Below are 136,814 nucleotides of genomic sequence, written 5' to 3' on the forward strand. Positions count from 1 at the left end.
TTAATTCGCTAAAATTTTCAGAAGATGGACCTCCACATCAAGCCAGATCGCCTGCAGCTGGATCCACAATCAGGCAACGCCAAAAAGGACTTTGAACATTGGCTATCTTGTTTCGAAGATCTTGCATCGGGTCTGCACCGGACTCAATTCCAGAAGCTCAGAAGATTCAGATCCTTTACACGTGGCTGAGCTCCAAGGTCTTTCCGCTTATCCAGGACGCGCTGACCTACGACAACGCCATGGGGCTACTGAAAGAAAACTACACTCAGCGGACTAACACGCTTTACGCCAGACACATCCTCTCCACTCGTAGTCAACTCTCTGGTGAGTCAGTAGATGATTTCTGGCGTGCTCTAATTCTTCTAGTCAGAGACTGTGACTGTCAGGCCGTCACGCCCACGGAACACTCGAACTTGCTTATGAGGGACGCTTTTGTTACGGAGATAGGGTCAGATTACATCCACCAGCACCTTTGAGAAGGGTTGTCACAAGCTCGACCTCGCGGCAACCAAAAAGCTTGCGCTCTCACTGACGATCGCCTCGCGCAACATCCAGGCCGACACCCCCAACCGCACGGCCCCCTCCTTCGCATCGTGGGCTCCGCAGGCAGCCGCCCCATCGGGGACTCCACTCAGCCAACCCTATGGCTGTGCCGCGCGCCCGCCAACCAACCCCGGGGGCCCCAGATGTTACTTCTGTGGGCAGCCAAAACACCCCCGACAACGCTGCCCGGCCCGGAGCGCCCTTTGTAAGGCCTGCGGCAAAAGGGACACTTTGCTGCGGTGTGCCAGGCCCGCTCAGTCACCGCTATTGTTCTGACCCCCCCATCGTACAGCCAGTGGGCGTCACCATCTTCCCCTCCTCGGACCATGCACGGCCAGTGGGCGCCGCCATTTTCCCCTCCTCGGACAACGTGCGGCCCGTGGGCACCGCTATCTTGTCCTCCCTAGGAGCGTCAAGCGCCGCCATCTTGTCTCCCCACGGCACGTGTGGCCTGTGGGCACCGCCATCGTACCAGGACCCATGTCCTCCGGGCACCCCATCGTCTGCCACCATCAACAACCAGCCGCATCTCGCCTCGGTCACGATTGACCAGTCTCGCCCACACAACCCAGCAACCGCCTCTACAAACGTGAAAATCGATAGGCACAAGATCTTGTATCTGCTGGACTCCGGGAGCACCGAGAGCTTCACACATCCCGATACGGTAAGGTGCTGCTCCCTCGGGGTACACCCCGCCAATCAGATAATCTCCCTGGCCTCCGGGTCCCACTCCCTGGCGATCCGGGGTACTGCATAGCCACTCTCACTGTCCAGGGCATGGAGTTTCCCGACTTCCGCCTCTATGTCCTCCCCAACCTCTGCGCTGCCTTACTACTCAGCCTGGAGTTCCAGTGCAACCTCCAGAGCCTAACATTGAAATTTGGCGGGCCCCTACCACCCCTTACTGTGTGCGGCCTCGCGACCCTAAAGGTCGACCCACCTTCCCTATTTGCAAACTTAACCCCAGATAGCAAACCCGTCGCCACCAGGAGCAGATGGTTCAGCGCCCGGACAGGACCTTCATCAGGTCCGAGGTCCAGCGGCTGCTTCAGGAAGGCATCATCGAGGCCAGCAACAGCCCCTGGAGAGCCCAGGTGGTAGTGGTGAAAACTGGGGAGAAACACAGAATGGTCGTGGACTACAGCCAGACCATCAATAGGTACACACAGCTCGACGCGTACCCCCTCCCACGCATATCTGATATGGTCAATCAGATTGCACAGTACCGGGTCTTCTCAACTGTGGACCTAAAATCCGCATACCACCAGCTCCCCATCCGTAAGGCGGACCACCCATACACTGCCTTCGAGGCAGATGGCCGCCTCTGTCACTTTCTCAGGGTTCCCTTCAGCGTCACCAACGGGAAATGTACTGAATGGTCGACCGGTACAGGCTGCGGGCCACCTTCCCGTATGTTGACAATGTCACCATCTGAGGCCACGATCGGCAGCACCATGACGCCAACCTTGCCAAATTTCTCCGCACCGCCACTCTCCTCAACCTAATTTACAACAAGAAGTGTGTGTTTAGCACGAACCGCTTAGCCATTCTAGGGCCCGATCCCGACCGCATGCGCCCCCATATGGAACTCCCCCTCCCCCACTGCCCCAAGGCCCTCAAACGTTCTTTTCTTACTACGCCCAGTGGGTCCCAAATTATGCGGACAAGGCCTGTCCACTCATCCAATCCACTCTTTTTCCCCTAACGGCTGAGGCTCACCAGGCCTTCAATCGTATTAAGGCCGACATCACCAAGGCCGCGATGCATGCAGTCGACGCGACATTTCTGTGATAACCACTGTAGATATGCATACTTGCAGTAGGGGGATGTATGGCTGTACCTGTAGTACAGGTTCCTCCGGTAAGCCCCTGCCGGATAGCTCCGCCCACAGAGAGCTTGTGTATAAATATGCGTGTGAGTCACTCAGACCCTAGTCTACAGTTGCAGCCGGAGAAATAGCATCACACAGCAATAAAGCCTCGATTGAACTTGTCTCTCGTCTTTCAGTGCAATTGTTAGCGCCACAACGTTACCATTTCAAGTCGAGAGCGACGCATCAGATGTCGCTCTAGCCGCCACCCTCAACCAGGCAGGCAGGCCCATGGCATTCTTTTAACGAACCCTTCATGCCTCTGAAATTCGGCACTCCTCCGTTGAAAATGACGCCCGGGCCATCGTTGAAGCTGTGCGGCATTGGAGGCATCACCTGGCCGGCAGGAGATTCACTCTCCTCACTGACCAACGGTCGGTAGCCTTCATGTTTAACAACACACAGCGGGGCAAGATCAAAAACGATAAAATCTTAAGGTGGAGGATCGAGCTCTCCACCTATAACTACGAGTTTTTATATCGCCCCGGTAAGCTCAATGAGCCCCCCCATGTCCTATCCCGAGGTACATGTGCCAGCGCACAGGTGGACCAACTCCGGACTCTGCACGACAATCTTTGTCACCCAGGAGTCACACGTTTGTACCACTTCATCAAGGCCCGCAATCTGCCCTACTCTGTCGAGGAAAAATCACATCACAAATAAAATATTGATCAACATTGTGGTCTGGATTTTGCAGTCAGTGGCAAAGCTAGTGTGCTAGCCCTTTCTTGAAGACAGACTAAATCTGGAGCCAAGTCAAAGAGATCTTGGCATATAGGAGCAGTGACATTAGCAAGTAGGTAACCAGCCAATCAATGTGAAACATTCACACAGAGCAAACCAGGAAGTTACAAGCTTTTGATATCTTTCACTTATTTTCAGATGGAAAAATAAATAATTACGATTGGATTAAGATAGAAGCTAAATAAAGATAAACACACATAAAAACAGAGAAATGTTTATTCTTTAAAAGCATGGAATATTTATCATGGAGCAATTTGGCATTATTAAATATAAAATTAGTTGACTTCCGGTGACGGCGGGCGGGAGGCAGCCGCGCGTTGAAGGGCTCCCGTTCGGGAACGGCATTGTCGGGGGGTAACACCCAGTCCTAAGGGCAGCGGAGGCAGCAAACGTCGGGAGACAGCACAGGGAGAGGAAATGTCGAAGTTAAGCAAAAAACATGGCCGTGAAAAAAGCGGCTGAAATTCCGTCGGGGAGTGGAAAGGTCACCACGGAGTCAGTAAAGAAAATGGTGGCTAGTGCACCAGGGGAGGCCGTATTGCTTGCGGCTGAAGAAATAACTAAGGTGATGGCCGTGGAAGTCGAAAGGCAGTTTACAAAACACTTGGAGGCTATGAGGAAGGAGATGAGGGAGGTTTTGAAAGTTCGGGTGGAGGAGGCGATTACCCCGGTGAGGATGGCGGTGGCGAGGCAGTGGTGGAGGTGCGGGAGCAAGGGGAGGCGCTGAAGGAAGTGGAAGAGACATTACTGCAGCACAGTGATCAACTTACCTCGATGGGGAAGGAAATGCGGAAGGTGTCAGAGGTCAACAAGGATCTGTGAGGCAAAATGGAAGACCTGGAAAACAGATCCAGGTGACAGAATTTGAGGATTGTGGGGCTGCCCGAAGGAGTGGAAGGACCAAGGCCGACTGAGTATTTTGCCATGATGTTGGTGAAACTATTGGGGGAGGGGAAGGATCCCTCCCGATATGAGCTGGATCGGGCTCATCAGTCGTGGAGGCCTGTACCAAAGGCGAGTGAGCCGCCAAGAGCAGTAACTCTGTGCTTCCGTAGGCACAATGTAAAGGAGAAGGTCCTGTGCTGGGCTAAGCAGAAGCAGGTGGTGCAGTGGGCTGGAGCTGGTATACACGCGTACCAGGACTTTACGGTGGAGCTGGTGAGTAGGCGGGCTGCCTTCAACAAGGTGAAGGAGGCACTGTACATTAGCAAGGTGCAGTGCGGCATTGTATATCCAGCGAAGCTGACGGTGACCGACAAGTTCAAGGACTTTTATTCTGGGACGGCGGAAGCAGCGGAGGAGTTTGCGAAGGCAGAAGGACTGTGGCAGAATTGAGAAACGGTCATGTACCGATGTGGCCTCATGACTGTATTTTTTTCTTTTTTGTTGTTTCACTGCGTGCTGGTGTATGGGCTATAGGAGCCAACGTTGTACATATTTGGACAAGGGAAGAAATGGGACTTTCAGTCGTAATGAGGGTTCTTTGGGGTGTGGGTGTGTAAGTGGGGTTTGTGTGCTAAAGGGGACTTCTGGGTTTTTCCTGGGGCCGGGCAAGGGGGAAAGAGGCCTGGGCGGGGGCCTCCACGCTGGCCGGTTTAAGCCGGCCAGTGAACAGAGGTTGAGATAGGGGGGAGGGGCTACGGCCATCGGAGCCTGGCAGAACAGGGTCTGAGGGGTCTAGCCGGGGTGGAAAGTTGGGGGATGGAATCAAGGTTGGGGGGGAGGATTTTTACAAGAGGAAGTGGAGGGGAGGAGTTGGGGGGGGGGGGGGGGGGTTACAACTCTTGGGTGTCATTTACAATACTCTTTTGGAGGTTGGATGGCATTGAGTGTCGTCGGGGGTGGGGGGGACTCCATAGGTTTATGGTGACCATGGGCGTTCCAGACTCCTTTCCCTTTATCGTCTTTGTTTTAGTTTTCCACCGAGGGAGGGTTTGTTTTATTTGATGCATATATTGACAGGTGGGCCGTTGATTGGGGTGGTGGGAGGATGAGATCGTTGTTGATGTTAAGGGTGTTGACTTTGTATTTGTTACCGTTTACTACTTGTTGGTGGGGTGTAAATTTTGAAGGAAAATGTGAAAATGGAGAATAAAAACATTTAAAATATATATATATTAAATTAGTTTGATAGATACAGCGTGGATATTTAGCTGTAATGAAATTAGTTTGCCACTAAAAACTCAAGTTATACCTCACTCAATATGATGTAACTTTTTCAAGGGATTTGACAGTAAGACTAACACCATAAGAGTGGAAGTTCTTGTCAATACAATTGATATTCTATTGATTACAGAATGGGGAAATGCCTCGTTGCACACCCTCTGAAGGAGCATAATATCACAAACCTTTGGTTTACCACAATATCCTGCGTGGGTAAGGATTCCAAAGGTTGCTGCTGGCTTCCGTGGACTATGGCAGCAAACGCTTTGCCATTGTTGTCATCACAAACTCGGGTCCTTGATTATCTATTAGTTAAGTCCTTCAGCGATGCAAAGTACTTGTGCATAAAAGTGATGTGAAGTATTCATGGGATTATAGGAATTTAAAAACATGGTACAGCATGTATTAAACTACAGTGAGTTTCTTCACTTATTCTTGCCAATTACTGAAATGTTTCAAAGTGCACAGATATGATGTTGAGAAGAGCTCCTGTGGTGACAGGTGGGAGAAGGTCACACCTAAGGTGGCTTCTGCTATGGTGTTTGATTTTTGGACTATTTAACCCAGTTCCCGGGGATTTTGGACACCGAAACCGGCCCATCGTATGGGTTAAGAAATTTTTGACGGAAATGTTGAATTCTATGAGGAAGGTCGATGGCAAGAAGATCACAGGGGGTAATCCTTTGACGGAGACAGTAAGCCCTCGAAGTCCTCGAAGAGGGTGGACCCGGCTTTGAGTGTGGCCACCCGTTACACGGTGGAAATGCTAACTGAGGTGATGGCGCAGGAGTTCGAAAAACAGTTTGCGAAGCATTTTGAAGAGTGGGGCAGGGTGATGCTGGAAATCCATAAGCCGTCAATTGAGGAGCCACTTGGCCCAATTCGGAAGAAGCTGGAAAAACCTCAGAGGCGGTGAGGGAGTGTGGAGAGGCACTGAAGGGTTTGGAGGCAGCATTATCGCAGCATGGGGATCGAATCACCTCATGGGAAGCTGAGATGTTGCTAGTGGAGGAAAGGAACAAGACTCTGAGAGAAAAGGTGGATGACTTGGAGAACAGGTCAAGGAGACAGAACCTCAGAATCATGGGGTTGCCAGAGGTAGTGGAGGGCCTGAAGCCAACTGAGTACTTTTCTCAGATGTTTGCCAAGCCTTTGCGGGGGGTGGGGCGTGATTGTCCCCTGCAGAATTGGATCGGGCCCACCAAGTACTCCAGCGGAAGCCTCGGGCGAATGAGCCACTGTTGGCGGTGATTATTGGATTCCACAGCTTCCAGGAGAAGGGGCGGGTTCTTCAATAGGCCAAAGTGAATCGGGGCTCGAGGTGGGAAAGAAGCATCATCAGGATATACCAAGATGTCAGAGTGGCGTTGACAAAGTGGTGTGCGGCTTTTAATAAGGCAAAATCAGCACTATTCAGGAGTGAGTCAGGCTTGGTGTGGTGTACCCGGCAAGGCTGAAAGTGATTTTTCGGTCAAAAGATAATCTCTTCAATATGTCGGAGGAGGCAGAAGCTTTTGTCAAGGAGCACGTGCTTGGGCTTGATTAAATGGATTTGATTGGAAATTTAATGGGGACGGATGGAAGGATTATGAGGGGCATAGACAGAGTAGATAGTCAGAGGCTTGTTCCCAGGGTAGAGGGGTCAATTACTAGGGGGCATAGGTTTAAGGTGCGAGGGGCAAGGTTTAGAGGAGATGGACGAGGCGAGTATTTTACACAGAGGGTAGTGGGTGCCTGGAACTCGCTGCCGGAAGAGATGGTGGAACCATGGACGATAGTGACGTTTAAGGGGCATCTTGACAAATACATGAATAGGATGGGAATAGAGGGATACGGACCCATGAAGTGCAGAAGATTTTAGTTTAGACGGGCAACATGGTCAGCACAGGCTTGGAGGGCCAAAGGGCCTGTTCCTGTGCTGTACTTTTCTTTGTTCTTTGATTTGGTTTGGGAGGGGTTGCAGTTTGTATATTTTGTACGTTTGAGATTGAGGGAGCTACAGTTATTGGGGGGTAGTGGTCAGGGCAATGGAATGGGGTTATATGGTACCTGGGAGGAGTTTGGGTTTTAGCTGTTCATCCGTAGCTGGGTTGGGTAAGGGAGCATCATTTTTCTTTGATCTTTGAGTTTTATGAAATGAAAACTTAATAAAATATTTTTAAAAAGCAATGTACTCAGATGCTATTTCATTTCCTCCGGGTGCTCCGGTTTCCTCCCACAGTCCAAAGATGTGCAGGTTAAGTGGATTGGCCATGCTAAATTGCCCTTAGTGTCCAAAATTGCCCTTAGTGTTGGGTGGGGTTACTGAGTTATGGGGATAGGGTGGAGGTGTTGACCTTGGGTAGGGGGTAGGGTGCTCTTTCCAAGAGCCGGTGCAGACTCGATGGGCCGAATGGCCTCCTTCTGCACTGTAAATTCTATGTAAAATGGCTGGCTGAATGCTACCTGTCCAATTGATAGGGAAAAGTCAGATCTAACTGTGAAATTCATGAAACACCCGATACAGAACCTAAGGGTCTTAGCCAGCCCATGCCCTTCAACAGCAGACCAGCAATGTAAATTATTATTTAGTACCAACAAAATTATGTTTGGAAGCTGCAAAGAACCAAAAAAGCAAAGCAATGGCTTTGTCAAAAAAAAATTTGTGACTGAACAGTAATAATGATCTTGACCTCCCGTTTTATCTGTAGTGTTGACATTCCTATCTTCAGTTTCCCAGTATACTACAAAGAGTTCTCACACATAGACAGATATTCAGCACCAGATCTGATTTAACTATCGCAAGTAGCAAGTACTATTGCTACTTTCCCATGACCAAACCCACCAACAACCGCAAGAGCAGAAGGAACACAAATAGACTTCTCTATCAATAACCTTTTCTCAGTTGTGTTCCATCAAACTCACTGTCCTCACTTCAGACACTTAAGACCCATATTGGGGGAGGCACATTGTTGCTTCACAGCGCCAGGGTGCCAAGTTTGATTCCTGGCGTGGGTCACTGTCTGTGCGGAGTCTGCACATTCTTTCCGTGTCTGTGTGGCTTTCCTCCGGTTTCCTCCCACAAGCCTCGAAAGACGTGCTGGAAGGTAATTTGGACATTCTGAATTCTCCCTCTGTGTACCCGAACAGGTGCCGGAATGTGGTGACTAGGGGCTTTTCACTTCATTGTAGTGTTAATGTAAGCCTACTTGTGACAGTAAAGATTATTATCATATTGTCTCTGAGTCATGATGATTCCGGGATTTTTGCTGGCACGGGATAAGGGTGCAAGTAGCCCACCAACACAGTATACCTGCCATTGCCAGCTACACTGGGTGTGGGTGGTTTAACTGCGCCCTTCTCCCTTGCCCTCTCAAACCCCTCACCCACACAATTTTAGTGGACTCAGGAGCCGTGAACATGACAGAACTCCAGTGTCAAGTGGGGAACCAAAAGAAAAGTAGTCTGTTCCTTGAATTCTTTCATTGACAGGTTTTGAAATACAAAAAAATGTTCAACTTCAACGGTTAGGTGCTGTATTGAGAGTCAAATTTGTTTTTAACTGCAGTGATTGACTATAGGACTTGTTCTGCAGAGGTAAATTGACCATTACATTGATCAGCATTGTGTAAGCGTTGAGATACATTAGAGTGCTTCATCTATTGAGAAAAAAAATTCTTATGCATTCAAAACTGAAGAAAACTCTGCTTGGTAATTCTAACATAATAATCAGAAGTGATGTAATTCCCAGAGTCTTTTTAAAGCGAAAGAAAAAGCAACATTCAATTAGTGAAAAAACCTGCCAATTTCCCTGGATTGCTTTGATTGACATTACGTTTGATGTAGCTTAGATAAAAAGCCATTGTTTTTATTTCAACAGATTTCATTGTTTACACTTCCCATGGTTTGTTATTATAGCTAAATCCATTCTGAATGTTTGGCTGAGTTTCAAAAGTTCCAGAACCACTTATCTCAGCAAAGGCTGGACTCTCAGTTTCACAAGGATTATCTGCCTTTGATGTGGTTAGTGAAATAGATGTGTTTATTTTTCCAACAGATTGACCACTTAAGATGATTTACATTTTTATAAAGGAGAGGTTTTCTTTTTTCTGTTGGAGTGTGAGCTCAACTAGATTGTTAGAAGTCCAATATTTTTAAGGGCAGCACGATGGCACAGTGGTTAGCATTGCTGTCTCACGGCGCCGAGGTCCCAGGTTTGATCCTGGTTCTGGGTCACTGTCCACGTGAAGTTTGCACATGCTCCCCGTGTTGGCATGGGTTTCACCTCCGCAATCCAAAGTTGTGCAGGGTAGGTGGATTGGCCATGCTAAATTGCCCCTTACTTGGAAAAAATATATAGAGCACTCTAAATTTTTTTTTTTAAAAGTCTAATAGTTTTGCATTTCCATTTCAAAGACATGGCTCCTAAAATATGACCATAGTGGGTACTGAGTGAGTGGCTATGGAGAACTCGTGGATACATGGGGGCCAGTGGGCACTGAAGGGGCAGAGGAAAAGAGGGAATATGAGGAGACATGAAGGGAGCATGAAGAAGAGGAGGTATGGAGGAGGCCTTTGGAAGGGCAGCACGGTAGCATAGTGGAGGGCGGCACAATAGCACAGTTGCTTCACAGCTCCAGGGTCCCAGGTTCAATTTCTGGCTTGGGTCACTGTCTATGCGGAGTCTGCATGTTCTCCCCATGTCTGCATGGGTTTCCTCCGGGTGCTCCGGTTTCCTCCCACGGTCCAAAGATGTGCAAGTTAGGTGGATTGGCCATGCTGAATTTATCTTAGGTGTCCAAAAAGGTTAAGTGGGGTTACTGGGTTACGTGGATGGGGTGGAGGTGTGGGCTTGGGTAGGGTGCTTTTTCCAAGGGCCGATGCAAACTTGATGGGCCGAATGGCCTCCTTCTACACTGTAAATTCTATTAAAACAATTCTAAGAATATGAAGGGGAATGGAGGGGCAGAGGGAATAGGAGGGGACATGGAGATGACATATGGAGTTGGTATGGTTGGGGGGATGAGGGTTTGAGCACCTTATCATTAAATCTGGGCCAATGTCCCAGTGAATGATGGGGTTTTGGAAGGCCTTCCAGCTTGGCCATTTGCCACCTCTTTTGGTGCCTCAGGCTTGTCTCTGGAAGCAGCAGGCCAGGCTCCATCCCACCCCTGCCTCCCTGGAATGTAAATATGGCATGCAGGGGCCTTTCTATAGGATACGTGACTTCTAGGTTGGAAAGGGTCCCGACTCAGCCTTCCAACTTCCTCCACAAAAATTCAGCCCCAAATGTGATCAAATCATGACCTTTGTCATGCAGAAAATGAAGGGTTTCAACACAGCAGTCTTTCCTTCCGCAGACCTCTGCTCGATCATCAATTCAATTCCCAAGTCTTCACCTGTTTTGTTAATTCTCAGCTTGTTCTACACTGTCCAATTATTTGCTGGTTAGTAATATCAGGATGAGCAAAAATTTCTTCCAAATTAATGCGAGAAAAAATAAAGCCATTCTCTTGAGTTTCTGTGTTCACTCATATTCTTCTGGTTTTTGAATTCAATTTCCGTGACTGCCACAACAGACATTAGGCGGAATTTTCCATTCAGGGAAAGTCAACGTGATTCCCGTTGAGCAGTGGGGTGGGTGACCACATGTAATCTATTTGGCACAGGATCAAGAGAAGCAAAATCCTGAGCGGCAAGAGGCAACGGGGCCTTTATAAGGTCAAGAATGTGGTGAACATGGAACACTGCACTGCTGGGTATTGGTACATCATAGGTGTACCACCGATGGTGCTCTAATCTCGTGATGAATTAAAAGTTCATTAATTATGCACCTGCAAGGAGTTCAGCAAATCTTGTGGCAGGGCGGCAGGAGGTTGCCTGCCCCACCATTGCCTCATGGGGTTGAAAATCTGGAACCGGACACACAGACACTCTTGCTTTCTCCTCCAAAGCCCTTGCAGCTGTAGCGCATACTGGAGAAGCTTGCAGATGTGAGCAAGCACATACCAGGACACTCGATGGTGCCTGTGGCATTGCCTTTTACTCATCACTAGTTAAGAGCACCATCTGTGGGAACCTCATTTCAATACATTTTAATATATTATCATATAATTAAAGGGCTTCCCAGCCATATCTTACCCCACATTACGAATTCCTGCATTTATGACATGGCATCTGTCATGTTGCATAGACTGGCCGAAGTGAATGATGAACTACAGAACATCTAGTTTAAATAATTTATTCTTTTTTTTTAGAAAATATTTTATTGAGGCATTTATAATTTTAACATTTTTAACAGAGATCTAACACACGCAAAAAAAAAAACCCACAATAACATACCCAACTCCCCCCAGCCCTAAACCCTAACTACCCATATATTAGATTCCCTGCCCATTAGAGCTCCATTGGGAGGGGTTTCCTTATGTTTTCCTCGGTAATTTGGGGTTGTGGGTTGCCCTGGTGCTTGAGGATAGGGGTTTATTCTGCTGCTCATTGGAAAGGGGTGCACCTTATCCGTGGTGGAGGATGTTGCCCTGATTCTTGTGGCAAGAGGGATCCCCATATCAATGGAGGTGATGGTGGTGGGGGAATCTTCTCTTCGGTGCAGATGGGCCCTTTGAAAACAACACCCCAATTTCAGTAGAACCTGCATTGATGGCTCTATTAGGCCCCGCCCATCAGCGTGACAACAAAGAGCCCCCCCTCCCCACACAGATTTTCTGTGCAGAGTGCTGCAGAATCTGGAGAGAAATCTTGGCTGTGCAGCTGGTTAGCTACATTCTGGTTATCTCACCTCAACCAGCACTCTGTGCACAGAATGCAAAGTCCTGCCCTATATATTGCTTACACCCCATCTCCCCTTAATGCCGTCGAGAACATAAACTCCACTTTAACCTTAGAAAGCTGCAAATATTCAGACAAAGGATGCTCATTTGAGCAGGGGAGTGAATAAACTGAAGCCCTGGGTTCAGTTCAGCCAAAACAGAAGGGATGAAAGTGCTTGCTCGCTGATGGTTGAAAACATTGTAAATGAAACACTGAATAGCCTCAGATCGCATTTTGTTTAGACATGAACCCACATCAAAACTTTGCCTGCATTGCAGTTATGAATGTACCATTGTTCAACCTTACAGCTAGGATTTCTCATCATTGTAATAACATTGAATATCTTTGCTGATACGAATTCAGCAACACTGTTTCAATTTAATATGAGAGTTATATTTTCCACATCTCTTGGCTGTCATTTCAAAACAACGTTGGCAGAGGTGTGGGAGCAGAGTGTTTGCCCAGTTTCATCGACTTCACTGAACGGTTGGTGTGGAAAGACTGTGGACTGATGTACGTGAATGAAAATAAGTGTGGAAATGTTACACTCGCATGAAGAACAAATGTATAGAAGTTGATGCCTGGATCCCTTCCCAATACTAAACATGTAACTGTTGGATTTGTGAGCTCATGAAATTTCAAGCAAAACTTCTACCTGCACATTGCCAAGGAAACAATCAGTGATTGCTTAGCTGCAAATAACTCGGAGAGAATCATAGAATCATAGAATTTACAGTGCAGAAGGAGGCCATTCAGGCCATCGAGTCTGCACCGGCTCTTGGAAAGAGCACCCTACCTAAGGTCAGCAACTCCACCCTATCCCCATAACCCAGTAACCCCACCCAACACTAAGGGCAATTTTGGACACTAAGGGCAATTTATCATGGCCAATCCACCTAACCTGCACATCTTTGGACTGTGGGAGGAAACCGGAGCACCCGGAGGAAACCCACGCACACATGGGGAGGATGTGCAGACTCCGCACAGACAGTGACCCAAGTCGGAATCGAACCTGGGACCCTGGAGCTGTGAAGCGATTGTGCTATCCACAATGCTACCGTGCTGCCCTTAATGCTAGTCTATCTCTGGGGTGAAACATCAGGACTGACAAGCTTTAATGAAAATCTATACTTCAAAGCAATAGCATTCCAAATTTAGGGCAACACGGTAGCTTGGTGGTTAGCACAGTTGCTTCACAGCTCCAGGGTCCTAGGTTCGATTCCCGGCTTGGGTCACTGTCTGAGTGGAGTCTGCACATTCTCTCCGTGTGCGTGGGTCTCCTCTGGGTGCTCCGGTTTCCTTCCACAGTCCAAAGATGTACAGATTAGGTGGATTGGCCATGCTAAATTGCCCCTAGTCTCCAAAAAGGTTAATTGGGGTTACTGGGTTAAGGGGATGGGGTGGAGGAGGTGTGTGCTTGAGTGAGGTGCTGTTTCCAAGTGCCGGTGCAGACCCGATGGGCCGAATGGCCTCCTTTTGCACAGTAAATTCTATTAAATCATTCCAAAGAAACCAGTTACAGTACTCTTAGTGTTATTAATATATGAGGCAATTCTGCTGTTGCAAGCTTACCTTTTGATTCCTGCCTCTTTCATAGACATTTAAAAATAATATAGGAATACTCAAACTATAAAAGTAAATAAATATATCCTGCAAGTTCGACTTTTGGCTCTTCAATCTTTTTTCTGAACGTTATTTTTCGTAGATGGTGCATGAGAGAGCACAATGACATACTAATTAGCTTAGCATTCCCAGTGCAGATTCACAACCATATGGGTTCCTGATATCAGCTAAGAAATACTAGGAAGTGAAAGCAGCGGATCGGTGCTTTCTCAGTGACAGAAGTCAGCCCATCTAACCTTCAGTGCCTTCTAGTTTCCAACTGCCGAGCAATAGTAAAATAAAGCTCAATTCACGTTCGTTCGTCTGCAACACGAGAGTCGTAATTGTATAGAATAAGAAAACTTGCTTGTCATTCTAAACATTCTAAACTCTCCCTCTGTGTATCCGAAAGGCGCCTAGGGGCTTTTGCCTCGTGCGGCGGCTAGGGGCTTTTCACAGTAACTTCATGCAGTGTTAATGTAACCCTACTTATGACACTAATAAAGATTATTATGAAAAACAGAAAATTATTCAGAAATAGCAGAGATATATAAAATACATTCAAGTGTTTTGTTCCTTCTATAAACTGTAAAGCATTGGCTTATATTCAGCAGGGGTTGCTTTCCATTTTTAACTTACTCATGGGATCGGAACCATAAAAGCATAGATCATATCACAGAATCAGTGTTGTTACTGACAACATTTTCAGGCAAATGAGACAGAGTTATTCTTGGACTAATCTGTTAGAACTTTGAGCCCTCTATGAGTTCAAAAATAATTTACTACATGTAGTGAACTACAGTGGAAAATTGGTCAAAGGAAATTTAATAAACTGTTGGCCACAGGACTCCAAGGTATATGCAATTCTTTACTGCAACTAAGAATTGATGTTTGTATTCCAAATGTTATTGATTTTTCTGAGCTATCACACTTTCCTATAACTTTAAGGGACAACCAAATCCAGCTGTTTAAATAAACAACGGGTGGAATTCTCCGTTCCAGAGGCTAAGTGCTGGCTCCAACGGAGAATCCATGGGTGATTCACGACGGGGAAATTAGTGCAAACCCCTCACCGATTCCGGTACCGGTGAGGGGCTAGGAGCGGCGCTATGTGAAGCACCCGCGGATTGGAGAATTGGCGGGTCCCAGACCACACATGCGCAGGGCTGACAAGCAGCACCGATCAAGCTGGAAAACATGTCGCCGGCCGTGCTGGAGCCCTAACCCACTCACCCCAACACCACAGCCCACCCCCTAAACACACCCCACCACTCCCCCCAGCCCTAGCAGAGGCCCCCCCGCCAGCAACATGGATCTCGGCCAAGCGTGGTGGCGCTGGACACTGTGCACAGCCAGAACGCCAGGTTCACGACCACTGGGACCACACGTGACCCACGCTGTCGGGATCTCAACCCATTGGGGGTGGTGCATCACTGTTGGGCCAGATTATGACACGCCAACAGCATTGTGACTGCGCGCAGCCTGATGACACCAATTTGGAGGGGGCGGAGCATCGTGAAACGGCGTCAAACTGGCGCCTGCCCCAACTCCAGCGTCGGAATCCATTCTCCGTCCGATTTCGCCATCGGGCTACGGAGAATTCAGTCCAGCTTCTTTCACTACAGTTCATAGTATCGATAATTTTATTGCAAGGTTTGTAAATTAGTATAGTGTTACAATCTGTATTCCACCATATCCTGTTGAATCTCATTTGTGCAAAGCTGTTCAGTCCAGTACTTATGTCAAGACATCATCAGCATTCTCTTTCCATGTTTGCAATGTAGATATCTTATTAAAGTGAAGGTCAAAGAACCGGTGAGGGACTATAGCCTTCCTTGTAATTAAGCCTTTCATGAAATTAAACTGGGATCCTACTACGTCAAATAGATTGTTTGTTCTGGAAAGTTGCTGTGGTGATCGCTTCCCCAGGCTCCACAAGGATACTGCAATTGCCACTCCAATGGATTTCCCCTCTTCCCACCGGAAATCCCCTGCCCGTGGCCTATCTGTATGCTGATGAACCTTCCCGTACTGTCAGCTGTTGACCTCTAGCTGTCCAAACTGTCTCTCTCCCAGCAGCTGCTTTCCAGTCAGTCTAGTTATGCAGTTGACCAATGGCATGTACACAAGAGGTCCCTCTGACCTCTAACTCAGGCTAGCAAGTGCATTTGGCACTATCTCCATGCTTCCTAAAATATGCTTGGGTTACATCACAAAACATTTGATAGTCCAATTAGATTTCTCCAAATATCACAGCCCTGGCTTAAAGACAGTGGGGTTCCTTCTGATGTCCCTCAATCTCCCTCTACAATTTTGGTGGAAATGCAGAGAATAAACGGCCTTTATGCCATTTTTCTAGGATTTCTATGGAAGGTACAGGTGTAGGCTGAGAAACCCCTGACAGAAATGATGGTGTATGGCAGTGGTTCTCAGTGGTCTGTGAACTAATGAAGGTCTGTGAGGGTTCTCCAGGTGATCCATGGTTGGTTCAAAATACAAATCACTGACACGCGACACCATGGCTGTGGCCATATGAGAAAGCAGGCCAGCATGCTCATCCCCATCACTGGATCAACATTACATAACCAGACGGATCCTGCATGTGTGGTGTAAATCGTTCCTAGCACCATGCAACAACAATGTAATTTTCTAAGCAAGATTAATGTCACTGGGGCAGCACGGTGGCTCAGTGGGTTAGCCCTGCTGCCTCATGGCGCCAAGGTCCCAGGTTCGTTCCCAGCTTTGGGCCACTGTCTGTGTGGAGTTTGCACATTCTCCCCGTGTTTGCATGGGTTCCGCCCCTACAACCCAAAGTTGTGCAGGGTAGGTGGATTGGTCACGCTAAATTGCCCCTTAATTGGAAAAATGAATTGGGTACTCTAAATTTTTTTTAAAAAAAGATTAATGTCACTGTTGGAACATACAATTGTAAGATCAGAATTTTGGAATGGGCTGAAAAGGAAGAATAGGAACCTGCTGAATGTGGAGCTCAACATGAGACTTAAGCTCTTCAGCTTGGAACCAGACATCACCTCACTGGTGTCTCATCAAAAGCAGCATGATTCTTCCCGTTATTTCTGATTTTTGTTGTTGTTGTTGCAGTGGCATGCAGGAGCAGGTGGGACTACTGGGTCTTTTACTCGTCCCGAATGGTCTGTGGATGAAAAGGTTTGAGAACCACTGGTGTAATGGTGCAACCACGGTAGCACAGTGGTTAGCACTGTTGCATCACAGCACCGGAGCCCTGGGTTCAATTCCCCGCTTGGGTCACTGTCTGTGCGGAGTCTGCATGTTCTCCCCTTGTCTGCACGGGTTTGCTCCGGTTTCCTCCCACAAGTCCTGAAAGATGTGCTGTTAGGTGATTTGGACATTCTGAATTCTCACTCTGTGTACCCGAACAGGCGCCGGAGGGTGGCGACAAGGGGAATTTCATAGTAACTTCATTACAGGCTGAGGCTTCATACTCAACAGTGCGTGACGAACCTCCTGACTCCCGAAAGCCAATTCATCACGTGCAGGACAGAGGTCAAGGCTCTGATGGTATATAAATACAGCTAGACAACCTTACTTTATGATGGCAAACAAATTTAAAGAAAATAGATATACTATAGCTCTGCCACGTTTCTTATTCATAATATTCAAAGAGGACAAAACATTAAAAATCTCAATTAACAGCAATTACCATGGTCATTTTAATATTTCTGACTGAAAGGAAAGTTATTGTCAATGGAAATGGATTCCTAAGCCTCACACCAACAGCTCTTCCCCATCTCATGCAGTTTAAGGTAACTGCATGATTGTGGTTAAACTCTAACCTTTCTATAATTATTTTGCAGCACATGTGAAGTAAATTTTATGTAAAAGAGTCATAAATAATCAATTAGACGCTGTGATAAGACAGGCATCACTGTGTAATTACTGGTTACAAATGTGAAAAGGGCACAGGTGCTGGAATCCACAGGGGGATTGTTGGCATGGACAGCCTAAGTTTATAGTTAACACTGCCTGGTCTAGAGATCTGAACACACACTGTGTTTGTTATCATGTGTAGGAGGCCCAGGGAATTATACCATAACAATCTTGGACATACCTCAGAAGAAATAACTTCGCTGAATTCAGCTTATAGTTGTTCTCTCATTTACCACCAACTGGTTTCAACCTTTAGTATAGTGACAGGAGATTGCATACTGTGAAGGGCTTTGTGTTAATGCTTAGCTTAAATAATTAGGCTAGAGTTACATTATGAATAAAATGCTTTATTGCAGGTTTCATGCCTGAAACACAGGGTTGGTTATAGCATCCTCACCAACACTGTCTATTTCTACCTCCATAACATTGCCTGACCCGGTTCCTGCCTCAGCTCACATGCTTCTGAATGTCCCATCCACGCCTTCGCCTTGCTTATTCCAATGAAGCTTCTTGGTGCGTTTTGCGGCATTAAAAGTGCTGTATAAATTCAAGTTGTTTTAAATTAAATGTCAGAAAGAATTGATGAAGGGTCACCAACCTGAAACTTCAACTTTGCATGTTCCTCAAAAGCTGATATTTGACTTACTGATGAATGTTCCAGCACTTTTTGCTTTTATATCATAAAACATTCACAAAATATTCTTTATCTAAAGTGTAAGAAATGTTCACAATAGTCCCCAGTAAATACACAACAGTAATTTCCTTGGCGGTTCTCCCCAGCTCCGACTGTAACATTGAAGAGATGGAGGCAGATTGTAACCGTTGACAGACTGTCAGTGGATTGGCTGCCTGTTATACTCCTCACCCAATGTTTCTTTTCATTGGCTTCAATAGAATAAAAAGCTGGGCGTGATTTATCACTGATGGACGATCAACTATCATTAATTTCCTGCCATTCAGAGTTAACATCAGTCCTTTGGTCTAAATGTTATCAACGTTGGAGGTGCACTTAGATGGCAATGTAGGGATGTAGAGTATTGGAAGGATGCAGCCCCAGTCGCATTCCTGGTCTAATAACTCAGATGCAGCCGTAGTCACATTATCAACGTTGATTATTTATTTCCATTAATACTGTTCCCCTAAGGTGTGGATGTTTTGTGACAGAACACAATGTTTCTAGCTTCAGTTCAGATAATTCATGGATATCACTTTCTATTTGGGTCAAAATTAAAATACACTTTTGCAATTCTCTTTTGTATTTGAAAATTTCTGTTTGAAATGACCATTGATATCTGTAAAAAGTACATTGTTATGTAAAATTTTACAGAATAGGAACAGTCTATTCAACCAAACAAGTCCATTCTGGTGTTTGTGCTGTCCTTGAGTTTTCTCCGACCTTGTGTAATTACACCATTGTCAACTTATCCTACTCTTCCTTTCTCCTTCATTACTTAGCTAGCTTCCCCTTAAATGCGTCTGTGCTAATTGCCTCAAACACTACATGAAGTAACACATTCCACATTCTCTCCACACATAAAATGTAAAAATGGGCTCCACTGATAGATAGTGGTTTGCCAGTGAACAGTCGTACAGACTGCAAAGATCTCCGGTTCAGTCCTTGTTATATAGAACATAGAACAGTACAGCACAGAACAGGCACTTCAGCCCTTGATGTTGTACCGAGCATTGTCCGAAATCAAGATCAAGCTATCCCACTCCCTGTCATTCTGGGGTGCTCCATGTGCCTATCCAATAACAGCTTGAAAGTTCCTAAAGTAGGACTTTAAACTTCTGAGTTGGGGGGAAGGGAAAGTGAAAGCGACAGGGAGCATGGAGTTAAATGGCAAGATACGCAGGAGGATAACATGTAGGCAGGTGGATTTAAGCTTGATGCAGACTAGGAATTCAACAAAAAGGATAACTTTGGACATCTTAGGACTTCCAATATCTGTAATGATAAGAAAGTTAGCATTAAGGTACTTTACCTGAATGCTCGTAGCATTTGTAACAAAGTAGACGAACTAATGGCACAGATCATCGTGAATGATTATGATGTGGTAGGCATCACAGAGACATGGCTGCAGGGGGTTCAGGACTGGCAGTTAAACATCCAAGGATATACAACCTATCGAAAAGACAGGGAGGTGGGCCGAGGGGGTGGGGTTGCCTTGTTAGTTAAGAACAAAATTAAATCTATGGCACTAAACGACATAGGGTCGGATGATGTGGAGTCTGTGTGGGTAGAATTGAGGAACCACAAAGGCAAAAAAAACCATAATGGGAGTTATGTACAGACCTCCTAACAGTGGTCAGGACCAGGGGCGCAACATGTACCGGGAAATAGAAAAGGCATGTCAGAAAGGCAAGGTCACGGTGATCATGGGGGACTTCAATATGCAGGTGGATTGGGTAAATAACGTAGCCAGTGGATCCAAAGAAAAGGAATTCATGGAATGCTTACAAGATGGCTTTTTGGAACAGCTTGTCATGGAGCCCACAAGGGAGCAGGCTATTCTGGACCTAGTGCTATGTAATGAACCAGACTTTATAAAAGATCTTAAAGTAAGGGAACACTTAGGAAGCAGCGATCATAATATGGTTGAGTTCAGTCTGCAGTTTGAAAGAGAGAAGGCAAAATCGGATGTAATGGTGTTACAGTTAAATAAAGGTTATTACGAGGGCATAAGAGAGGAACTGGCGAAAATCGACTGGAAGCAGACCCTAGTGGGGAAGACAGCAGAGCAAAAATGGCAGGAGTTTGTATGCATAATTGAGGACACTACAGAGGTTCATCCCCAAGAAAAGAAAGATTATCCGGGGAGGGATTAGACAGCCATGGCTGACAAAGGAGGTCAGGAAACGTATCAAAGAAAAAGAGAGATCCTATAAAGTGGCCAAAAGCACTGGGAAATCAGAAGATTGGGAAGGCTACAAAAACAAACAGAGGTTAACAAAGAGACAAATAAGGAAGGGGAGGATCAAATATGAAGGCAGGCTAGCCAGTAATATAAGAAATGATAGTAAAAGTTTCTTTCAATACACAAGAAACAAACGACAGGCCAAAGTAGACATTGGGCCAATTCAAACTTATTCCGGAAGGCTAGTGATGGGAGACGAGGAAATGGCTGGAGAACTTAATAAGTACTTTGCGTCTGTCTTCACAGTGGAAGACATGAGTAATATCCCAAAACTTATAGAGGGTCAGGGGGCTGAGTTGAGTATGGTTGCCATTACAAAAGAGATGGTGCTAAAAAAGCTAAAAGGTCTTAAAATTGACAAATCTCCTGGCCCCGATGGGCTACACCCTAGAGTTCTGAGAGAGGTGGCTGAAGAAATAGCGGAAGCGTTGGTTGAGATCTTTCAAAAATCACTGGAGTCAGGGAAAGTCCCGGACGATTGGAAGATCGCTGTTGTAACCCCCTTGTTCAAGAAAGGATCAAGACAAAAGATGGAAAATTATAGGTCAATTAGCCTAACCTTGGTTGTTGGTAAAATTCTAGAATCGATCGTTAAGGATGAGATTTCTAAATTCTTGGAAGAGCAGGGTCGGATTAGAACAAGTCAACATGGATTTAGTAAGGGGAGGTCGTGCCTGACGAACCTGTTAGAATTCTTTGAGGAGGTGACAAGTAGGTTAGACCAGGGAAACCCAGTGGATGTGGTCTATCTGCATTTCCAAAAGGCCTTTGACAAGGTGCCACACAGGAGGCTGCTGAGTAAGGTGAGGGCCCATGGTGTTCGAGGTGAGCTACTGGCATGGGTTGAGGATTGGCTGTCTGACAGAAGGCAGAGAGTTGGGATAAAAGATTCTTTTTCGGAATGGCAGCCGGTGACCAGCGGCGTCCCACAGGGTTCAGTGTTGGGGCCACAGCTGTTCACCATATATATTAATGATCTGGATGAAGGGACTGGGGGCATTCTAGCGAAGTTTGCCGATGATACGAAGTTAGGTGGTCAGGCAGGTAGTGCTGAAGAAGTGGGGAGGCTGCAGAAGGATCTAGACAGTTTGGGAGAGTGGTGCAGGAAATGGCTGATGCAATTCAACGTGAGAAAATGTGAGGTCTTGCACTTTGGAAAAAAGAATCCAAGCATAGACTACTTTCTAAACGGTGAGAAAATTCATAATGCCAAAGTACAAAGGGATCTGGGAGTGCTAGTCGAGGATTCCCTAAAGGTAAACATGCTTAGGAATTGCAAAAGGTTGAATCTGTGATTAAGAAAGCGAATGCAATGTTGTCATTTATCTCAAGAGGGTTGGAATATAAAAGCAGCGATGTGCTACTGAGCCAAAGGCTCTGGTTAGGCCCCATTTGGAGTACTGTGTTCAGTTTTGGGCCCCACATCTCAGGAAGGACATACTGGCACTGGAGCGTGTCCAGCGGAGATTCACACGGATGATCCCTGGAATGGCAGGTCTAACATATGATGAACGGCTGAGGATCCTGAGATTGTATTCATTGGAGTTTAGAAGGTTAAGGGGAGATCTAATAGAAACTTACAAGATAATACATGGCTTAGAAAGGGTGGACGCAAAGAAACTGTATCCGTTAGGCGAGGAGACGAGGACCCGTGGGCACAGCCTTAGAATTAGAGGGGGTAAATTCAGAACAGAAATGCGGAGACATTTCTTCAGCCAGAGAGTGGTGGGCCTGTGGAATTCATTGCCGCGGAGTGCAGTGGAGGCCGGGACGCTAAATGGCTTCAAGGCAGAGATAGATAAATTCTTGATGTCGCGAGGAATTAAGGGCTACGGGGAGAATGCTGATAGGTGGAGTTGAAATGCCCATCAGCCATGATTGAATGGTGGAGTGGACTCGATGGGCCGAATGGCCTTACTTCCACTCCTCTGTCTTATGGTCTTAAAGTGTCCGAATCCTCTATCACAGCAGGCAGTCCATTCCACACCTTAACCACTCTCTGAGTAAAGAACTTACCTCGGACATCCCTCCTATATCTCCCACCCTGAACCTTACAGTTATGCCCCCTTGTAACAGCTACACCCACCCGAAGAAATAATCTCTGAACGTCCACTCTATCTATCCCATTCATCATCTTATAAACCTCTATTAAGTCACCTCTCATCCTCCTCCGCTCCAGAGAAAAGCCCTAGCTCCCTCAACCTTTGTTCATAAGACCTATCCTGCAAACCAGGCAGCATCCTGGTAAATCTCCTTTGCACCCTTTCCATTGCACATCCTTCCTAGTGAGGTGACCAGAACTGTACACAATACTCCAAATGTGGTCTCGCCAGGGTCATGTAAAGTTGCAGCATAACCTTGCGGCTCTTAAACTCAAGCCCCCTGTTTTTTGTTTTTTTTTTAAATAACTTTTATTGAAAAATTTTGAATTTCTACAACAACATCGAACCATAATAAAATACCAGCAATAACAATAATGATAGCAATTATAAACATTCGCCCCCTCCTCAATGAACACAACATATTAACAACAACTTAAATTAGCACAATGTTAAGTTACATAACCGTAGGGGAAAAAAATAGAAACTATAATAAGGAACACCCACCCCCCACCCCGGGTTGCTGCTGCTATTGACCAAGATACCTATCTTTGAGCCAGGAAGTCCAGAAAAGGCTGCCACCGTTTATAGAACCCTTGTATTGATCCTCTCAGGGCAAATTTGACCCTTTCCAATTTTATAAATCCCGCCATGTCACTGATCCAGGTCTCCACACTTGGGGGCCTCGCATCCTTCCACTGCAGCAAGATCCTCCGCCAGGCTACTAGGGACGCAAAGGCCAGGACACAGGCCTCTTTCGCCTCCTGCACTCCCGGCTCCACCGCAACTCCGAAAATCGCGAGTCCCCACCCTGGTTTGACCCTGGATCCAACCACCCTCGACACCGTCCCCGCCACCCCCTTCCAGAATTCTTCCAGTGCTGGGCATGCCCAGAACATATGGGCATGATTCGCTGGACTCCCCGAACATCTGGTGCACCTGTCCTCACCCCCAAAGAACCTACTCATCCTAGTCCCGGACAAGCCCCCCGTTAATAAACGCTAACACACTATAGGCCTTCTTCATGGCTCTATCCACTTGAGTGGCAACCTTCAGAGATCTCTGAACATGAACCCCAAGATCTCTGTTCCTCCACATTGCTCAGAACCCTGCCGTTGACCCTGTAATCCGCATTCAAATTTTTTCTACCAAAATGAATCACCTCGCACTTATCAGGGTTAAACTCCATCTACCATTTTTTGGCCCAGCTCTGCATCCTATCAATGTCTCTTTGCAGCCTACAACAGCCCTCCACCTCATCCACTACTCCACCAATCTTGGTGTCATCAGCAAATTTACTGACCCACCCTTCAGCCCCCTCCTCCAAGTCATTGATAAAAATCACAAATAGCAGAGGACCCAGCACTGATCCCTGTGGTACACCGCTGGTAACTGGTTTCCAGTCTGAAAATTTTCCATCCACCACCTGCCTCTGTCTTCTATGTGATAGCCAGTTACTTATCCAATTGGCCAAATTTCCCTCTATCCCACACCTCCTTCCTTTCTTCATAAGCCGACCATGGGGAACCTTATCAAACGCCTTACTAAAATCCATGTATACGACATCAACTGCTCTACCTTCATCTGCACACTTAGTTAACTCCTCAAAGAATTCAATCAAATTTGTGAGGCAAGACTTACCCTTCACGAATCTGTGTTGACTATCTCGGATTAAACTGCACCTTTCCAAATGGTCATAAATCCTACCCTTCTAACTTGTCCATTAACTTACCAACCACCAAAGTATTCTGTCCCAAATCATCTGATCTCAGCGGTGATGCCAGCAGAGAACACTACAACTCTCCTATGCTTCCTGGGTTAAGAAAATGAAAATCACCAAAACTTCATGCCCTTGTTATCCAGTAAGTTTAGATGTTAGATAAAAGGATTGAGCTTGGCTGTGATGCCCATTGCCGTTGATTAGGCTGACAAGATTCACATATGAAGAAAGGGCTTTTGGGTAAGATACCCGAGGTCTAGTGCCAGTGGTTGGTTGACCCAGTATTGTATCAGAACCTTCAGAAAAGAAGAGGGGAAAAGTGGGTGGGAAGGAAAAAAAAAAATCAAAGAATACCATAATTAGGAATAGCCATTCAACCTATTCAGCTTGCCCTGTTATTGGGTCCTCTTTCAACAAGCTGACCATCGCTTGACTCTTTCCAACTATAAATCTTCATGTCTCCATTCACTGGAATCTATCCAATTTCCTTTTGAACACCTTAAATTTGTAATTGTTGCAGCAGATGGGATTTCATTGCATAAATTACTTGAGGTGTGCATTAAGTTCACTGCTGTCAAACAGTTAGTAACCAGATAGAATCATAGAATTCCTACACTGCAAAAGGAGGCCATTCGACCCATCAAGTCTGCACCGACTCTCTGAAAGAGACCAGATCTAGGCGTACTTTTCCGACCTATGTCCGAAACCCCACCTAACCTGCACAATGTGATACAGGTCACATTGTAGTGAAAAGAGAAAGTAGCGGAATGCTAAAGGGTCCTCAGTCTAATCTAACTTAACTCTCATCCAGGAGTGTGACCATTTCCACCCTGCTCTTAAAATATTCCCAATATAATCCAGGCTTTTGAAAAGCCATTGAAAATGATGTTTTAAGGGCAGCACGGTGGCCTAGTGGTTAGCACAACCTCCTCACGGCGCTGAGGTCCCAGGTTCGATCCCGGCTCTGGGTCACTGTCCGTGTGGAGTTTGCACATTCTCCCCATGTCTGAGTGGGTTTCACCCCCACAACCCAAAAATGTGCAGGGTAGGTGGATTGGCCACGCTAAATTGCCCCTTAATTGGAAAAAATAATTGGGTAATCTAAATTTATAAAAAAAAAGAAGAAAAAAAAAGAAAATTATGTTTTACTTATTTCTGTTATACACTGTAATAATACAGGGTGGAAGCCGAGCAGTATCTCTGGCATCAGCGCACCCCTCCCCGATGAACTTAATGCATTCTATGCTCGGTTCGAGCAGGTAACAAACAATCCGCTGTCGAGTGCCCCAGCAGCCCATAATTCACCCATACCCACCATCACAGCTTCCGAAGTCAGATCGGCCTTCCTGAAAGTGAACCCGTGGAAGGCGACAGGCCCGGACGGGATCCCTGGTCGTGCACTCAGAGCCTGTGCAGACCAGCTGACAGAGGTACTCACAGACATCTTTAACCTGTCCCTACTCCACTCCTAGGTCCCCACCTGCTTCAAGAAGACCACCATCATACCGGTACCAAAGAAGAATCAGGCAACGTGCCTCAATGACTACCGCCCGGTGGCCCTGACATCAGTTGTAATGAAGTGCTTTGAGAGGCTGATCATGAAGTGCATCACCTCCATACTCCCGGAATGCCTTGACCCACTTCAATTCGCATACCATCGCAACCGGTCCACATCAGACGCCATTTCCTTGGCCCTACACTCATCCCTAGAGCATCTCAAAAACAAGGACTCCTATATCAGTCTCCTATTTATTGACTACAGCTCCGCCTTCAGCACCATAATCCCAGCCAAGCTCATATCAAAGCTCCAAAACCTAGGACTTGGTTCTCCACTCTGCAACTGGATCCTCGATTTTCTGACCAACAGACCACAATCAGTAAGAATGAACACCACCACCTCCTCCACAATAGTCCTCAATACCGGGGCCCCAGAAGGCTGCGTACTTAGCCACCTACTCTACTCCCTGTACACACACGACTGCATGGCAAAACTTGGTTCCAACTCCATCTGCAATTTTGCTGACGATACGACCATAGTGGGCCGGATCTCGAATAACGACGGGTCAGAATACAGGAGGGAGATAGAGAACCTGGTGGAGTGGTGTAACGACAACAATCTCTCCCTCAATGCCAGCAAAACTAAAGAGCTGGTCATTGACTTCAGGAAGCAAAGTACTGTACACACCCCTGTCAGCATCAATGGGGCTGAGGTGGAGATGGTTAGCAGTTTCAAATTCCTAGGGGTGCACATCACCAAAAATCTGTCCTGGTCCACCCACGTCGATGCTATCACCAAGAAAGCACAACAGCGCCTATACTTCCTCAGGAAACTAAGGAAATTCGGCATGTCCACATTAACCCTTACCAACTTTTACAGATGCACCATAGAAAGCATCCTATCGGGCAGCACTACAGCCAGGTATGGCAACTGCTCGGCCCAGGACCGCAAGGAACTTCGAGAGTCGTGAATACCGCCCAGTCCATCACACGAACCTGCCTCCCATCCATGGACTCCATCTACACCTCCCGCTGCCTGGAGAAAGCAGGCAGCATAATCAAGGATCCCTCCCACCCGGCTTATTCACTTTTCCAACTTCTTCCATTGGGCAGGAGATACAGAAGTCTGAGAACACGCACAAACAGACTCAAAAACAGCTTCTTCCCCACTGTCACCAGACTCCTAAATGACCCTCTTATTGACTGACCTCATTAAAACTACACCCTGTATGCTTCATCCGATGCCGGTGCTTATGTAGTTACATTGTCTTGTGTTGCCCTATTATGTATTTTCTTGTATTTTCTTGAATTTTGTTTAATTCCCTTTTCTTCCCATGTACTGAATGATCTGTTGAGCTGCTTGCAGAAAAATACTTTTCACTGTACCTTGGTACACGTGACAATAAACAAATCCAATCCAACCATTGCATTATGCGCAAATGTTTTTCTTGAGGTTAGCATACATCTTTATTTAACCCTAATCATCATCTAATAAAATATAGGACATATTGATAACTGTAACTATAAATATACTTTAATATTCTAATGCAACATATACACACCATTCTATTTATGTACAAATCAAAGAATTCCTACAGTGCAGAAGAAGGCCATCCCCATAACCCCTTCTACCCGTTGAACACTAAGGGGCAAGTTAGCATGGCCAATCCACCCAACCTGCACATCTTTGGACTGTGGGAGGAAGCCGGAGCACCCAGAGGAAACCCACGCTGACATGGGAAGAATGTGCAAACTCCACACAGTCACCCAAGGTCAGTATCGAACTCTGCTGCTGTGAGGCAGAAGTGTTAACCACTGTGTCACCATGCCGTCCAATCTATACAAAGCATTTAAGGAGGTCTTGTGGTGCAGCAATCCCTCACTCTGGGTTCAAGTCCCACTTCAGGACTTGATGGTCATGGAAGGTGTGTTCATAACATGGCCAAACAGGTTGATTATCAGCCCTATATATCCTTTGAATTTGCCTGATAGCTGGCGGTAAAACCAGGAAAAAGTTTCCTGGTCAGGCATACTGCAGAAGGCAATGGCGAACCACTGCAGTACTTTGCCACATAATCATTGACCAGTCCAATGTAAGTCATAGGGCACGGTACCTGAATGAGGACGAAGAAACACCCTCGCTGGACCCGAGAGAAGCAAATTAAGTGAGAACATGTTTTTGTGAGGATTGCGGGCTTCCCTATGGTGAAGGATGCCATTGACTGCACATGCATCACTTTGCACATGCTCTATTTGAACTCAAGAGATCTTTGCAACTAGATGGGATACCGCTCCCTCAATATCCAGTTGGTGTGAAACCATTCTCAGTGTATAACTCAGGTGAATGCAGAAGTCATGATGTCTTCATTGTACGGCAGCCCACTGTAACATTTGTAATTGAACCACCATGGTTCATGATGCCAATACCCAACCTAACACACGTGGACAAAATACATATGATGAAAACAATGCAGGTATATGAAATATGGCATATCATTTAAGGTTTTTTAACATAGCTCAATTGGAGCCTTGCATTACCCAACAGGGTGTCAATATTTGTGGTGGTCCGCTGCATGCTGCACAACCCTGCCATCATGAGGATACATTATTTGCCAGAGGGAGAAAGGAAGGAGGTAAAGAACACATTTTCTCTCTGATTGGGCTGTCCATGATCGACTCACCTGACTGCAACACCAGTGATCTAATTCACCAACAATCCCATACCCTTTTCCTTCCCTCTTTTACTGACCATCGCACTGCCCTCTTGGCTAAAATTTAATCAACCACAAAACAAGCATGCCAAATCAAATTTAAATCAAATCGTCCAATTTTCTATTAATAAAAAGTCAACTATCCCCCTTGTGTGTTTCTTCACGCTTGTCTTCCATGTGCCTTTGTCAATTCTAGTGCTTCTTTGTAGTGGACCCCAGTGGCTGCAGCATGACAAGTGGAAGGCTGCTGATTTTCATGGATAAGACTACAATTGACCTTGTTGGATGACCTTAGGCAGCATTGGACCTTGAAGGCTTGACTTCAAACTGTGCTACCTCTTGGCATGGACAGTAGCTGTTCAAGCTCGCTGAGTGGCAGGTAACAGCAAGGGTACTGGTGCATTGGCGGTCGTGGGAGACTAATGCTATCACCCTTGAAGACAGCTGATTTACCTCACTGAAGCCACTGCTACTTTCTGCAAGGGTGCCTCAGCAATTCCAACAGTGCTTCAGAGGACATTTTGCTGGACTGCTGTGTGAACCTGTTGAACACTGGTATCCAGAGCCATTATGACAGCAGTCTGAGATCCTAATGCAGAACTCTGATATTATGTGGCTTCTGCATTTGCTCCAATGGAAGCTCAAACATTGGCCATCAGATCCTGCATAATGTTTGGGTTCACAAGTGTTCTCGTGGAGTTGGCCACCATTTCTACACTGGGAAGAATGGACCACAAGATCTGTGAAAAACTCTGTGTCAAGTCTCTACTGTGCCTCTCCATGCTTCTTGACATTGACCACAGGCTCTTTGGTATGTCTCCCAATGCATCAATAATTTTGGTGTGCATACCCATAAGCCTTCTTCAATAGGCCACCCCCATCAAAGTCCTCACCTGAATCTTCTGCAGCTCAGGTTGTTGTGTCCTCACCCTCCAGTGAGTAGGCACCTACATTGCCTATATCCCCTGCCTTGGCTGCTGTCACTCATATCTGTCTCACCACATGCAGACCCCACATCTAAGCTACTCTCTATATTGTACAAAGCATCTGAGGTGATGGCTATCAGTACGAGACTGGGTTACAGTATCTCTACTTCATCACTGTTTTCCTGCTCGCTCACCACTGCCTGGCCAGGTTGCAGTTCCTATGTTTCTGTGAAGAAAGGGATCATGCTGGGACCTTTGTTGTTCACCCAGGTCCGATTCCCGGCTTGGGTCACTGTCTGTGCGGAGTCTGCATGTTCTCCCTGTGTCTGCATGGGTTTCCTTCGGGTGCTCCGGTTTCTTCCCACATGTCCCAAAGACGTGCTGTTAGATGAATTGTACATTCTCAATTGTCCCTCAGTGTACCCAAACATGCACCAGAGTGTGGCGACTAGGGACTTTTCACAGTAACTTCATTGCAGTGTTAATGTTAGCCAACTTGTGACTATAATAAAGATTATTATTATATATATGATTTGGAGGAAAATGTAGCTGGTCTGATTAGTAAGTTTGTGCACGACACAAAGATTGGTGGGGTTGCGGATAGTGAAGAGGATTAGTCAGGATGCAGCAGGATATAGATTGGTTGGAGACTTGGGCAGAGAAATGGCAGATAGAGACACATATGAGGTAATGCATTTTGGAGGTCGAATGCAGGTGGGCATTATACAGTAAATGACACAACCCTTAGGAGTAGCAACAGGCAGAGAGCTTAGGACGTACATGTCCACAGATCACACAATGCAGATGGATAAGGTAGTCAAGAAGGCATAAAGTGAACATGGAGAGGATGTTTCCACTAGTAGGAGAAATTAGAACCCAAGGGCACAGCCTCAGACTGAAGAGAAGATCCTTTAAAACACAGATGAAGAGAAATTTCTTCAGTCAGAGGATGTTGAATCTGTGGAACTCACTGCCGCAGAAGGCTGTGAAAGCCAAGTTACTGAGTGTCTTTGAGACAGAGTTAGATAGGTTCTTGATTAATTAGGAGATCAAGGGTTACGGGGAGAAGACAGGAGAATGGGGACGAGAAACATATCAGCCAGGATTGAATGGTGGAGCAGACTCGATGGGCCAAATGGCCTAATTCTGCTCTTATGTCTAATATTGAATGGACAGGATTCCCCCTGGCAACCCGCCCGCCCAAACCTAGATGCAATTTCATGCTTGGGTGGGAAACCCCCCATTGACCTATTAAGGCCCACTCACTGGCCACTAAAGAGTTTTATACCGCCCAGTCTGAATTTTTAGATTGATGGAAATGGGTGCAGGTAACGTGGTGAAGAACATTTACACTTTTCCCTATCTTGGGCGGGGGGGGGGGGGGGGGGGGGGGGGGGGGCGGCGGCCTAACTCTGAAGGCCCCCTCGGAGTTGGCGGGCCTTCTCCCCTGAGATATTGGAGCTTTGGGACACCCTCACACCTTGGCCTACCCCCCAACACTGCCATCGCCTCCATTCTGCCCCTCCTCTCTGGCATCCCCCTATCCTCCTTTTCAAAGGTCCCGCAAGTTAGACCCATGCAGAGTGCTGCAGTACCGCTTCTGGTCGCTGCAACACTGTCCCTGGCCATGTTGAAGGACTGTCAGCCAATCTGATTGATTGACAGATTTCATGGGTGGACCTCCTTCCAAGGGCAGATGGAAGTCCGGCCCACTGACAATCACCTTAAATGGCAGTGGGAATTTGACAGTCGATGGCTGCGTGTTAGGCACCGACTCTCAGGATGGCGAGCACTGATCTCGTCATCCTTACAATTCTACCCTCTGTTTCAATCAGGTACCCTTTCATTCTTCTAAATCGAATGGAAAGAGACTCAACCAGCCTAACCTTTCCCTGTAAGATAACCCCTTCATTCCAGGAATTGGTCATTTGAACCTTCTCTGAACTGCTTCTACAGCAATTAGATCTTTCTTAAGGAGATTGAATAGGTGCTCTCAGCAACTCCCTGTACAAATCCAGCAAAAGATCTCCACTTTTATCTTCTCTTCTCCTTGCAATAAATTGCAACATTCCATTTGTAAGATGAGTGATGGAGGTGTGCAGAGGTACCCTCAGCAACTCCCTATACAACTCCAGCAAAAGATCTCCACTTTTATCTTCTCTCTGCAATAAATTACAACATTGCATTTGTAAGATGAGTGATGGAGGTGTGGTTAATTGAGCAGCACGTGAGGTTAGTGGTGCAGTAAGTAGAATATAGCATAAGAAGATGAATTCACTGACCATAGCCACACGTACAGTCAGTAAACTCCCTGCAACACTATACCCAGGTCCTCAGGCCTACACTGCTTGCATTCACTATGATAGACATCTACTTCCATTGCCTCCTGAGAGTTTGTGTGGCAGGCCCCATTTTGATACAGAGGACGTGTCTCCTCCGGTCCACCTCCTGTACCAAGGTCTCCAGTGTTGTGCCCGAGAACCTTGGAGCATGCTCCCTGCTCTTTTTGCAGCATTAGTTGATATTCCTCCTGCTCAGAATATCTTCCCCACCCACTTGCAACACATGTTCCAGGCAGAAAGCCCCACCCTTCAGGAAACACACGCTATCTTTAAGTAGTGTAACCTAGCTTTAAGTAATACCAACCTCAAGCAAACATGGGCCCCCCTGCTCTGGCATGCATCCACTCAACAGCACACCTCACATTGGTCTGCATGCTATCATTTAAGTGACCAGGCATTATGAAGTTTATGTGCTGCCTGTATCATAAATAATGGGTTAACTGCACAGTGATCCCCACTCCCATTTTCAGGGGCTGTCAAATTTTCACCTCATTTAAGCTTTATTACTTAAATTACACCTTTCAAGCAAAAAAAAATCCTGAATGCTATTGTGAGTCAATATGAAGTTCACAACATAAAAACATGAATATAGTGTACTGAATTACGCTTACATTTGTATTTGTATCCTTTGTTGTTATAAAACCATAAATGCCTTAATAAAATGTTTTTTGAAAAAAACATGAATATGAATTTAAATCAATGCAGATAAATTAATGCAAGAAGTATACAATGCAATTTAGTGAAACGTCAAATGCTGTGGATGCTGAAATTATTAAATTAAAGATGGAAAATGCTGGTAATACGCAGCAGGCCTGACAGCATAAGTGAAGAAAGAAAGCTTTTTTTAATGTGTTTATTTAGGTTTTTTTAAATTTTTCAAATTGAGTGGCAATATTAAACACAGCCAATCCACCTACCCTGCACACCTTTTGGGTTATGGGGGTGAGACTCATGCAGATATGGGGAGAATGTGCAAACTCCAAACGAACAGAAAATGTTTTTATTGAATTTTCATATTTTATCTCCAACAATTCATAAATTACGAATTACCAAATCACAGCAAAAAAAAAAATCCTAACACATATTTACAATCAAGTGTCTTCACAGCAACTGTGGCCGTGACCCCTCTTTAGTTGGCATTCATATTTTACAACCCCCAAAATGGGCAAAGCACATATTTACAAGAATTCATTTACAGCCTTAGCTTGACCTCGGATCATTGCCCTGCTGCTTTGTCCCTTGTCCCTCGTTCTTTTTGCATGCCTTCCTCCCCCAGCCCTCTAAACTTGCCCCCTTTCCTTTTCTTCTGTGTCCTGCGGCTCATCTGTGCGGTCGTCCCCCTCCCTTACTCCACTAGTTGCTGCCTATGAACAGGTCTTGAAACAAGTTGGTGAACGGCTTCCAAGCCTTCTTCCAACCCACGGATTGCAAATTTTATTTTCTTCAGGCTGAGAAATTCCACCAGCTCAGACAGTCAGTCTGCAGCCTTGGGTGGTGCTGCCGAGCTGCAGCCTTTTGGTGATGCTGCTGATCGCCAGCCAAGCAGGTTTCTCCGGCTGGCGATCAGGAAGGCAAAGGCGAGGATGTCGGCCTCCCTCCCCATGAAGAGTTCTGGCTGCTCGGATACCCCTGAGATCGGCACTTTTGGGCATGGCTCCACCCTCACTCCCACAACCTTGGACATGGCCTCAAAGAAGGGTGTCCAGTACCCAACAAGCCTGGGACATGCCCAGAACATGTGGGAGTGGTTGGCCAGGCCTCCCAGGCACCGCATTTGTCCTTTACTTCTGGAAAGAACCCACTCATTCGAGTTCTGGTTAGGTGCGTTCTGTGCACCACCTTTAACTGGGTTAGGCTCAATCTTGTGCACGTGAAGGTGAAGTTCGCCATGTGCAGTGCTTCAATCCAGACTCCTCCCCTATCTCTGTGCCTAGTTCCTTCTCCCATTTTTTCCTCGTCTTGTACAGGGGGGTGCGTATCTCCTCCAACAGTGGCCCGTACATGTCCGCACAGTTTTTCTTCCCTGGGTCACCTGCGTCAAGTAATTCCTCTATTAATGTGTCCTGGTATCTGGGGTTTTTTGTTGTTTCCACGCAGAGGACGTTTTTGACCCGAATATATCTCGGGTCCTTTCCTCTTGGTAACCGGAACCGCTCTGAGTTCCTCCAGGGTCGCTACTCTATTGTCCGTGTACTTGTCCATAATTGTCAGAGTCACCTCGTCCTGGGTGACTCCACCTTTTGAAGGTGCCATCCACTATTGCGGGAGTTAACCTGTGGTTGATGCAGATGGGTCCATGGTGGACATTTTGATTAGGCCAAAGTGTTCTCTAATTTGATACCATGTCCGGAGCGTGGCTACTACTGCAAAGTTCCTTGAGTATTTGGCTGGGGGCGATGGGAGAGTGGCTAGGCTAGGACTCGGAGGGATGTCCCTGAGCAGGAACTCTCTTCCATCTTCACAGTTTGCCGACTGTCTTAAAAAAGGCCTTGGGGTGTAGATCAGGATGATCGGAACAGGACGAGTAACCTGGCCAGCATGTTCACTGAAAGAGAGAGTCAACAATTTCAGCTCAATGACCTTTCATCAGAATTGGTTTCAACTGTCCCACATTGTCTGAACTGCCATTGATCATCATGCTGTCATGCTCTCTGGGAAGGAGAAGTCATGAGTAAAACTGACTTTCCCATTTACAGAGGCTTGAAAACCTATCAAGAAAGAACTTGAAAATCCTGCTATCCATTCTGGAAAACAGCAGTTAATATTAGTGTACAATAATACAGTAATCTCCTCTCTAATACATCACCAGGAATGCTGAGGCAGTCTCCCGGGAGAGTGGCAGTGGCTCTCTTAAGCCTGAAACTCTAGTTGTCTCTGAGGATGACACCATTCATCTTCCCATCGCCGCCATCCTGCCGATGCCCTTGATATTTTCAGCACACGGGTTTGGACTGCTGCCACGCATGTCGAGAGTTTGCGTCATCCAAAACTGGGCCTTCTAGACCCAGAGCTGGTCAAGGTTGTCTTGCAGCTGTATGACCTGAAAGAGTTAAGTAGCCCCTCACAATTATTCCTGTTATGCTCTACACCAGACCCCTGCTGACTCAGTGTCATCTCAATATCAATATTATCAAGCACATCACTGATGCGATGGCCGACAGGAGTGTTTAACCAAATTTATACTTTTTTACCTTTAACTGTTGTTTAAGAGATCCTTACAAGTCAAAATGGTGCTTGTAACTTAATATGTATTAACCACAGAGAAAATAAGAAAGTAAAAACTCAATTGATTCTAATCCTCCAAATTATTACATATTATCCACTCTTAGCACATGCAATAGTTTAAACACATACCGAGTTACACCATTTACAAAAAGCTATAAAGTTGTAAAAATGGCAATGAACGATGTGGCATCTTTAATCTGGCAAAATATTTATGGATATTCAAAATAAGACCAATAGGTACATTCAAATTATAGGTCTTTACTAATAGTAATTAAAAGTATCTGATAGTGGATTCCTGAAAATCTGTGATCCCCAGTGACCTCCAGCATTGAACCTATTTAGTTTGTGAGGTCAGTGGGTGGATACTTCATTTCTCCAGGTAAAGCAATTACAGCTGCTGTTATCCAACTGCACCATGCATCTGGAAAATATGTTTTTTATTTGTTGGTTGTAGGCATCATTTGCAAGGACAACACATCCAGCCTAATTGCCTTTGAGAAGGTAATTGCTGCAGTCCATTTGCCATAGGTGCACCTGCAGTGCTGTTAGGGAGGGAGTTCGAAGTTTTTGACCCAAGAACAGTAATGAAGTTTCAAATCAGAATGATGTGTGACTTGGAAGGGAATTTGCAGGTGATGGCGTTCGCAGTATTGACTTCTTTATTTCTACGTGAACCACAAGCTGTTTCCTATATTGACCGAATGACCACACAACCAGCATATTAGTTCAAAAGACAGTTTATTAACAAATACACTTGTTTCTATATGCAATGATTCACGCAGCTACACATTAGACATAATAACTAAGATGACCTTTACTTAACTTCGGGGTGACCGACTCTGTGCGGGAGATAAGGCTTTTATCTGTGTCCACGTGGGTCAGTTTGAAGTTTTCAGGTTCGTCTCGGCTGGGCTCGTCCTTCAGGTAGCAATCGCGGGTCCTTGAACTTGGCTGGTTGATATGCTGCAATTGGTCGCACACAGGCCGGTTCAAAAGAGGCTGACTCCTCGTGCACCGGACTTCTTATCCTTCTTCTCTTTCGCACTCTTTTGGGCGGTCCTAACTCCAGATACAATGCATCGATAGGGTTTCAATCACCCTCATTGATCCTGGCCAATTAAGGGGCGGATACCTCAGTGGCTGGGCGGGTCCTAGCTGTCATTGTCCAGGCACATAGGTTTTTCCAAATAAGGGGAAGTGGCGCCAGCTAATCTGCTACTGTTGCCATTCCTTGATTTGAGTTCTATTGTTCTAGGGGAAATGGAGATTGACCTTTAATGGGTGCAAGTTTTGGTCAGGTGTGGCTTCTTTGCACAATACACAGAGGCTGTGTCCTTGTCTGTGTGCAAGTTGACCACAATTCCCATGGTCCTTTGCAGGTGGCATTTTAGTTGGCTAGAGCAGGTGTTATAAGTTGTGGGTTTGAAAAATGTTGTTGGGCGGCACAGTAGCACAGTGGTTAGCACTGCTACCTCACAGCTCCAGGGACCCGGGTTCAATTCCGGCTTCAGGTGACTGTCTGTGCAGAATTTGCACTTCCTTCCTGTGTCTGCATAGGTTTCCTCCGGGTGTTCCGGTTTCCTCCCACAGTCCAAAGATGTGCAGGTTAGGTGGATTGGCCATGATAAATTGCCCCATTAGTGTCCAAAAGGTTAGGTGGGGTTACATGGAGCGATTGGAAGCATGGGCTTAAGTGGGGTGCTCTTTCCTGGGGCCTGTGCAAACTCGATGGGCCGAATGGCCTCCTTCCGCACTGTCAATTCTATAATCTGAGCCTTGGCGAGTAGCTGCAGTACATCTTGTAGATGGGACAAACTGCTACCACTGTGTCCCAGAGATGGAGGGCGTGGCTGTTGTAAGTGCTGGATGGGGTGCGATTCAAGCGGCTGCTTTGTCCCAGATAGTGTTCAACTTTTTGTGCATTGTTGGAGTTGCACTCACAATATGCCATCACACTCCTGATTTGTGCCTTGTAGATGGGGGACATCTTTGAGATATCAGGAGATGAGTTAGTTGCTGCAGAATTCCCAGCCTCTGACCCGACCATATTGCCATGAGGGTGTTGCTCAGGCTGTAGACCTGCTTCCTTTGGCTTCAATGCAGGAAGGAAGGTTTATCCTCAAGGGTTTAGGGTACTTTCTTGGTCTGGATGTTCAGTGAATTCCACTGAAGGTCAGGGAAACCCACTGGAACCCTCTTGGACCTCTGAAATTGAACATTTGCAATTGAACATTATTAATAACAGTGTTAAAATTTTAGACAGAGGGATTTCATGTAAATGATATAACAAAGGTGATAACATGTTTAAAACAAGATGCCTTTGTTGAGATAAAGGTATAACGGTTTTAATTTGAACATATTAACATTTTTGTTACTTTCAAACCTTTCTGCAGAAAATGAAGCTTGAGACAGACTATGCGGTATTGAAATAATTGCAATATTAGACTAATAGAAAGGGGTTTTCAAAACTTGTTTTCACATCTTAGATAAAACCGTACCAGCATTTGACCATTAGAAAATTGCGCATATCAGTAATAGAGAGGCAAACAGCAGCATTGGAATCTATGCAATAAAGCTGTTGGTGCAATGCTTAAGCTGTATCATGTATTGATCCCTTGGTCACCCACAATTAAGAGCACACGGCACTCTTCAGCTTGGTGGAAGATAGAAGATAATGATCCTCTCGGTACCAATACTTTCACAGTAACTTCATTGCAGTATTAATTTAAGCCTATTTGTGACCCTAATAAAGTTTATTATGATTATTATTATACTATCCTGTGTGACCCCGAAATTAATCGAGGCTGGGGAGGATAGAAGGCCTGGCTTCCATGCTACATTCACACCTGGAATTTTGTGTGAAACCCAATGACACCAGAAGCATGTGGGCAACACGGTGGCACAATGGTTAGTACTGCTGCTTCACAGGGCCAGGAAACCCGGTTCGATTCCGCCCTTGACACATGCTCAGAGGACGGTGGTGCAGTAGCAGAGGTCAATGGCAGGTGTGTACTACCACGGAATGTGTTGCTGGAAGAAGTTTTATGATCTTACACAAATTGTCACAGTCAGCGAATGCACTTTCAAATGCCATATCAGTTGCGCCACTAGTATCATCCACTACCCAATTCACCCCCATCACCCAACTACTAATAATCTCTATCAATCAGGACTCACTCCCAACATTCATGTGCTCTGACTCATCCACACATGTAGCATTGTTGCAGATCTCACTGCTGCATCTGAAAGTTTTTACATACTAGCAGCTATCAAACCATAACAGGGTGGCATGGTGGCGCAATGGTTAGCACTGCTGCCCCACAGCACCGAGGACCAGGTTCGATCCTGGGTCACTGTCCGTGTGAAGTTTGCACATTCTCCCCGTGCCTCAGATACCCAACAACCCAAAGATGCCCAGGGTAGGTGAATTGGCCACTATAAATTGCCCTTTAATTGGAATTGGTTTTAAAAAGCTATAAAATCATATCTACCAAAGATATTGAATAACACGGACTGACATATTTCACCCTTTCTTGCAATAGAATTTAGAGGACAACAGGAATTAACTGGGGGGAGGGGGGCACACGGCAGAATGTTTAACGTAGGAGATGCTGGCCATTATAGGTAGACCATTGCTGATATTGTGGTCAATGGCAGGGTAGCCATTGAAAACGCGGACATCTGCAAACCTTACCTCATCCCACTTTTCTCTTATCCCTCAGTTTCTTCTGATTTACAAACTGCTGATGGTGCAAGTACACGCTTCTTAATTTCTCCTCTCCCCAAAGCACAACCCAACCCTTATCCCTTTTACATTTCAGATACTTCCAAACCTAGAATGCATTAAGGCAATGAGGAAGAACCAGAAGAAAGTGAAGATGAAGCAACCCCATCACTTGATTTCACATTCGCAACCACCAACTCAGATACTGCTACTATGCCTAATCTAGGGGATAGCATAGAGACAGAATCTGCACGTGTTGAGACACTGAGCACAAGTGTGCTGAATATTTGGCTGTATGAAAAGACAGGTGGCAGTTCGCCAGAGAGGAGATTGCACATTTCCTTTGCTACAGAGAACTCAGTTCAGGACTTCGATGGGTTGGCTGATGGCGCAAACATTGAAATGCTTGGTGCTTCGGGAAAGCCTGCAGTTAACGTCAAAGAACATGGAGAGGTCCAGCGGCAACATGGCCTCAGGCTTTGCACAGAGCTTGGAGCTCATCCTGATCATCAAGGAACGGTGACCAACTCCATCAACAAATTCCAACCCCGCCAGGGGCCCCTGTAATAGGGGGACCTGCCCCCCCAACAGGGAACCTGTAATAGGGGGACCTGCCCCCCAACAGGGAACCTGTAATAGGGGGACCTGCCCCAACAGGGAACGTGTAATAGGGGACACCCCAACATGGGTCCCTGTAATGGGGGAGCCGCTTCCAAAGGGACCACCTCACAGACCCCCCCCCCCCCAAAGAAAGGAGACCCCGTCTGGAAGCAAAAGAGCAGTCTTGACAGGGCCAGTAGGAGGAATTACAGCGGTAACACTGATTGAAGCTCCATGTGCCCATTCCTCAAGGAGAACAGCTGGGACCTCTCTGGCTCCCACAAATCCATTAGCTGCAAGACATTCATAGATTTGTAGTAGTGGTCTGTGATTGACAACTTCTACAAACCATCTGCAGCTTTTATTCATTTATCTCCCTTCACAGTTCAGTGGTATAAGTGGTGAAACCCCATTGTTTGTAAACATTGACCAAATTCAAAGAGATGTAAGTGCATTCCAAGCACTAAGTGCATTCGAATCACTCAAGCATGATTTCACTGTACTTACCGCTCCTTGATGTGGTCAATGGGGGAGGGTCCCCTATTACAGGGTCCCTGGGGGTCTTATTATAGGGATCCCTGTAGGGGACCTCCTATTTCAGGGGTCCCTATGGGGCGTCCCCTTCTTACAGGGGTCCCTGTGGGGTTCTCTCTATTAGCGGGTTCCAGTGGGTGGGTCTACTATTACAGAAGTCCCTATGATGTGGAGATGCCGGCATTGGACTGGGGTGAGCACAGTAAGAAGTCTTACAACACCAGGTTAAAGTCCAACATGTTTGTTTCAAACACTAGCTTTCGGAGCACTGCTCCTTTCTCAGGTGAATCACCTGAGAAAGGAACAGTGCTCCGAAAGCTAGCGTTTGAAACAAACATGTTGGACTTTAACCTGGTGTTGTAAGACTTCTTACTGTGCGGAAGTCCCTATGGGGGTCCCCCATTACAGGGTCTCCCTCTATTACAGGGGTCCCTGTGGGGGGGGGGGGTTGTCCCTCTATTACAGGGGTCCCTGTGGGGGGGTCATCCCCCTATTACAAGGGTCCCTGTGGGGGGTCCCCCTATTACAGGGGTCCCTGTGGGGGTGTCCCCTATTACAGGGATCCCTGTGGGGGGTCCCCCTATTACAGGGGTCCCTGTGGGGGAGGTCCCCCTATTACAGGGGTCCCTGTGGGAGAGGGTTGTCCCTCTATTACAGGGGTCCCTGTGGGGGGGGGGGGGGGTCGTCCCCCTATGACAGGGGACCCTGTGGGGGGGGGTCATCCGCCTATTACAGGGGTCCCTGTTGGGGGGGGGGGGGGTTGTCCCCCTATTACAGGAGTCCCTGTGGGGCAGATTGTCCCCCTCTTACAGGGGTCCCTGTTGGGGGGGGGGGGTCCCCCCTATTACAGGTGTCCCTGTGGGGGGGGTCCCCCTATTACAGGGGTCCCTGTGGGGGGGGGTCCCCCCATTACAGGGGTCCCTGTGGGGGAGGTCCCCCTATTACAGGGGTCCCTGTGGGGTGGGGCCCCCCTATTACAGGGGTCCCTGTGGGGGAGGTCCCTCTATTACAGGGGTCCCTGTGGGGGAGGTCCCCCTATTACAGGGGTCCCTGTGGGGAAGGTCCCCCTATTACAGGGGTCCCTGTGAGGGGAGGGTCCCCCTATTACAGGAGTCCCTGTGGGGGGGTCCCCCTATTACAGGGGTCCCTGTGGGGTGGGGGGGGGGTTGTCGAGGGGGTCTGGTGGAGGAAGAATGGGCAGGCAGTGCATTGTTGGGGGGGGGGGGGGATGGTGGCCTTCGGATGGCCCCTACCAGTGTGGCCTGGTGTGGTGGGCCAACCCTTGGCCCACTGCAAGGTCAACCATGCCAGGGCCACGCTGGAAGAGACCACAAGTAATGCACGACCACGATTCCCGGCAAAGGGGATCAGCGAATCATGGAAAGCCAGAGCACAGGTTGCCGTGCCCACTAAATAGATGCAAATGGGTCATTAAGACACTTTAGCATTTATTTACATCCCTCCACCGGCAGGCATCATGGACCTCGTTCACGCCGCCAGCGGGGGGGAGGGGGTCGGAGCATTGATTTTGGTTCAGCAACCAGCGCTGATCCCGATTTTCCCCTGACACCTGATTCTTCGTCCCATTGGGGAACATTCCGTGCGTCGCGGGACGTTGAATCCCACCCAGTGGGTCTGTGTCTTCAGCTGCCTGAGTTTATGCTCTGTAATTCCCACAAACCTCTCCACAGTTTTACTTCTCTTTCCTCCTTTAAGATGCTCCTTAAAACCTACTTCTCCAACCAAACCTTTCGCTGTTGCCTGGTTATCTTCTGTGATTCAGTCAAATTTTTCTTTGTTCCTGTGAAGTGCCAAGATCTTTTATTATGTTAAAGGCCCTACCCAGGTACCCATATCCAAAAGCAATATGTTTCTCCACGGGTTGGAGAAATACCTAAAGCCAAGAAAGATAGTTGTGGTTGTTGGAGGTTAATCTTCTCAGTCCTCGGGCAGCGCTGCAAGCTTTCCACACAGGGTAGTGTCCTCAGGTCAATCATCTTCGGCTGCTTCATCAATAACCTTCGCTCCATCATAAGGTCAGAAGTGGGGATGTTCACTGATGATTGCAGGGTGTTCAGTGCCATTTGCAGCTCCACAGATACTCAGTCTGTGTCCATATGCAGCAACATTTAGGCTTGGGCAAGTAACATTCATGCCACACAAGTGTCAAGTTATGACCATCTTGAATAAGAGAGAATTTAATCATCTTCCATTCAATGGTATTACCATCACTAAAACCCCCACCATCAACATCACTCCCACCTGGAAGTTTGCGTCCAAGCTATAGGACATTCTGTCTTTGAACTATATTGGCACTGGGTTAAAATCCTAGAATTCCTTTCCTAACAGCACTGTGGGTGTACCTACATAAGGTTCAAGACCTTGGTTCACCCCAATTTGTTGAAGGCAACAAATATGGGTCTTGCTAGCATGATTCACATGCCATGAAAAAATAAAAAGCTTTTAAGTTACCAAAAAAGTCCTTTGGCATCAGTCAGATACCCTCCTGTTGACTAATGAAACTTTTAAACAAGCGTGGAAAAGCACACAAAAAGGTAGAACCCCAGCAACAGCCAAAATAAATAACCCAGCAACCAACCTGCAAGTTGACCATCCTTTAAATGGTGTTGGTGAGCAAGTTCTTCATACTATTGAACACATGCTCAATTGTGGGAAGTTGAGAGGGTGCAGACTGGGAGTGCAGCTCCAATATGGCAACACTGGGGTCAAATGCTGATTGATGTCATGATTTTCCTATCCTGCATGCTGCTGGCAAATCTTAACTGTGTATATGCTCATCCCTTTAAAATATGCATCAAGTACTATTTCATTGTAAGTGCACATGCATTTCGCAGATGAAGTTATAGTTTAATAAGCTATCTCCCAGTGTGCAAAAAAAGAGGCATTACAGAATCCAATTTCACAGCATATCAAACCTAAAGTAGTTGATGATCCCTTTAAGTTAGGGGTCCTCACAATTGTGGGTTATAACATCTTGTTGGGCCGTGAGACAAGCTATTGGGGTTGTGTGCTCTGGGGTAGCAATGTTAGATTTGACAGTCCTGGGATCAGCTGCAAAACTCCTGTAAACGTGCGTGGTTTTTTTTTGTTTGAGGGCGTAGTCCAATACAATGAGCTGCACCAACAGAGTCTGCAAAATGATAGATGTCTTGGATGATTTTTGTGTCTTTATTCCTGCTATTTGTTCTCCCACTCCACTCAACAACTCCCTTTTCTTGCTATAATATATGAATTATACGGTTTTATTCTCACTTTAGAGGATTGAGATAAAATCCCTGAATCCAATGCAAAAAGTGTTTCACATGTACATTTACAATTACCAGCAAATTACACTTCCCTTAATTAGTTACATTTCTGTTAATCATTTACACTACCATGCTGTTATTCAATCTCAATTGGAAAGGATATACTGAGTCGTGCTTTTGTTTGTCTTTGTTAGAAGATGCCCTCCTGGGGTATTTATATGAAATGTGTTCAACAGGTCATTGTGATGCATCTGGTGTGTGGATGGAGAGAGCATGCATTCTGCTTTTCATAGTATCATAGAATTTGCAGTGCAGAAGGAAGCCATTCGGCCCATCGAGTCTGCACCGGCTCATGGAAAGAGCACCCTACCCAAGGTTAACACCTTCACCCTATCCCCATAACCCAGTAACCCCACCCAACACTAAGGGCAATTTTGGTCACTAAGGGCAATTTATCCTGGCCAATCCACCTAACCTGCACATCTTTGGACTGTGGGAGGAAACCGGAGCACCCGGAGGAAACCCACGTACACTCGGGGAGGATGTGCAGACTCCGCACAGACAGTGACCCAAGCCGGAATCAAACCTGGGACCCTGGAGCTGTGAAGCGATTGTGCTATCCACAATGCTACCGTGCTGCCCTTGTGTGCTAGCTTGTTTCTCATTTTTGGCCTCTCCTGCTGGCTAGCAGTAATACGGAAAAAGAGAGCTACATGTGTAAGTCTCTCCCTGTTAGTACACAATCTCAGTCAACAAATCCTCAGTTGTCCCTCCTCGCGGCAATACAGGGAAATGGTCCCTCGTGGTCCCAAGCTAAAGCTCCAGAGGAACCTGCAAGGAAGGCTGACCCCAAACACATGTCATGTACATGACCTAAAGTCTGTGGATAAGCCCTGCAATCAAACTCCCAGCTATGGGTGAATAGCTCCAATGCCATGTGGAAAGGTTGGGAGAGCTGAAGGTTTAGTGAGTAACCGCTGGGAGAAAATCTGGATTGGAGCCCAAAGGCAGACTGATGTTTAAATATGTCATCTTTCCAGTGACTCCTGCATCTAAGCCAGTGCAACACAACCAGGGAGATCAAGAAGGGGACACTTGTTTGGGAAGCACAGTCTTGTGCCCTGGAGAGGACAATCCAAACTTTTAACAGTCCAACTCGATTGGGGTGCGGGGAATGTGCGCTATTACCATTGACAGAAGACAACGGCCGTCTCTGTTGGTGGGAGGTCGAAGTTGATTTATGGAGTTCAGTTTGTTTGCAATCACGCCCAAATTATAAATCAAATCAAGTTCTACAAGACCTAACCATCCGGCAAGAATTAACACTTTAAATATAGAATTGAAAAGGTTTATTAACAATTAAAAGGTAGAAAGGTAACAAGTCAGAAAGATAAAAAGCAAATTGTCAATTAATGGTATTTAGCAGTAACTAATAAGAATTAACAGCAAGTGGAGAAAGCTTAACATTAACAATTGGTTACCCAAGACATAGGTAACATGTTAACAAAAATGGCTTCTTCAGACTTTTATTTTATACCTACAAGAGATTATAAGCCCACCTTCGCCAGCTTGTTGGAAACAGCCAACCAGTCTATATTTTTTCAATAATGAAATAAGAGCAAGCCCCATTGGTTTTAGTTAATTACACAAGTTGTTGGAACTTTAAGACAATGACTTCTCTTAAGTTATATCTCCTATCTTGAGTTAGCCGAAGTATTTAACAGTAATTGGTGAACTTAATTGTATCGATTTATAATTGGGAGAACGTGAATAAAGCTGTGTTCATTAATTCAGTGAAGGCCATAAATGTTTTGAGAGTTCCGTCTTACCTTTCCAGACAGGCTGGGAAGACATCATTTTAAAATTCTTATGATTTAGGACTGGTGTACTTAACATCTTGTGTTAATTATGTGTAATTAGAAAACATAAAACATTATAAACTTTGTGTACAGGTTATAATACCAGCCTTAATAATACATCTGTTGATTAATTGCTTATTCTTTAATTGTCTCATAATTACAGCTATTATTTAACTAATCTGGCTGGTTTCCAATGATGAAGTAACTGGTTTTGCCTTTAAAAATAACTCCTAGCTTGGTTCAAAATGGCCATGAATTTATTATGCTAAATAACATATTGATTCAGGCTACAAAATGATCATCACACTAAAACTATTGATTTTGAAACTACAAACAGAGGGACTTCCCACCTCAAGTCGGACAGCCCCAAACTCATAAGGTGCTGAAAGCCGCAATGCTACTTCTGCTTCAATGAGTACTTGGAGCTTAGAGTCTCTGTCCAACAAATGGTTGGAATTCATTGCACCAGACAAAAGGAAATAAAAAATAAGAAAATGCCAACTCTTCGCTTGGCCATCTGGAACATCAGGATTGTGCACAAGGAATTGACAGATGACTTGCCGCAGCTAGTCAATAATAGGCAGATAGCCGTGATCAACATGGAAGTTGATAGGCTGAACATTGACATAGTTTTCCTACTAGAGACCAGGCTCGCCAAGATCAGAACACTGAAAATACAAACATTACAACTTCATCTAGCAGGGAAGAGATCAATGGAAAAGCATGAGCAAGATATAGGCTTTGCTGTAAGAACCATGCTATTTGTGATGATAGAAACCCCCACAATAGTTCAGAATGTCTTTTCTCCATCCACCTCTCAGCTCAAACAGGACCAGTTAACCTGAGTATCTATGCTCCAAAGTTGAACTCCACTAGAGAGGCAGAAGACTGGATCTTGACACTGGCAGATACTAAGAAATCTTTACCTATGGGGGGGAATTTCAACACGAGTGGGCATGGACCATGAAGCATGGACCATCTTGGACACCATGACTTGGGAAAGATAAATTAGAATGGACAGAGGTTACTTGAGCTCTGCTGCTACCATGATCTTTGTGTAATTAGCACCTTCCTTCTGAAGGAACCATACTGCAAGGTGTCCTGGAGACATCCAAGATCAGAGCATTGGCAGCTGCTGGATCTGATTATCACCCGACATGACTCTGAACCGCAATCTGAACACATCCAGCTACCACAGTGCTGTCTGTGATACAGATCACTCACTGAGGTGCACAGGGTTAATTCAACTCTTAAAAGACTTTTCATTCAGAGCAGAGATTACATCCTCCTATCAGTGTCAGCCAGGCTGCCTACCCAGATAAAAACCAACAGTTCTTCTATCAGATTGTACAGGTGCTCTCTGGCATTCCCAGATAGAGCGCTGAAATGCAATGGAATACACTTCAAGACACCAACTACAATACCGCACCATCAACATATGGGAAGCACGAGTGGAAAATGCTGACTGATTCAAGACTAACATCACTTTCATAGAACTGGCCATTTAAACCAAGCCGTCCACTCTAATTAATTACAAGGACGATCAGAGCGAGAAGACTCCAAATGTACTAAGAGGCACTCAAAGCAATATCCTACAGACTGCTAGGCAGTGTGCCAATGACTACTGATTACAACTTTGCAAGGATACCCAGATGTCCTTCAACACAGGGAATGCTCGATGCATGTATGAAGCGATAAAAAAGGAAACAGGACCATTATCAAAGTAAATGGCTCCATTAAGAACAAAGGCAGGGGGAGTCATCGCCAACTGCAACATACAGTTGGATGGAACATTACCTTTAGTTGCACATGAGGGAAAACACTGTCACCAAGGAAGCTTTGAAAGCCTGCTTATCATGGCACAGCTGGGTATCAAACACTGATTAGAGAAGCAAAGCTGTCAAATTGCTGGCCCTGAGCAAAGCTCCGGGTACATTGACGGGTGTCACTGGCAATGACACTCGTGCAGCATCTGCGCAAACTTTTCGGTCTCTGCTGAAGAAAGGGGCAGTGTCCTTTTTAAAAATTCATTTTTATGGGATGTGGGCGTAACTGGTTCAGCCAGCATTTATTGCCCATCCCTAGTTGCCCTTGAGAAGTGGTGACGAGCTGCCTTCTTGAACTGCTGCAGTCCCGAGGTGTAGGTACAGCCACAATGCTGTTAGGGAGGGAGTTCCAGGATTTTGACCCAGCGACAGAAAATGAACAGTGATAAATTTCCAAGTCCGAATGGTGAGTGACTTGGAGGGAAACTTCCAGGTGGTGGTGTTCTAGGGATGTGTGAGATATAAAGATTCTGATCCAGTACAAGAGCAAGAGCGACCACAGAAATTTGAACAACTATTGAGGCATTTTCTGCTGAGCATTGTGGGAAAGGTATTTGCTAGTGTTGCCCTTGTTCGATTGCAGATCCGGGCAGAACTCATCTACCCGGAATCCCAGAACTGGCAGAAATCTAATTGATATGTTCTTCTCAAAGCATTAACCATGTGAGCAGGTGATCTATTTCAGCTGCTAGAAAAAATTGTCTGCCTGCCGAATCTGCGCAATGCAACATCCTCTTGTTATGACAACATGGTGGGTGAAGTCAGCTATAATGGGGTAACATTGGAACCCTTCATCATCTGCAGTGGGGTCAAAGAGGATTGCATTCTGGTACCGACACTCTTTGGAATATCCTGTTCTTTACTACTGTGCTATCTTCGGGTCACCTACAGAAAAGTGTCTCCTTATAAACCAGAACTGACATAAAGCTGTTCAGCCTCGCTCATCTGTATTCCAAGATAAAAGTGCAGCAAGTTCTCATCAGAATTGTTCTATTTTGACAAGTAGAATTTCATACGGAACATCTTCAATGACAAACAGATAGACTCTATCACCTATAAAGAGTTTGGTTTGACCATCAACATCAGGAAGATAAATGCCATGGTCCATGATGTTGCCATACCGATATTAGCATTAAAAAGAGAATATACAATAACAATTAAATAGACATTACCCCACACTACCCAGTCTTCCCACCACACCATCCCAATGAAGCACTCACCCACCACACCAACCCCCCCCCCCCCGGATTTCTGCTGCTGCTGACATTTTAATTTTCCCCAAGAAAGTCGACGAATGGCTGCCACCTCAGAGAGAACCCTAGCGTAGACCCTCTGAGGGCAAACTTTATTTTCTCAAGGCTGAGAAACCCAGACATGTCGTTAACCCAAGTTTCTACTCTCGGGGGCTTCGAGTCCCTCCACATTAATAAAATCCATCTCCGGGCTACTAGGGAGGCAAAGGCCAAGACGTCGGCCTCTTTCGCCCCCTGAACTCCCAGGTCTTCTGACACTCCAAAGATCGTTATCTCTGGACTCGGCACCACCCATGTGTTAAGCACCTTGGACATTGCCCTCGCCAGAACACTCTACGTTCCGGGCATGTCCAAAACATGTGGACATGGTTTGCAGGGCTGCCGTTGCACCTCATACAACTGTCTTCTACCCCAAAAAACCTGCTCATTCTCGCTGCCGTCATGTGTGCCCAGTGGACCACCTTAAATTGAATTAGACTCTGCCTGCCACATGATGAGGAGGAATTAACCCTGCTCAGGACCTCTACCCACAGACTCGCTTCCAACTCCTCCCCTAGCTCCTACTCCCACTTGCCCTTGAGCTCCTCCACTGGAGTTTTCATGATGAGGAGGAATTAACCCTGCTCAGGACCTCTGCCCACAGACTCGCTTCCAACTCCTCCCCTAGCTCCTACTCCCACTTGCCCTTGAGCTCCTCCACTGGAGTTTCCTCCACCTCCTGTAGTTCCTGGTAGATATCCAACACTTTCCCCTCCCCCACCCAGGTGCCGGAGACCACCCTGTCCTGTATCCTCAGTGGCGGCAACGTTGGAAAGGCCACTATCTTTTTTTTTCAGGAAGACTCGTACTTGCAGACATTTAAAGGCGTTTCCTGGCGGCAGATTAAATTTGTCCTCTAGCTGGACAAACTGGGAAAGCTTCCGTCGATGAACAGATCTCCCATCCTTTGATACCCGCCCTCTGCCAGCTCTGGAACCCACCATCCATCCTACCCGGGACAAACCTGTGGTTGTTGCAGCCTCCACCTTCTTGTACCTCCTCCACTATCCCCAGATCCGCAGTGTCGCCACCACCACCGGGCTTGTGGAGTAACGGGTCGGCGAGAATAGCAAAGGAGCCGTTATCAAAGCTCCCAGACTAGTACCTTTACATGACGCCGCCTCCAGCTGCTCCCACGCCGCCCCCCCCTTCAATCGCCCCCCCCCCCCCTTCAATCGCCCACTTCCTAATCATAGCTATATTGGCCACCCAGTAGTAGTTGCGAAAGTTCGGCAGCGCCAACACCCCCCCCCCCCCCCCCCCCAACTGCGCTAAAACAGCGATCTCCTTACTCGCGGGGTCTTATTCGCCCACACAAAGCCCATAATGATCCTACTCACCAGCTTTAAAAAGGCCTTAGGGATGAAGGTGGGGAGGCACTGAAAGACAAACAAAAATCTGGGGAGGACAGTCATTTTCACGGTCTGCACCCTCTCTGCCAGTGACAGCGGGAGCATGTCCCACCTTTTAAAGTCCCCTTCCATTTGCTTCACCAACCAGGTCAGGCAGTAATGAGACTTGAGCGACGTGTGCGAGGCAGATGAAAAGGCTGAACTGTTTCCATCTTTCATGTTTCTGATGTATTGTCAGCATCTCTTGGCAAGATGCGATAGCCAACTCAAAAGTCCTGGAGCATGCTAATTCTATCACCATGAATTCATTGCCAAGCCACTGACACCAGTGCTTGGCAATATGTATCGGATGGATGATGTGTGTATTCCCAAAGACCACCTGTACAGTGGACAAGCAACTGGCTCACAACCTTCTGGATGTCCATACCTCGGCTACAAGGACGCCTTCAGGTGAGATATGAAAATGGCAGGCATTGACACTGACAACTGGGAGACAATTACTGTGGCCATGACCTCTGGAGGCCAACTGATTGGAAGAGGCAAGTATAAATGAAAAGTTCAGTTGGCCGATCCAGAGAAAACAGGAGCCAGTGAATCGTGCACCTTCTCAGCCAATGTTTTCCTCTGCAGAGGCTGGGCTGCTCCTGGGCCACACCAGGCAACACTTAACACAGAGTTCATCACCATGGAGCAAACCATTGTCTCATGAGACAGTAGGCTGCTACCATTGATATTGAAAGATGGTTAGATCAATCTTTTAAATTAGATAATAGAATTTACAGTGCAGAAGGAGGCCATTCAGCCCATCGAGTCTGCACCGGCTCCTGGAAAGAGCACCCTACCCAAGGTCAACACCTCCACCCTATCCCCATAACCCAGTAACCCCACCCAACACTAAGGGCAATTTTGGACACTAAGGGCAATTTATCATGTCCAATCCACCTAACCTGCACATCTTTGGACTGTGGGAGGAAACTGGAGCACCCGGAGGAAACCCACGCACACACGGGGAGGATGTGCAGACTCCGCACAGACAGTGACCCAAGCCGGAATTGAACCTGGGACCCTGGAGCTGTGAAGCGATTGAGCTATCCACAATGCTACCGTGCTGCCCTTGCTATCCACAATGCTACCGTGCTGCAATCATACAATGATTGTATGAATCATTTAAGTAATAGAAGAGTATCTTGAGTTATACTATTCCTGTTTTATAACTTTTTTCAAAGAACATTTTTACATTCATGAGCTCTAGCTTTTCCCATGAATTCGTTAGCTTATCAAGCTTGTGCATAAACAGACTAACATCCGATGGGTTATTGTGATGTAAGAAAATAGAAAATTTTCAGCTTTCGGTTCAATTTATATAACAAATACACCTATTAATGGATGCACTCAAAATCTAATTTCAAAGACATTGAAGCTATAATCCCAATTTAGTATAATTTATCAACTATACAGAATGAAAAGAAAGTTATTTTATTGTCAAAACTATATTTCCTGCCGGTCACTTCCAATTCATTCACATGTACATACAAAAACTAAGTAATCCTTTGGCTGGATTCTCCGCATCCCGATGCTAACACCGCATTCGGCGACGGGGCAGAGAATCCAATTTCCCATATGAAATCAGGACCGCTGCCAGTTCCACAATTCACCATCCCCGAAAAGCGGCATACTCGGGGAGTACGCCACGCCATGAATCCACAACCTGAGGCCATTGCCGGAGGCCCGTCCTGCTATTCTCCGTCCCCGACCGGTCGAATTCCCGATGGCGTATTTTTAATGTGGCCCTGCCATTCTGGAAACTCGCGAGGCAGCTGCAGACTCAGTCTGCGGCCGCTACAGTCGGAGACGGGCCAGTCGGAGGGCCGCATTAGGGACTGGGTTTTTTTGGCGGGCGTTCCGGGTCAGGGGCACTACTTCAGTAGTCCCCAGGTCCGTGGGCTGAGCCCGCCATGGAGCACGGTGCGGCTGCTGGAGGCTGCCGCCGTGCATATGCGCGGCCTCTGACCCGGAAGTGGGGGGGGGGGGGTCACATCGGCAACTGGAGCTGCGAGCTCCATGACAGCTACCTGCTAGCCCCTTGCAAGGCTGTGAATCTGTGGCCTTTTGACGCCAGTTTTCCTGGCATAAAAGACCACAGTTTTCATGAGGGTGTGGGGGTATAGTCCCGAAAACGGAGAATCCAGCCCCCTGTCACATCCCTGATAAAGCAGTGGATGTTGAACTGAGAAATATTATACTGGGCATGAGGTGCCATGCGAACCCAGACTGCTGCCCTCCATAGCGGTGTGTACCAGCATTGAGTGTCACAACAGATTACTAGGATTGCTGAGACACCTTCCCAGGTGAATGGTAGTGGCACCATGGAGTCCAAACCTCCGTCATCTCTCAAGGCGACAACATTCATGCTCCGATCCCACCACTCTGCCAGAGACTTTGCTGTAGTTTGTCAGTCCAGGCTGCCACCACCTATGCCAAAGTGGTCAAGGTCGTCACCCAACATCATCTGCCGTCTCATCCACTAAAGTTTAACAGCCTGCCAGCAAATATGCTGCAGCCACTGGGGTAACCGGTCAATATCTTTACTTTGAAATTCTCATCCTTGTTTTCAAATTCCTGTATAGCCTTGCCTCTCCTATGACTCCAGTGACAAAACCCATTGAAATATCTGAAATATCTTACACCAATTTGTGGTGAATTGTATTTCTGCATTGTGGCCAGCTCCAATGTATTGGGCGGTGATAGAGAATGGGGGCAGCACGGTGGTTATCACTGTTGTAGGAACCCAGGTTCAATTCCAACTTTCAATGCATGATGCACTACCCAAGGTCACACACCAGCTGGAGGTTGAGGGAATAGAATCCGTTTGTTTCGGAACATGGCAGAGCTGGCATGTGGCTCCCACAAAGTGATGTCCTGCAATCATAACAAACCTTTGTGCTTGCACTGTCAGTTTATTTCTGGCTATTGTCTTCAAATAAAGAGCTCCCTTATAAAACAGTGAATGGTAAACCATGAGGTACAGATAATATCTCTGCCACTCAGCTGGATGGAGCTTGACATACACAACTTCATTGCCATGGTCACTTTCAAAACCACTGGGAATCAGGTCTTTGCCCCAAGGTTGCACTGTGGCTGCAGTAATTGACATATTTCATCAAGGAGGTCCTAATTGAAGCGCAGATGTCTTGGAAATTGTTCCTCACTGAGTTCAGAAGGCAGAATTGCAGTCAGCAATAAGTCCTTCTGTGCCTCTGAATCACAGCATACCAATCTTGGTAGACTTTTTCAATTTGAAACAACAAAAAAACATTCAAAATTGTATTAGCAACTAGAAGAAATAACCAGCAACGTATCTATACATTGTTTTCTTTTTAAAATAATTTTTATTCAAACTTTTCACATATTATAAATAACAGAAAAGAAAAATAGAAACCCCCCCGCCCCTTTACACAAATAATAAAACAACAAGAACAAAAGTGCGTAAGTAAACAAATAAACGTTAACCAGTAAACAATAGTAAATCCCCAACCAAACACGAACATACCACCCCCACCGGGTTGCTGCTGCTGCTTACTATCCCCTAACACTCCGCCAGGAAGTCTAGGAACGGCTGCCAACGCCTGAAGAACCCTTGCACAGATCCCCTTAAGGCAAATTTCACCATCTCCAATTTAACAAACCCTGCCATGTTGTTAATCCAGGATTCCACGCTTGGGGGTCTCGCATCCTTCCAATGAAGCAGAATCCTTCGCCGGGCTACCAGAGATGCAAAGGCCAGGATACCGGCCTCTTTCGCCTCCTGCACTCCCGGCTCATCTGGCACTCCAAATATTGCGAGCCCCCAGCCTGGCTTAACCCTGGAATTCACTACCCTTGACACCGTCCCTGCTACGCCCCTCCAACGCTGGGCATGCCCAGAACATGTGGGTGTGGTTTGCTGGACTCCCCAAACACCTCACGCATCTGTCCTCACTCCCAAAAAACCAGCTCAGCCTTGCCCCGGTCACGTGCGCCCTGTGCAGCACCTTAAATTGTATCAGGCTGAGTCTCACGCAAGAGGAGGAAGAGTTTACCCTTCCCAGGGCATCTGCCCACGTACCCTCGTCGATCTCCTCCCCCAGCTCCTCCTCCCACTTACCTTTTAGCTCCTCTGCCAAAGCCTCCTCCTGCATCACCTGGTAAATTGCCGAGATCTTACCCTCCCCAACCCACACCCCCGAAAGCACCCTGTCCTGGACCCTGGACAGCACCGGAAACTCCACCTGACGCCTAACAAACGCCCTTACCTGCATGTACCTGAAGGCATTTCCAGGGGGAACCCGAACTTCTCCTCCAGCTCCCCAAGGCTCGCAAACTTCCCGTCAATGAACAGGTCCCCCATCTTCCTAATACCTGCCCTGTACCAGCTCTGGAACCCCCCATCCATTTTCCCCGGGACAAACCGATGGTTCACCCGTATCGGGGACCACACCGAAGCCCCCACCTCCCCCCTGCGACGTTTCCATTGCCCCCAGATTTTGAGGGTCACCGCCACCACCGGGCTCGTAGTGTACCTCGTCGGAGGGAGCGGCAGCGGTGCCGTCACCAGCCATCTCCAACCTCTTCCATACTGGGTGGTGTGGGGGTACCTGTGGGAAGTCTTCCATGCTGCCCCCTCCTCCTCCATTACCCACTTGCGTACCATCGCCACGTTGGCAGCCCAATAGTACCCGCAGAGGTTAGGCAACGCCAGACCACCCCCCCCCCCCCCCCCGTCCCTGCTCCGCTCCAGAAACACCCCTCACCCTCAGGGTTTTCTTTGCCCACACAAACCCCATAATACTCCTGTTAACCTGCTTAAAGGAGGCCTTAGGGATCAGGATGGGGAGGCATTGAAACAAAAACCAAAACCTCGGGAGCACCGTCAACCTCGGGAGCACCGTCATTTTAACCGACTGCACCCTACCCGCCAGGGAGAGCGGTCGCATACCCCACCTTTTGAACTCCTCCATTTGCTCCACCAGCCTCGTTAAGTTGAGCTTATGCAGGGCCCCCCAGCTTCTAGCCACCTGCACCCCCAGGTATCTAAAACTCCTCTCTGCCCTTTTTAGTGGAAGCTCACCAATCCCCCTCTCCTGGTCTCCCGGGTGCACCACGAACAGCCTGCTCTTCACTAAATTTTGCTTATACCCGGAGAAATCCCCAAGCTCCCTAAGGATCCTCATCACCTCCGGCATCCCCTGCACCGGGTCCGCCACATACAATAGCAGATCATCCGCATATAACGATATGCAGTGTTCCTCCACCAACCCCCCCCCCCCCCCCCCACGCTCCGCACCAGCCCCCTCCAGTTCCTAGACTCCCTGAAAGCCATGGCCAAGGGCTCAATCGCCAGCGCAAAGAGCAGAGGGGATAGCGGACACCCCTGCCTCGTTCCTCGATATAGCCAGAAATATTCCGACCTCCTCCTGTTCGTGGCCACACTCGGCATCGGGGCCTCATACAGCAGCCTTACCCAGCTAACGAACCCCTCCCTGAACCCAAACCTCCTCAACATCTCCCACAGGTACCCCCACACCACCCTATCAAAGGCCTTCTCCGCGTCCATAGCCGCCAACATCAACGCCTCCACCTCTACCGATGCCATCATAATTATATTCAGGAGCCTACGCACGTTGGTATTCAACTGCCTCCCCTTCACAAAACCCGTCTGATCGTCGTGTATGACCCCCGGGACACAGTCCTCAATCCTCATGGCCAATATCTTTGCTAGAAGTTTCGCATCCACATTAAAGAGCGAAATCGGCCTATACGACCCACTCTGTAAGGGGTCCTTGTCCCGCTTCAGAATTAGAGAGATCAGCGCCCTAGACATCGTCGGGGGCAGGACCCCTCCTCCCTTGCCTCGTTGAAAGTCCTTACAAGCAGCGGGCCCAATAGGTCCAAATACTTCCTATAGAATTCCATCGAGAACCCATCTGGCCCCGGTGCCTTCCCCACCTGCATACTCCCTAGTCCCTTGACCAGTTCCTCCAACCCAAACGGTGCCCCCAGCCCCGCCACCTGCCCCTCCTCTACCTTCGGCAACCTCAGCCGGTCCAGAAACCGGCGCATCCCCCCTCCTCCGACGGGGGCTCAGACCGATACAGTCGCTCGTAGAAGTCCCCATTAATACCCACCGCACTTCGCACCGTGCTCCCCCCCTCTCTCCCTCACACACCTCCCCCCCCCCCGGATCTCCCTCGCTGCCTCCCGCTTCTGAAGCTGGTGTGCCAGCATCCGGCTAGCCTTCTCTCTGTACGCGTACACCGCCCCTTGCGCCTTCCTCCACTGCACCTCTGCCTTCCTGGTGGTCAACAGGTCAAACTCGGCCTAGAGGCTACACTGTTCCTTAAGTAATCCCTCCTCAGGGGCCCTGAGTAGCTCCTATCCACCCTTACCATCTCCCCCACTAGCCTCTCCCTCTCTCTCCTCTCCTTTCCCTCTTTGTGGGCCTTGATGGAGATCAGCTCTCCCCTGACTACCGCCTTCAGCGCCTCCCAGACCACCCCTACCTGCACCTCCCTATTATCATTGGCCTCCAGGTACCTCTCCATACACCCCCGGACCAGCCCACACTCCTCCTCGTCCGCCAACAACCCCACCTCCAAGCGCCACAGTGGGCGCTGGTCCCTCTCCTCCCCCAGCTCAAGGTCCGCCCAATGCGGGGCATGGTCAGAGATGGCTATCGCCGAATACTCAGTGTCCTCCACCCTCAAAATCAGCGTTCTGCTAATTACAGAAAAATTAATCCGAGAGTAGGCCTTATGAACATGGGAGAAGAATGAGAATTCCCTTATCTATACATTGTTGATGGTCCCTTAAATTAGTGCTGGTGGGGAAGTCTTTGTGCTGTTTAACACATATTTATCTGTATGAGTTTAAGAAAGGGCCATGAAAATGCAGTGAGTCAAAATTAGTCAAAGGCAATTCTGATCCAATTATGCTGGCCTTCATTTTGCAGGACTTTTCCGCCACCACCCCACCCTCCCACAAATCCACACCTTCTTATATTCCTGCCAGATCCCAGCACAAATGAAATCTGAAATACTGCCAGATTCTGGCCTGAGAGTTTCCCGACTGCTCGGTCTACTGCTCTTTAGCCTCAGGACCCTTGTCCCATTTCAGATGCTAGGATCCCATTTCAGAGCTCACAAATCCTGGATCCCCATTCCTTCGACTCACAGATCACAGGTCTACTCCCAATGTTCCCAAATTCTGAGATCCAATTATGTTTCAACTTGTGTGCTGGGGACAAGAATGCTTTATGTTGGTGAGTGCCTGACATTGGGTGTAGCATGAAGCAGGAAGTAGTATCATAATGTTTAAGTGTTAGCTTTGTTTTTGAACAGGATTGATAATGTGTTTTCATCAACTTATCGCCTGTTGTATTTGGAGGATACAGTGTTGATGATTTAAAGTGATAGGGTGTGGTGTTTAGGAAGGTATGTTCATTTTGTGACCAGCAGGACATGATACAGAAATAGCTTGGGAAGAAAACATTAAGAATTTTGAGGTATGTGATTGGAGTAGAATAATAAATAGTGAACGAATTGAGACAGGTAATGAGTAGTTGAGAACAGGGCGTATGGTTCCCTAGGTTGCCGGGATACACCCTGATGGAGCGACTTCTACCTCCGGAGGTGGAAGGATAAGGAAGAATTGGGGATAAACACAAGGAGTAGGGAGGTGAAGGTCAAGGAGAAATGGGAAATGAAGTTGGGAGAGGAGATCAATTGGGGAGTATGGAGTGAGGCACTGCAAAGGGTAAACGGAACCTCCTCTTGTGCAAGGACGAGCCTGATACAGTTTAAGGTGGTGCACAGGGTGCACATGACTCGGGCGAGAATGAGTGGGCTCTTTCAGGGGGTAGCAGATGAGTGTGAGAGGTGTGGGCGGGGGCTAGTGAATCACAATCACATGTTTTGGGGTTGTGAAAAATTGGGAAGATTCTGGGCGGGAGGGTTCGCGGTCTTAGCCAGGATGGTGGAGGAAGAGGTGGACCCAGACACTTCGGTGGCGATATTTGGTATTTCAGAGAAGCTGGTGCTCATGGAGAGGAGGAAGGCCGATGTCTTGGCCTTCGCCTCTCTGATTGCACAGCGGCGAATTTTGCTGGAGTGGTGGTCGGCATCGCCACCGGGGGTAGTGGCATGGTTGGGTGACCTGTATGACTTCCTGCGATTACAGAAGACAAAGTACGAGTTAAGGGGCTCTTCAGGGGGGTTTAAGGAAATGTGTGGGAATTTTTGTGGCTGTGTTTGAGGGGCTGTTCGTCGCCAGGGGGGGGTGAAAAAGGAGAAAAATCTGTGCAGACTGTATAGTTGATTGTTGGGAAGTATGTTTGCAGGAGTGTTTATTCGCTGTGACCTGCTCTGACACATGCTTGTTACAAAACACATTTAAAAAAAAAGAAATTGGGAGAAGGGAAGAGGTTGGACAGTCGCTCCTGGAAAAGTGGTGAATATTGTGGAGTGAATGAGTTCACATAAATAGAGATTTGTGTAGCACAATATTGCAATTGAAAATAAATATAAATATAAAGATGAAAGTATATATTATAGAGAGAGAGATGCAAACTTGAATGGCTTACAGTTTAGAAGTAGAGATGTCAGGCATTAGGAGAAAACGAGGGTGTTTTACTGAAATATCCTCAGAGAAAAGCTAATAAAGAAAGTCATACAGTGGACAGCAAAACTGAAGGGCCGCAATAGACAGGGGAGCAGTGAATGTGATTGGGGCTGAAACAGACACAGGCACCTGTGGAGGAATAGAGAGAGCAAAGCAGACAGAAAACGGAGCATAAGAATCGGCGGAAAGCCGGGGAGGAGAAGAACAGAACTACTTGACAGGTGGAACCTGAGGAGGTCATGGATAGGAGAGAAAAGAGACCGTTCAAAAACCAGCAAAACAGTGGATATGAGGGTCAGCTATGGGTGTGGTCAGAAGCCCAAGATCATATTGCACTAAAAGTATTCTTGGTTTGCTCGCAAACAACAAGATTGTCATTGGAATGGGACTGTGGACTGAGATTTGGTTGGTGGGATAAACTGAGCAGGAATCACGGAGGACCAGGAATGGGCTTGTCAGTGGAAAGGCCAAAATAAAAATAAATGAGATGATTCTTACATATTTACCATACCATATATAGTATGCATTTCTGAAACATGATTAACTGAAAAATAAAAATGTTATTTGCAAAAGTCATTATTCACAATTGAAATATTTCATGATTTTCCTCATCACTTTTTAGCCACACGTTTAGTTATTTAAGCTGTTTCTCAATATGCTTAATTTTAAATCCGGAGCTATTCTTTTTTAAAATAAATTTAGAGTTCCCAATTATTTTTTTTCAATTAAGGAGCCATTAAGCATGGCCAATCCACCTAACCAGCACACCTTTGGGTTGCAGTGGTGAAACCCACGCAGACACGGGGAGAATGTGCAAACTCCACACAGACAGTGACCCAGGATTGGGATTCGACCCCGGGTCCTCAGCGACGTAGTCTCAGTGCTAAGGACTGCACCATGTGCCACCCGTAAATCCTGAGCCACTCTTAACGCCCTTCTTTGAATATGCACATGCAATAAACCTAAAAGTGCTCTTTTTAATTATCCCTTTGGGAGTTCTAATCTTTTGGTTCAACATGTAGCCATAATTGTTGACCTACATATTTGTTGACCTACATTTTTACAATATAAATTTCCCACGGGTGGTTGTTTATTTTTAGTATTTTTTTGCTGACAAGAGTCCTGCGCACTTCCCATCACCTGCATCCTTTTAACATAAAGTACCTTTAGAAATCCCCCTAAAATTATAGAATAACAAAAACAGATTAATGGAACCAATACACATTCCTCAATCTTAAGTGTACCTCTCAACTTCAGATAATTTCTTTGAAAATGTACCTTTTGGTTTCGTCCACAAATATTACCCTGAGAACATTAAAAATAGGAGTAGGCCAATCAGCTCCTCAAACCTGCTGTCTTTCAATAAGGTCATTGCTGAATTTCTGCATCAACTCCATTTACTCACGTTAACACCATATCGCTTGATCCACTTGGTGTCCAAAAATCTATTAATTTCAGTCTTCAGTATCTTCAATTGCAGATTTGTAGCTTGCGGAGACAAAGAATTCAAAATATTCACAACCCTTTGACAGAAGAAATTTCTCCTCATTTCATTCAATTCTGAAAGGCTAACTCCTTGTCCTGAGACAGTGGCCCCTAGTTCTAGATGCTCCAGCCAGGGGATACAACCTCACAGGATCTGACCAACAAGTCCTGTAAGTATGTTATATGTTCCAATGACATCTCATTTATCTAAACACGAATAAAGGAATATAAACGAAGACAGGCCCATTCTACTCAATTGGCCCTCATGGGACAGACAATCCTCTCATCCCAAGAGTCAGTCGGGTGAACATCAAAACCATTCGGAGGTAAAAACAAAACTATGATACGGGGAGAAATCGCTGAAAAAACAACCGAACACCAAAATGCAAAACATCGCTTTGTAAGTAACTCGACAGTCGTCCAGCCCAGGGACAACAACGGTGGTCATCTGCAATTGCTGCAAAAATATAACGTGAATATGACACAAATTTAATAAAAACAAAGATAGTAATAAAACATTTGCGTCACTAAAATAAAAGATAAATCAGACGGATGTGAAGAGATAAAACGGCGCGACTCACGAACAGTACCAAGAAAGCAAAGACTCAGCAACCGGCATTTGCAGCAAGAGAATGTTTTGAACCGATTTCCAGCAACTTCCGCCCGCTAAACTCGCACAAAAACCTCAAATAAAATCAGATACACTCTTGGGTGTGGGAGTTTATTTGTTTCAGGGATCTCGGTTACCAAGTCACACCAGCACCAGCCTCTTTCCCCTCAGCCCCGCGCAGCCGGTCAAAGGTCAGCATCGTAAAACAAAAGCTGAAGGGAAGCAGGGAGCCGTATTTACGACGCTTGTGACGTATACAGGGGGCGGCCGGGCCCGCGCGGCAGCTTCCCTTTACGGCATTGCCGAGGTTGAGAGTGGAAACGGCCTCGAGTTACAGGCTGTGCGTCGGCGCCCCCTGCGCTCGGCTTTCACTCAGCCTCGTCTCTTCCCAGCCGCCCTCCGTCCGGGTGTCGGGCTCTGCCTGACAGGCCCCAGTCCTGTGCAGCCTACTCCACTCGACTACGGGATGTGCGAGTGCTGAGGGCGGGTAGCGAGTCCCCTCCTACCCACCCTCCCCAAAACCCACCCCTCCCTCCCTCCACCCTCTGGGGTTGGATCGTTTTCTCTCTCTCGCTGCTTTCGGCCCTCATGCTGTCGCCGCGTCCCTCCGCTCTTTAGGATGTCTGATGTACCGCCCGGGCCTAGCGTGCTCTCCCCAGTCCCCGCTGACATCTCTCCCTTCGCCGCCGCTCTCAACCACTCGGGAGCTTACGGCCAGCTCCCGGGGCCGCCACAGCCAGGAGGGGGCGGCGGGCAGGAGGAGGAGGAAGCTGCTGCTGTGGACGGGACAGGCCAGGAGGAGGGCGGGTCACCGCCGGCGAACAGTGTTGTAAACTACCCGGAGCCGAACCGAGCCAAGAAGGGCGTCCTGCACCTTCACCACCATCACCACCACCACCAGCAGCAGCAGCGACTGCTCAACGGCTGCGTTATCATAAACCCCGAGCTCCACTACAAGGCGGAGTGCAAAGGCCGCCTGTCCTGCACCGAGGCCGCCGCTTTTCACCCCGGACTGTCACTGCCCGAAGGTGGCAGGAGGAAAGCCGACGCCAATTATTGTGAGGGTCACAATGTGAACCATGCGAACCAAAGGACTGCCGAGGCGGCCGGGCCCGACACTCACAACCCCAGGGATGGACTCGATCGGTTTGGTATCTGCCCAGATGATGATGAACAGTACCGCCTGGCCGCCTCGATAGCTGCTTGTAGTTTGCACCCACAACAAGAGCCCGACAGGATACGATATGTTGGCTATGAGTCAGAGTTGCAAATGCCAGATATAATGAGGTTGATCACGAAAGATTTGTCTGAACCTTATTCCATATATACATATAGATATTTTATTCACAACTGGCCGCAGCTTTGTTTTCTGGTAAGTGTGTTTGGGGAAGGGGCTATATTATATGCAAGTTATATCTAAAATAATAATTTTAATAGAAATTCCTGTGTAATATCTTGAATGTAGCAACTCTTGCAAGGACTAAATCTGAGTTGCCTAAAAAGTCACTTTAAAGTATTGCATGCTGACTCCACACTTTCAGTTGTAAGCAATAATTGTCATGTTAACGAGTGCTGTTTTTTTTGTGTAAGCATCAAGAGGCTTTGAGAACTTGCATTGCAAAATAATGAATTTGCCTTGTTATTTATAGACTTCAGTGCGATGAATAACCTTGACTTTGCAGTTCTGTTTAATGTGAAAGATTAAAATGGTTCAAAGGCTTACAGGCTTGTTATAAAATCCATTGAAATTGTGTGAAATGTGCAAAAAGTTGTTTATTAGACTTGCATTTGCTACATTGAGAGAGAATTTTCTTTAATGTTAACACTTATGTTAATACCACATGTTCTAAGCATATCTTGAATTCCTCTGGCTACTACAAATAGAACTGATAATGTGAAAATTCATTTTAGTCCTCGGTGTTTCTGCATATACCTGAAAGACCGCAGCAAACAGTGGTGGTGATTTGAATGTTTTTGATTGCGTAAATACATACTTAAAATTGTAAGTCACCATTTTTGACTGAGGAATGAAGAGTGCTTTCCTGGTTCTGCATAGCAAGCCATGGGTGATACTGGTATCGCAATGCCTGAAATTGGCAGTTTGTTTGAAAGTATTGGCAGAGAATACTCTTGCAGTAATGTTCATATATATGTAATTTTTTAGCAAATTGAGAGCATCAAAACATGTTCAACGCCAACTGTTACGATATCCATAGAGACTGATTTTAAAAATATATATAAATTTAAACTTCTAGTTAACAGCTGAAACGATGACAGGATATTTAATATTTTAGGACTATGACTAACTAAAGAGTACCAGCAGTATTGACTAAATGCTATTTTAGAGGGAATCTGTACTTTAAACCACGAAAGAGAACATTACTCTTTATTTCTATAGCACAATTGAAAAACACACCACAGATATACATTGATCTTTAAGTAGATATATAATTCTCTGGGAATTAACACTAGGTGATTCTCAGCTGCTAGGGTTTACTCCTGTTCCCTTCCTTTCTCAGCCTGGGAACATTTAATCTCAGAACCATCTTTCACAGTGAGTTTTTCCCCCTGCAGATTCTTCATCTACCAAAATTTCAAGCCTAATTTTTAACTCATAAATTTGGTATTTTCAATCCTAATGAGAGCTCCCAGTTCCATCCCTGTGTGTGAACCACAGTATTTTGCTGCCTCTAGCTGCTCTCCCTCTCCCAATTCATGGTAGACTAACTTGTCTGAGTATCATAAATATTTTAACCCTTTCCCTCTCAAAGACAATCTTGATGGCAACATAAATCACACTGGTCTCCTATCCAGATAGCAATGCTGATGAGCTATCCTTGAGACCTCAAATCTTTTATGTTGAAAGTAAATGGACAGTTTAACACTAAACTGTCTGCAACCTGACATTCTAAACATTTTATGGTACTTTGGGGAATAATAGAATCCCAACAGTGCAAAAGGAGGCCATTCAGCCTATCGAGTCTACATCGATCCTCTAAAGAGCACCCCAGCTAGGCTCCCCCTCCTCCCCCCCCCCCCCCCCCCATCCCCTTAACCCCAACATCCTTGGACACTAAGTGACAATTTTATCATGGCCAATTCACCTAATCTGCACATTTTTGGACTGTAGTGCTTCTCACTGTGCCACCCCTAAACAGCTAAACTTAGAATTTCTCAACCTATCCTAAGCTGCTGCTTTTATCAAAGTATCTCCAAGAGCGGTTAGCACTGTTGCATCAAAGTCCCAGGGACATGGGTTCAATTCCGACCTTGGGTGACTGTGGAGTCTGCACATTCTCCCTCTGTCTGTTTGAGTTTCCTCCGGATGCTCCAGTTTCCTCCCACAGACCAAAAATGTGCAGGTTCGGTGTGGTTACAGGGATAGGGAAGAGGATTGGGCCCAGATATAGTGCTCTTTCAGAAGGTCACTGCAGATGCGATGTGCCCAATGGCCTCCTTCTGCACTGTCGGGATTCTATGGAATGAGCACCATCTGGGCTTCCTTTCATCTCTAACAATCAAACCACCCAAGCTGCTGTCAAGGAGACTTCAGAACGGGTCACATGGTCCCTTTCATTTTACCTTTAAATTAAAGACACAATCCTAAAACAATCTCATAAACCTCACAAATATAACACTTGATTTTATGTAATAAAACAGAAAATGCTGGAAAACCCGGGTCTGGCAGCATTTATGGAGAGCGAAAGAAAGTTGATGTTTCAGCTAATGGCATTTAATCAGAATTGGGAAAAGTTAGATATATAATAATTTTTAAGAAGGTGAAATGAGAGAGGGTGGGGGAAAACAGAATAGAAGTATATCATAGGGTAGAAGACATTAAATGACAAAAGTATTAGTGGGCAGAGTTCAAGGGAATGGTAATGGGACCAGAGATGAAACAAAAGATTAGGATAAATGGTTGGCACAACATTGTGGGCTGAAGGGCCTGTACTGTGTTGTACTGTTCTATGTTCTATAAAAGGTGGGTCCACAGGAGGTGTGAATGGCAGAATAATGAACTGCTGCCACCTGGAAGCAAAAATGAGGAAAACAAGGTTATGACTGACAACTGAAAAGAAAAGGCAGCTATGGTCTGAAATTGTTGAACTCCCAGTGCTGAACACAAGAGTCTCTAAGAGTGTCCCAACGAAAGATGAGGTGCTGTTCCTTGAACTTGCATTGTGCTCCCCTGGAACTCTGCAGTAGTCTGAGGACAGAGGCGTCCACATGAAGGCAAAGTGGAGAATTAACATGGCAAGCTACTTGAAGCTTAAGTTGTGCTTGCAGACTGAACTTAGAGTTCTACAAATCAGTTCCCCAATCTGTGTTTGATCCCCCAATTTAGATGAGTGTATCCAGAGTAGTGAATATGGGATACTAAATTGAAAATTCTCTCAAGTTCTGAACTGCTTTCTCCACGTGGCAATATTCTTCTGGAGACCTTGTGTGGTTTCTCGTCATCCATAAAAGTCATTATCTTTGTCATTTGATAAATCAAAGAAAAATGTCTGGAACAATGCAAAGTGTACTGTGTGGCCTTTAATGACTTGTCAAACACCTTTGACTCCCATCAACTGTGAAACCCTTTGGAACATCCTCCAGAGACTTTAATGGCAACAAAATTTGCTACTATTTTGCATCTCCTACATGACTGAATGACTGCATTCGTCCCTTGCAATGTTATGGAACACGAGCCCTTGCATATCCAGACAGCTGGCAAGCAAGACTACGTGATTGCACCAACTCTCTTCAATATCTAAGTCAGCCTGGTAATGTTTGTGATGGATGTGAACTCCATTCCGTTGGTCTGGTCACTGCATCCACGTGCCAAATGATCTGTTTCCTAAGCAGATTCTCTTTCACAACTGAAGGATGGCACCCAATCTCCAGGATGGAGAAAACACTTTATAAGGGCATTCAGACGGCCTCATTGAAACGAGGGACAAATTGACATTGATGTATGCGAGGAAATTGCATAAGTTGTACCATGTGGCAGTGCTCTGTCCAACAAGCCATATCACAGTCTGAAACTGACCGCAAAAACTCCGCGGAGAAGGAATTCAAGAGCTTTAGTGCTATTTCAGTTTAAGGAATGGCTGTCAGTGATAGTGATTAAAATCGGATGCTCAAGGTAATAGTTTTGAATGTGCTTGGGAATCCATTTCTAAATGTGATAATGTTTCTCCTGGTTCCTTGATTTGCCAGAAGTAACACTGCACATTTAAATGCTTCCTTTAAAGTGAGTAGCTGCGGATTCCTCAGTCAGCAAATGCATTAAGTGATACGTTGTAAAGAGAACGCGAAGAGGTTGCAGACTGATGTAGGTAGGTTGAATGAGTGGACAAAAATCTGGCAGATGGAGTATAATGTGGGAAAATGTGGAGTTCACTTTGGTCGGAAGAATAACCAAACAGAGCATTATTTAAACAGCTCCAGAATTCCAAGGTGCAGAGGGGTCTAGGTGTTCGAGTGCATGAGTCATAAAAAGTTAGTATGCAGGTACAGCAAGTAATTAAGGCAGCTAATGGAATGCTGGCCTTTATTACAAGAGGAATCAAACAAAAGTAAGGAAGTTACGCTATAGTTATACAGGATATTGGCGAGACCACATCTTGAATATGGTGTGCAGTTTTGGAATCCTTATTTAGGGAAGGATGTAAATGCATTGGAGACGGTTCAGAGGGGGTTTACCTGGAATGAGCGGGTTCTCTTGTGTGGAAAGGTAAGACTTGTTTCCACTAGAGATTGGAAGAGTGAGGAATGGTTTAATTGAAGAGTATAAGATCCTGAACGGTCTCAAGAAGTTGGACAGCGAAAGAATGTTTCCTTTTGTGGTGAGTCCAGAACACTGTTTTATTATTAAAATTAGGCATCGTCCTTTTAGGACTGATGAGGAAAATAAATTCTGAGGACTTTGTGACTTTGGAACACGTTGCCTTAGAAGGAGGGGGGGGGGGGGTGGTCATTGATGAGCTTTGGATGACAGGTCAGCTTCATTCACGCTATTTTCTCATGTGGGCCAACAATTGTGTCCCAGTGAATTCCAAGTTATTGGTTAAATCTGAATGTTTGTCAATTAACCACTATGCAATCATGCCTGTAAAGCTTGGTCTGATAACCTCAGTATAGTTGTACTTGTTTCTCAAAAAAGGTGGGAGGGAAATTAACCTTTAGGAAGTTACACTTAATACCAGGTCAAGGCCAATTTCCATGTCCTTTTTCTGAGCTACTCTCACAACTGCACCGTAATGATGCTTGCACATCAAGTGTAGTTGTTTTGGTGCGAAGTCCAGTTAGCCTGTACTGCCAGCTTCCCCAATTTTCTTCTCCCTTCCCACCCTACGTCATCAGCATGCATCACTTCTTGGAGGATTGGAGAAGAAAATTGGAGAGGAAGGAATAGCTAACAAAAAAGAGTAGTCATAATGATTCAGTGATTTCCACTGTAATTTCAGTAACATCAGTAGTCATTTGGACTATTGGTTTAGCACAGGGCAATAGAGCTGGCTTTTAAACAGACCAAGGCAGGACAACAGCATGGTTGTCCTGTACCAGCCTCCCCGAACAGGCACCGGAATGTGGCGACTAGGGACTTTTCGCAGTGACTTCATTTGAAGCCTCCTTGTGACAATAAGCAATTTTCTTTTCTTTTCATTTCATTTCATTTCATGAACAGTCCTTATTTGTCTGCTTAAAGGAAAATGTTTCCAACTCATTGTGCCACCCTGGAGCAAATGTAACTACTCGAGTTGTGAACTAATTTAAATGCTTTCATAAATTGCCTTGGTCTTAATCAAATCAGTACTATTAGCTTGGTTCCAAAGTACATGAACGAGCTTAGAGTAAACCACCACTGTATCGCCACTGCTTCTTTTGACCTCTTCCACTCAGCTGCCCATGTCCTAACTTGCACCAAGCTCTGTTCACCCATCACCCTTGTGTTGGCTGAACAATGTTGCCTACCAGTCCTGCAACATCTTGATTTTAAAGCTCTCATACTTGTTTCCAAATCTCTCAATGGCCTCGCCAGCTCCCTAACTCTGTAATCTAGTACAGCTCCACAATGTGGGTGGCACAGTGGTTAGCACTGCTGCATCACAGCTCCAGGGACCCGGTTCAATTCTGGCCTTGGGTGACTCTGAGGTGTTTGCACAGTCTCCCCGAGTCTGTGTTGGTTTCCTCTGGGTGCTCTGGTTTCCTCCCACAGTCCAAAGATGTGCAGGTTAGGTGGATTGACCATGCCCCTTCATGTCCAAAAGGTTAGATGGGGATAGGGTGGAGGCATGGGTTTAAGTAGGGTGCGCTTTCCAAGGACCAGTGTAGATGCGATGGGCCAAATGGCCTCCTGCACTGTAGATTCTAAGGTCCTCCATGGTATCGGCATAATAATTTTGGCTTCTTGAGTATCCCCAATTTTAATTGATATTTCACTGGTGGTCATCCCTTCAGCTGCCTGGGCCCAATGCTTTGAAATAGCCTTCCTAAACCACTCCGCCTTTCTACCTTGCTTTCCTCCTTTAAGACACTCTGATAAATACCACCTCTTTGACCAAGCTTTCGATTGTAGGCCTTAATGTGGTGGGTGTCAGATTTTGTTTCACAATGTCTCTGTGAAGTGCTTTGGAACATTTTATAATATTAAAGGTATATAAATACAAATTGTTTTCTATAATAAAAGGTAGATTGTAAAGTGCGATGACTGTGAATTTTATAGTACAAATTAATAGTAATTGAGTCAACATCTCGGTAATAGTGGGATATTGTTTTGTATAGAAAGCACATCTTTAAACATTTTACAAAATAAACTTTTCAATCCTTTTGTTTAAATGGACTAAAAATTTAGACTGAATCTTTCTATGGATTCTTGACACAGCAAAAAATGGAATTATCTGAAGCTCCTAACTGCAAGGTTAATTGACATTAATATTGTAGTCTTATTTTAAATTTTAAAAAATCTTAACTTATCCATCATCGAGCGCTAATTGCATTCTGAAACTATCATGTACATGCTTTGTTCCCAATGCCTTTTGACTCGAGATTGAAATGCTTTTATTCACTTAATATTTATACTCTGTAATCTGGCTAACTGATCATATTCATTTGCTTTCGACCTCCACTACTTGTCCTACCATCCTTGGTTTTAATTGAGTATTACTATACTTTTGTGAAAGGACAAATGCTGTTAACTTTACAATAGAAATACTAAATACTGCATCATCAAATTTATATCCTCGTTTATTTGTAAAATTTAATTCATATTGACGTTGTGAGAATTCGGTGAATTTTCTAAATTGCGCATTATCTTTAAAAGGTTTACAAAGTACATTTGTTAAAAGAAAAACCTTGCACTTATATATCTTCCATTTCCTCAGGATTCCCCAAAGCACTTCACAGCCAATGGTGTTTTCTAGGCAAACATGGCAGCCAATCGGCAGCAAGTCCCCACAAACTGTAAGTACATGGTCAGTTAATCTATTTTGATAGTCGTCTTTGAAGGAAGGTTGTTGGCCAGGTCAACTCCTTACTCAACTTCGAAAAAGCATCATGTGGTTTTTTTGTTATCACCTGATCTGGCATTGCATCAGTTTAATTTTCACAAAAGCACACTTCTGAGAGAGCAGCACTTCTATCCATATTCTGGAATTGGTCTGAAACGTGCAGTATTCTCAGTCTGAGACTATCATTTTGTATTCTTAGAAAACCGAGCAAAAAACTTTTGCTCTCAAAAGCAATTGCCACATGAAGGGGGCTCAACTCATCCTGTTGAGTTCTGAAAAACACAACACATTCTGAAATTGAGAAAAAAATGTACTAAAGTACCATCTTGGCCCGTGCAGAAATGTTATTCTGAATCATATGCACCAAGAAATGGGTAACAGTGTATTTTGATTAGTAAGATTGTAATAGACCAGAACAATTTTGCAGATAGGAAAGATTCAATCCACCACTGGTATGTTTCTGCAATACCCCAAAACTATAGATGCACTCTGGCAACTCATACCTCCTTACGTGTAACCTACCACCAAGAATGATGGGGGCAGCAATGTTGCGGGAACACCATTACCTCCAAGGTCCTCTCAAAGATGCACATTATCCTGGCTTGCACAAACATTGCTGTTCCTCATCATCACTGGGTCAGAATATTGAGAAAGTCTACTTAACATCATCATGGCAGTGCCATCACCAGAAGGACTGAAGTGATTCAAGATCGTCCAACAACACTTTAGAGCAACTAGTAATGAACAATAAACACAGCCTTCACAGCAGCACCGACAACCTTTTGAAGTAAAAATTAAAGATGGAAGCACAATACATAAGACTGCAATAAAGCAATGTAATTATAAATTTCATATTAAGAATACGAAAACAGAGACAATGTTTTTTCCATGAGGATATTACTAGGAACGAGTACTGATGCAATGCCTGATCAGGTGATTGCAAAAAAACCACATGATGCTTTTTCGAAGTTGAGTAAGGAGTTGACCTGGCCAACATCCTTCCATCAAAGACGTCTATCAAAATAGATTAACTGACCATGTACTCACTGGCTGTGAAGTGCTTTAGGGAATCCTGAGGATATAGAAGATATATAAACGCAAGGTTTTTCTTTTAACAATGTACTTTGTAAACCTTTTAAAGATCATGCACAATTTAGAAAATTCACCGAATTCTCACGTCAGTGTGAATTAAACTCTGCAAATAAATGAGGATATAAATTTGATGATGCAGTATTTTGTATTTCTATTGTAAAGTTAACAGCGTTTGTCCTTTCACAAAAGTATAATGTTTTTGTTGGAAAGATTCTAGGGCTGTTGTCACAAACTGCCAAGATCAAAAGGTGTTAACTTGTTTCCACTAGCTGGCCAGATGATATAAAAAGAGCACAAATTGAAGGCAATCAGGAATTAAAAGGTCAGAACCAATTATTGCACAGAAAGTAGTTAGAACATGGAATCCTCTGCAACAGAGTGTTGTTGAATCATAGTTCACAAGTCCCTTTAAAATTGAGATGTATAGTTGCTTTAAAGAAGGATGTTGTATGCATACAGCAGGAAAGTGGGATTAAACTAGCTGGCTTGTGGAGAAAAATAACATATCTGATGGACAAGTTGTCCGCTTTCTCTGTCTCCCAATATTCTATGAAGATTCCAGTTCAATCTATATTCTGTACTGGCATTTCTAAATGTAGACCTATTTAGAGTAGCGGAATACAAAGGTAAAATTGGCCTTATTTGCTAAGTGCTGACACTGGAATTAGATACATGTGGACTTTGAGGACTAGACTGGATGTCACTCCTACAACGAGCAGTTGGGACAGAAACCAGAGGGACTGGTCTCTTTGCTGGAGGCAGAGCAAGAAGATTTTTCAGAAGTATGCCGGGTTCCTCAAATTTTGAGTAACAGAAAAAGTCAAAAACTCAGATCACTTCACGTTTTTGGCGAGAAGACTGTGGGGTTAACCTTTCAGGTGGCGGATCTTTTGTCAGGGGAACGAGGCTGTGCAAAGATTATATTTTTGCAAAAGAAATGAGACTCAATTTCTCCCATCAATTTAGAAGAAAACCGATGCTCTGACCAAACATAAACCTTCAACGTCAGATTCACCTTTTGGATAAACATGATTGGATTCAACAGTTTGCACATGATGCTGTTATTCCGAGTAAGCCACCACTTCTGATATAGTTGTTCTTGTATTGAAAGGTGAGCTGTGCATCGGAAACTAGTGCCAACTAGAATCTGTAAATTACAAATTAAAACTCTATATGCTAGTTATTTTCATCCCATTTGGAGTGCCGGATTGATTCTCTGTGAATGCATTCAGTAAAACCATACATAATTCCCTACATAGAGAGGTGATCCAGTACGCTGGCAATTTAATTATTTCTCTAACAGCAGATAGGAAAAAGAGTAGACCATCTATCCCTCAAACCTGTTTCACCATTCAGTGAGATGACCTAACTCTGCATACCTGCATTGTCCTGTGCCTCTGAATGTATTTGGATAACATCAATCAATCAATCAACCAACCTCTGATCTGTAATTAGCAATTGACCGAATGTCAATTATCATGTGCAGTAGAGTTCCAAACAACACCCTTTTAAGTGTGGAAATGTTTCCTAACTTCACTCTTGAAAGATTCTGCTCTTAAATTTTAGATTATATCTCCATGTCCTTGACTTGCCAACCAGCAAAAACACTCTGGTTTTTGTGATATCTCCTTGATTTAATCTGCAAATTTCAAATAACATTATGGTACATTTTCACTGCAATTTACCCAGACCAATATATTCTTCCTAAGGTGTGTCCAGAATTTCAAGTGTGATCTAACACTCCTTAGAGTCATTATTTTTATATCTACTGTTTAGCTAGTGTTAATTTTGGTGAGTCCTCAATCACTGATTTAATAATAGTTTCCTTGGGCTTGTGGGCATGCTATCCCCGCTCTCTACTCTAATTGCTGATGCATGGTAATTGCGCAACATGCCGGACATTTTATCAGTTTGCAAGGGACACACGTTAACGTTACTCTTAACCGCACCAATGTCACTGTCTGTGCGGAGTCTGCACATTCTCCGCGTGTCTGCATGGGTTCCCTTCGGGTGCTCCGGTTTCCTCCCACGCGTCCTAAAAGATGTGCTTGTTAGGTGAATTGTACCGTCTGAATTCTCCCTCTGTGTATCCGAACAGGCGCCGTAATGTGGTCACCAGGGGATTTTCGCAGTAACTTCATTGCAGTGTTTGTAAGTCTACTTGTGACAATAATAATTATTAATGTAATTGTCAAAATAATTGTTGATTTTGATGTCTCTTTGCCTATCCCATTTTTGTAGCTCTTGCTGACACCTTTGTACTTTGTATCTCTCAGTTGCGAAGATTTCTGCTAGTTTCTGCATTTTGTGCTTTTTTGTTTAGGTTTATGTTGTCCCTTACCATTAACTATCTTTCTTTGGCTAGTTGAGCATTTTTCCCTTTTAAGGGTATGACCTAATTTAGTATCAAACATTCTTTTTTGAAAACCTCTTCCATCGGGCAGGACATACAGAAGTCTGAGAACATGCACTCTTCTTCCCCGTTATTACCAGACTCCTGAATGACCCTCTTATGGACTGAACTGATCTCTCCACGTATCTTCCCTACTGAATAGTACTACACTCCGTATGCATGTCCGTATGTCCTATGTTCTTTTTAATGTATGGAACGATCTGTCTGGTCTGTACGCAGAACAAGACTTTTCACTGTACCTCAGTGCATGTGACAATAAACTCCAAATCCAGACCACCTCATCTGGTCAGCCCCATCAACAGATTTACAAAGATTACTGAACAGCCTCTCATTGTCCCATTAGAGTCATTGTTAACTAAATCTAGAACGTTAGCTGTTACCCTTATTAGGATCACTATTAGGTAGGTGTTCCATGCATTGTTCGGCTATCAACAAAATCTGACTCAATACTTATTATATTTAGTGGTGTAGCCATGGATCAAGGGCATACTGTTGCACAGAACTGTCCGAACATCCTTAAGAATGTCACAACCTTTTGGGCAGTCAGCTTATCCCAATTATGTGAAAGTTCAAATCCCTTTTTAAAGCCACTTTGCTTTTGCTGCATGCTTGTCTAATCGCAACATTTATACATTCTGTTTCACAGCAGCCATCAGGGGACTAATTGACACCTTCCACTATAGCTTGTAACATCTTCACTGCCTGCTTCCTTCTCATTTTATTCTCTCTCAATTGAACTGATTTCATCCTTACTCAAAAAGTCTACTCCTCCCTCCCTACCATTTTCTCTGTCTACCCTGCAGCCCTTTCAAACTGGTATATTCAATTGCCAGTTCTTATCATTTCACAGAGACACGTTTATCATATTGTTTCCTGCAAATTGAATTTACACCAGCAGTTCATTCAGTTTATTCCTTAATAGTTCCAAGTCTTTGTTACCTTTCTATTTATCCTTTGCCCTAGAATCCAGGTTCCAGTCCAATTCAGGTGGGCCCAGTGCCCCAGAAAATGGAAAACCTCTTCCACGCTACTCCTTTGGCTGTCTGTTCACCGCCTTGATCTGTTTACCCCTACACCAATTTGCATGTGGCTCTGGTAATCTTCAGGTCCTTTAGTTTGGCTCCTATTTACTGGCATACTCCATACAAGATCTCTTGGTCTATGTATTGGTCCCAACATAGATCTCAACATCTGGATCATCCTCTCTCTTTTCAATATCCATTCAAACAGTTTGGAGATTACGATCACCTTGGTGTCAGATAGACAACATGCAATTTGGAGTTCTGAATCCTGCTTTGTCCCCCTAATTATTGCATTCTGACAATTACCACCTTTTTCTTCCCCCTTTTAGACAACCTCCTGCTGCAAGATATTCTTTTATCTTCAAGTAGCAAGTACATTGTACCGGTTGAATCGGGCCATTTTCTCCTGATGCCTATTCTTTATCTTACTTGTGTTTCCAATGCACTATTGGTCTACCATCCCCATTCTGATTCGGCATCTTCCTATGTGCAATGATAGAGGGTTGGAGAAAACAGTTCAGGTCCTCCACTGCCTCCCTTATTTGTCAATAGTGTCTCCAACTTGCACTCCTGTTCAATGACTCTGCGCTAACAAGATTTGTGATAGAGACATCACCTGCAGATGTGTTCACTTGGGATAGATTTGCTGTCTTCAAACTCCTAAGTACTGCAATCCAAATAGACTCAATCCAATCTGCTCTGCCATACCTCAGTCTAAAATATTTCTATCTGTTTTTAGCCTTCTGTACGTTTCTTTTTAGTACACACTACACTAAGCACTCTCATACTGGACAAAATTTTAAATACTGCCTCAAGCTTATGAAGCACTACAAGTATTCAATGGAAAAAGAAGCACCACCATCTTCCTCCAACTTTTATACTTTGCGATGCATTGTGTTTATGATCAGTCCTGAACATAGCAGCGCAGGAGTCATTGAGCTGAAGTGCAATCATTTTCAGCCTCAAAATAAATATTTAATTATTAAATGTATATTCAATCATATTTTTAAATCCCAGCCATTAAGTGTTTTAGGTTGGAGTTTTGTTTCCAGTTTTCGTCTAACTCACTACTTTGATCATTATTGGTTTAAAGTTAAGCATCTGCTTGCAGACTACTCACTGGTTATTGATCATTCCGAAACCGCTATTGTGATGAGCAGCCTGAAAAAAGAGCTTTTTTCATTCGTCATTCTCACCTCTATTTCTTCTCTAGGTTCTTGTGTGCTTTGCATCATTCCCTGATTGACCTGGAAGTCCTTCTCGGCTTTTTACTGATGATCTTATAATATAATATAATCTTTATTGTCACAAGTAACTTACATTAACACTGCAATGAAGTTACTGTGAAAAGCCCCTAAGTTGACACATTCCGGCCCCTTTTGGGTACGCGGAGGGAGAATTCCGAATGTCCCAATTTACCTAACAGCACGTCTTTCGGGACTTGTGGGAGGAAATCGGAGCACCCGAAGGAAACCCACGCAGACACAGGATCTTGAGACAGTTGCTGAGGTCTATAAACATGGTTTAAGTTCACATGTTTTGTAATATTCACTACCTTCAGTAGAACTGTACTTGGCCTTTGTTCTGAGTCCTATAATTTGAGCTTATTTGCTTTTGGGATTCAGATTATTGAATGACAGGCTACTGAACAACATTAGCAATGTGTGGAGAAATCTGTGCACTGGGCTAATGTTTCTTATAGAAGTCATGCGGAATAATTCAAAGATAACTGAAGAACCAAATCCGGCAAGGTTAATGTAGAATGAGAGACAAATGAGACATGACAGTATTATCATTAAACTGTTCCCTTTTCTCCCTATATCAGGGCACATTAGGGAAAAGCTGACAAGAGCATATTCTTGGCAGAGATCAGTCTGTGATGAATAGATCAAGTGGTTGGTTGTCATTGTTGAGAGAAGAATCAAGTATTTGAGGTATTTGAAAGTTTTTATAACAGTAATATAAACAATGACATCAACATGGGAAAATAAACATCCCCCCCCCCCCCCCCCCCCCAGCCCAATCTTCTCACACCTCAACCATACAACAACAGTGCGCCATCCTTGCAATACTGCATCTGCTGACATTTTAGTTTTCCATGAGAAAGTCGATGAATGGCTGCCACCTCCGGATGGACCCTAACATTGACCCTCTTAAGGCAAACTTTTTTTTCTCGACTGCGAAACCCAGCCACGTCACTAACACATGTCTCTACACTCGGGGGCTTGGAGTCCCTCCACATTAACAAGATCCGTCTCCAGGCTACCAGGGAGGCCAAGACGTCGGCCTCTTTCGCCCCCTGAACGCCCAGATCTTCCAACACTCCAAAGATCGTTACCTCTGGACTTGGCACCACCCGTGTGGGTCGCGAAGGTCAGCCGGGTTGGGTCCCGAAGGTTGGCCGGTTGGTAAAGATGGGTCCCCGGAAAAGAAGTTTGAAGAATACTGTCTTAAAGTCCCCTTCCATTTGTTCTACCCATCGGGATAGGTTTAACTTGTGCTGTGCCTCCCATTCCCGGGCCACCTGGATTCCCAGATATCGAAAGCTCTTCCCTACCATTCTAAACGACAGCTCTTCCAGTCTCCTCTTCTGTCCTCTTGCCTGGATTGCAAACATCGTGCTTTTCCCCATGTTCAATTTTTTTATACCCTGAAAAATTGTCAAATTCCCCCAAGGTTCTCCAACGGGTCCAAAACGTACAAGAGCAGGTCATCTGCGTAGAGCGAGACCCAGTGCTCCCCCTCGTTCTCACATTTCAGCCCACCAGCCTCCGTTTGCAAAGCATAGTCCTCCGCCATTTTCGCCAACTCCAGCGTGATGCCACCACCAAACAAATCTTCCCTTCACTCCCTCTGTCAGCATTCCGCAGAGACTGTTCCCTCAGAGACAATCTAGTCCTCTCCTCCACCATACCCAGTACCTCTCCCATCACCCATGGCACCTTCCCATGCAATCGCAGAAGGTGTAACACCTGCCCCTTTGCCTCTTCCATGCTTTACATTCCAGGCCCAAAACACTCATTCCAGATTAAGTAGCATTTCACTTGCATCTCTTCCAATTTGATCTACTACATTTGCTGCTCCCAATGTGGTTTCCTCTATATCGGAGAGACCAAATGCAGACTGGGTGATCGCTTTGCTGAGCATCTTCGGTCTGTGCGCATTCAGGATCCTGACCTTCCTGTTGCTTACCATTTTAACAAATGACCCTGCTCCCATGCCCACATGTCTGTTCTTGGCCTGCTGCAATGTTCCAGTGAAGCGCAACGCAAACTTGAGGAACAACATTTCATAAGAACTAGGAGCAGGAGTAGACCATCTGGCCCCTCGAGCCTGCTCCGCCATTCAATGAGATCATGGCTGATCTTTTGTGGACTCAGCTCTACTTTCCGGCCCGAACACCATAACCCTTAATCCCTTTATTCTTCAAAAAACTATCTGTCTTTACCTTAAAAACATTTAATGAAGGAGCCTCAACTGCTTCACTGGGCAAGGAATTCCATAGATTCACAACCCTTTGGGTGAAGACGTTCCTCCTAAACTCAGTCCTAAATCTACCTCCCCTTATTTTGAGACTATGTCCCCTAGTTCTGCTTTCACCCGCCAGTGGAAACTACCTGCCCGCATCTATCCTATCTATTCCCTTCATAATTTTAAATGTTTCGATAAGATCCCCCCCTCATCCTTCTAAATTCCAATGAGTACAGTCCCAGTCTACTCAACCTCTCCTCATAATCCAACCCCTTCAGCTTTGGGATTAACCTAGTGAATCTTATTTGTACACCCTCCAGTGCCAGTATGTCCTTTCTCAAGTAAGGAGACCAAAACTGAACACACTACTCCAGGTGTGGCCTCACTAACACCTTATACAATTTCAACATAACCTCCCTAGTCTTAAACTCCATCCCTCTAGCAATGAAGGACAAAATTCCATTTGCCTTCTTAATCACCTGTTGCACCTGTAAACCAACTTTCTGTGACTCATGCACTAGCACACCCAGGTCTCTCTGAACAGCGGCATGCTTTAATATTTTATTGTTTAAATAATAATCCCGTTTGCGGTTATTCCTACCAAAATGGATAACCTCACATTTGTCAACATTGTATTCCATCTGCCAGACCCTAGCCCATTCACTTAACCTATCCAAATCCCTCTGCAGACTTCCAGTATCCTCTGCACTTTTCGCTTTACCACTCATCTTCGTGTCATCTGCAAACTTGGACACATTGCCCTTTGGTCCCCAACTCCAAATCATCTATGTAAATTGTGAACAATTGTGGGCCCAACACGGATCCCTGAGGGACACCACTAGCTACTGATTGCCAACCAGAGAAACACCCATTAATCCCCACTCTTTGCTTTCTATTAATTAACCAATCCTCTATCCATCCTCAATCCTCTACTTTACCCTTAATGACATGCATCTTTATCTTATGCAGCAACCTTTTGTGTGGCACCTTGTCAAAGGCTTTCTGGAAATCCAGATATACCACATCCATTGGCTCCCCGTTATCTACTGCACTGGTAATGTCCTCAAAAAATTCCACTAAATTAGTTAGGCACGACCTGCCCTTTATGAACCCATGCTGCGTCTGCCCAATGGGACAATTTCTATCCAGATGCCTCGCTATTTCTTCCTTGATGATAGATTCCAGCATCTTCCCTACTACCTACTGCTGAAGTTAAGCTCACTGGCCTATAATTTCCTGCTCTCTGCCTACCTCCTTTTTTAAATAGTGGTGTCACGTTTGCTAATTTCCAATCCACCGGGACCACCCCATTTGTTTTAATTTCATCTTCCGGTTAGGCACGCTGCAGCCTTCCGGCCTGAACATCGAATTCAACAACTTCAGATGATCAGCCCCACCTCGACCCATTTGTTTTCATTTCATTTTAACTGCCTTTTACCATTTCTTTCTTTCTTAATATACATTTAATTCCCCCCCCCCCCCCCCCAATCTTATCCACCTTTCCTGCACCTTTCTCCTCTTTGCTTCCCCCTTCCCCTCCCCCCACACCTACAGTTCATCCTCTGATAGTTTCCCTGCTGTTTGACCTTTCACATCTTTTGTCCTCTCTGGGGACTGCCATTAACACTCTTTCCCCTTAGTATCTGTGGCCATTAGCACCCGGTTTCACTGGGTTTCTGTGGCTATGACTCATCTCTCATCTTTCATTCTCACTCCACAGTATAACTATTTCCCACTTTCTCTTTCTGTTAGCTTTGACAAAGAGTCATCGGACTTGAAACGTTAGCTCTTTTCTCTCCCTACAGATGCTGCCAGACTTGCTGAGATTTTCCAGCATTTTCCCTTTTGTTTCAGATTCCAGCATCTGCAGTAATTTTCTTTTCTCCAGCGCGCCTCCTATTTCTTCTGACTCCACGCACAAGTTCCCACTACTGTCCTTGACAGGCCCTATCCTCACCCTGGTCATTCTTTTATTTCTCACATAGAGTAAAAAGCCTTGGGGTTTTCCTTGATCCTCCTAGCTCTCCTAAGCCCTTTTTTTAAAGCTCATTCCTTGCTACCTTGTAACCCTCATGCGACCCAACTGAACCTTGCTTTCTCATCCTGACATACTCTTCCTTTTTCCTCTTGACAAGACATTCAACCTCTTTTGTGAACCATGGTTCTCTCACACGGCCATTTCCTTCCTGCCTGACGGGGACAACCTATCAAGGACACGCAGTATTTGTTCCTTGAACAAACTCCACTTTTAATTTGTGCCTTTCCCTGACAGTTTCTGTTCCCATCTTATGCTCCCTAATTCTTGCCGAATCGCATCGTAATTACCCCTCCCCCAATTATAAACCTTGCCCTGCCGTATGGCCTTATCCCTCTCCATTGCAATAGTGAAAGACACCGAATTGTGGTCACTATCTCCAAAGTGCTCTCCCACAAACAAATCTAACACTTGGCCCGGTTCTTTACCCAGTACCAAATCCAATGTGGGCCCCCCTCTTGTCGGCCTATCCACATACTGTGTCAGGAAACCCTCCTGTACAAAATCTGCCCCATCCAAACTGTTCAACCTATAGAGGTTCCAATAAATATTTGTAAAGTCAAAGTCACCCGTGACAACTACCCTGAGATCTCCACACCTATCCATAATCTGTTTTGCAATTTCTTCTTCCACATCTCTATTACTATTTGGGGGCCTATAGAAAACTCCTAACAATGTGACCGCTCCTTTCCTATTTCTAACTTCGGCCCATATTACTCAGTAGGCAGATCCCCTCGAACTGCCTTTTTGCAGCCTTTTAAACTATCCTTGATTAACAATGCTACTCCTCCACCTCTTTTACCATCTTTCCTACTCTCAGTGAAACATCTATACCCCGGAACTTCAAACAACCATTCCTGTCCCTGTTCCAACCATGTCTCCGTAATGGCCACAACATCGTAGTCCCAAGTACCAATCCACACTCCAAGTTCACCTACCTTATTCCGGATGCTCCTTGCATTGAAGTAGACACACTTCAACCCAACTTCCTGTCTGCCGGTACACTCCTGCGACCTTGATACGTTCCTCAGTACCTCACTACTCTCAACACTGGCTTCTGGACTACAGCTCGTTTTCCCAGCCCCCTGACAAATTAGTTTAAACCCCCCCTGAAGAGCCGTCGCAAATTTCCCTCCCAGGATATTGGTGACCCTCTGGTTCAGGTGCAAACCGTCCTGTCTGTGCAGGTCCCACCTTCCCCAGAATGTGCTCCAATTATCCACGTACCTGAAACCCTCCCTCCTACACCATCCCTGCAGGTTAACAGGGTGGGCATGTCATTAGATGAAGAGGTCAAAAGGGATATGAAGAAATTTAGGATAACAGTGGGGGGGGGGGGGGGGGGGGGTTGCAGATGATCTGATCAAATTTAGAGAGGATAAAACTTCTCATCCAAATGGATTGCATCTGTGCATTATGGAAATTAGGAAAGCGATAGCAGAGGCACTTGTGTATATATATTTTTTTAAATCAGGGAAGGCAATAGTGCCAGAGAAAATGCAAACAGCCAGTGTGATTCTTGTATTTCAAAAGGGAAATAGAACAGGTCTTTGGAACAATAGACTGATTGCTTAACATTTGTGGGAGGAAAGATAATGGAACCCTTTCTCGAAGATGTAATAGAAAGCATCTAGAAACTGAAAACATATTAGCATGGATTTGAAAAGGGCTGGGCATTCTTGACCAACCTTATTGAATTATTTGAAGGAATAACAAGACAAATAAGGGTAATGTAGAAATCATGTTTACTGACCTTCAAAGGGCCTTCTAGAAAGTTACACGTAGAATGACTCATGGTCAAGATTAGAACATGTGGAGTTAGGGGGCAAGTAACAATAGGTAGAAACCTGGAAACAAAATGGAAAATACGTCTGAGTTATCGGTAATTCCTCAGACTGGCTAAAGTGGAAAATGGCATTCCACAAGTGTTAGTGTTGGGACTATTGTTGTTCACAATTTACATGAATGATTTGGACTCCGGAACCACAAGCATATATTCAAAATTTGCAGGTGATTTCAAATTGGGGTGTGCAATTAATAAAGAAAAGTGAACTCATACATAAATATATTAAGCTTATCGAATGGGCTTGTAATTGGCAAATGAGCTACCAAGATAAGCGTGAGTTGGTACATTTTGGTTGGAAGAATAAGGAGACCACATACTTTGGAAAATAAGCATCTAAATGGGATAGAGGAACAAAAGGATCTGGGGGTCAGATACAGAAATATTGAAACTTGTTCATGAGGCCATAAAAAAACCATAGTACTGGATTCATTTCTGCAGGAATAGAATATAAAATTAAGTGGAAACTTGTGTAGAACATTGCTTGGATTATTATGAACTTTCTGTTCCCCATATTATAAAAAGGATATGGAGGTACCAGGGAAGGTGAAAAAAATAATAGTAGAATGACACCAGAACTCTGAAGGTATGCATATCAGGCAAGGGCCCATTTATCAATAAATGGTAAGACTGGGATGATCTAATGTAAGTTTTTTAAAGTTATGAAATAATTCGAAAGAGTAGACATGGAGAACATGTTCCACTTTTGGGGAGATGGTCGCCAATAAGTCAAATGGGGAATTCAGCACCTGGCTCTATACTCTGGTTCAAATGTGAAACTTGCTACCACAAGGAGTAGTTAAGGCAACTGGCATTTGAGGGGAAGCTTGATAAACAGATAAAGGCAGTGAAGGATATGTTGGAAGTGGCTAGAAAGAAGCTCACCCATTGGGCCAAATAGCCTGTTTCTGTGCTGGAAATATTCAGGTTTCCTTCTGTAGCACTTTCCCCAGATTCAGAGTTCTCCCTGATGTCTTGGCTATTACCATCTTACAAACACCCTGTTGCTTTTGCATCCCTAAAATCACCCCCCAACTCCGTAACTTTTTCTTGCCAAAAATGTACCGATACAGGAAAAGTCAAATAGATGAGTTGAACAGATTCATTAGAAACATATATGGAATTGAGAGATCTGCAATTGCCTCCCCCAGATCCAGCCCTATGCATTCCTTTGCAGGAAGTGAAAGACCTTAATCGCAAAATAAATTCGAACCTAAATGAAGAGTAGATAGAGTTAGCATGAGGCAAAGACACCTGAGATGCAACCAAGGGAAGAACAGGAAAAATGGGCAAAGAAAAAGACAAATTGACAAAGAATGTGGAAAAGGGTGAGGTTATGCACTTTGGAAAGAGAAATAGAGACATAGACTATTTTCTAAATGGGGAGATGCTTAGCAAATCAGAAGCACAAAGGGGAGTCCTTGTTTATGATTCTCTTAAGGTTAATGTGCAGGTTCAGTCGGCAGTTAGGAAGGCAAATGCAATGATAGCATTCATGTCGCGAGGGCTAAAATACCAGACCAAGGATGTACATCTGAGGCTATATAAGTCTCTGGTCAGAACTCATTTGGAGTATTGTTTTGGGCCCCGAAGGATGTGCTTGCCTTGGAAAGGGTCCAGAGGAGGTTCACAAGAATGATCCCTGGAATGAAGAGCTTGTCGTATGAGGAACGGCCGAGGGCTCTGGGTCTGTACTCGTTGGAGTTTAGAAGGATGAGGGAGGGATCTTATTGAAACTTACAGGATACTGCAAGGCCTTGATTGAGTGGACGTAGAGAGGATGTTTCAACTTGTAGGAAAAACTAGAAGCAGAGGGCACAACCTCAGACTGAAGGGACAATCCTTTAAAACAGATGAGGAGGAATTTCTTCACCCCGAGGATGGTGAATCTACTACTCTGTAGAGAAGATGTGTGAAGAGATCAGATCAGTCCATAAGAGGGTCATTTAGGAGTCTGGTAACAGCGGGGAAGTAGCTAATTTTGAATCTGTTACTGCATGTTCTCAGACTTTTGTATCTCCTGCCCGATGGAAGAGTGAGTAAGCCGGGTGGGAGGGGTCTTTGATTATGCTGCACGCTTTCCCAAGGCAGCGGGAGGTGTAGACAGAGTCAATGGATGTGAGGCAGGTTTGCGTGATGGACTGGGCAGTGTTCACGACTTTCTGTAGTTTCTTATGGTCTTGGGCCAAGCAGTTGCCATACCAGGCTGTGATGCAGCCAGATAGGATGCTTTCTATGGTGCACCTGTAAAAGTTGGTAAAAGTCAATGTAGGCATGCCAAATTTCTTTAGTTTCCTGAGGAAGTATAGGCGCTGTTGTGCTTTCTTGGTCGCAGCATCAACGTGGTAGACCAGGACAGATTGTTGGTGCATACCTAGGAATTTGAAGCTGTCAACCATCTCCACTCGGCCCCGTTGATGCAGACAAGGGTGTGTACTATACTTTGCGTCTTGAAGTCAATGACCAGCTCTTTAGTTTTCTGACATGGAGGGAGAGATTGTTGTCATTGCACCGCTCCACTAGGTTCTCTATCTCTCTCCTGTACACTGACTCCTCAATGCTCGAGATCCGACTCACTAGGGTCGTGTCGTCAGCAAACTTGTAGATGGAGTTGGAGCCAAAATTTGCCACGCAGTCATGTGTGTGTGTATAGGGTATATAGTAGGCGGCTAAGTACACAGCCTTGCGGGCCCCCAGTATTGAGGACTATCGTGGAGGAAGTGTTATTTTGTTGTTTATCCTTGCTGATTGTGGTCTATGGGTCAGAAAGTCGCGGAGCCAAGTCCTAGATTTTGGAGCTTTGATATGAGCTTGGCTGGGATTATGGTGTTGAAGGGGGAGCTCTAGTCAGTAAATAGGAGTCTGATGTAGGAGTCCTTGTTGTCGAGATGCTCCAGGGATAAGTGTTTGGCCTTGGAGATGGTGTCAGCTGTGGACCGGTTGTGGCAGTATGCAAATTGCAGTGGATCAAGGCATTTTGGGGGAATTGAACTCTAAGCACTTCAATGCAATCAATGTCAAGGCCACCAGACGATAGTCATTGAGGCATGTTGCCTGGTTCTTCTTTGGCACCGGTATGATGGTGGTCTTCTTGAAGCAGGTGGGGACCTCAGAACGGAGTAGGGAGAGGTTGAAGATGTTCGCGAACACATCTGCCAGTTGGTCTGCGCAGAATCTGAGTGCACGACCGGGGACCCCGTTGGGACTCGTCGCTTTCCGAGGGTTCACTTTCAAAAAGGCCGATCTGACTTCAGAAGCTGTGACGATGTGTATGGGTGTGTCCGCGGCTGCTGGGGCAGTCAGCGGTTTAATGGTTTCCCGCTCAAACCGAGCATAGAATGCATTGAGTTCATCAGGGAGGGGTGCGCTGTTGCCGGAGATTCTGCTCGACTTTGCTTTGTAGCCCATTTTGTTGTTTAGGCCTTACCACAACCGACTACGGTCTGTAACGCTAGTCTGTGATTATAGCTGGGTCTGATATTGTCTCTTGGAATCCTTGATAACTTTGCGGAGGTTGTACCTGGATTTCTTGTATAGGTCAGAGTTGCCTGACTTGAATGTCTCAGACCTGGCCTTCAGTAGGGAGTCAATCTCCCGATTAAGCAATGGTTTCAGGTTGGGGAACGTAACATACTACTTTCTTTGGCATGCAGACGTTTATGTTGGTCGTTGAGTTCTTAAATATTGACCAGCACAATGACTTCAAGCAGTCACATTGGAGCTCCTCTGTTACCTCGAATCGACACTGCACGACCTTTTTAACCGGATTCTCCTGCTTTAGTTTCTGCTTGTATGCCGGATGAAGGTCTTAAGGTCCAATTTTCCAAAGTGCGGTTGGGGGATAGATCGCTAGGTGCCCTTGATTTTTCTGTAGCAGTGGTCAAGAGTGTTGCCACTCCTCGTGGGACAGGAGATGTGTCGGTGGAATTTTGGCAGTACACTCTTGAGTAAAGGCTCTGGAGATGAACGGTGGGAGGCAGGAGCCTGGAGGTCAGCAGCGAGAGGATGGATTAGGGAGTAGGAGATGCAGAGAATTAAAGGGTTGGCAATTATGAAGTGCTCATTGAGCTGTATGTGGAGAAACGCCACCATTGTGGGTAAGCCCAGAATGAGGGGGCATAAGTATAATGTCACTAATGGATCAAGTTTTTAAAAATAAAATAGATGAAATAGAAACAAGTGGTGTGAATGTGAAACTCACTGCCACATTAATATGTTCAAAGAGATGGCCACGATGTGTTTAAGTGGCTTGGCCCATGCTCAAGTTGAAAAAGCAAGAGGGATATAGAATGGAAAGAGGCAATATTTGTGTTGAGGCTTGCGTGAAGTATGAAAAACCTAAACTATTTGGACTCTGCTGTAGAATCCATGTAAGAGAAAACAAGATAAATAAAACATGGGGTAAAAAGTCATTGGCATATTCATAGGATGTTTTTGCTGAGATCCAGACTTCTGATTTGGTCTGGGATCAGATCCAGTGTAACTATCCCATTTTATATAAGAGTCCCTGTTTTGCCTTGTTTCACTTTAATGTCAGTCATTTAATGGGGCCTGTCTTCTCATTTACAATTTTCTCAATTTTGTTTCAAATTTGTCAAACCAGTCTGACGTAGGACACATCTGCATTGTGGTGAGGCCCCACGCTCCCTGACTCTTTCTCTTACTGCTGACCCTGCCTCTTGCAACCTCGCCCTCCTTCCTAACCCATTCTTTCACTGCCAACCCTTTAATTCTCTGCATCTCCTTCTCCCTAATCCATCCTCTCGCTGCTGACCTCCAGACTCCTGCCTCTCACTGCTCATCTCCAGAGCCTTTACTCACCGAGAGTTCAGGAGAGGCAGAGAGGAAGTCGGGAATAGGAGGTTTGATGAAATGAAGAGTCAACTAGAGGAGGGGGCCAGGGAATGGCAGAGGCTCTGCAAGCCTGCAGGGTCGGTAGCAAGGGGGTGAGTCACAGATCAAGAGAGGCTGAGTCCAGAGATCCAGCATGAAGATGCTAGGTCAGGGACTTGGAGAGTCCACAAACCCGGATGGTTACAGCGCGGAGGAGGGTCGGGGAGCGGGATGTGTGCCAAGCAGGAAGGTTGAGAAGCAGGGCCAACAGTGAGTTTTTAAAATATTAATTCATGGGATGTGGATATTACTTGACTAAGCCAGCATTTATTGTTCATCTCTTATTGGCCTTGAGAAGTTGGTGGTGAGCTGCCTTCTTGAACTGCTGCAGTCCATGTGGTGGAGGTACACCCACAGTGCTGTTAGGGAGGAGGTTCTAGGATTTTGACTCGGTGCCAGTGAATGAATGGTGATATATTTCCAAATCAGGATGGTGAGTAGATTGGAGGGAAACTTCCAGATGGTGTTGTTCCCATGTATCTGCTGCCCTTGACCTTCTAAATGGTAGTAGTTGAGGGTTTGGAAGGTGCCATTTAAGGAGCCTTGGTGAACTGCTACAGTGCATCTTGTAGATCGTACGCACTGCTGCCACATGCCATCAGTTGTGGAAGGAGTGAATATTGAAGGCGTTGGATGGGGTGCCAATCAAACGGGCTGCTGTATCTTGTATGTTGTTAAGCTTCTTGTGTTGTTGGAGCTGCACTCATCCAGGCAAGTGGAGAGTATTCCACCACACTCCTAACTTGTGCCTTGGAGATGGTGGACAGGCTTTGGAGAGTCAGTAGGTGAGTTACCCATTGCAGGGTTTCTAGCCTCTGACCTGCTGTTGTAGCCACAGTAATTATATGGCTGGTCCAGTTCAGTTTCTGGTCACTGGTAACCCCAGGATGATGATAATGGGGGATGCAGTAATCTTGAATGCCAGTTAAATTCTCTTATTGGAGATGGTTTGCCTAGCACTCGTGTTGCATGGAAGTTACTTTCCACCTATAAGCCTAAGCATCAATAGTGTCCAGATCTTGAAGCATATGTACACGGACTGCTTCAGTGGAAGGTCAGTAGAAAGTTAACCACTTTTATATTTTTAAATTTATTTTAGTTTGTAACCTTTTCGTTTTACCAATTTAGCAATGTAAAGTAGTTCGACTTAGTGGTACTAATGTTTTGTTTTTTCTGACATGGCCGGGCCTACAGAAGATATGAAATAGGAGCAGCTCCTCGAACCTGCTCCACCATTCAGTAAGATAATGGATGATCTGTTTGTGTTTCAAATCCACAATCCCATCTACTCTCAATAACCACCGATTTCTTTGCCTGATAAGAATCTATTTGCCTCTGCTTTAAAAATATTCTATGACTACTCCGCTACTGCCTTCCGAGGCAGAGAATAAATTTCTCCTCAGCTCTGTCTTAAAAGGGCGACCCCCAACATACTTTAAACCAGCATTAAAAGAGGAATACATTTTCTTTAAAAACAATGTTACCTATATTGTCCATCAATATGGCCGAGTAAGATTGCCAGTTTTTTGCTAAGTCGTGGAATTCTGCTCAATAGGAACTGAAATGAGATGCCAGATGTCTTGCTGGTGTTTTAGAGGGGATTTTGTTCCCAAAAGTCTGAGTTGGATTAAAACTCAGATACTGAGGAGTAAAAATAAAAAATTAAATCCAATGTGCTATCCAGGCAATATAAAAATTGCTTGATAAATTGATTCTCCTGTCTAGTGAGCTTTATAGGTAAGTAGAATGTTAACATGGCTACTCATCATTATTATTATAGTAGAGAAACAAAAGAAGGTTTAATATGTTTAAGGGACTATCAGTCAACATAATGGGTAGTGGCAAAGCATTTGTTACATACCAGAAACAAATGACTGAAAGAAGATAGGCGTTAAAACAATATATACTGCCACTTCCATTTTTTAAGCACCTTCCTGGTTCTGTTACTGTGAGGAAGCAGGAGGTTTTGTGTAGGTAGGATACTACCTTGGCCGATTCGGTTAATGGAATCATAAATTGCAGTGGAGTACTTCGCCAATTTTGAATTACTTGTTTATGCGCTATTGCCAGAAGGACCGGCAATGATTGCCCATCCCTAATTGTTCTCAAAAAAGTGGTGGTAGTCTGCAATCATGTGCACTGGCCATGGAAGGAATGAATGTTTAAAGAGGCAGATGGGTGCCAATCGAGCCGTCTGCTTGTCTGAATCATGTCGAACTTGTTGCATTTATCTATCACATTCCTTACCTTTACTTTGTAAATAGGGAAAGACTGGGGAATCGGGAAATTAGCAACTTTCTGCAGAATACCCAACCTCTGACCTGCATTTTCAGCCACTATTTGTGTGGCTAGTGTGGGTTTGTGGGTTTCTGGTCAAAATTGGTATGTTTTATAATTGCTATGTTTTATTTAAAAACTTGGCTGAAAGAACGAGCCACTTAAGAACAAATGACTTGTGAAGGAGAAAGTGTTTGTATGTCAAATAGCAGCAGTGGGACTTTGTACAGGAATGATACGGTTGTCTTGGAGCTCTGTACAAGTTTTGTATATGCATTTGTATGAGTTCTATTTTGCATGATTTATTGATGTAACTGATTTTATCTGGTACTGAAATGTACTGAATTTTAAGGTTCATGTTAGTGATCACATCACAGCATAGTAATGAAGTTTTATTCCTTTTAGTTGTCTACAGGAATGAATTGCCAACTTAAGTGTGCATGTGTGTTTCTGTATATATCAAATCAATATTTATTAGAGGTACTGTTTCATGTATACAGTTAAAGAATCTTGTGATTTTTCTTTAGGCTATGGTTGGAGATGAGTGTGTGGGTGCCATTGTCTGCAAGTTGGACATGCACAAGAAGATGTTCAGGAGAGGGTACATAGCTATGTTAGCTGTGGATTCCAAATACAGAAGGAAATCCATTGGTAAGGTTTGCATTTTCGAACTCGTGATGATATTTCATTAAAAATAATCATGTAACATTTTTGTTTCCAATGAAGGCCAATGTGGCAGTTATTAACGTGGCTTGAATATAGTTGAGATGGAGTTTGTTTCTTCGTTGCAATAGATTGTTCTTCACTTTTTAGCTCTAGCTGTGGCTTATTTTCTTCACCAACTTCAGAAACTTATCCCTATAAACATTAACTCATCCAAAGCTCTGCTGCCTGAACACCTGATAGTACTCCTGTTCTGGCTTTAGCTCTTTACCACCAATGCTTGAAGTTTAATTTTTCTGTCCTTGTGTTTAAATCACTCTGACTTTGTGCCTCCTTTTTTGTAACCGCCATTCTTATAGTTCCTCTCCCATGCTGTTTCTCTGACTGCAGCCTTCTTTCCACTTGTTATCTCCAAGTCGTACTGTTAGCAGCCACACCTTCAACTGCTTAGGTTCCGTTCCCTGTATTTTCCACTCTGGCAAATTTCTGTAGTTTGTCTTTCTTTCTCTCTCTCTCTCTTTCTCTCTCTCTCTCTCTCTCTCTCTCTCTCTCTCTCTCTCTCTCTCTCTCTCTCTCTCTCTCTCTCTCTCTCTCTCTCTCTCCTCTCTCTCTCTCCCCCCCCCACCCACTTCTCAGCAGTTTGTAGCTAATGAGATAGCTAAATATCTTTAATCTTCAACCTCCGTCAACTTGTAATTTGCTACAAATTCACTTTTTCATATCTGTAATATGAGCCGAATAAGCAGTAATAAGCTTTTTACAAGCCACAGCCATGACTGTTTTCATATTTGTTTTAATTTATTTGAAGTATTTTAGCCATTCCCTATTGGTTAGCAGCAGGTTGTGTTTGTGATTGCATATCATGGGCCGAATCATTTGGTCCTTCCACGGGCAGTGCACTTGATCGTCGGAGACTGGATATACGGTTGACGGTGTGCGTCAGGACCCTGTGGAGGTCCTAATGCACGGGCACCCGTGGAAATGGCCTAGAAAGTTTAAACTTTTGACGGGCAATTCCCTTGCTCCCCAGGACCCTTCGAACGTCTATCGATCCAGGTTCGAAAAAATAGGGTGAGAGCCATAGTACTTGATCTGAATAGTTACCCAGGAGATGTGAGACTGATTAAGATTACGTCTAAGACCTGGGTAACTAGAAAACCAATTATCCTCTCCTACAGCACCCTCCAATCCAACCTGACCATCTCACCTCCTGCCCCACCTCACCTCACCCATTCGCTAACATTCAAATTGTATACTTAAGCTTGCCATAGAACACCTAGTGCCTTAACTATGTCTTCTGCAATGACCTTCTTCTCAGGTCTGTGCTGAGGAATTTCTTCTGGCTTCTGCGTCAGAAGTCAACCTTTTTAAATGTAACCAGCCAAATGTGCAGTTTCCCGACTGATCAGTGTCAGGCGTAGCGGTTCCCTCGTGGATTGGTGCGGGTACAGCAGTTCTCACGTGGACTAGCACGAGCGCAGCGGTTCCCCCACGGATTGGTGCGGGTGCAGCAGTTCTCACGTGGACTGGCATGAGCGCAGTGGTTCCCACGTGGATTGGTGCGGGTGAAGCAGTTCTCGCGTGGACTGGCACGAGCACAGGGGTTCCCATGTGGATTGGTGCGGGTGCAGTGGTTCCCACGTGGACTGGCACGAGCGCAGTGGTTCCCACGTGGATTAGTGTGGGTGCAGCGGTTCCCATGTGGATTGGTGCGGGTGCAGTGGTTCCCACGTGGATTGGTGTGGGTGCTGCAGTTCTCAGGTGGACTGGCATGAGCACAGTGGTTCCCACGTGGACTGGCACGAGCGCAGTGGTTCCCACGTGGATTAGTGTGGGTGCTGCTGTTCTCATGTGGACTGGCATGAGCACAGCAGTTCCCACGCAGATTGGCACAGCGGTTCTCAGCTGGTCAGAAATGTGGGGCTTTATTTTTAAAGAAAGCTTACAATTCACTGGAAAATGTCAAACGTGAAAGTTCACGTATGGAATAAATGTATTAAAAGCAATTAGATTGACAGTTTTCACAATTTGTTCAGTAATGTTTGATCAGATTTTTAAATTACTTGGTAATTAAGCAATAGGATTTCCATTTCCACTGTTCATTACCTGAGTATTAAATAATCAGCAAAAGGTTGAATTCCAACAGTCCTATCGATCGTAGTGACCAAGGATTTACATAATGCAACAGTTCTACAAAGAAATTCTTGATGTATTAGAGTTTGACCTGCGGCTTGAATGAAACTGATTATGAATATTATAAATTTGAGATTTTCAAATTGGATCAAGTTTTAATTGGGGATCAATATAGGTTATTCAATTTACATTAACAAGAGAGAAGTTGGACGTCGATGGTTCAATAAGTATTTGGTCTTTACAGCTTAACCAGGACACAGGAAAAAATACATTTGAAGTGCTCTTGACATAAAAGCAGAAATTGCTGGAAATGCCTGACTGAGAAGTCAACATTGTCAAGAAGAAAGACAGCACAATGTTTTAAAATTGTTTATTTCATCAAGTTTGAAACCTAAAAGACAATCATTTTTAGTAAGATTGGGAAAATTAGAGAGAAAAAGCATTGCAGTAAATCAACAAATTATCAGAGGGGAGTTAGTTTCATGACCTGAAGACTGCTTAATTGAAGACATTTGAATGGCAAAAGATGGTGTGTATGATAACGAAAAGACCTCAAAGGAACATCTTAATAATTAGAAGGGTGAAAAGGTGTGGGTAACACAGAAATCAATATACCCAGGAGCAGGTTGAGTTGAAATTTACCGTATACAAAGTGCACTTGTGAAGATATAATCGAATAGAGTAAGAGTTAGTAAATGGCTCTCGTGTGGCTTTTTAATTGGACTTTTTTTTTAACAGTAAGGACAAATGATTGAATGCAGCAGTGCTTAGAACTCTGCGTCTTGTAACAATTCAAGTTAGGGGATTAAAATTTTTCGGATTCTTAACGATGGACAATTGTTTGACAAAGTTACTTGCATGATATGCAAAAGGAGTTCGAGATTTAATTTTTTCCTGATGATTAAATACTATTGAATGTAATATAATTAATATTTTAATAACCATTTGTAAAATGGTTAACCGAAAAAATCTGAAAACTGTCAAGAATGAAATTTAAAGGATTGAAGTGTTTTAAAAAAACAACTCTGAAGCATCATCAATATATTTTTAGCCTTTGAGACTGTAAGTATAGCAGCTTAAGATGACCAACAAAAATGAAACTGAAGAAAAGTTGAAGTGTAAGCATGACTCTGCGGTTAACTGAGCAGTGCACTACCCAAGACTCCGTTAATGGACTGTTGAGCTGTATTATGACGTCAGCAGAAGAAAGTAGTCTTCTGTACCATTCCATTGCACACGTAGAGGTGAGTGCCTGTAACTCTCTGCTGGGGAGGTGGTGGAGGCAGGTACAACAGCAACGTTTAAGAGGCATCTTGACAAATAAATGAACAGGATGTATTAGAGGGATACGGACCTCAGAAGTGCAGAAGGGTTTGGTTGAGATAGACATCGTGATCGGTACAGGTTTGGAGGGCCAAAGGGCCTGTTCCTGTGCTGTACTGTCACTGGACTGGTGGTCCAGAGACCCAGGGTAATACTCTAGGGACCCAGGTTCGAATCATGCTGCTGGAGGTGGTGCAAATTGAATCCAATAATATCTGGAATTAAAAATCTAATGATGGCCATTAAAACCATTGTCGATTGTCGTAAAAATCCTAGCTGATTCACTAATATCCTTGAGGGAAGGAAATATGCCATCCTTACATGGTCAGGCCTACCTGTGACTCCAGATCCACAGAAATGTGATTGACTAGTAAATGCCCTCTGTAATAGCCGGGCAAGTCACTCAGTTGTGTAAAACCACCATAACTACCAAGGTACACAGCGCGCAGTCTTGGTACGTGAAGAGACAGAACAGCAGGTAGCACAGTTAACAAGTCAATGTGCGGATTTAAGGGCAGCTTTACGAGCGCTCCACAGCTCCACTACAGAACAAAGACAGAGCACAGTAGACCACGCGAAATGTAGACAACAAATAGAGAAGTTTCAATCACTGCTCTCAGTGCAAAACGGATTTAGAGATACCTTTGGACAAAATTTAGATGAGGAACGTGCCCCCAATTGGCAAGAACTAAATGAAACTGCCCAGAGGTATGTGGAGGACACAGAAAATCACAATTGGGCCCCCCATGCCCCGAAAAGGAAAGCACCTGAAGGTTGCCACTCAAGTGGATAGAGCCGTGAAGAAGGCCCGAAGTGTGTTAGCATTTATTAACAGGGGGCTTGAGTTTAAGAGCCGTGGGGTTATGCTGCAACTGTACAGGACCCTGGTGAGACCACATTTGGAGTATTGTGTGCAGTTCTGGTCACCTCACTATAGGAGGGATGTGGAAGCATTGGAAAGGGTGCAAAGGAGATTTATCAGGATGCTGCCTGGTTTGGAGGGTAGGTCTTATGAGGAAAGGTTGAGGGAGCTTTTCTCTTTGGAGCGGAGGAGGATGAGCGGCGACTTAATAGAGGTTTATAAGATGATGAGGGGGATAGATAGAATGGACGTTCAGAGACTATTTCCTCAGGTGGATGTAGCTGTTACAAGGGGTCATAACTATAAGGTTCAGGATGGGAGATATAGGAGGGATATCCGAAGTAGGTTCTTTACTCAGAGAGTGGTTAGGGTGTGGAATGGACTACCTGCTGTGATAGTGGAGTCGGACACTTTAGAAACTTTCTAGTGGTTATTGGATAGGCACATGGAGCACACCAGAATGACAGGGAGTGGGATAGCTTGATCTTGGTTTCGGACAAATCTCGGCACAACATCGAGGGCCGAAGGGCCTGTTCTGTGCTGTAGTGTTCTATAACGTCAATTTCACTTGAGAGGCAGATGCTTTAAGGTGCCACCTGAAAGACAAAACCTTCGACAGTGAAGCACTTGCTCATCAGCTTTGATGTGCTCAAGTCTGTAATTATGGTATTTTAATCCTCATCCCTTCTGATTTGGGTGATGTTTCTGTCACTGAGCCAAGATATTCCAGTTTTGTCTTTATTCCTGAGCTTCCATTGTAGTTGAAGCATTTGCCTGCACTAATTTTCTGAATTGTGTGTGTATGTGCGCGCACATAGTTGTCCCATTAGTACCGGTAGATGGGCAAAGAGCATATAGAACATAGAACACACAGTGCAGAAGGAGGCCATTCGGCCCATCGAGTCTGCCCGGACCCACTTAAATCCTCACTTCCACCGTAACCCAATAACCCCTCCTAACCGTTTTGGTCACTAAGGTCAGTTTATCATGGCCAACCCATCTAACCAGCACTATCTTCAATGGAACATGTTTGATAATTCCTGCACTTTAAAATATGGCTGATTTTCCAAATAGGAATCCTCCTTTCATGAAAGTAATGGTATGGAAGTAAACAATTAAAGCACAGCATACAAAGCTTATGTCAACCTGAGTGTTGGTCAGAAAATAAATAATGTAAAAGTGAATGACTCCAGAAACAGCTGAAAGAAAACTATCCTAACATTACTATATCCTTTAATTCAACTTCCAAATTCTTATTACTGCCAGAGGCCCTGGACATTCAGATCGCATAAATATAATAAAGAGTTGAAATCTTTCATTGAAAAATTTGATGACGTGACATGGAATGATCATCATTCAAATTGAAGAATTAAGTTGTATTTATCTGCCATTTTTCTGTCTTCAGGAAGTCTCAAAGTGCTTTACATCTGACAGATTACCTTTGGAAGTAATGCTAACCAGCAAAGCAGGCTTTACAGTTGAAGAATGAATGGTTGTGTTGGTTGAGGGAGCAATGTTTGTAGTGATATTCTTCAAATAGTGACGAGAATTTGTTTAGCATCTACCTCCAGCAGGTAGATTGGATCACAGTTCCGTGTCTCTGCTGAAACAAAACGCCTCTTACCATGCAGGTCCTTCCATTTAAAATTTTTTAAAAATAAATCCCGCCATGTCACTGATCCATGTCTCCACACTTGGGGGGCCTCGCATCCTTCCACTGCAGCAAGATCCTCCACCGGGCTACTAGGGACGCAAAGGCCAGGACACGTCCTCTTTCGCCTCCTGCACTCCTGGCTCTGCCGCAACTCCAAAAATCGCGAGTCCCTAACCTGGTTTGACCCTCGATCCAACCACCCTTGACACCGTCCTCGCCACCCCCTTCCAGAATTCTTCCAGTGCCGGGCATGCCCAGAACATATGGGCATGATTCGCTGGACTCCCCGAACACCTGGTGCACCTGTCCTCACCCCCAAAGAACCTACTCATCTGAGTCACAGACATATGGGCCCGATGCAGCACCATGCAGGTCCTTCCATAGTACTGCGCCAAAGTGTCAGCTGAAATTGTGAGCTTCAAGTTCTTTGTGGGGCTTCAACCATATATCTTTGATTCAGGCAAGCATGTTTCCAACTGACCCAAGGCGGCACTTCAAAATTAACACTTACTTTGGTGGGTACAACCTCCCCCTGTTTTTTTTCCCATTCATTAAATAAATATACTGCATGGCTGGCATTTCAGTACAATGGATGCATATCCACTTTTCCAGTTAGCTTTGCCAGTTTTTATGTGTGTAAATTGGGCATATAAAAATCTATCCCATTAAGTGATAAATGTAGAGCAGGAAAGTAATCAAGGAAAGTAAGTGCTTTGTGAATTTGCTACCGCAATAAGCGTCTGCAAAATGAAAGCTTGAACAGTATCAATTGATAAGTATGTCTTTTGAAGTCTCAAATTTATGCATTGGCCGTATATTCACTCCGAAACTGGGCCTTCTGTGATTAACTGGCAGTAAAGGTCATATGCTACTACGGCATTGCAAATATTTCGAAATATCTGATCTATTTTCCTCCTGTGTGTCAATATGATGGAAGCTGAGCAGATCAGACAGCATCTGGTTAAGAAGGTTGTGCAGTGCTGGTCCAAGGCAACAGAAGAGCTACTACGCGACTGCTTCTACCACCGTCACAGACTTTATTTAGCAAGTGTGTAGAAGATTGCGTGCCAAAGAAGGTAGTATGTACATTCCCTAAACGGAAACCATGGCTTAATCAGGAGATTGACTCTCTACTGAAGGCCAAGTCTGAGGCGTTCAAGACGGACAATCCTGACTATACAAGAAATCTAGGAACAACCTCCGCAAAGTCATCCAAGACACAATATCAGACTAAGCTAGAGGCACGGACTAACGTCATGGACTCCGATTGGTTGTGTTGAGGCTTCAGCAACATAACGGGCTACAAAGCAAAGCCGAGTTGAATCTCCTGCAGTAGTACACCCCTATTCTATGCTCATTCGAGCAGAAAACCATAAAACTGTTGTCAACTGCCCCAGTGGCCTCGGACACAACCATACCCACTGTCACAGTTTCCGAAGTCAGATCGGTCGTCTTGAAAGTGAACCCTCAGAAAGCGACAGGTCGTGACGGGGTCCCTGGTCGTGCACTCAGATCCTGCACGGACCAGCTGCCGGATGTGTTCGCGGACATCTTCAACCTCTCCTACTCCGCTCCGAGGTTCCCACCTGCTTCAAGAAGACCATCACACCGGTGCCAAAGAAGAACCAGGCAACGTGCCTCAATGATTACCGTCCGGTTGCCTTGCCTTGCATCCTTCCACTGTAGCAAGATCCTTCGTCGGGCTACAAGGGTCGCAAAGGCCAGGACACCGGCCTCTTTCGCCTCCTGCACTCCCGGCTCTACCGCAACTCCAAAAATCGAGAGTCCCCACCCTGGTTTGACCCTGGATCCAACCACCCTCGACGCCGTCCCCGCCACCCCCTTCCAGAATTCTTCCAGTGCTGGGCATGCCCAGAACATATGGCCGTGGTTCGCTGGACTCCCCGAACATCTGGTGCACCTGTCCTCACCCTAAAAGAACCTACTCATCCTAGTCCCGGACATGTGGGCCTGGTACAGCACCTTAAATTGGATGAGACTAAGCCTCGCACATGAGGAGGAAGAGTTGACTCTCTCCAAGGCATCCGCCCAAGTCCCGTCCTCTATCTGCTCCCCGAGTTCCTCCTCCCATTTAGCCTTCAGCTCCTCCACTGACGACGACTCCACCTCCTGCATTACCTTATAGATGCCAGACACCTTCCCCTCTCCGACCCACACCCCCGAAAGCACTCTGCCCATCGTCCCCCGCGAGGGCAGCAAAAGGAATCCCTCTACCTGTCGCCTAGCAAACGCCTTTACCTGCAAGTATCTGAACATGTTCCCTTGGGGAAGCCCAAATTTATCTTCCAGTTCCCCCAGGCCCGCAAACCTCCCGCCAATAAACGGGTCCCTCAATTTACTGATGCCCACCCTTTGCCACCCCCTAAATCCCCCATCCCTGTTCCCTGGGATGAACCGATGATTGCCACCCAATGGAGCCTCCATCGAGCCCCCTGTTTCCCCCCGATGCCGTCTCCACTGTCCCCAGATTCTTAGGTTCGCCGCCACCACCGGGCTCGTGGTAAACCTCTTGGGGGAGAGCGGCAACGGCGCCGTTACCATGGCACCCAGGCTCGTACCTCTACATGACGCCATCTCCATTCTTTTCCACGCCGCCCCTCCCCTCTCCATCACCCATTTACGCACCATTGACACATTGGCTGCCCAATAGTACCCCAGAAGGTTGGGCAGCGCCAGCCCGCCTCTATCCCTCCCTCGCTCCAGGAACACCCTCTTCACTCTCGGAGTCCCATGTGCCCACACAAAGCTCAAAATACTGCTAGTCACTCTCCTAAAGAAGGCCCTGGGGATAAAGATGGGCAGGTGCTGAAAGAGGAACAAGAACCTCTGAAGCACCGTAATTTTGACGGACTGTACCCTCCCCGCCAACGACAATGGCAGCATGTCCCACCTCTTGAACTCATCCTCCATCTGATCTACAAGTCTGGTGAAATTATGTTTGTGAAGAGTCCCCCAGTCCCTGGCCACCTGCACCCCCAGGTACCTAAAGCTCTCCCCTGCCCGCCTAAGCGGGAGCCTACCAATTCCTTCCTCCTGGTCTCCAGGGTGCTCCACAAACACCTCACTCTTGCCTAAATTTAATTTATAACCTGAAACGGTCCCAAACTCAGCTAGCAGCTGCATCACCCCCGGCATCCCTCCCACCGGGTCCGCTACATACAGTAACAGGTCATCGGCATACAACGACACCCTATGTTCCTCCCCAACTCGCACCAAACCTCTCCACCTCTGAATCCCTCATCGCCAGCGGCTCGATTGCCAGTCCAAACAACAAGGGGGACAGGGGACAACCCTGCCTGGTCCCTCGGTAAAGCCGGAAGTACTCCGACCTCCTCCCATTCGTGGCCACGCACGCCATCGGAGCCTCATATAGCAGCCTTACCCATCTAATGAACCCTTCACCAAATCCAAACCTCCCCAACACCTCCCATAAGTACCCCCACTCCACTCTATCGAAGGCCTTCTCCGCATCCAACGCCACCACTATCTCTGCTTCCCCCTCAATCGCCGGCATCATGATGACATTCAACAATCTCCGCACATTTGTGTTCAGCTGCCTTCCCTTCACAAAACCTGTCTGGTCTTCGTGCACAACCCCTGGCACACAGTCCTCTATCCTGGTGGCCAGGATTTTTGCCAGCACCTTGGCATCTACGTTGAGGAGAGATATGGGCCTGTATGAACCACACTGCTGGGGGTCCTTGTCCCTCTTTAAAATTAACGAGATCAGCGCCCGCGACATCGTCGGGGGCAAAGTCCCCCCCTTCCCACGCTTCATTGAGTGTCCGCACCAGCAAGGGGCCCACGAGGTCCACAAACTTTTTATAAAATTCCACCGGGAACCCATCCGGCCCCGGTGCCTTCCCTGACTGCATCTGCCCGATCCCCTTAACTAGCTCCTCCAGCTCAATCGGCGCACCCAACCCCTCCACCTTCTCCTCCTGCACCTTCGGGAAAGAAAACCCGTCGAGGAACCTCTCCATTCCCCTCCTCTCCCCCGTTGGCTCCGACCGGTACAGTTCCCCGTAAAAGTCCTTGAAGACCTCATTCACCTCTACCCCCTTCCGCACCACATTCCCACTCTTGTCGCCTTGATCCACTGTTATTCACGTAGCACCCAACCAGTCCACAGCAGACAGCATCTCCCTGGCTCTATACCCATCCTTGGAGCGTCTCGACAACAAGGACTTTGTTGTCAGACTCTTTATTGACTACAGCTCCGCCTTCAACACCATAATCCCAGCCAAACTCATATCGAAGCTCCAAAACCCAGGACTTGGCTCCTCCCTCTGTAACTGGATCCTCGACTTCTTGACCCATAGACTACAATCAGTAAGGATAAACAACAACACCACCTCCATGATAGCCCTCAACACCAGAGCTCCCCAATGTTGCGTACTTAGCCCCCGACTATACTCCCTGTTCACGTACGTCTGTGTGGCAAAATGTGGCTCCAATTCATAAGAACATAAGAACTAGGAGCAGGAGTAGGCCATCTGGCCCCTCGAGCCTGCTCTGCCATTCAATTAGATCATGGCTGATCTTTTGTGGACTCAGCTCCACTTTCCGGCCCGAACACCATAACCCTTAATCCCTTTATTCTTCAAAAAACTATCTATCTTTACCTTAAAAACATGTAATGAAGGAGCCTCAACTGCTTCACTGGGCAAGGAATTCCATAGATTCACAACGCTTTGGGTGAAGAAGTTCCTCCTAAACTCAGTCCTAAATCTACTTCCCCTTATTTTGAGGCTATGCCCCCTAGTTCTGCTGTCACCCGCCAGTGGAAACAACCTGCCCGCATCTATCCTATCTATTCCCTTCATAATTTTAAATGTTTCTATAAGATCCCCCCTCATCCTTCTAAATTCCAACGAGTACAGTCCCAGTCTACTCAACCTCTCTTCATAATCCAACCCCTTCAGCTCTGGGATTAACCTAGTGAATGGGCCTCACGGTAGCATGGTGGTTAGCATCAATGCTTCACAGCTCCAGGGTCCCAGGTTCGATTCCCGGCTGGGTCACTGTCTGTGTGGAGTCTGCACGTCCTCCCCGTGTGTGCGTGGGTTTCCTCCGGGTGCTCCGGTTTCCTCCCACAGTCCAAAGATGTGCGGGTTAGGTGGATTGGCCATGCTAAATTGCCCGTAGTGTAAGGTTAATGGGGGGATTGTTGGGTTATGGGTATACGGGTTACGTGGGTTTAAGTGGGGTGATCATTGTTCGGCACAACATCGAGGGCCGAAGGGCCTGTTCTGTGCTGTACTGTTCTATGTTCTATGTTCACCCTCCAGCGCCAGTACGTCCTTTCTCAAGTAAGGAGACCAAAACTGAACACAATACTCCAGGTGTGGCCGCACTAACACCTTATACAATTGCAACATAACCTCCCTAGTCTTAAACTCCATCCCTCTAGCAATGAAGGACAAAATTCCATTTGCCTTCTTAATCACCTGTTGCACTGTAAACCAACCTTCTGTGACTCATACACTAGCACACCCAAGTCTCTCTGAACAGCGGCATGCTTTAATATTTTATCGTTTAAATAATAATCCCGTTTGCTGTTATTCCTACCAAAATGGATAACCTCACATTTGTCAACATTGTATTCCATCTGCCAGACCCTAGCCCATTCACTTAACCTATCCAAATCCCTCTGCAGACTTCCAGTATCCTCTGCACTTTTCGCTTTACCACTCATCTTAGTGTCATCTGCAAACTTGGACACATTGCCCTTGGTCCTCAACTCCAAATCATCTATGTAAATTGTGAACAATTGTGGGCCCAACACGGATCCCTGAGGGACACCCCTAGCTACTGATTGCCAACCAGAGAAACACCCATTTATCCCAACTCTTTGCTTTCTATTAATTAACCAATCCTCTATTCATGCTACTACTTTACCCTTAATGCCATGCATCTTTATCTTATGCAGCAACCTTTTGTGTGGCACCTTGTCAAAGGCTTTCTGGAAATCCAGATATACCACATCCATCGGCTCCCCGTTATCTACTGCACTGGTAATGTCCTCAAAAATTCCACTAAATTAGTTAGGCATGACCTGCCCTTTACGAACCCATGCTGCGTCTGCCCAATGGGACAATTTCTATCCAGATGCCTCGCAATTTCTTCCTTGATGATAGATTCCAGCAACTTCCCTACTACCAAAGTTAAGCTCACTGGCCTATAATTTCCTGCTTTCTGCCTACCTCCTTTTTTAAACAGTGGCGTCACGTTTGCTAATTTCCAATCCACCGGGACCACCCCAGAGTCTAGTGAATTTCGGTAAATTATCACTAGTGCATCTGCAATTTCCTTAGCCATCTCTTTTAGCACTCTGGGATGCATTCCATCAGGGCCAGGAGACTTGTCTACCTTTAGCCCCATTAGCTTGCCCATCACTCCCTCCTTAGTGATAACAATCCTCTCAAGGTCCTCACCTGTCATAGCCTCATTTCTATCAGTCGCTGGCATGTTATTTGTGTCTTCCACTGTGAAGACCGACCCAAAAAACCTGTTCAATTCCTCAGCCATTTCCTCATTTCCCATTATTAAAACTCCCTTCTCATCCTCTAAAGGACCAATATTTACCTTGGCCACTCTTTTTTGTCTTATATATTTGTAAAAACTTTTACTGTCTGTTTTTATATTCTGAGCAAGTTTACTCTCATACTCTATCTTACTCTTCTTTATAGCTTTTTTAGTAGCTTTCTGTTGCCCCCTAAAGATTTCCCAGTCCTCTAATCTCCCAGCAATCTTTGCCACTTTATATGCTTTTTCCTTCAATTTGATACTCTCCCTTATTTCCTTAGATATCCGCGGTCGATTTTCCCTCTTTCTTCCGTTCTTCCTTTTTGTTGGTATAAACCTTTGCTGAGCACTGTGAAAAATCGCTTGGAAGGTTCTCCACTGTTCCTCAACTGTTCCACCATAAAGTCTTAGCTCCCAGTCTACCTTAGCTAGTTCTTCTCTCATCCCCTTGTAATCTCCTTTGTTTAAACACAAAACACTAGTATTTGATTTTACTTTCTCACCCTCCATCTGTATTTTAAATTCCACCATATTGTGTTCGCTTCTTCCGAGAGGATCCCTAACTATGAGATCATGAATCAATCCTGTCTCATTACACAGGACAAGATCTAGGACCGCTTGTTCCCTCGTTGGTTCCATTACATACTGTTCTAGGAAACTATCGCGGATACATTCTATAAACTCCTCCTCAAGTTGCCTTGACCAACCTGGTTAAACCAATCGACATGTAGATTAAAATCCCCCATGATAACTGCTGTACCATTTCTACATGCATCAGTTATTTCTTTGTTTATTGCCTGCCCCACCATATCGTTACTATTTGGTGGCCGATAGACTACTCCTATCAGTGACTTTTTCGCCTTGCTATTCCTGATTTCCACCCAAATGGATTCAACCTTATCCTCCATAGCACCGATGTCATCCCTTACTATTGCCTGGATGTCATCCTTAAATAACAGAGCAACACCACCTCCCTTACCATCCACTCTGTCCTTCCGAATAGTTTGATACCCTCGGATATTTAACTCCCAGTCGTGACCATCCTTTAACCATGTTTCAGTAATGGCCACTAAATCATAGTCATTTACGATGATTTGTGCCATCAACTCATTTACTTTATTCCGAATACTACGAGCATTCAGGTAAAGTACACTTATGTTGGTTTTTTTACCTCTGTTTTGAATCTTAACATCTCCAGTTTTATTCCTTTTTGTTATTACTGGGCCTATTCACTGAGCTCCCCTCAGTCACTGTACCTTGTACTGTCGCCCTTTTAGATGTTTGACTATGTCTTCTCTGCCTTGCACTTTTCCCCTTACTTCCTTTTGCTTCTGTCCCTGTTTTACTACCTTCCAACTTCCTGCATCGGTTCCCATCCCCCTGCCACATTAGTTTAAACCCTCCCCAACAGCTCTAGAATTCCATCCATGTTTGCTGATTACACGGCCGTAGTGCGTTGGATCTCGAACAATGATGAGTCAGAATACAGGAGGGAGATAGAGAACCTTGTGGAATTGTGTAACGACAGCAATCTCTCCCTCCATGTCAGCCAACCTAAAGAGCTGGTCATTGACTTCAGGAAGCTGTATCAGACACAGCTGCCTGCAACAGTGGTGCCGAGGCGGAGATGGTTGACAGCTTCAAATTCCTCGGTGTGCACATCACCAACAATCTGTCCTGGTCCACCCACATTGACGCTACGACCAAAAAAGCACAACAGTGCCTATACTTTCTCAGGAAACTAAGGAAATGTGGCATGTCCACATTGACTCTTACCAACTTTTACAGATGCACCATAGGAAGCATCTTATCTGGCTACATCACAGCCTGGTATGGCAACTGCTCGGCCCAAGACAGTAATAAACTTCAGAGGGTCATGTACACAGCCCAGTCCATCATGCAAACCCATCTTCCATCCATTGACTCTGTCTACATCTTCCGCTGCCTTGGGAAAGCGGGCAGCATAATCAAAGACCCCTTCCACCCAGCTTCTTCACTCTTCCAGCTTCTTCCGTCAGGCAGAAGATACAAAAGTCTGAGACCATGCAGTAACAGATTCAAAAACAGCTTCTTCCCTCTGTCACCAGACTCTTAAATGACCCCCTTGTGGACTGAACTGATCTCATCACACACCTTCTCTACTGAGTAGTATTACACTCCTGTATATTTCACCCGATGCCTGTGTCTATGTATTTGCATTGTGTATTTATGTATGCCCTACGTTTCTTTTTCATGTATGGAATGATCTGCCTGGAATGTACACAGAACAATACTTTCACTATACCTCGGTACACCTGACAATAAACAAATCCAATCTCTGCAGAGAGATACTGAGTTAATGTTTCAGGTTGATGACTTTGTATAAGTGTGAGGTTATTCATTTTGGAAACAAAAACAGGAAGGCAGATTACTACCTAAATTGTTGTAAATAGGAAGAGGGGAGTGTGCAACGGGACCTGGGTGTTCTTGTGCGCCATTCACTGAAAGTAAGCATGCAGGTGCAGCAGGCAGTAAAGAAGGCTAATGATATGTTGGCCTTCATTGCAAGAGGTTTTGAGTATAGAGGCAGGGAAGATGTTACCAATGATAGGTGTGTCCAGAACCAGGGGGTCACAGCCTGAGGATTCAGGGTAAACCATTTTGGACAGACATAAGGAGATTTCTTCACACAAAGAGTGGTGAGCCTGTAGAATTCAATTAGCACAGGAAGCAGTTGATGCTAAAGCTTTGAATATATTAAAGAGGCGATTGGATATAGCACTTGGGGAGAATGGGATCAAAGGTTATGGGGAGAAAGCAGGATTAGGCTATTGAGTTGGATGATCAGCCATGATCGTGATGAATGGCGGAGCAGGCTCGAAGGACCAAAAGGCCTCCTCCTGCTCCTATCTTCTTTATATCTATGTATCAGAAGATGTCATCAACCTTGAAATGTAAACTCCCTTTCACTCAACCCAATATGCCTGATCTGCTGAGCATTTCAAGCATTTTCTGTTATTTCAGATTTTCAGCATCTGTATTTTGCTTTTGTGCAGTGAACTGATTTGATCATCTAGCTTCTGAACTTGGGCCAATGCAGTTGGAAAGTGTTACACTCTATATCTAGTGCCTGTCTGTCTTGGTTGGGTTGTACAGACCCAGAATTGCTGCTCAAGCTCTTTGATTGAAGTGTAAGGATTCTTATTTATCATCATCATCATAGGTTCCAGAGTTCCACTGGTTTAACTGGTTTAAAACATTTGATGAGAAGGTTGGTTACAGTTTGAGATTAATTCAATTAAAGGGTGATTTAAGGCTGAACCGGGTTAGTATTGAATTTCCACCCGTCTTAGTGACATTCTGATTTCTTTTTCCTATACTCTATACCAGGGGTGGGCAAACTTTTCCATGCAAGGGCCACATTCAGAAATTCACAATTCACAAAGGGCCGCATAGTATATTAAGTAAAATAATTACTTCACCCGGTTATGATTCTGGGCGCCTTATATAGAACATAGAACAGTACAGCACAGAACAGGCCCTTCGGCCCTCGACGTTGTGCCGAGCAATGATCATCCTACTCAAGTCAACGTATCCACCCTATACTAGTAAGTAACCCAACAGCCCCCCCATTAACCTTAAAAAAAAATTTAAAAAAAAAAAAAAAAAATTTAAAAAAAAATTTTTTTTTTTTTTAATGACTTGGAGGGCCGCAGAAATTCCTTTGGCGGGCCGCATGCGGCCCGCGGGCCGTAGTTTGCCCACCCCTGCTCTATACACTGAAGGCAGATCAAATAAAAAAAAAAAATATCTTATTTTTAAAATAAATTTAGAGTACCCAATTATTTTTTTTTTCAATTAAGGGGCAATTTAGCGTGGCCAATCCATCTAGCCTGCGCATATTTTGGATTATGGGTGTGAAACCCACGCAGACATGGTGAGAATGTGCAAACTCCACACGGACAGTGATCCAAGGCCGGGATTCGAACCCGGGTCCGCAGCGCTAACCACTGTGCCACGTGCTGCCCTGATCAAAGATTTTTATACCAGAATTGGTATTGCCCTTGTTCGTTGAATCTGGTTCTAGGAGTAAAAAGGAGCAATATACTGTTGAGCTACAAATAGGAGTGATCTCCAAAGAGTTTGCACGTCAGACAAGTGCCCACGGCTGCTTCTCCACTTTCTAATTTTTGGAATACCTCTCGGCCGCTTTCTTTATTCTTTCATGGCATATGGGTGTCACTGGCTGGGCCACCATTTGCTTGCCCTTTATTTACCCTTAAATGGGTGTTGGGTAGCTGCCACCTTGAACCAGTGCAGCCCATGTGGTGTAGGTACACCTACAGTGCTGGTCGGGAGAGAGTTGCAAGATTTCAACCCAGTGACTGAAGGAATGGTGACATAGTTCCCAGTTAGTGTGATTTGTTGCACAGAGACGAACTTACAGGTGGCGGCGTTCCCATGCACATGCTGCCCTTTTCCAAGGTGGTAAAGGCCATGGGTTTAGAAGGGGACTTGGTGTGTTCCTGGACTGCATATTCTATATGGTACACACTGCAGCCACTGTGCATCAGTGGTGGAGGGAGTGGACATTTAAGGTGGCGGATGGGCCACTAGTGAAACGGGTTGCCTTGTCATGGATGGTGTTGAACTTCTGTGTTGTTGAAGCTGTTCCCGTTGAGGGAAAGAGGACAGTATTCTATCACTTTCCTGATTTGTCTTATGATCTTTGAGTTAGAAGTTAAATTGTTTACCGCAGGATTTCTAGCTTCAGACCAGTTCTTGTAGCCAAAATATTTGTGATTGGTCTGTTGCAATTTTTAGTCAGTGGTAACCCCAGGGTGCTGGTAGTGGGGGATTTGGTGATGGTAATACCATTGAATTTCAAGGTGGAATGGTTAGATTCTTTCACGCTAGAGATGGTCATTGCCTGGCACTTGCATACTGCAAATGTTACTTCCCTTATCAGCCCAAGCCTGAATGCTGTCTAGGTTTTGCTGCATATGGACGCGGATTGCTTCAGTATCTGAGGAGTTGTGAATGGTACTGAAGATTGTGCAATTGTCAGCGAACATCCCTACTATTGAACTTATGGAGGGAAGATAGTAGCTAAAGATGGTTGACCTAGGACACTACCCAGAGGAACTTCTGAAGCGATGTACTGAGACTGAGTGATTGACTTCCAATGACCACAACAACCTTCCTTTGGGCTAGGTATGATTCTAATCAGTGGAAAGTTTTCCCCCTGATTCCCATTGACTTCAGCCTTGCAAGGGCTCCTCGATGCCACTCTCGGTCAAATGCTATCTTGATGTCAAGGGCGGTCATTACTCCTACTCCGTATGTCTTTTCTGATCGTGTGATACACAACATTTAAAAATCAAATAATTGCCAGTTGATTGCCTTGTTTCTCTATAGCTGCATGACGGCCATCAAACAGTGTAAAATTATTTGGATGACTAAGCTTCCTGACCACACCATTTATTCGTTCAGTTGATATTGCATTTTGGAGATCAGAGTTACTTTTCAGGTGTACTGATGAAATAACTGCACACTTTATGTTACAATTTTGTTTTCCAGGCACAAATCTGGTGAAGAAAGCAATTTATGCCATGGTAGAAGGCGACTGTGATGAGGTACAAAATGCTGCGTCTTCCGCAAAGCTGTATTTCTATTTCTTTATTTCACATCGACTGTATTTTTTTGTTATTTGCTTTGCATTGCTTTTATATTCCTCTCCTCAATAGATATCCACTGTTCCCGAGACTCTCAGCTGATCTTGCGATTGACATTGATAATCTGTGATCAGCAGTGAGGATATCTTCCTCCATTCTCCCCAATCCTGTTTCCCACCAACCTCCAATCCTGGCATTCAGCAGGACATAGATTTGCATACATAGGATTCACCTAGTTTTTCCTGAAGTTGAAGTGGTTCCCTACTCTAGGTTGTTTTGCCTAACCAAGACCTAGTAAAGTTAAGTAATTATAGGGAGTCAGGTTAAATTACAGTAAAACGTTCAAATCAAGTATCAAATGAGTGGCTAGCATCTTCCATTGGAGTTAAGAGGGCACTGAATTTGTGTAGTCCAAACATTCTGAGGTGTGTTCTCACTGAGTAAAATGGTAATATTTATATGCATATGTATTTACATCTAAAATCACCTGAAGGACCCATCAAGTCACCTATTGCTGCCTCCTTATAAGCAGCAACGCCAACCTTTAAAGGGGTGGAGGTAGGAGGATTCAGGAAAAGGTAAATTTGAAAGTAATGAGAGGAATTTCAAGGCTGCAACAATTTTGGTTAAACAAAATAACCACAGTGGATTAGAAAGCGACAGAGAGCTTCACAAAGGTAAGGGCATTAGTGACTAGGATGACATGAGGGAAAAATGTGAAAGCGAAGGCACTATATCTGTGCAAAACGTTTGGAACAAAATAGCTGAATTAATTAGTACAGTTTAATCTAATGGCCATTAAGCAGATGTGGACGCAGCTTGACCAAGCTTTGGAACCAAGTATTCCAGCATACTTGACTTTCAAAAGCTGTAGGCAAAATGGTAAAAAGATGGGGTGGGTGGTGGATAGTAATCCTCCATAATAAAGGATGGGGTAAAAATAATACAGAGAATCTTAGCTTTGAAAATCAAGATGTAGAATAATTTCCAGTAGAGCTAAGCAGTAAAGAACAAAGTACTGATGGAGGTAGTTTATAGGATGTCTAACAGCAGTTGGAGTGCCAGCCTATAAATCAGGAAAGTAGAGGTGCATCTACCAACGCTAATTCGGTTATCGAGGAGGAATTTAATCTTACAGACCGGACACACCAAATTTGCAGTAATTGTGTTGAGGATGAATTCATGGAATGCATTCAAGATAATTCTCTGCATCAGCATGTCAAAGACCCAGTTATGAAACAGGCTATTTTCGATCTGGCATTGGACAATACGAGAAGCAGGGTTAATTATTAACCTTTTAGTAAAGGAGCCTCTGGGGTGGAGTGATTATAATATGGTAGAATTCCGATTGAGCTTGACAGTGGTTTAGTTAAGTCTGAAACTAGGGCGTTGAAACTGAACAAAGCAAACCAAGTCCCGAAAGGCATGCTTATTGGGTGAATTGAAAATTCTGAATTCTCCCTCGGTGTACCCGAGCAGGTGCCGGAGTGTGGTGGCTAGGGGCTTTTCACAGTAACTTCATTGCAGTGTTAATGTAAGCCTACTTGTGACACTAATAAAGATTATTATTATTATGAGGGGTTGGTTGAATAAGGTAGATTGAGAAATTACATTAAAAGATATACTGGTAGATAAGCAATGATAAATGTTTAAAAATGTTTGATACATCACAATTTGCAATGAATATGCATTCCATTGAGAAATAAAAACCCATCAGGAAAGTAGTCATGCTGTGGCTGACAAGTGAAGTTCTACATTGTATTAGATTAAATCGAGGAGCTTTTGTTGCTCGTTATGCTTTTCCTTAATTTGCTCTGTTTTAATTACCTTTTCTCAAGAGTCGCCAGGTATCTTTCTGATACCACCACAAGGTTCAAAACCGAATACTAATCAATGACTTGATACACCAGTTAGTAAGTTTGAAATCAATGTACATTTATTTACACACAGTCAATTATTACTCGTGCATAAACTCTACTCACTAAACTACAACTACTACTAAAAGCCTATACTTTGCTTTGGGCGCCCACTCAGTCAGAGGAACAATGGCCGTTGTCCAGTTCTGATACTGCTGGCACCGAACTGGTATAGAATAGTAGCTAGGAGCGCCTATCTTGTAGCGTGCGTTGATCTCAGACTTACTCGGCTGGTGCTCAGCGGGCCTCTCGTCGCTGAGAGCCAAAAGCCAAGGTGAAGGTGAAGAAGAAGAGAGCGCTCTGACCTTGGGGACTCTTCTTTATACCCCAAAGGGTTTTGCACCCTTCTGGGCGGTTCCTGGACTTGGTCCCAATCATTTGTATCGATTCTCTCCAATAAAGGGGTCGTTTCTCGATCACTGGGCGGGCTCTAGGTAACCGTTGGCCTGCCTTTGTTTTAGTCTCCACTGGCGCCGGGGAGTCTGGCCTGGTACCGATTGCTTAAATGTTTCTCTTTTGTCCCCGGAGATAGCTCATTACTATGCGAATGGCTTCTAGTATCGGTCTGTCTGGGACCTGCAAGTTCCAATCCACAGGCAAACCTTGCACCTACTTGTTTTCCTAGTACTGTCCATTTTTCCCTGTACTCTTTGCGAATGTCCATTTTGGAATCGGGACGTGGCCACCCCAGGTGGCTACACTTTTATCATAGCCAAACATAATAAGGCTAAAGATTGGGGAAATTTTAGAATTTGGCAAAGGATGACCAAGGAATTGACAGCTTATATTTGTATAATGCTTTTATAACTTATTAAACGCGCCAAGACACCATAACATTACAAAGCAAAATGAACCATGAGATATTACGACCAGTGACCAAAAGCTTGATCTAAGAGGTAGGTTTTAAGAGGAGTCTTAAAAGAAGGAAGGAAGGAAGTGAGTTGGAGAAATGTAGGCACAGAATTCCAGACCTTTGGGCCAAGGTTGCTGAAGGCACAATGTTGCGGAGGAGGAAATAATATTTGTGATAACACGGATCAGTGGTCAGAAGCTCACTTCAGCATCCAATATTACATCAAGGTTACGAACGTAAAGAAAGAAAATTGAACATGAGAATAAACTGACGAGACGAAAACAGATTGTAAAAGTTTCTGTAGGTAAGTGAAAGGAAAGAGATTAGCAAATACAGTGTGGATCCTTCAGAGGCAGAGAAAAGAGAATAAGGCAGGAGCAGTAAACAAATATCTTGAAAGGGAAATCATGTTTGACAAGTTTTTTTCAGAATGTAACTGGCGAGAGGATGGGGCGAAGTGGATTTAATGTACCTGTATTTGAATTTTCACAAAGCATTTGCAATATGTCACACAAGGTTATCTCTCAAAATTGGAGCTGATGGGTCTAGGGTAATATATTATAGAATCCCTGCAGTGCAGAAGGATTCAGCCCATTTAGTCTGCATCAATCCTCTGAAAGAGCACTCCTGTCCAATCCCCGTAATCCCACCTAACCTGTCCATCTTTGGACACTACGGAGCAATTTTATCATGGCCAATCCACCTAATCTGCACATTTTAGCATGACCTCTCATGGATCATCACCATAACACAAAATTGGAAAATAGTAAAGAATTAAGGCTGTAGTGAGAATGAGGGACTTTGAGAAATTAGTAATGGTAAAGAAATAGTAGTGGAGAAATTAATGGGTCTAAAAACTGATAAATTCCCTAGACCTGATGGCTAATGTTTTTGGATTTTAAGAGGTGGTTGTAAGAGATAGTGTGTACATTGGTTTTGATCTTCCTGAATTTCCTAGATTCAAGAAGGAACCCCTTGGACTAGAAGACAGCAAGCATTGCGCTGCTATTCAAGAAAAGAGAGAGAGAGAAAGTGGGGAACTGGAGATCACTTAGTCTGACATCAGTAGTCGAGAAAGTGCAAAAATCTATTGCTGGGGATATGATTATAGGACACCAAAATCATAACATTTAGCAGAGTCAGCACTGATATGTGAAAGGAAAATCATGTTTGAAAATAGGTTCAAGTTTCTCCAGAATGTAACTCGTAGGTGGATTTAATTACTAGTATTTGAATTTTCAAAAAGCATTCAGCATGAGGTTATCACACAAAATTAAAGCTGATGGGTCTCAGGGTAATGTTTTGGCATGGCCTTCCATGGATCGTCACCTTGACTTGGTGGAGATGCCTGTGCGCCCCAGTGAACTCTGGAGCAATGCTACTAGGGAGCTTCTTGCACCTGGCTGGGCCACTGATGGCGTAGGGGGTGTCAGACAAAGTGCGGTCCAAAAAGTTCTCAATAGCAGTACAGGGAAGGAAGACCCTGTGTTTTATCAGCTGCAAAGGTGGAAGAAGGCTACAGTGGCAAGGTAGTCCTGGTCATTGTGGTTTGACAAATCACAAAATCTCACCAACCCATTGAGATTGCGTAGACAATGATGGCCCCCCCAATGTCCCTGTGGTAAAGTCATACACAGGCCTGAGTCCTATTTACTAGGTGGTGGAGAATTAGGGGATTGGGGACAAGAACAGGACTGTGAACCTGGGTGGCCCTCGACAAGAATCTCCCCACAAATGACATACATTGGACACCTTTGGGATAGCAGCGTCTGTGACTGAGCAGTCCACTCAGGATCTCTCTGCTGATTCCATATTCAAAGCAGGCGAGTAAAGGTGCCCTACAATAGGCTATTATGTTTATGTTTTTCAACTTGGAATGTTAGAAAACTTGTGGATAATCTTAAGAGTGTGACTGTGCGGAACGAAGAACTATATCGTATCACATGAGCTGTCAATATTGGCAGGGGGATACACCTACTACTGGAAATTTTGAGCGTGACCTTTCTGCCCCCAAAGTTGGTTTTGCTTTCCAGAAGGATGCATTGACAGAACTCCCCAACTGTATTAATGAAAGTCTGTTAACCAATATGTTCGCGTCATCCTTGCTTACACCCTTGATCCAGTAATGATGAGGAAAGCTCCATCCTGACCTTGATGATGTCCTCACTATAATCACAAAAGAAGAAGAGATTATTTTTCTGGGCAACTTCAATGTCCGGCTTGGTCGTGACTCTGATAATCAGGAGTGGAACTATTGGGCAAAGCAGAGTGCGGAAAGCTGATGAAAATCCATCTGCTTGTTAATGAAATGTGCTCTGCACGTCCTCATGATAGCGAACACACATTTTCACCAGAAGAACAAATACAAAGCCAGGTGAAGGCATCCGAGATCAAAACATTAATGCTCCGTGGATAATTGCATTGTTTGGGTCTAAGTGATGTCCGTACCACTCAATCCATGCAGGGGGCCTGGTGCCTGCTGAACAGATGATAGATGTGTTCAAATGGTGATGAACTTCTACCTAGCACCTAGATGTCACAAGGCCCAAAGGTGCAAGAGGAATAAAGTTGATGTCCGAGTCTAAAATTAGCCCAACTGAAGAGAGAAATTCAAAGTACAACTCTCAACCAGTCTGGAAAAACCTCACACATCCAAATCAGTTCTTGAACAGTGGGATGAAATTAAGTAATCTGCGCTCTACTCCATTGGCATTTGTTCACATCAAGACACCATTATCTCATCCTCAGGATCCAGGGATGAAAAAGCCCCCCAACCCCCACCCACCAGACTTAAGGAATGCAACAATTATAGCTACCTTCAAGGGTGATAAATCATGCTGTCAATCCATTGAGGTATTTCCCTCTTGTCCATAGCAGGGAAATCTTGACATAGATTCTTCTGAATAGCTTACTTCATATGACTGAGGAAATTCTTCCAGAGACGACATTTGCATTGACTTTGAGCACCCTTCTTTTCTCAATGGATCTGTTCATGATATGAATCACTGACAACCTTGGCATTAAAGTCCCCCAGAATATCTTCCCTTGGGATGGTATCGAGGTTCATCAAGGTCTGAATGAAACTTTTCCTTGACATCTTCATTGGCCTTCAGACTTTCCAGTGAAGATTATTCAAGAAAAATGTTTAGAAGTATGCCAGGAACTCTTTGTTGTATTCACCGTCCTGATCAAAACAGTTGACTCAGTAAATTGTGAGGCTCTATGGATTGTGCTCCAAGATTTGCATGTCCAAGAAACTTCTTCACAATCCTCCAATTGCTTCAGGATGATATGACTGCAATTGTTTTAGAGATCTGAAACACATGCCATCAAAATTCAATATAGCTGTGTGAAAGCCCCCCCATACTATTTGCAATTTACTATTCACCTCCTCAAAGGTCAACTGCCCTCTGGTATCAGTATTAACTACCGCCTCGGTCAGTGTTGCTCAAACTTTTTTTGCGGGACCCATTTTTACCAACAGGCCAGCCTTCGGGACCCACGCCTGCCGACACTTGCGACCCACGCCACCCAAACTTCGTGACCCAGCATTTTCACTTATCTTTAATGCGACAGGTGAGCCTGCTTGGTCCTCACAATCTCACACGTTTTGTCATTCAATGTTACATTTCTGCATGTGTTGTTCATCAGAGGTCCTGGAGCTCACACCAACACTGCTTTCTCCTGTTGTGGACTCCCCTGAACAGCTCACATCACCACTGCTGTGGACTCTCCAGCAGATTTATTTCTGAGATCCTGGCCTGCTTGTGTCTTTCGCCCTCTCTTTTTCTTATTACAAAACAATCCATTTTAAATTTTTCAGTCCTGTTGCTTTTTTGTTGCTGATAAAATGGATGAATTGTCATCGTGCCCAGAGAACATGACATCAGTGTTCGAGGCACTTGACCTGCTCTCTGCCTCGCTTCAGGCAGGAAGACTGATTGAATTTAAGAAAAAATCTTCTCCTGAGTCATGGCGCTGCTGTCAGGAGGAGACGGTGCTTCTCGCTAGGCTCAAGCCATGCGCAGTGATGAGCGGGCACGCATACGCAGAGCACACATTTTTAAAGCTGGTCACGGCCACATTTGTAATGCTGCTCGCAGCCGGCGTTGGCTGCTGTGGCTGTTGAACGTTAATTCCCATGATCGGGAACACCGAGATGGATGGCTACGCGGCCCTCCCGACATACGCCGGGCCACGACCCTGACTTTGAAAATGGCTGGCCTCGAAAAAGTCAACTTTAGTCGCCTCTGAACAAAAGCTAAACTGACCAACATAGACATACGTGATCTATAGTTTGCAGGTGATTACTGTGCTGTTGTCTACTCTACACTCAGATTTACAAGCCATCCTCGATCCCTTCTATTCTACATACCTGTCCTTGAATGTTGCAAAAACAAAACTCCTGTATCCATCCACTATTGGTCAGCCAAATATTCCACCTCCCATATATGTTGAAGGAAAGACTGGAATATGTTGAGCACTTTCCATATCTTGGCAGCAACCTCAAAGGGCCACCAGTAAAGCGGAGACTTGGCACCGGATCAGCTGTGCCAGCTCAGCCTTCTACAAACAACAGCAGAGAAATTTTTAAACCAAAGGTGGCCTCAAGCAACAAAGGGGAGGTGGTGGCATTGTCACTATGTTAATGGACGGGAATCTACAGACCCAGACCAGAGCTCTGGGGATCCAGGTTCAAATCATGCCACTGCAAATGCTGAAATTTGAATTAAAAGTGTATTGATGACTTATGCAACCACTGTCGATAGTTGTACATATCCATCACTAATGTCCTTTAGGGAAGGAAATCTGCCATCCTTACCTGGTCTGGCTTACATGTGACGCCAGATTCCCTTGAACGCCATTGGGAAAGATCAATAAATGTTGGCCTAGCCAGTGAGGCCCACATCCCATGAATGAATTTTTTAAAAGCGGCACTGTAGCACAGTGGTTAGCACTGTTTTTAACAGTGCCAGGGTCCCAGGTTCAATTCCGGCTTGGGTCACTGTCTGTGCGGAGTCTGCATGTTCTCCCCGTGTCTGCGTGGATTTCCTCCCACAGTCCAAAGATATGCAGGTTAGGTGGATCAGCTGTACTAAATTGCCCTAGGTGTCCAAAAAATGATTGGGGTGGAGTTATTGGGTGAAGGCGATAGGGTGGAGCTATGGGCCTAAGTAGGGTGCTCTTTTCAAGGGCCGGTGCAGTCCTGATGGGCCGAGTGGCCGCCTCCTGCTCTGTAAATTCTATGATTCTAATGTTTAGAGCAATTGCCATCACCACAATTGTGTACTGCAGTAAGACCTGGACTATGTGTCAACCACTGAGTACTAGAGAAACTTCATTAGCAATATCCCCACTGCGTCCGATTCAATGGGAGGACCATCAAATAAACATTTGTGACCTTCTTGAAGCCAACTCCATAAGCATTCAGGCAAAATTCACTTCGCTGGACGCAGCATTATATTTGGATAGCTGAGAACTGTCTGCTCTGACAGGTCCTTTTTTAAAACTCAGATGGCCTATGTTGAGGTTAGCACATTGAGGTCCATGTGGGGAAGACTCAGAGTATTTACTAAATGGTGAGAAACTAGGAAGTATTGAAATGCAAATTTGGGTGTCCAAGTGCAGATTACTTAAAAGATCATGGACCAGTACAAAAAGCAGTCAAATTAGCTAATGGAATGTTGTCCTTTACCTTAAGAGAACTGGAATGCAGAACGGTAGAAAGTTATGCTTCAGTTGGATAATCTTGTTCCGATCCTATAGAGTGCAAAATTCAGCTTTGAGAACCGCATCTCCGTAAAGTAATAAAAAAAGAAAGACTAGCATTTATATAGTGACTTTCATGACCACAGGAAATCCCAAAATGCTTTACAATCAATGAACTACTTTTGAGGTGTAGATGCTGATGTAATGCAGAAAATATGGCACCAATTTACACGTAGCAAATTCTCAAACAGCAATATGATGGTGAGCAAATCTGTATTGATTTGAGGGATAAATGTCGATCAAATAGCAAGGGTAACTCCCTGCTGGAAGTATATATCTGCTTTGGAGGGATGCAGTTTAGATTCATCAGAATGATTTGAAGGCTAAAAAGGTTAAATTATGATTTAAGGCTCCATAAAACTCACTTGTATTCCTTTGAGTTCAATGATCTAATCCCAAGTGTTTAAAGTGATAAAATGAATCAATATGATAAACAGAAACTATTTCCTCTGGGTAATTCTAGAACAAAAAGACATCATAAAATTAGACCATTCTGCCGTGAAATCGGGAAGTGTTTCTTTGCACAAAGGTTTGTCAAAGTCTGGAACTCTTTCCCTTGACCCTGCTGAAAAAAAGTTGTCATTTGGAACTTTCAAGGCTGAGATGGCTAGATTTTTGTTGGATAGGAGTCCCATTAACCATGATCTTCTAGTGTAATGGTGAAAAGGGTATGAGAGATGAAAGAACAACACCGATTTATTTGTTCCCATGAAGAGAGTGACAAAAAACATTATTTTCAATTCATGAATCTTTCAATGCAAGAGAATCGGAACAATTCACAATACCTAAACTATGTAACGTTCAGCTTTTTGTTTAATCAACATCTTATAAATTATATGAAATACAATATCTAGTACTCAACAAAATGCGAACTTGCAAAATTGTGATGTTTGTAATTTTAGTATAAATAGATGAAATGAACACTGGGTATCCTAATTGATTTATCTCTCTCTTTAAATCTAGGTTGTCCTGGAAACTGAGATCACAAACAAATCTGCCCTGAAACTCTATGAAAATCTTGGATTTGTGAGAGACAAAAGGCTGTTCAGATATTACTTAAATGGAGTTGATGCACTGCGTCTTAAACTGTGGCTACGTTAGAGAACTATAAAGAACGAGTTCAAGATGAGTTCTTTTTGCATGCACTGCAATTTTAGAGAATTGCTTTGCAACAGGACTCTATTTCCATGCAGCTCTTTTCTGTCTGTGTCTCATTGAGTGTCACATACATTTGTTGCACTATGGCATGGCGCAGTTGTGCTAAATAAAAAAGGATTTTTTTTTCTTTAAAAATTGTCAAAATATTCATGGATGAATTGTGGTACCAGAAAGATGGAGCAGTTCTGAGATGCATCATTTCAGTGAAGTGTGAGGAAAGAAACAAAGTTGCCTGTCATTTTCAGTAGACGACGTCTCAAATGACCTATTGGTGGGAAAATGTTTTGTGGCTTCCAGAAAGCTTGTATGTTGAGATTTCTTCATGGACTGCACCAACATTTCAAACAGCAATTTGCCAGATTAAATACTGAACTCCTCAAAGGGTGTTGATTCTGTTATTCAGATTTTATTTTTCATATTAAATTTTCCAGTTAATAATTCTTGGTACCTCAGTGAATGAAGAAAACACATGTTAGGAGTTTGTGTGTGCATGTGTCTGTGTGTGAGAGAGCATAACAACAAAATAACTTTGCGCTGCCAGTGCCTGTATAGATATGCATAAATGTCTCATTCCTAATTTGAGTGCATGCATTTTTTCCCTCCAGACATTCTTGCAACAATGCTTTTTACCTTTATTTAAACTATGATTTTGATTGGGAGTGACTCCACTTTTTTTGATTAGGATTTTTTTTCTCTCTCTGAAGCATAGCTATTACTGCCTTAGGAGATATCTGGTAATTGTTTTCAGAGAAATTGGACTTCATTTTGGAGAAACGTCCATTAGCTGCTGTTCCTAATGTCCCCTTGTACACAGCCATAGTTTGATCCTATATAAAGCACCTTTCTGGTTCAAATCGAGAACATTTTTAAATGGTAGATTGTATGTTTATATGATTTTAACCAAAAATCTATTCAAATTCATGGAAACTGAAAGGCTGATTTTTAAAAATGAGTGGGACACTTTATTGTCCATTCAAGTATGCAAGGAGATTAGCTATAGGGTCCTCACCCATCAGGTGCACACGTTAGCCATTTCTAAAGGAGATTGATTAATAAATTCCAAGTGCATATTACCCAATTTCAGTTCAATGTCTGTATGCCTTCTGCAGCTAAGCTTTCTTTCCTTTTGGAGCTCATGAATGCTTTCACCCTTGAATACATGAGCGACTAGGGACTGTACTGCTTTTCATGGTTCAAAAGTAATTTAATCTGCCTTATTTTCTCAAAGGGTAGATGGCCACTGAACAATGGATTTGATACTTTCATCAGTTTACAAGTATAAAAATCAGATAAAAATCAGATGGAGATTGGGAGCAGAGTACACTTGATGGAATAAGTCCTTGGGTTTATGTAAACCAGCATGATTACTTGGCCATACAGTTTTACTGGAGTTAAAGGTAGTAAATGAGATCGGGCAACTTTTCAAGATCGATAATTATTTCTGTGTTGAATGATTGGACTTCTATTTAGTCAATAAATGTTGCTGAATTTCACTGCTGTCCCTCCTACTCAATGAGCAGGACAAAAGCTGCAGGAAAGGGGTAAACGGCAATTGCAATGTTTGTAACTTTGTAAGATGCTGTAAAATAAAGTGAAAAGTGGTTTTAAGAGTCTGAAATTCTGTGGTGGGGGAAAAAAAGATTTTAATATTTTTGATAGCATATTGTCAATTCGTACTGTGCAGGTATCAAACCAATACCCAAGTATTATCACTATTATTTCACAGGTTAAAATGCTTCATCTCAGGATATTTCCTGTTGTATTCCATAGGAATTTCAAAGAAATTAAAATGACTACAAATCTCAGTTTGCAAATTGATGCTCTATAAATACAATTTCAGGTTTTATTGTGATAAATTCACCCTTTGGGAATGTGACATTTTCCAAATGTGCTCAGTGTTTCTCACACAAATTTATTCTATCTGGTAGCTTTTGATTTAGCACAAATGTTTGCCTATTCATAATGCAGTAGCCCCTCACTGTAAAACTATGAGGTGCAGTTGTCATTTATATACCTGGTTATGGTTTATTGAAAGCCATATAAAACCACTCTTTCATCATAGAACTACTTCAATCAGCATTTCTAAATATCCCTAATTACAACATAAATTGTAAAGTTTCCAAAAACAGGGAAATGGAGGTCTATTGTTTATCAGAGTTTACCTCTCTATTTTTTAATGTTGTACTGTGCAGTATGTAAGTGTACTATAAAGTACATTCTTCAATAGCAAATCTTTTGCTGGATTTGATGGCAATAAATAACTCCCACATTTATTAGATGTTATAATGTTCAATCTTATGAAATTTCTGTACCGTGGAGCTGTTTATCATCGTAGCCAAAGAAAATGATGTATTCATTTTCACAAAGGAGAGCTCTTTTTGATTTATTGATGCTGTTCAGAAACAGAACATGCAGCTATCTCCTAGTAAAGGGGCATTTTAAGATGAATGCCATGCAGCTATCTCTGGTGTTCCCCAAAGATCTATCTTTGGCCTGTTTCTATTTCTTATCTACATGTTGCCCCTCAGTAACGTCATCTGAAATCACTATCATTTCCAGATGTGCACTAACACGAACTGAACCTCACCACTACCTCCCGTGACTCCTTATGTCTCTAAAATATATATCTACTTGCGTTACACCCTGATCAGCAATTTCTCCAATTAAATTGGGAAGACTGAAGGCATTATCTTCAAATTCTGCTCATTACGTACGACCCTCACTCGCCCTGGCAACTGTTTTTGGCTGAACCAGGCTGTTATGCAACATTGAACTACACACCCTGTGCCTTATCTGTAACTAAGACCTCAAGTTTCAATCTCCACAACATTTAAAACATTTAAAAAAAATGTTTTTTAGAGTACCCAATTATTTTTTTCCAATTAAGGGGCAATTCAGCACGGCCAATCCACCTAACCTGCACATTTTTGGGTTGTGGGGGTGAGACCTTCGCAGACACAGGGAGAATGTGCAAACTCCACACGGACAGTGACCCAGGGCCAGGATCAAACTCGGGTCCTCAGTGCCGTAGGCAGCAGTGCTAACCACTATGCCGCCCTTTCCATCTCTGTAACATTGCCCAATTCTGTACCTTCCTCCGGCCGTTTGCTGGAACACACATCCATGCCTTTGTTACTTCCAGACCAAGATTCTGGCAGACTCCTGGTTGGCCTTCCCCATTTTTCTCTCTAAACTTGAGGTCTTCCGTAAACCTGTTTTAGTCCAAAATTGGGAAAAAATCCCATTCACCCTCCATCCCTGTACTTACTGAGCTAGACTAGCTCCAGGTTGAGCAATGTCTCAATATTTTAAATTCTCATCCTTGTTTTCAAAAATGCCTGGCCCCTCCCTAATTTTGCAGCCTCCAACCCACGAGATATCGGGGCTCCTCTAATTCTGGCCTGTTGAGCATCCCTGATTGTAATCACATCCCCATTGGTGGCTGTGCCTTCAGCTTCCTAGACCCCCCCCCCCCGTTCTAGAACTCCATCTCTCAACCTTTTTCACCACTCTACCTTGCTTGCATCCTTTTAAGACACCGAGCTCTTTGACTCCTAATATTGCTGTATCTGATTCTATCCTGTTTTATAATTCCTTTATAAAAAGCTTTGTCATTTTATTATGTTGAAGGCACTATGCAAATTGTTGAATTAGAATCATTGAATTGCACAGCACAGCTTGAGATCATTAAGCCCATTGTGATAGTGCCAACTCTCTGGTAGAGCTATCCAGTTTGTCCCACTCTCCACCTCTTTCCCCTATAACCCTGGAATTTCTTTCCAATCCAATTCCTTTTTAAAAATTCCCAATGAATCTGCATTTGCCACCCTTTCAGGCAGTGCATTCCACATAATTTGTTGTGTAATTTTTGGTTCCACATGACACTCCCTGGTTCTTTTGCCAATCACCTTTAATCTGTATCCATTCATCAGAACAGCTTTCTGATGGAAGGTCATTGACCTGAAATGTTACTTTGTTTCTCTTTACAGAAACATACCTGACTTGCTGAGTCTCTAGAATTTTGTTTGTTTTTATTTACAATATCCAGCATCTGTTTTAATCTGTATCCTCACCTTTAGACCCTACTGCCACAGGAAACAGTTTATCTTTATTTGCTTCATCAAGCTCTGCATAATTTTGAGCACCTCTCCATCAAATCTCCCCTCAAATTTCTTTGCTCCAAGAAAAACGGTTTATCCAGTTTCTCCGTATAATTGAAGTCCTTCATCCCTGATACCGTCTTGGCAAACCACCATTAAACCTTCTCTAAGGCCTTGACATCCTTCCTAAAGTAAGATGCCTGGAATTGAACATAATAGTCCAGCTGGGGCTTAAACGTGGTTTATGAAAGTTTAGTATAATTTCCTTGCTTTTGAACACCATGCTTCGTTTTTTGTAGTTTATACTGTCCCTTCTCATTGTTATTCCTACCAAACATGTCTCTGCATGAAATTTAATCAGTCATGTGTCTGCACATTGCCCCAGTCTACCCATGTCCTTCTGAATAAAGTCTGTTACTATCCTCATCACTGCTTGCTGCGTTTCAAGGTTTTGTGCAAGTTTTGAAAGTATCTCCTGAGTACTCAAGTCCATGTCAATATATATCAAAAAGAGCAGTTGTCATCATCTGACCCCTAGAGAACACAATTGGCGTTTCTCTTCAGTTTGGAAAAACAACTGTACACTTCTGCTTTCTATCCCTGATCTATTTCACATTCAGAGCAAATGTTTCTTTAAGCCTGTGGTGAGTTGAAGTTAATAGTGACTCTTTGCTTGAGTAACTCCTCTCTGCTTGCAACAGTGCATTGATTTCTCCATCATTCCTTTGCTGTTCCTGAACAGTGAGGTATTTCTTTCCATTGTGAATTCTTTTTTTTCTATGTTTCCAAGAGGATTTCTATGGGTAAAAGCTAATCACTGGTGCAGATCAGGTTGTTTATCTTTCAGTGGACCTTTCTAGTGCAAAATATTGCACATTAAATTTCCTAACTGACCAGTGACTAGACTCAATGTGCTTCTTTGCCTATAAAATGCTTTGGGATGTCAGGTGGTTAGATGAAAAGTGCTATTTGATCTTTTATAGTGTAGAAATGTTTGAAAGCAGGACAAAAAATGAAAGAAATCAGTATTCTTTCACTTCACATTTTGTGCTTAATTCAAAGTTCAAGAACCCAATAGCAGAAGCCAATCTGTGATCCGATAAACAGTTAAATTGCCAGACTATCGAATGTAAATTGGTGGGAAAATTGATAAAGGGTTTGATTAGAAATTTTGAGATCATTACTCTAAGTGAAACTTTTCTGATAAATAAAGCTTCCAAAATCCTTACTGGTGGAGGAGCTGAGCCAGCTCAACAGAAATTCAGAATGCAGAAATTCGAAGATTGAGTCAATATAACGTGTGGCTACTTTCTCACTCAGCACATCAGGAGGCTAGATGAGTCAGTTCTGTAAGTGGCTATACTATTGAGGAGGTCTAAGTAACAACCTCTAGGTAATGAGCATTGATAACTTTATTTCTGAATATAGAAATGTTAAATTTTTCCTACTGAAAGAAGACGTATCAGAAAAATACATTGAATACATGAACCAAAACAAAATACTGTGACAAAAAGCATGTACTGAACACCTGCCATGTGGTTCTTCAGGTAAAAGTCTTAAGTCTTGAATTAATTTTAAGACTACTGTTTAGTTTTATTTCACCACCTCTTATGCTACACAGCCTGTTTCTTTGTATCCCATGTAAGTTGCAAATCAGAGCAGAACATATGTTTTACTAAATAAGTTTTTAATCATGTACAGATTTTCCACTGTTGTGTGGGAAGTTTAAATGGGCACACTTAACAGTGCACCATTACACCCTATTTTACAAAGCCGCTAATACAGGATGCCAGTTCCTAATGCAATGGTTTAAAAAAAGGTACAGTGATAAGCATTACTGCCTAACAGCGGCAGAGACCCGGATTTGATTCAGACCATGGGTCACTGTGTGCAGAGTTTGCACTTTCTTTCCGTGTCTGCATGGGTTTCCTCCGGGTGCTCTGGTTTCCTCCCAGTCCAAAGATGTGCAGGTTAGGTGGGATTATGGGGATAGGGTGAGAGAGTGGGCCTAGGTAGGGTGCTCTTTCAGAGTGCCAATGCAGACTCGATGGGCCGAATGACCTCTCTAGGAATTCTATGATTGTAGCATTCAGCTTTGTTGTTCATCAAGTGATGTTCTCTGAGGAAATTGCACAGCACCATCAATCTCTGTGTTCTATGACATGGTGTATACGAGTGCACCAAAGCTACCAAGGTGATGTTCACTCTTGTGGATGAACATTTCAAAGGGATACCGTAAAGCTTTAGCACATTGTACAATGAAATATCTCACCGTCTCACTTGTAAGTAGCATTGACGTGTTCTCAGCTTCCACCATTTCATTATTCTTGCCTTCTTGGTGCAAGGTAAGCTGCAGCCAATTATTACCTTGATGATAATTAGACCATAAAACAGAGGAGCAGAATTAGGCCACTCGGCCCATTGAGTCTGCTCCGCCATTCAATCATGGCTGATATTTTTCTCATCCCCATTCTCCTGCCTTCTGCCTATAACCCTTGATCCCCTTATTGATCAAGAACCTATCTGTCTATGTCTTAAAGACACTCTGGCCTCCACACCCTTCTGCGGCAAAGAGCTCCACAGATTCACCACCCTCTGGTTGAAGAAATTCCTCCTCATCTCTGTTTTAAAGGATCGTCCCTTTAGTCTGAGATTGTATCCTCTGCTAGTTTTCCCTACAAGTGGAAACATCCACTCTGTCCAGGCCTCACAGTATCATATAAGTTTCAAAACTCCAACAAGTACAGACCCAGAGTCCTCAACCGTTCCTCATACGACAATATGTTCATTCCAGGGATCATTCTTGTGACCCTCCTCTGGACCCTTTCCAAGGCAAGCACATTCTTCCTTGGATACGGGGACCAAAACTGCTCACAATACTCCAAATGGGTTCTGACCAGAGCCTTCTATAGCCTCAGAAGTACATCTCTGGTCCTGTATTCTAGCCCTCGACATGAATGCTGGCATTGCATTTGCTTTCCTAACTGCCGACTGAACCTGCACGTTAACCTGAAGACAACCATGAACAAGGACTCCCAAGTCCCTTTGTGCTTCTGATTTCCTTAGCATCTCCCCATTTAGAAAATAGGCTATGCCTCCATTTCTCTTTCAAAAGCGCATAATCTCACACTTTTCCACATTGTATTCCATCTCCCACTTCTTTGCCCACCCTCCTTGCCCACACTCCTAGCCTATCTAAGTCCTTCTGCAGCCTCTACATCCCTCTACAGACCTTTGTATCATCTGCAAACTTAGCTACAGTACCTTCAGTTCCTTAATGTATATTGTGAAAAGTTGTGGTCCCAGCACCGACCCCTGAGGCACACCACTAGTCACCGGCTGCCATCCTGAAAAAGACCCCTTTATCCCCACTCTCTGGCTTCTGCCAGTCAGCCAATATTCAACCCATACCAGGATCTTACCCTTAACACCCTATCCCCAGCAATGGCAGGAGTTTTGGGGGTTGTTCTTGAGGCACAACAGAAATTCAGCCCAAGGAGGAGGCCTCACGGTAGCATGGTGGTTAGCATCAATGCTTCACAGCTCCAGTGGTCCCAGGTTCGATTCCCGGCTGGGTCACTGTGTGGAGTCTGCACGTCCTCCCCGTGTGTGCGTGGGTTTCCTCCGGGTGCTCCGGTTTCCTCCCACAGTCCAAAAGATGTGCAGGTTTAGGTGGATTGGCAGTGCTAAATTGCCCGTAGTGTAGGTTAATGGGGGGATTGTTGGGTTACGGGTTACGTGGGTTTAAGTAGGGTGATCATTGCTCGGCACAACATTGAGGGCCGAAGGGCCTGTTCTGTGCTGTACTGTTCTATGAATACCATGGGCTCTTAATTTATTTAACAGTCTCGTATGCGGTACCTTGTCAAAGACCTTCTGAAAGTCTAAATAAATCACATTCCCTGGTTCTCCTCTGTCTAACTTCCTTGTTACTTCCTCAAAAGAACTCTAACAGATTTGCAGACATGGCCTCCCCTTGACGAAGCCATGCTGACTCAGTCCAATTTTATCATGCAGTTGCAAGTACTCATCTTTAATAATGGACTCTAAAATCTTACCAATGACTGAATTCAGGCGAACGGGCCTATAATTTCCTCCTTAAACAACGGTGTTACAGTATTCACTTTCCAATCCTCTGGGACCCTTCCTGCCTCCAATGATTCCTGAAAGATCACCACCAATGTTCCACAATTTCCTCAGCTATCTCTTTTAGAACCCTGGGGTGTGGTCCATCCGGTCCAGGTGATTTATCCACCTTCAGAGCTTTCAGTTTCCCCAGAACCTTCTCCTTAGTGATGGTCGCTGCACTCATCTCTGCCCCCTGATTCCCCTGGGGCTCTGGCATCCCACTGGTGTCTTCCACCATGAAGACTGATGTAAAGTAACTATTCAGTTCCTCTGCCATTTCTTTGTTTCCTACTTTTTTTCAACCACATTTTCCAGTGGTCCAATGCCTATTTTTGCGCCTCTCTATTTTTGCTTACCTTCAGTTATATTACTCGCTAATTGCAGTCATATTTCACTATCTTCTGTTATATTACTAGTTAGCTTGCACTCGTATTTCATCTTCTCTCCCTCCCCCGTTTATTGTTTTTTTAGTTGTCCTCTGCTCGCTTTTAAAGGCTTCCCAATCCTCTGGCTTCCCACTAATCCTTGCCACTTGGTATGCTTTTTCTTTTGCTTTTATGCTGTCCTTGACTTCCCTCGTCAGCCATGGATGCCTCGTCCTCCCCTTAGCATGTTTCCTCCTCCTTGTGCTGAATTTCTGTTGTGCCTCAAGAACAACCCCCAAAAACTCCTGCCATTGCTGGGGATAGGGTGGACGTGTTAACCTGGGGTAGGGTGCTCGTTCCAGGAGCTGGTGCAGACTCGATGGGCCGAATGGCCTCCTTCTGCACTGTAAATTCTATGTCTAAGAACACTAAAATATGAACATACGAATTAGGAGAAGCAGGCTATTTGGCCCCTTGACCCTACTTCGCCAAGCAATAAGATAATAGCTGAGCAGTTTGTGATTTGAATTCCATATTCCCATCTATCCCCAATATCCTATTAATCCCTTGCCTCACAAGAATCTATCCACCTCCGTCTTAAAAATATTCAATGAGCCCGCCTTCTGAGGCAGAGTTCCAAAGTTGCACAACTCTCCAAAACATTCTCATCTCTCATATAAGGGCAGCCACTAATTTCTGCTACTTCTGTATTCACCCACATGCGGAAACATCCTTTCTTCGTCCACCTTGTCAGGATCTTATATACTTCAATTAAGTCACCTCTCACACTTCTAAACTGCAGTAGAAACGAGTTCAATCTGCCCATCTTTCCTAATGAGACAACCCACTCATTCCAAGTGTCAATCTAGTAAAGCCCCTCTGAACCACCTCCGATGCATTTACTTCCTTAACTAAGGAGACCAAGACTGCACATACTATTTGAGATGTAGGGTGGAATTCAACCAATTTCCATGTGTCATTTTAGTCACGTTTGGTGGAGTGTTTCCCGCCGGCCTTTTGGGAGAGATACACACCGGCATTCGCCCCTGTTTTATTTTGGGGCCTTGGGGAATTTCTGCCCGATCCAGCCCACACTTAGGACTTTTTACAGCAATGTGGAGCTGAACTTGCTGGCGGGACCAGCTCCTCAGAGTTCAGGGCGCCATTTTGAAAAGGTGCCCTGATCTCTAAGTGAGCTTGAGAGTCTCCCCCACCCCCACCCATAGGCAATGTCACCCCCTACACACATGGACATTTCTCCCCCCCACACAGACACACACACACACACAAGTGAGGACACCCTGCTATGGGGTCACTCTTCAGGCCTCCGCGCCCTTATCTCTCTCTCTCTCTCTCTCTTCTTTCCCCCCCCCCCCCCCCCAACCTTTGAGGCCGCTTTTTACCCACTCATTACCCCCCCCCCCCCCCCCCCGGTTTGCTGCTGCTGCTGACCTCCTCACTTAACGTTCCGTGAGAAAGTCAAGGAACGGTTGTCACTGCCTGGAGAACCCCAGCAAGGACCCTCTCAAGGCACACTTTATCCTCTCCAAACTTAGAAACCCAGCCATGTCACTGACCCTAGTCTCCACACTTGGGGGTTTCGCATCCCTCCACATTAACAAGATCCGCCTCCGGGCTACTAAGGAGGCAAAGGCCAGGACCCAGCCTCTTTCGGCTCCTGCACTCCCGGATCTTCTGACACCCCAAATATCGCAATCCCCAGACTCGGTTTTACCCGAGTGTCCAAGACCTTGGACATAGCCTTTGCAAAGCCTCGCCAGAATTCTTTAAGCGCCGGGCATGTCCAAAACATATGGACATGGTTTGCTGGGCTCCCTGAACACCTCACACACCTGTCCTCCACCCCAAAGAACAAATCCTGTGATAATCTTGTTCACCCGCTTGAAGAAGGACTTGGGGATTAGGATGGGAAGGCACTGGAAGACGAAGAAGAACCTGGGGAGGACCGTCATCGTCACGGACTGCACCCTGCCTGCCAAGGAAAGCGGCAGCATATCCCACCTCTTAAAGTCCCCCTCCATCTGATCCACAAGCTGCGCTAGATTGAGCTTGTGCAGGGCATCCCAACTCTTAGCCACCCATGTGCCCAAGTAGCGAAAGCTACTCTCCACCATCTTGAGCGGTAGCTCTCCCAGTCTCTTTTCCTGGCCCCTCACATGGATCACAAAAAGCTCGCTTTTCCCGACATTCAACTTATACCCCAAGAAATCCCCAAAATCTTTTAGGATCTGCATGACCTCCCTCATTCCCTCCACCGGATCTGAAATATACAAGAGCAGGTCATCCGCGTACAGTGAAACACGATGCTCCTCCCCTCCCCGAACCAGCCCCCTTCAGTTTCTAGACTCCCTCAGCGCCATGGCCAACGGCTCGATTGCCAGGGCAAACAGTGGGGGGGACAGGGGGCACCCCTGCCTCGTTCCTCGATGCAGCCTAAAGTACTCCGACCGCAGTCGGTTCGTGGGCACACTTGCTACGGGGGCCTGATACAATAATTTGACCCTCCCTATGAATTCCTCGCCAAATCCAAATCTGCCTAATACTTCCCACAGGTAGCCCCACTCCACCCGATCAAAGGCTTTTTCCGCATCCATTGCAGCCACCACTTCTGCATCCTCTCCTTCCGAGGGCATCATGATCACATTCAGGAGCCTCCGAACATTCGTGTTCAGCTGCCTGCCCTTGACAAACCCCGTCTGGTCCTCATTAATCACCCCCGGGACACAGTCCTCAATTCTAGTGGCCAGGATCTTGGCCAACAGTTTGACATCTACATTAAGGAGCGATATCGGCCTGTAGGAGCCACATTGCAACGGGTCCTTAACTCGTTTAAGGTAGAGCTAAATCAAGGCCAGCGACATCGTCGGGGGAAGAGTTCCCCTTTCCTTAGCCTCGCTGAAGGTTCTCAACAATAGCGGGCTCAACAGCTCTGAGAATTTCCTATAGAATTCTACAGGATATCCATCTGGTCCCGGGGCCTTGCCCGACTGCATACCCTCCAAACCTTTAACCAATTCCTCCAACTCAATCGGGGCCCCTAATCCCTCTACCCGCCCCTCCTCCACCTTAGGGAACCTCAGTTGGCCCAAGAATTGCTTCATCCCTTCCCTCCCTTCCGGGGGTTCTGACTCATACAATTTACCATAAAAATCCTTGAAGACCTCATTGATCCTTTCCGAGCTCAGGTCCGTGTTACCACCCCCCCCCCCCCCCCCCCCCCACCCATCCCTAATACCCCCAATTTCCCTGGCCACCTCTCTCTTCCGTAGTTGGTGCGCCAGCATCCTACTTGTCTTCTCCCCATACTTGTACACCGCTCCTTGTAACTTCCTCAACTGAGCCTCAGCCTTCCCTGTGATAAGCAAGTCAAACTCCACCTGCAGGCTCCGGCACTCCCTTAGCAGCCCCTCCTCTGGGGACTCCGCATACCTCCTGTCCACTCTGAGTATCTCCCCCACCAACCTCTCCCTCTCCATCCTATCCCTCTTCTCTCTGTGGGCCCTGATAGAAATGAGCTCCCCCTTGATAACTGCCTTCAGCACCTCCCAGACCACACTCACTGAAACCTGCCCTGTACCATTGGTCGCCACATAGTTTTGGATACTCCTCCTAATCCGCCCACAGACCTCATCCGCCAATAGTCCTACGTCCAGTCTCCATAGAGGGCGCTGGCCTCTCTCCGTCCCCAGCCTCAGCTCCACCCAGTGCGAAGCATGGTCCAAGACCGCAATGGCTGAGTACTCTACCCCCTCCACTCTCGGGATTAGCGCCCTGCTCACCACAAATAAATCGATCAGCCAGTACACTTTGTGGACATGGGAAAAGAAAGAAAACTCCTTCGCCCTTGGCCGAGTGAATCTCCACTGGTCCACTCCCCCCATCTGGTCCATGAACCCCGTCAGGACCTTGGCTGCTCCGGCCTCTTACCCGATCTAGACCTAGACCGGTCCAGGGCCGGGTCCAGGACCGCGTTGAAGTCCCCCCCCCACCCCCACCCCCCCCCCCCATTACCAGACTGCATGACTCCACATCTGGACTTTTACTCAACATTCACTTCATAAAATCCGCATTGTCCCATTTTAGGGCATACACGTTCACTCGCACCACCCGGGCCCCCTGCAGCTTGCCACTCACCATAATATATCTGCCCCCTTTATCCGCCACAATACCACCTGCCTCAAATTTCACCCACTTGCTCACCAAGACTGCGACCCCCCCGGTCTTTGCAACCAGCCCCGAGTGAAAGACCTGCCCCACCCATCCCTTCCTCAGCCTAGTTTGATCAGCGAGCTTCAGATGCGTTTCTTGTAGCATAGCTACTTCTGCCTTTAGCCCCTTTAAGTGCGAGAACACACGGGCCCTCTTGACCGGCCCGTTCAGGTCCCTCACGTTCCACGTGATCAGCCTGGTCGGAGGGTTGATTACCCCCCATGCCGACTAACCATCCCCTTTTTTTAGGCCAGCCACGTGTCCGCGCCTCCCGCACACTCCAGCCCCCCAGCTGGAGGCTCCCCATCCCGACTCCCCCTTTGACTCCGAAAGTTGCTTCCCCTACAGCCAGCCAAGCAGCATCCCAGCCCTCCCCCCCCCCCCCCCCCCCCACCCCCTCGATCCCCCTCTCCCAAATCAAGCATCTGCTTAACCCCACTTTCCCCCCCCCCATTGCGCTCCTGTAAGTCAGCTGACTCATGCTGACCCCGGCCGCTCCCGCCTCTACCTCCAATCCCACTGTTGGCTCCCTCTACGGGTCTCCAACCTCTCTTTCCCCCCCCCCCCCCCCCCCCCCCCCCCCAACCAAGTGAGGGAGAGAGAGACCCCCCTTATTCCCATGTATCAAGAAAGAAAAGCTCAAACAGACAAACAAACTTCGGGTGCTATCTCCAACGATGAGCAACTCTAGCCCCCCCACACCCTGCAAACAGCTCTCGCTGTCCGACCCGTCCCCATTACCTGTGATGCAGCTCTATACAAACAGCAAACAGACCCACAACCTCGAGGGCCCAGAACAAAGGGGCAAAAAAAAAACACAGAGGAAAACCAACATAACACCACCCCCACCGCCCCACCGGGGTACCCCAACAACATACAGCAGGCCATTAATTCAAGTCCAGCTTCTCGTTCTTAATAAAAGTCCACGCCTCATCGGGTGTATCGAAATAATGGTGCCGGTCTTGGTACGTGACCCACAGCCTCGCCGGTTGTAGCAGCCCGAACTTCACCCCTTTGCTGTGGAGGACTGCCTTGGCCTGGTTGAATCCCGCACGCCTCTTAGCCACCTCTGCACCCCAGTCCTGGTAGATACGGATCTTGCAGTTCTCCCACTTACTGCTTCGCTCCTTCTTTGCCCATCGCAGGATACATTCCTTGTCAGTGAAGCGGTGGAACCTTACCACCATAGGTCTGGGCAGCTCGTTCGCCTTAGGCTTCCTTGCCAGGACTCTGTGCGCCCCGTTCAGCTCCAGGGGCCGCGGGAAGGCCCCCGCGCCCATCAGCGTTCCCAGCATCGTGGTCACAAACACACTCTCATCCGACCCCTCCGCACCTTCAGGGAGACCCAGAATTCGCAGGTTCTGCCTCCTCGACCTGTTTTCAAGGTCTTCCAGCCTCTCCTGCCATCTTTTGTGCAGGGCCTCATGCGCCTCCACTCTAACCACCAGGCCCAAAATCTCATCCTCGTTGTCAGAGGCCTTTTGCTGCACCTCCTTAATCACCGTTCCCTGCATCTTCTGGGTCTCCACCAACCTTTCAATAAAAGCCTTCATAGGGGCCAACATCTCCACCTTTAACTCGGCAAAGCAGCTTCTGAGAACCTCCTGCTGCTCCCGTGATCACTGGGCACCCAGGGGTCTTCAACGGACGGGCAGACACCTCCCCCCCCCCCCCCCCCCCCCCACCCCAGGTGCCATTACACCTGGTCCACATTTGTGTGGACTAGTACTAAACGGTGTCTGGTCAAGGCCTGGCTGAGGAGGCCGTTAGTTCTCGGGAGCCAAGAGAATATACACATGCAAATTAGCTAAATAGTTAATTTAAATATGCTGATCTAGATCTCACCCAACACAGGAGAAATCCAGACCGTGACATCTCGCAAAGTTCAGTTGCATCTTGAGTGTCGCAAAATGCACAAGAGGCCTCTCCGATAGTCAACGGTCTTGTCGCGACACCAAGTCAGATTCAAGAAGTCCAGCAAATTGCACTGCACATGCGTGCCAGATCATCGCCGCGCATGTGCAAAACTATGTGCATGCACGCCGATGATCGAGCACGCAAGTATAGTGCAGCCGCTTTTTTTTTAATAGTTGCAGCTTTTTGTTTTACAAGTTCGGGAGGGAGGGTTTATTCATTTTATTCATTTATTTTATTCATTTAATTTTTATTTTATTCATTTTATTTTTATTTATTTTTACAAGATTGGGGGGGGGGGGTTATTCGATAAACTTTGACAGGAAAAAAATGCAGAACTTTGGACAGATGGAGACTCCATACTTTCCGACACCGGAAGGCTTCACCTTCATCCAACAGGTTCCATTGGAGGAGCGTGTACGAGGGCCAAAGGGACCCAAAACCATTTCCTCCATTTTTATCAGCAGCAAACAAGGTAAGAGAAAATGGTGGGTGGCGCAGGTCAGCAGGCGTGGGTCACGAAGGTCGGCCGGGTTTTGTCCCGAAGGTTGGCCGAATAAAAAGTTTGAAGGACACTGCATTAGCTATTTAATTACTTGCTGTATCTGCAACCTGCATATTACGCCCACCTCTGCACATCGGAATTCCACAGTCGTTATCCATTTATCCATCTACCAGGTTTTTGCCCATTCATTGAACCTACTTTTAGCCATCTGCAACTTACTTTCCTACCTATCTTTGTGCTTTCTGCAAATTTATATGCCATATCTTTGCATTTCTCATCTAAGTCATTGATGTAAATTGCAAAATGTTGAGGCCCCTGCCATAATATACATCCAGGTATATGATGGTGTGCAGACAGGCAGTGATTGACACACAGGATGACCAGTGAACACACAGAACACAGCAGCCAATCACCAGACAGGACACAACCACTATAAAGCCAGAGGGCACCAGTGTCCCAGCTCTCTCAGGATCCAGTCTCTAAGACAGTCAGAGCTCGTGAGCAGCATAGAACATAGAACAGTACAGCACAGAACAGGCCCTTCGGCCCTCGATGTTGTGCCGAGCAATGATCACCCTACTCAAACCCACGTATACACCCTATACCCGTAACCCAACGATCCCCCCCTTAACCTTACTTTTTAGGACACTACGGGCAATTTATCATGGCCAATCCACCTAACCCACACATCTTTGGACAGTGGGAGGAAACCAGAGCACCCGGAGGAAACCCACGCACACACGGGGAGGACGTGCAGACTCCACACAGACAGTGACCCAGCCGGGAATCGAACCTGGGACCCTGGAGCTGTGAAGCATTTATGCTAACCACCATGCTACCGTGCTGCCCCTTAGAACAAACACCATGTGGTAGTAAGATAGTCTGGTCAGGTTAGCCTCAGGTCTCCAGTCAAGTCAGCATAGTGTCAACCCACAGTTAAAGCATGTATTATAGTTAAGTGTTCAATAAAATTGAGTTGCATTTCTTCAAGTGTTGGAAGCCTGTCTCGCTCACCACTGCAGTAAACACAGCCTCGCAGACCCAGCTTACCCAACACATCAGCCCCAGCACAGATTCTACTTGTCACACCCTGCCAAACAGAAAGGCCCATTTATGCATACTCTTGGCTTTCCGCCACTGACCTTGAAGAAAGCTGTCACAAAATCTCTGGCTGAATCTCAGAAATTTCCCTTTTCCTGACAGCAGTTCAAATCTGGCGCCAAGTCAGTGGGATGTTTTGTGTGCAGCAGTAGCGATGTCAGCAAGCATTAGGAAACAAAAGACACAGCAAAGCAGGGAATTTAAAATCCTTAAAATTCTTTTTCTTTATATTATTATGGGGGAGGCGTTTGCAGAACCCCAAAATTTCCCATGGAGTTCAACCAACCTCTCCCTTTAATGTATTGTTGCTTTTGAAGCACACGGCTAGTTCCCCAGGTGTGGTATTACAATTATGGGCACGTAGGTTTTTAAACACAAAACAATGTTTATTCCGTGAATTCAACTTAAACTTTTTAAATAAACATTGGATCCCTTAACACTCCTGACTTCAAAGATAACCCCGAAAATAATACAACACTAAATAATCCCTCAAAATGTTCCTTCAAACCTCCAAAAGACTTAACACCTTTAAACAGAAACACATCAGGTTAAAGACATTACTATTATGACTTTAAATCACATAAATGATTCAGAGATAGTATTTCATGACAGAGATCACAGCAAATCCAGCTCCCTGCAAAACACAGACACACCCAAGCTCTTTTCTCAAAACTGGCTTTCTCCTTTCAAAACAGCTCACAACAAACCAGCCAGGCACTTTTCAGCTGCTTTCTCAAACTGAAACTAAAAGCAGAAGTGATCTCAGCTCAGCTCCCCCCTCTGACATCACTTCAGTAATATAAGCTGCTTCATTTCTTAAAGGTACATTACTCAAACATCCATTTCTTAAAGGTACTCTCACATGACACCTTCCCCCAAGAAAAAAAAATAAACCATCAATTTCAAGATGGTTTCATTTTTCACTTTTGCACCATCCACTAAGAAAGGTACACAGTAAATATACTTTTTTGTTTCACAAAAAAAAACAACACATGCAAACAGGCATAATAATAAAGTCCATCTTTCCCGTTCTTCCTCCAACCGAAATCCTTCTCGATTGACAGTCTCTTTGAACAAGAAAGTCAATGCACGATCCATCCATTCCTTAATGCTTCGGCAATTCTTTTTAAAGTTAGATACGTCAGTTCAATCTGATCACAGAGTCCCTAGCAATTCTCCAATACAGGAGCATCGGTTAACACAGCTTTCAGGCAGTCACATGCCTGTTGAAAGTCCGCTGTCCATTGAAATTTTTGATGTTTCTTTAGCAAGTCCATCAGTGGAGTAATCACACCACAAAACTTTTGCACAAATGTTCGATCAAATTCACTCATGCTAAGAAATCGCATTATTTCCCTTCGGCTTGAGGGTATCGGAAACTCCTCAAGGAAACTGATTCTGGCTTCTCCAAATTCACTTTTGGCTAGGTTCATCACCAAACCCGCCTCCTGAAGTCGATCAAAGAACTCCATACAATGTTTTAAATGTTCTTTCAACGTCTGGAAGTTGGAAATAAATGCAGATTGTCCCACTTTCTCAATGGAACCCTTCAAACGTGGGATAGGATAAGAGCCCGTTCTTGTAACTGCATTCACCTTTCGATAGTCCACACACAACCGTTGGATACCGTCTGGTTTAGGTACCATCACTATGGGTGAGTTCCATTGGCTGCAACCCACTTCAATTATGCCATTTTTCAGCATACTCTCAATCTCTGTGTTAATCTGTGCAAATTCTAAAGGATGTTTATATGGATATCTATATGGATGTTGTTTGATAGGAACAGCATTTCCCACATCGACATCATGTATAGCCATTTTAGTACTTCCCAATTTATCTCTACAAACTTGCCCATGTGATATCAATAACTCTTTCAGGTCAGTTAGTTTTTCCTCTGGAAGGTAACTTAACAATTCATCCCAATTTTTAATAACATCCTCATTTTCCAATTTAATTTGAGATATTTCAAATTCACAGTCATCTGGATTTGGTTCGTCACTTTGAGTTAGAATCATTAAAACCTCCTTTTTCTCTCCTTCCCTTTCAAAGTACCTTTTAAGCATAATTACATGACACACTCAGTGAGTCTTCCTTCTATCTGGTGTTTTTACCACATAATTCACCTCACTTAATTTACTTTCAATCTGATATGGTCCACAAAACCTAGCTTTTAACAGCTCACCTACCGCTGGTAACAACACTAAAACTTTATCTCCACAGGCAAAACTACAAACTTTGGATTTCTTGTCCGCTACCCGTTTCATCACATTTTGAGCAACTTTCAAATGTTGTCTAGCTCTATTTAATCATTCCCTAAAATGTGAAACATAATCCAATAGTGTAATTTCCGATTTTTCACCCACCAATTTTTCCTTAATCAATTTAAGTGGTCCTCTTACCTCATGACCAGAAATTAGTTCAAAATGACTAAATTTGGTAGACTCATCAGGTGCATCCCTGATTGCAAACAATACGAATGGTATTCCTTTATCCCAATCCTCTGGATAATCTTGACAATACGCCGTCAACATTGTCTTTAATGTCTGATGCCACCTTTCTAACGCTCCCTGCGATTCTGGATGGTACGCAGTTGATCTAAATTGTTTTATTCCTAAGCTATCCATAACTTCTTTGAATAACTTTGAAGTAAAATTTGATCCTTGATCCGATTGAATTTCTGTGGGTAGTCCATATCTAGTAAAGAATTTAAGTAACTCCTCCACAATCCGTTTAGCTGTAATATTACGCACTGGAGTGGCCTCTGGAAACCTAGTAGACACATCCATTATAGTCAAAAGATATTGATTCCCACTTTTTGTTTTAGGAAGCGGACCTACACAATTGATTAGTACCCTTGTAAAAGGTTCCTCAAATGCTGGAATGGGTATTAAGAGCGCTGGTTTTATCACTGCTTGAGGTTTCCCTATCACTTGACATGACATGATTGACACAATTTAACTACATCTTTATGTAGTCCAGGCCAATAAAAATGTTTCTGGATTTTAGCTTGAGTTTTCCTGATTCCCAAATGACCTCCCACTGGTACCTCATGTGCAGCTCGCAACACCTCCTTTCTATACCCTATCGGCAATACTACTTGATGAACTTCTGCCCACTTTTCATCCGCCTGCATATGTAAAGGTCTCCATTTTCTCATCAAGACATCACTTTTACGGTAATAACACTCTGGTATACTCTCAGATTCCTCTTCCGTATATGCTTTCTGATATATCCGTTTTATTTCTACATCTTTCTGTTGTAACTCCGCTAATTTTCCTGAACTAAAAATATCCGCCTCATCCTCCACCTGTTCTTGTTCTTTTTCAACCATCTGATCAAAAATCGTTTCTGATAATTGCACTTCAACTTCACCTTCACTCTTTGAATTCTCCTCTTGTCTTAACCTGTGACTTTGCGACCGGGTTACTACACAATCCGGAAAAATCCCAGGATATTCGTCGTTCAACCTTTCAATTGTCTGATTTTCCACTGGCTTATCAACCACATTAGGCATCACTCCCACCTGCGATCCAGCTATATCATTACCCAAGATAAACTGTATTCCTGGACAAGATAGTTGATCTATTACTCCTACTACCACTTCACCACTCTTCACTGGATTTTCCAACCTTACCTTATACAATGGAACGCTACTCCTCTCACCCTGAATTCCACATATCACCACCTTTTCTGGCAACATTCTTCCCAAACTACATAATTCCTCATCTCTTACCATTATAGATTGACTAGCCTCTGTATCTCTTAAAATTGTGACTTCTTCACCTGCTCCTCCTGATACACATGAGTAAACATTACCCACACAAGTAAATTCTTTAAAGACATCTGGCACATTCTTAACAATTACTTCGTGAACAGGCTGTACAATCGTTTGCACCTCCTTCACTTCCCTCGGGCTTTCCTTTACCACTCCAACAAATCCCACTGTTTTATCCTGTTTTACCACATCAGCCTTCCCAGTGCTTTTCTTCTACCACCAACACTGTGACTTTATATGGCCTAGTTTATTACAGTGAAAACATTTGAAACTTTTCATTTCTTTTCCACCCTCCTGGATTTCTTTTTTAATCTGAGGTACACTCTCTTTATTGTCTCC

General features: G+C 45.1%; 1 protein-coding gene across 1 annotated transcript; it reads left to right on the forward strand.

Annotated features, from left to right (window-relative positions):
* Positions 1–60,558: 60,558 nt before the first annotated feature.
* naa30 (N-alpha-acetyltransferase 30, NatC catalytic subunit) lies at positions 60,559–118,635 on the forward strand. Its single transcript, XM_038779779.1, has 4 exons — positions 60,559–61,651; positions 88,351–88,474; positions 106,567–106,622; positions 116,163–118,635. The coding sequence occupies exons 1-4, from the start codon at positions 60,899–60,901 to the stop codon at positions 116,298–116,300; spliced, it is 1,071 nt and encodes a 356-aa protein (XP_038635707.1). The 5' UTR covers positions 60,559–60,898; the 3' UTR covers positions 116,301–118,635.
* Positions 118,636–136,814: the final 18,179 nt, after the last annotated feature.

The sequence above is a fragment of the Scyliorhinus canicula genome, chromosome 2, assembly GCF_902713615.1.
Source record: "Scyliorhinus canicula chromosome 2, sScyCan1.1, whole genome shotgun sequence".
NCBI classification, from domain to species: Eukaryota; Metazoa; Chordata; class Chondrichthyes; order Carcharhiniformes; family Scyliorhinidae; genus Scyliorhinus; species Scyliorhinus canicula.

What these genes read in the sequence shown, in the direction of transcription:
- naa30 (XM_038779779.1), top strand. Translation starts at nt 60,899, where the DNA reads ATGTCTGATGTACCGCCCGGGCCTAGCGTGCTCTCCCCAGTCCCCGCT. An exon ending in GGCCGCAGCTTTGTTTTCTG is followed by an intron (nt 61,652 to 88,350) that starts GTAAGTGTGTTT and finishes ATTTTTCTTTAG; the next exon opens with GCTATGGTTGGAGATGAGTG. An exon ending in TAGAAGGCGACTGTGATGAG is followed by an intron (nt 106,623 to 116,162) that starts GTACAAAATGCT and finishes CTTTAAATCTAG; the next exon opens with GTTGTCCTGGAAACTGAGAT.